The sequence below is a fragment of the Haliotis cracherodii genome, unplaced genomic scaffold (genome assembly GCF_022045235.1).
Source record: "Haliotis cracherodii isolate W230 unplaced genomic scaffold, xgHalCrac1.p SCAF_15, whole genome shotgun sequence".
NCBI lineage: Eukaryota > Metazoa > Mollusca > Gastropoda > Lepetellida > Haliotidae > Haliotis > Haliotis cracherodii.
In genome coordinates this window covers 2,382,477-2,498,088 of record NW_027266270.1, presented here as the reverse complement: position 1 = coordinate 2,498,088, position 115,612 = coordinate 2,382,477, and the positions used below count along the sequence as shown (strand labels likewise).

The 115,612-nt window shown below is 42.6% G+C and overlaps 5 protein-coding genes and 1 pseudogene across 5 annotated transcripts; 1 reads left to right on the top strand and 5 right to left on the bottom strand.

Annotated features, from left to right (window-relative positions):
- Positions 1 to 3,606: 3,606 nt before the first annotated feature.
- LOC139461711 (1,5-anhydro-D-fructose reductase-like) lies at positions 3,607 to 22,094 on the top strand. Its single transcript, XM_071243169.1, has 10 exons — positions 3,607 to 3,773; positions 7,201 to 7,365; positions 8,775 to 8,891; positions 14,174 to 14,254; positions 14,686 to 14,802; positions 16,675 to 16,781; positions 18,734 to 18,812; positions 20,799 to 20,882; positions 21,023 to 21,105; positions 21,817 to 22,094. The coding sequence occupies exons 1-10, from the start codon at positions 3,687 to 3,689 to the stop codon at positions 21,857 to 21,859; spliced, it is 963 nt and encodes a 320-aa protein (XP_071099270.1). The 5' UTR covers positions 3,607 to 3,686; the 3' UTR covers positions 21,860 to 22,094.
- A 269-nt stretch (positions 22,095 to 22,363) lies between these two features.
- LOC139462622 (proteoglycan 4-like) lies at positions 22,364 to 25,478 on the bottom strand. The gene is made up of 2 exons (XM_071244455.1): positions 25,451 to 25,478; positions 22,364 to 23,034 (listed from the first exon to the last, which is right to left on the bottom strand). Exons 1-2 carry the CDS (start codon positions 25,476 to 25,478, stop codon positions 22,364 to 22,366), a joined length of 699 nt encoding a protein of 232 aa, XP_071100556.1.
- Positions 25,479 to 33,849: 8,371 nt separating this feature from the next.
- LOC139461710 (atrial natriuretic peptide receptor 2-like) lies at positions 33,850 to 74,135 on the bottom strand. The gene is made up of 25 exons (XM_071243168.1): positions 73,888 to 74,135; positions 54,169 to 54,278; positions 53,144 to 53,278; positions 52,734 to 52,937; positions 51,907 to 52,013; positions 51,489 to 51,596; positions 51,063 to 51,170; positions 49,557 to 49,695; positions 48,610 to 48,746; positions 48,393 to 48,501; positions 47,365 to 47,467; positions 47,135 to 47,231; positions 46,375 to 46,540; positions 45,832 to 45,908; positions 45,333 to 45,437; positions 44,560 to 44,631; positions 43,660 to 43,822; positions 43,073 to 43,219; positions 41,489 to 41,669; positions 39,880 to 40,020; positions 39,020 to 39,143; positions 37,920 to 37,988; positions 36,071 to 36,233; positions 35,392 to 35,502; positions 33,850 to 34,916 (listed from the first exon to the last, which is right to left on the bottom strand). The coding sequence occupies exons 1-25, from the start codon at positions 74,133 to 74,135 to the stop codon at positions 33,850 to 33,852; spliced, it is 4,191 nt and encodes a 1,396-aa protein (XP_071099269.1).
- An 8,767-nt stretch (positions 74,136 to 82,902) lies between these two features.
- LOC139462620 (soluble scavenger receptor cysteine-rich domain-containing protein SSC5D-like) lies at positions 82,903 to 84,326 on the bottom strand. The gene is made up of 2 exons (XM_071244454.1): positions 83,377 to 84,326; positions 82,903 to 83,239 (listed from the first exon to the last, which is right to left on the bottom strand). Exons 1-2 carry the CDS (start codon positions 84,324 to 84,326, stop codon positions 82,903 to 82,905), a joined length of 1,287 nt encoding a protein of 428 aa, XP_071100555.1.
- An 8,137-nt stretch (positions 84,327 to 92,463) lies between these two features.
- Positions 92,464 to 95,183, bottom strand: LOC139461709 (acetylcholine receptor subunit alpha-L1-like). The gene is made up of 4 exons (XM_071243166.1): positions 95,108 to 95,183; positions 94,126 to 94,259; positions 93,712 to 93,866; positions 92,464 to 93,076 (listed from the first exon to the last, which is right to left on the bottom strand). Exons 1-4 carry the CDS (start codon positions 95,151 to 95,153, stop codon positions 92,713 to 92,715), a joined length of 699 nt encoding a protein of 232 aa, XP_071099267.1. The 5' UTR covers positions 95,154 to 95,183; the 3' UTR covers positions 92,464 to 92,712.
- Positions 95,184 to 97,784: 2,601 nt separating this feature from the next.
- LOC139461708 (para-nitrobenzyl esterase-like) lies at positions 97,785 to 111,817 on the bottom strand (annotated as a pseudogene).
- Positions 111,818 to 115,612: the final 3,795 nt, after the last annotated feature.

Sequence of the window (115,612 nt, the reverse complement as noted above, 5' to 3'; positions counted from 1 at the left end):
AATCTGGACTGGGCAAAGCAGTGATTGATAGTTTGAGCAACGTCCCGCGTATTTGGAATACGATGACACTCGACACGTGACCACAGAGCCTGACCACCCACCCGGTCCATGTAATTGCCGCCTCTTGCGACTGCTGTCCTCACTATTTGATAGTGATGAGAAACTCTTGTGATTATGGAAGAGTTATTATTATAACTTTGTAAAATGTAATAGAAAATCCGAAAATCTGTGTTACGAGTGAGAGAATGGGTTAGGTTTAATTAGGAGATAAACATACTGTGTTTTCAATGTAGAGCTAGGTTACCTGTAGATTTAACCCCGCTAAATTGAATTTGGAACCGAATACGCAGCGTGAGGTTTCAACAATTGGTCAATCAGAGGCTATTAAATCACAATAAACCCCCTCTGATTGAAACAGCTGGTTTGACGGCCGCATCACCGCGGAAGCTAATATTCTAGAATAGTACTATTTTCAGTCATTGTCGGTAGGCATATTTAAATAATTATATCTACAATTACAGGTTACAAAATACACAGATGCGGTTACTACAATATTTAAAGGATGTGTGGGAATACATTTCGTGCAGAAAAACACGACAGAAATCAACAAAGGGAATGTATTTACGGTTTGGAGACAACAGAGAGCTTGGAATTTTGGCGCCTTTCTATATACGACTGTGACGTCATTTCTTTTGCTTCACAATGAGCGAAATGACGTCATAATGGTGACGCGCGATGTAGAGCGAAGGCCTTGCAAAGCTTGCTTTGTTTTCTTTAGGGATGCCCACCTAAAGTTAGCTTACCAAGTGGCCGTGCTTATATGCTTTCAGTGCCTTTCATATGTTCGAGTGAAGTATTACGGTGTAAACAAACTGCTTGAGTATATACAGCACCATATTTTGTTCGGTGATTCCGTAATTCAGATCGATAACACACTCAAAACACTGAACTCAACCCATGCCGCTTCACTCAGTATATTTGCTAACACCAAAGTGTTCGCGTTTTATTTAGTAATGGTAGAATGGAGATAAACATACTGTGTTTTCAATGTAGAGCTAGGTTACCTGTAGATTTAACCGCGCTAAATTTAATATTTGAAACCTCATGCTGCGCGTTCGGTTCCAAATTCAATTTAGCGGGTTTAAATCTACAGGTAACCTAGCCTTACATTGAAAACACAGTATGTTTATCTCCTAATTAACTCCATAAATGACATCTGTCATTGTTTTGCATGTGGAACTACCGTTAAAAGAAGTCAACAGTTTGTGTACGGGCCGCAGACACTATATGTTAAAGGGAGACAATTTGGGGGGGAAGTAAATCTTGTATGTTTCTTAGAGAATCATGCCATGTTCATGTCCATGTTATCGAAAATAAGGCAGACGCTTTTTGACATGGATTTCAAACATGGAGATCTACTGTAGATGTGTCTAGCAAATGCGAATATTATAGATATTTTAAAATTCAAGTGTGCGCAGAAAATTATTTGACTGATGTAAATATAAGAAAATGCAGAATATCATTAACACAATTTAGATGCAGCTCACACAGGTTAATGGTTGAAGTTGGCAGGCGCAAAAAAAATACCCAAATGTTTAAGATTATGCAGACAATGTTCTTTAAATGTCGTCGAAGATGAATTTCACTTTTTACTTGTATGTTGTAGATATGATAATTTAAGGAAAACTTATATTGAACAAAAATACTATGTACATCCCAATAAATACAAGTTTATCTCTTTAATATCACATGTGAGCAAACGGCTATACGAAATCTATCTCTATTTATATATCATGCCATGTTATTAAGAAATGAATCCTTGTAACATTTTTAACCGCTTCCACATTGTCATGTATTCTGTACTATGGGCCTGTGGCCTTACAGTTATATATGAATAAACTGAATTGAATTTTATGACAATAGTTCCGTCAAAGAGTATATGTTCACAGCAGTGAAATATCAAATGTTATGTTCACTGCTATGAAAATATCACTTTTTTCAAATTAGGAAGACTCAGTCTTTCACACTCAGGTATTTATAATAATAAGAATTTTACTAATATCCGTGTGTTTACATAATCAATTATCTCAGATATTATCTGTACATCGTACGCCAGTCTCAAAATATTAGAATATTTACGTCAGTTCTTTTCAATAAAGTTAAATAAGTATACGAGTACAGCTGTAGAAACTAACATTTTTCGTCTACTAGTCCTTAGAATGATAACATATAGCAATACCCTTAAAAAGGGCAAATTTCTACTAGTCCTTATGATACCTTAACTAATGGGCAGTTTGGCAAGGACTACAGGACTAGTGCCAATTTCCAACGCTGCGAGTAGTACCCACACATTGTTAAAATACCAACGTAAAACGTACTGAGATTTGGTTTGGAACATATATTGAAAGTTTATACATAGAGAATCTCACCCGAGTGTCTTTTGATATCAAATACATCAACACGAGTTGATAAAAGTGGAAAAATTCCGAGGCTTGCCGAGGATATTTGCCACTTTTATCAACGAGTGTTGATATATTTGATATCAAAAGACACCAGGGTGAGATTTTATTTATCATCCAACATCATTCTTTCACCTTTTTCAATTTGTAGACAGTAATTGGCAGTGTCTTCAGTGTAAAAAGTACTGCAAACAGCTTCAGAAGCAGAGCCATTAGTGATGTCATTTGATTGTGACGTCATGGTAACAGTGACGTCACAATGGTCCGTAAAGCATTGTGATGTAATTTCATTGCAGCGATATCTACAGTGTAGATATCGCTTGATCTAATCCAAGCGATATCTCCTGTGGGAGCCAGTTTTGGATGATAAATAGAGAATCTCACCCGAGTGTCTTTTGATATCAAATATATCAACACGAGTTCATAAAAGTGGGAAAACTCCGAGGCTTGCCGAGGATTTTTTTCCACTTTTATCAACGAGTGTTGATATATTTGATATCAAAAGACACGAGGGTGAGGTTTTATTTATCATCCAACATCATTCTTCAAACTTTTTCAGTTTGTAGAAAGTAATAAGCAGTGTCTTAAGTGTAAAAAGTACTGCTAACAGCTTCAGTAGCAGAGCCATTAGTGATGTCATTTGATTGTGACGTCATGGTAACCAATGACATCACAATGGTCTGCAAAGCATTGTGATGTAATTTCATTGCAGCGATATCTACACTATAGATATCGCTTGATCTTACCCAAGCGATATCTCCTGTGGGAGCCAGTTTTGGATGATAAATTACTTTTGATTCACTGATGAGAAATACATGTTGCGAAAATACTTAATATGTCTAATTTCTGTACCGGGCAATATCGAGATAAATGTAATCAATTTTACCACACACGTTAAATATTGATCAATTCTAAAATTATACACAGGTTGCGACGCCATTATTATTCTTTTCTTGCTGACACAGTTGTGCTTCCTGTGAAGAACGATGCATAGACAATAAGTAGCTGATTCCGTTTACTTGTTTCATCAACTTGCAAACATTGCGTCTTTTCCACAAACGTTTACCTTCAGCGTTGTGGGCGATACGTAATCGACAGGTGATATGTGTGACCATGACCCTAATCTCTCACTCGAAGGTCAGGTCGGGTCACGTATGTTTGGGGGTCACTGTCAAGAGCGCGTCGTGTCCACATCGTTGGCTTTGTTCGCCCTTCCAAACAGCAATTATGTCAGCGATGGATAAATATGCACTGCACATGAGAAGCGGCAGGGTTATGGCTGCAGTCGGACTTGGGACGTTAGCTCCAAAAGAGGTAATGTAACGAACAGCAAGAAATAGCTGTTCGCTGGCGGAACTGGCCCGATTCCGAGGCCCGTATGGGTTACACCGGCTTGTTGTCAAAAGTCAATATTGTGTTTCAACGAAATGCTGCTGATGAACGGATCGAGTGTTTGTGAACGGCAATGATATATACTATATCGCATCCTGTGCTGCGTGTGTAATATGCGTGCATGGGCCCTTATTGAAGTTATCTAACAACCAGTAACAGATACTCAACAGCTGACATGATAACGGGGGCCCATTTGGGGTTGGAATAGTTATTGATTCGTCAATTGCTTGAGCTTGACGATTTTCGTTTACACTGTTTGATTTGTAACACAGACGAACTATTTCACCTGAGCATTGCGTATTTTCTCGTGTGTAATTGTTATAGTCAATGTGTAAAATGACAAGAAATTTCATACCTTTGTCAGGTAATCTGAATGTGCTGCGACTAGTTATACATATAATAAATTCATTAACTGAGGACCAAGCGAATGACGACAAATACACTGTAGGGTTATACCAGGATGCATGGATGACAACAAGGGAGAAATAATCGTATTATGCACGCAATCCAAAATCCGAAAATGGTTCAGTGCAGGGATACTGGGTTTTTGAAAGGCATTTAGAAGTGATGTACAAATAAGGAAGAGAATATATTGATGTCAACTTCTTTATTATGAGGAACACCCTGTTTCGGAGTATATGCTTACTCCTTCATCAGGTGAATGAATGCCGTGAGGCACAGAGCATATACATGTATACATGTAAGGACAACAAAATTAATGATAACAAAAGGTGGAAAATAACAAAGGGTACAAGCTAACAAAGGAAGCCAACAGATGATTGGCGCTGATAGGTGATAAGCAATAGACAATGGAAGCCAACACTTAAGTTATCATAGCTAAGTAATTGGTAATGGATACTGGGCACATGAGGTGGGGGGGCTGTGTGTGTGGGGGGGCTGGGGGTCGGGGTGGGGTTGTAATTAGCAGTGATAAGTGTAAGAATGGACATAGCAAGGGGCAATTTGAAGCCAACTAGGCAATTAGCCCCGACAAAGATCAAAGTAATAAGTCCAAGCACTAGGCAGATAGGTTCCCTGGCACGGTTCATGGCTGGCTGGTGTCTCCTGATGTCAATGGCTTCTTGTAGTTTCCTTTGTCGCCAGCTGTTGTTGTTGGTAGACAGGACTTTGGTGGCTTCCCACATGATGTTATGGTTTTGGTTCTTCAGGATGTGTGCTGAAATAGCGGATTTCAGGTCGAGTTTGTTAACAGAGGTCCGATGTTCTTTGAGTCTTGTGTTGGGGGGTCTAAGGGTTTCTCCAATGTACTGGTGGCAACAGTTGCAGGGTATCTGGTATATACATCCTCGGGGGTTGGGACGTGCGCTGCTTGTGCCTCTACCATTGGCTTGTAGATGGGCCTTGATGGACTTACAGCTAGAGAAGGTGACATTTATGTTGGCTTTGTTCTTGAGGAGGCGGGAAATCTGATGAGTGACAGGGCCTTGGTAGGGTATGTTGATTCTGATGGGCGATGGAGCTGGTTTGGGCCTGGGGTCGGCCTTCATGAGGGTCTTGCATATGGTGTTGGAGACTAGTTGGGCAGGACAGCTGTTGACGGAAGTGAAGGTTTCCTTGAGATGGTCCAGTTCACTGCTGAGGGCATCCGGGTGGCAAATGGATTTGGCACATCAGGTGAGGGTGGCGATGATGGCTTGTTTTATCTGGGGATGGTGGCAGGAGTTGTAGGGATACTATTTAAATTTTTTATTAAACTTTAGATAACCATCAGGGGTACTTCCACATAACGACATCCGATGAGCTTACACTGTTCTTTTTGTCTGTTTGTTTCGATTGAAGAAATTAATAAACATGCTCCCTTTTTTATATGAAAATCTTCATAGACCACGGGTCAGTGTTCAGAAATGTGGTCAGATATTGTCTGGATAATAAAGATTATTTATGCTGTGCTTACAGACGGTAGCCCAGTCCCTCGTCACGCTCAGTTGCGTTAGCAAACAAATAGACTATAATAAGTATATATTTCGAATGAAGTCGGCTTGTCTTTTACAATCAGGGTTTCCCCATGTCTAATTTTAGTGCAAAGAAATGACATTTCGCTTTGCTTCAAGGTTAAATATATACTTGTTGCAACTTAGTCTCAAAATATTCAAAAGAGAAACTTATGACTGAACTTTGTGTGAATGACGTGTAGATCTAAGTTACTTCAGAGATTGCTTTGAACATGATGTTGAAAGAATTTGAACTAGGTAATTTTCATGTTTTTTATCTGTTGCAATTTGGGACTGACAAAAATTAGGGAGGGACTGGTAATTTTTAGAGTTGACAGTTTCAAAAGTCAGCGGGGACACTGCGTGTCTAGATCCAGGGAGAAAGCAAGTTGTCCTCCTGCATGTCCTGTAGTCTGGGGTGTGTTGGATTAGTGGAGATGTCGAACACAGATGTGATATGGGACAATCAGTTGTTGAAAGTTTGTGCCAATTTGTTATGATAGAAGTGGTTACTGGCCAATCACTGGTTTATGTCCATGGTTCTGAATGTATCACAACTGTCAAGTAGCTGGAATATTGCTGACTGCATCGTTAAGCAACAATTAAACTTCATTCATGCTTCAGACTACAGGTACAGATGTAATCTGTGTTATCTACAGTTTGGGGCGGTGGGATAGATTAGTGGTTAAAGCATTTGCTCGTCATGGGTTCGATTCCCTACATAAGTACAATTGCCGTGATATTGTTGGAATATTGCAAAAAGCGACATAAAACAATACTCGCTCAGCTACTTTTTAAACATTAGTTTTAATATGATTATCTTTTGCAATGTCAGGGGTAGTAGTGGGACAATTGATTGAATGATCAATTTATTCATCAAAATTGATCATTATTGATATTGTATTTCCGCACATTAAGTTTGCAGTTCTGCAGTTCAAATCCCACAGAGACAACTGTGTAACCAGCGGGCAAGCATAGCCAGCAGTAGAGAGGAGCTATCTAGCAATGTAACAGTTGCCATCAATTGTACATCAAGAAGCATCATTAGTCTGTTATTCTTTGTCAATTTTCACAAGATGCGAATTAATAATATGAAGTTATGAGTTTCATGAAATGTCTGTGACTTTATGAATGTATTCATGGACTTATGTCTTATATTTTCATGTAGAAAAGACAGTTATTGATATGAATGTCCAGGGTTATATTAATAATAATAAAAATTATATTATTCATTTGTAGTGTGTTTGTGTCCAGTTAGCGCTAAGGAGGGAACTGCTGTGACGTGTGGTTCAGTGGTATGCCTGTCTGAAGAAATGAGTCTTTGATTGACACTTGCTGGGGGGTTGTGGGGAAATGGGCATCTGAGTGATTTAATGAGGCGCTGTTTTTCCCTGCAGTCTGAGGAAGATGTGATTGCCGCAGTGAAGTCCGCTGTCCGTGCAGGGTACCGCCACATTGACTGTGCTGCCATCTACAGGAACGAGCGTGCAGTCGGACACGCCATCAAGCAGCTGATAGTGGAGGGCATCGTCCGACGTGAAGACCTCTTCATCACCAGCAAGGTACTTGCATTGTGTCAGTGGGATGACGTTTTGTATACATCTCACAGGGGTTTGTCTAGACCTGCTCAGAGGTCGATGTTCATTCCCAAGTCTGCACCAGGGCAGGGGTTTGTCTAGACCTGCCCAGAGGTCGATATTCATTCCCAAGTCTGCAGCAGGGCAGGGGTTTGTCTAGACCTGCCCAGAGGTCGATGTTCAGTCCAAAGTCTTTACCAAGGCAGGGGTTTGTCTAGACCTGCCCAGAGGTCGATATTCAGTCCCAAGTCTTTACCAAGGCAGGGGTTTCTCTAGAACTGCCCAGAGGTAGATGTTTATTCCAAAGTCTTTACCAAGGCAGGGGTTTGTCTAGACCTGCCCAGAGGTCAATATTCAGTCCCAAGTCTTCACCAAGGCAATGGTTTGTCTAGACCTGCTCAGAGGTCGATATTCAGTCCAAAGTCTTTACCAAGGCAGGGGTTTGTCTAGACCTGCCCAGAGGTCGATATTCAGTCCCAAGTCTTTACCAAGGCAGGGGTTTCTCTAGAACTGCCCAGAGGTAGAAGTTCATTCCCAAGTCTTTACCAAGGCAGGGGTTTGTCTAGACCTGCCCAGAGGTCAATATTCAGTCCCAAGTCTTCACCAAGGCAATGGTTTGTCTAGACCTGCTCAGAGGTCGATATTCAGTCCCAAGTCTTTACCAAGGCAGGGATTTGTCTAGACCTGCTCAGAGGTCGATATTCAGTCCCAAGTCTTTACCAAGGCAGGGATTTGTCTAGACCTGCTCAGAGGTCGATATTCAGTCCCAAGTCTTTACCAAGGCAGGGGTTAGGCTAGACCTGCTCAGAAGCCAATATTCGGCCCAAAGTTTGCAGCAAAGGTCAGTAAGGAACCACTAATGTCCCAATTAATGTTAATACAGTCAGACAAATGATAGACTTGCAGAGGTAACGTGTGTATCACTGATAACATGCCCAATAAAGAGTAAGAGCCTTTTGTGCTTAGGTTTTACATCATTGCACTGAATGCACTTTTAATATATACGTCAGAATTTTGGACAAAATAAGTATTTTTCAAAATTTGCCTTCCATGGACACAAAGTTTAGAATCCTACATAAATCCCCGCTGGGTTTGGATGAGTGGAGATTGAGTGAGTGGGCAGGTGGGGGAATGAGTGAATGAATGAGAGAGGGATGGATGCTGAACTCATTAAGTTATTAACTTTCATAAATCCTTCAGAATTTATTGTGAAACAAAATTGGAATATTTCAATCTAATTTGCAGAAGTTAGAATTGGGTTCTATCCAATTAACTTTCATGAAGAGTAAGACAAAAGTCTGCATCTCACAGATGGAATATTGCTGTGTGGCTTTTAATAACAATCAATCATTGCTTCTGTGGAACATTTTTGACAGCTTTTTTCATTTTGTCAGTTATGGAATACATGTCATCGGGCTGACCTGGTGAGACCAAGTCTACGCAAGTCTCTGGAGGATCTTGGATTAAAATACCTGGACCTGTACTTGATGCACTGGCCTGTAGCCTATAGGGTAAGTGGCCATGGCAGATCTCGGGTTGAAATACCTGGTCCTGTACTTGATGCACTGGCCTGTAGCCTATAGGGTAAATGGCCATGGCAGATCTCGGGTTGAAATACCTGGTCCTGTACTTGATGCACTGGCCTGTAGCCTATAGGGTTAGTGGCCATGGCAGATTTTGGGTTGAAATACCTGGTCCTGTACTTGATGCACTGGCCTGTAGCCTATAGGGTTAGTGGCCATGGCAGATCTTGGGTTGAAATACCTGGTCATGTACTTGATGCACTGGCCTGTAGCCTATAGGGTAAATGGCCATGGCAGATCTCGGGTTGAAATACCTGGTCCTGTACTTGATGCACTGGCCTGTAGCCTATAGGGTTAGTGGCCATGGCAGATCTCGGGTTGAAATACCTGGTCCTGTACTTGATGAAGTATTTTCTTGAGTATAACGCGCACCTGCCGCTAGGGGATTCAGTATTTTGTGGAATTTTTTTCAATTACTTCGTATCCCTTCTGCGAATTTAGGTAAACGAATGAGTGATAACAAATTCAGTCAGGACAAATTTAAATTTGAGATTAATCATCACCAGACATGTTGATTTGCCGTTTAAAGTGTATTTCCTGTTTTACATGCAGAGATTAAGGTTACGTGTCTATTTTCTCGTAAACTAAGCGGGAAACAGCAATCAGCTGTACACATGTTTTCTTCCAATCTACCTGTGAAATGGTTAAAAATCATCCAATGATATAACTTCAAAGAATTTTGATACAAAAACAGTGACTGTATGACACATGGTTTTGAACTATACTACTCAAAGTTTGCAAAGGGTCACCACTTTAAAAGTAGTACATCAACTTGTGTGCATCTGCTGAAATAGCCAAAGACATATTTGGGTACAGACATGTTTAATAAACAAAACGTTGTTGTCATGTGTCACACAATGCCAACAAACAACATGTGAACCAATCAGGCAGACGCCCCTCAAAATGACAAAAAAAAGAGCATCTGACCAAACCTGAAAAATATCATAAAAACAAATTCATTGTCCCCCAAAACAACTCTCAGTTGCGTAAGGGGATCAACGTGATGCGATCACCGCTTGGAACCATCGTTTCATGCTCACAATAAGTGTCTGCATGGTCGCCAAGGGAAGGATGTCCACTCTTCAGTAAGAGCATTGCTGAGTTTCTGTAGAGTTGCCGGAAGGATGGGGCACCATGAGAGGGTGATCTGCAGATTGTTCCTCATTTGTTGGATGCTTTGACATTTACCATAAGTGGAGGTTTGGTGACCAGACTGGCCGTCCCTGCAGACAGTGGTCTCCTGCTTTAAGTAAGCGTCAACGACATTGGCGCGATGCGGTCGTGAGTTATGTTACCGTCCATGAGGATGAAGCCCAGAACGATTGCACCAGCATACAGTCTCACGTACACATCCAGAATGTCATCCCTGTAGCACACCTGTCATCATGCCCCGCAGGAAGACATGGGGATTGGTTCTTCCAGCTCTACTGATCACGCCCAGAATCATGACTGAGCCGTCTCCATAGCGGTCATGTTCAGCTACGTTGGAATCCTGAAGTCTCCTTATCTACACCTCCCTTGGATACGACGATCTGTGAAGTCCAGACATGATCTTCAACCCAATCCAAATGTGCCTGCCCGTGTCGGGTTAGTGTATTGAGAGTGCATGCCCTCAATACCGTGATATTAATCACTGGATTGTCTGGTCCAAACTCGATTATTTACAGACCGCCGTCATATAGCTGTACTATTGCTGAGTGCGGCGTCAAACAACAAACCAAACCAAACCATTGTGCCCATGACAGCATGCCTCTGTCTGTTTATCATAACACTGAGGTCTTGTGGGAGTTACCCAATCATTGTGTACTGGGATATTCTGATCTTTTTTTGTTGGATGTTATATTTTTATATCATCAAAATTTGATCCTCAGCAAACTTTGAGTAAACAATTTTATAAAATGGAACACATGAATAATCTGTAGAACACAAAGACAAAGTCTGTTATTCAGATGATATATAGAAATATGGACAATGCATAACAGATGGGCAATGTATAACAGATGGAAAATATATAACACAGATGGACAATGTATAACACAGATGGACAATGTATAACACAAATGCTCAATGTATAACACAGATGCACAATGTATAACACAGATGGACAAGTTAGAACATAGATGGACAATGTATATATAAATCATTGATAATGGGTTGTACACAAAGATTATCAGTTATTCTGACTATGTACAGAGCAGTATATGGGATGTGAAGCTTAGCCTTGTGTACAGTGGACTACTGTGGAACTTAATGAGGCCAGCTGATAAGAAATGTAGGTGAGTGGGTCAGGAGGCTGGGAGGGGGGAGGGGGACGTTATCAGGCCATGTGGCAAGGTGGTCAGTGATATACGGGTCAGCCCCAGTTTCCTGCCTGCTTAACTGGTATTCCTGGCACCCACATCTCACCCACATACTCTCTACATTCTCTCTACATTCTCTCTACATACTCTCTACATACTCTCTACATTCTCTCTACATACTCTCTACATACTCTGTACATACTCTGTACATACTCTGTACATACTCTCTACATTCTCTCTACATTCTCTCTACATACTCTCTACATACTCTCTACATACTCTCTACCTTCTCTCTACATACTCTCTACATACTCTGTACAAACTCTCTACATTCTCTCTACATACTCTCTACATACTCTCTACATACTCTCTACATACTCTCTACATACTCTCTACATTCTCTCTACATACTCTCTACATACTCTCTACATACTCTCTACATACTCTACATTCTCTCTACATACTCTACATTCTCTCTACATACTCTCTACATACTCTGTACATACTCTGTACATACTCTCTACATTCTCTCTACATTCTCTCTACATACTCTCTACATACTCTCTACATTCTCTCTACATTCTCTCTACATACTCTCTACATACTCACTACATACTCTCTACCTTCTCTCTACATACTCTCTACATACTCTGTACAAACTCTCTACATTCTCTCTACATACTCTCTACATACTCTCTACATACTCTCTACATACTCTCTACCTTCTCTCTACATACTCTCTACATACTCTCTACATACTCTCTACATACTCTCTACATTCTCTCTACATACTCTCTACATACTCTCTACATACTCTACATTCTCTCTACATACTCTACATTCTCTCTACATACTCTCTACATACTCTACATTCTCTCTACATTCTCTGTACATTCTCTCTACATACTCTCTACATACTCTCTACCTTCTCTCTACATACTCTCTACATTCTCTCATTCCACTTTGAGGCAGATTTAGGAAACCCCTTCATATTATATCATGTCCTAATGGTAGAAGTCAAAGCCTGACACTATTGGGTGCTATTCTTTAGAAAATTGGTTTATGTACCCACTAACACTAAACAAATCAAAAGTGGATAATATCAAATCTGAATGTGCTGATTGTGCCACAAACTTCAACACTACATATTTGCTGGAACAAATTTGTACAAACAACTTATTTACAAAATGTCACGAAGAAGAAAACAGACATCTCAAATGACTTTTGTATTTGTTACATTTTTACTTTCTTGGTTTTTTACTTTTACTCAGCCATTTTTGTTGAAATGGAAAGAAATTTGGTACATACTCCATTTTTCACGTGTTATCATGCTTGCGTCATGACCTTTTTGTTTGTTGTGAACTCTCTCTGTTGTACGTCATGAAGTTCTCTTCCGAAAATGTAGCTGATACTTCACATCCAACGACACACAAATTTATTCAAGACGTTGGAACCCGAATGCCATGACGGCCATATTGAAAACCCTATTGATGGTCATTCCTCACCCATTTTTGTTCAAAATTCACGGACAATTTGCTGCATGTGTAGTTAGCGTGGTGAGTAGTGGGGCCAACCATGTTTCCTCTGTACTCTGACCATACTGAAGGGAAAACTGCTAAGGCCACACTTCTTTTACAGATTTTTTCACTGGAAATTACCTGTCGGTAGGTGGGAATAAAAAAAGCAAAAAACCAATTCAAATGTTGTTTTTTTAGATTTCTCCTCCACTACTGGTCGGCTGGCATAAAAAAATAAACATGGTTAAATGTGGGAGGGGGGCCTGCAAAACAGCTGGTGTTTTAAGTGATGCAAACCTGACGAATCAAGCGGGAACACTGTGTATCTATGCATACTATCAATTTCAGGGGAAAAAAACAACTTTATTTTGACTCCCATGTTTAATATATGTTATCTTCCATGGGTCCTTGTTTTGAAAATATATTTTTGGTGCAGTATGCAATCAGAGCAAATTCTGATTATTATTTTTTCGTTTGAACAAGATTTACTGTCGGTGGGCCAGTAGAGCAAATATGAAAAGAAGTGACCTTGTGACTACAAAAATACACATGCTGCATTATTTGTTATAGTTTAAATTTTTATCTTTTTTTATATATATTTTGTTTCTTGTTTAAAACCGCACTCAGCCATGTTCCACCTGTATAACAGCAGTCTGTAAATAACTGATCAGCCATATTCCCCCTGTATGACAGCAACCAACAAGAGAGTTGACCTTAAGTTAATCTTGGAGTTTTAACCATGCTCCTAAAATTGTTCAAAAGGCCTTTCTTGGCACTGTATACCTAATCCCCTCAGAAACTATATAACCAATAAAGCTGAAACTGATGGTGGTTTCCACCAGTGAAGGCATATCAATTTGTTTAGGAAGTTCAAATCTAAGTTTCACTGAAGCTGCCCCATCAGCCATATTGGGGGCGGTCGGATAGCCTAGAGGTTAAAGCGTTCGCTCGTCACGCCGAAGACCCGGGTTCGATTCCCGACATGGGTACAATGTGGGAAGCCCATTTCTGGTGTCCCCCGTCGTGATATTGCTGGAATATTGCTAAAAGCAGCGTAAAATCAAACTCACTTACTCACTCACTCACCATCTGCCATATTGGAAAAGCTATATTCTGTTGATGATATATCCAGGTAAGCTACAGTTAGTTTGACTGTGACCAAGCTCTAAGATTCTCTCTAATTTCATTTTTGTGCTCTGAAGACGAGGATGCTGAATGTGCCATGTGTGTTTAGCCTGTTTGAGTCAGATCATTAGGATATTAGTGTGGTATACTTTTGTGAAGTGTCTTTGTTGATATTTTAACCTGTTGATGACATATCTAGGTGAGCTATGGTGCATGTTTTGCATGTTTATTGTAATCAACATGATCAGTTGGTTCTGTTTGTTCTCAGGAGGGCGGAGACTTCCACCCCTGGGACGGGGACACGGGGAAGGTTCTATATTCTGATGTGGATTACCTGGAGACGTGGAAGGTAACGACAGAACCTACACAACCTACAGACACAAACTACACACACAACGTACACACACAACACACATACACACATACAGACACAACATACACACACAACATAAACACACAAACTACTTACGCAACACACACACAACATACACACACAGCACAGACACACGACATACACACAAAACATACAGACACTACTCACACAACATACAGACACAGCATACAGTAACTACACACACAGCATACAGACACTGCACACAGACACTACACACACAGCATATAGACACAACATAAAGACACTACACACAGCATACAGACACAATATACAGATACTACACACACATAGCATACAGACACAACATACAGACACAACATACAGACACAACATACAGTAACTACACACAGCATACAGACTAATGGAAATGTGTGTTTGTCTGACAGGCACTAGAAGACTGTGTAGACGAGGGTCTGACACACGACATCGGGATGTCTAACTTCAACAGCAAACAGCTACAGAGGATTTTGAGTGAAGCCAGAATAAAGCCCAGTATGAACCAGGTGAGACCAACCTCCGCCTCCCGTGGAGATTTAGAATTCGCCCCAGTAAATCTTACCGGTCTTAAGATTTGGCTAAAATAGGCATTGAATTGTTAGGCTGCATCAATAACATTACCGGTAAGTGTGTCGGGGCACATTTAAAAAAGAAAATAAGGATTGAGGTAGAACTTTGTTATGTAATTTTTATTGATACATTATAAAGTAGACACAATTTATGGATAACAACGTCTTTATTATATTGTAAAGTGACATTTCGGTATAGATCCTTCTACCAGTGTCAAACAAGACTGTACAGTGAATTGTTACTGTTAATCCTTCACCTACCATACATAATTGTGTACCATCTTCACTGTCAGTTGTCAAGCATGTCAATTTACGGATAACTGAGTATGCTTCATACGACATACACTCAAGAATGTCAAGAATTTGATCACCGTCTTATGTCTTGAAACAGCAGGCCTGTCTCCGTTCTTGAATCTAGATTAAATTTGAAATGAAGGAATTTAGATGTTTACAAATAGGTATCCCATCTTCTTGGCAAATATATCAGAGAAGTCAGGTCAAAAAGGTCTAAAATCGTACCCTTGTTGATTGTATGCTACCACTTGTGAGGATAAGTCACTTTAGTTCTTTTATGAGTGCTTCATTTAAGTTCTTTGGTTTGTCCTGGTTAATCAGCCGGATTTTAGTCAGTGCATATCCAAGCACGTGGATGTAAACAGAATATGAAATGAATTTGTGTAGGGTGTAAAGGGCCCATAAAATTTGTAAGTATTAACAAAATATATAAGTAACAACATGTTAATCATAACTAGCAATGCTATAACCAAATGTATATACGTCCGTGCTATAACAAATGTAAATGGTGTAAAAGGGTAAGTTGCATGTTGAAAAGGTTGAAGTGTGTATTACAGATGTTACGTTTAAAATCCGGAAAATAATGTTGGTATGATAATAACATGTACTTGGTCACAATATTTCAAGACTGAATCAAGAATGTATGAATCAAGAATGTATGAATTAATCCATGCTGAAGTTTAAAATAAACCATTCAAGACAGTGAACAGAATCGTTAATGAGGTGTATCACCTACAGTGATCTTATATGGGAGGTACAGCCAGCTTAGTAGACACTGCTCCATCCTGAAACTTCTCGAATGATCAGACCTGCCATGTTCGTGTTAACATCAAGGGGTGGATAACTCTAATTAAACAATGCTCCATTTGCTGCTGTTGACAGGGGTTCAAATCCAGCAATGCCAGCACTTGATATTGTTAGTAGTATTTCAATAGTTTGCTGCCGCTGACAATTGCTACAATTTGTTTTCACTAAAGTACCTAACTAGACAATATGACATAGTACTTCTTACTCCACAAATCCCCCAGCTCCTTCTCATAGAAACATCAAAGACGTGCAAGACTGGGATTTTGAGTTCAAATGACACATGGTTTGGTACTGATGATGTTTGCCAGTATTTGATGAAAATTTCTCAATTTACTCAATGTCATCTTGAAAGAAAAGTGTTCTTTGTCAAATTTGCTTAGAACTAGGGATAAAGATAATGTTTGGCTCGTGTGTATTGATATCAGACATCTTGCCACATGTCCATGAAAGTTTAAAACTGTGAGCTCTGGCCGCGAGAGGTTGAGGTTGAGATTCTATTTATCATCCAAAACATTCTTCAACCTTTTTCAGTTTTTGGAACAGTAATAACCTGTGTCTTGAGTGTAAAAAGTACATCTTACCAGTTTCAGCGGCAGAGATGTCAGTGATGAGCTTAATCCCTGTTCTTTGATCCAGACAGATTCAAGGGAATGCAACCATTCTCAGGGATACACTATACATCTGATGGGAATAATGGGTTTTTTTCAGATTGAAGTGAATTGTCACAATACCAACAGGAAACTCATAGAATTCTGTCAGTCACAGGGAGTTCCTGTGGTGGGGTTTGCACCTCTCGGAACACCCAACAACAGCCCGTGAGTACATCAGTGGTGTTAAAATATTCTCAGTACATCGATGGTGTTAAAACATCTTCAGTTCAATGATGGTGTTAAAACATCCTCAGTACATTGATGGTGTTAAACATCCTCAGTACATTGATGGTGTTAAAACATCCTCAGTTCATTGGTGGTGTTAAAACATCCCCAGTACATTGATGGTGTTAAACATCCTCAGTACATTGATGGTGTTAAAACATCCTCAGTTCAATGATGGTGTTAAAACATCCTCAGTACATTGATGGTGTTAAAACATCCTCAGTACATTGATGGTGTTAAAACATCCTCAGTACATCGATGGTGTTAAAACATCCTCAGTACATAGATAGTGTTAAAACATCCTCAGTATCAATGGTGTTAAAACATTCCTCAGAACATCGATGGTGTTAAAACATCCTCAGAACATCAATGGTGTTAAAACATCCTCAGAACATCGATGATGTTAAAACATCCTCAGTTTATCAATGGTGTTAAAACATTCCTCAGTACATCGATGGTGTTAAAACATCCTCAGTACATCGATGGTGTTAAAACATTCCTCAGTACACCGATGGTTTTAAAACAGACTCAGTTCATTGGTGGTGTTAAAACATCCCCAGTACATTGATGGTGTTAAAACATCCTCAGTACATCGATGGTTTTAAAACATCCCCAGTACATTGATGATGTTACAACAACCCTCAGTACATTGATGGTGTTAAAACATCCTCATTTCATCGGTGGTGTTAAAACATCCTCATTTCATCGGTGGTGTTAAAACATCCTCAGTTCATCGGTGGTGTTAAAACATCCTTAGTTCATTGGTGATGTTAAAACATCCCAAGTGTTGTCATGACAGTGCAGTATGGTAGTGCAATAATAAATATATTATAATCACAACGACAAAAACAACAGAATCTACACCTGCCACATTAAGGGAATATAAAAGACCCTCTGTTTTCATTCAAGCATTTTAATCATTCTGTTGTGTATTAGAGTGCTGTTAAACACTCCTCTCTCATTCACTCTTGAGGAGCGCCGCTAGCCCTATCATCTAAGGCAACACATTTTGCTTTTAGAGTTATGTCCCTTAGGTGTACTAGCAACCAAGTTCCTCACAGCGATATCCCATTCAAGGAGCTCTCTATACCATTGCTACCACCAGTGAAAGCTCCACACTGTGATAGGTGGTTACAACCATGCTTGGAGTTGAACTCGCAACCAACTGACTGTAAAGTTGACAAACAAGTGATGACTGCTTGTTTGAAAAGGAGTGGTGCACAATTAAGATCTATTTATTGTCTTTGGTGGTAATTTATACAGAAATAATTTTTTTTCGAAATAAAAAGGGTGTGTGCACCCCCGCAACCCCCCTCTGTATCCGCCCGTGAGGTTGGTTGATTTTCTGTTTGTTTGCAATCTCGAACCAATCTGATCAAACAAACAAAAGGTAACTTCATCTAGGAAATGTGGTCAGTCGTAAGCCTTTTCAATATTCACTATGATTGCATTCCCAAAGACATAAACAAAAGTATAAACGTTACTACATTTGGGGTTAGAAGGCTTATTTCAAAATTCTTGTAATGGCCCCTCCCTCACTGGTGGCAGCCATGTTGGTGAAACTGTAACCAAGGTGTCTCGCGCTGGGAAAGAGCATGTACCAGCAACCTATGTTCAATGCCCTGATTTGTAATAGGGATAGAACATAGATTGGCTTCTATTCAGTCTAAAGAAATTGGTACAAAGTATTTTATTCTCCTTGCTGAGCAAATATTTTGAGTTTTAACAAGAGGACATTTTTATGGGAGTAATTATAACTTCTTCAACAAGATGATGAATAATAGTTATCGAATATTTGAATTTTCGCAGTGTTTTGCAAGTCCTGTCCAATTACCAAATAGATTCCGGGACATATTTTGTAGCTGTCACCATTGCTTGTGTGTGATACCTAGGTCAGACAAGAAGGTCTCTTTGCTTGATGAACCTGTTGTGAAAGAAATTGCAGCAACGAAGAACCGGTCACCTGCTCAGGTAAGTGTGTGGAGAGTTTGTGAAGACAGGGCATAGCTCATGCTGCGTTGTACATGTGTAGGTAGATCATGTCCTTAGTGGAAGGGTTAACTTCAAACACACTGCCTCATTCAAAGTCATCTGGATTAACAAATTTCGAGATTAGTAACGGATGGGTGTGGAGTTATGTCCCTTTTTGGGTAACGAGGTTCCTGATTAGGAGGATGTAGACTGATTGGGTTCTTCACTCCATGTCTTTGTTTGTTTGTTTGTTTTTTTGTTTGTTTGTTTGTTTGTTTGGTGCCACACACAGTACTATTCCAGTTATGTGACAGATTCCTGTGAAAAGTTGTGTCTAGACCAGACAATCCAGTGATTAATGTTGTGAGAAATAACCAATACTGTCAGAGTGATTAAAAATGACATGAAATCAACCAGTCACCTAGCAACCCATACACTAACTCGTCACGATATATTTGATCATAATTCTCACAGGGTGTTTGTGAAGCCATCTAAAGGCTACGACTGTTGTGACCCATTGTTTAATAGACTTACAATCAACTCATCACTAAGGCCGCATCATGAAAAGGATGCAATTGTTAGCAGTGCAGACAGGACTGACGATTGGGGCGAAGACTGTCCGTCAGTGCTGGCATGGTCATTGTTGGAGCCATTGAGTTGTTGGAGCTATTTTTCTTTTGGGTATGCTGTGGGTATTCATCCCCTATTGGGTTTTTTCTCCCTTGGATCAAGTCTATTGGGTATTATTTGTCCAATGTGTGGACATTTTTGTGAAAATAAATCTGGTTAAAATGCTGTTTTTAGGAAACTTCCAATTTGTATCTGCCCATCTGCTGCCATGACTGTCTCCGTAGTCTAGTGGTAGAGAATCTGAGTGTGGAAGGTTCGGGGTTTGATCCACGGCCGGGTCATACCAAAAGACATTAAAAGATGGTACTTGTTATTACCTTGCCTGGCACTTGGCATTAAGGGGCTAAAACAAGGACTGGTCGGATCTTAGTCAGTATACTGTGTCTGAGTGTGGTATTCATGTTAAACTGCGGCATGGTATCTCAGTGGGCTAGCACTATATATAGCAGTGGCACAAGCAGCCACACAGACACACACGTGCATGCACGTCGCTATACAAGTGCAATAATCTTGGACGTGACAGTAAACGCCATTTCACCTCACCTCACCTCCATGTCCTGTCCCAAATGTGAAACTTGTTGCATAAACTCACAACAGTGATGAGTCGGTCTAATTTCACAATAAGCGACACATACTGCCATTTTTCATGCTTTATTTTATGTGTGATGTCTGAAACCTGTAAATTAAGATCTGGAGAGAAATACTGTTGAAAAGGATATATTAGGTAATTATGCAGTGTGTTGTCATGCCATCGGGATCATTAATTTATTCATATGTAGGGAGGCGGTCAGGTAGCCTAGTGGTTAAAGCGTTCGCACATCGCGCCAAAAACCTGGGTTCAATTCCATGGGTACAATGTGTGAAGCCCATTTCTGGTGTCCCCTGCCGTGATATTGCTGGAATATTGCTAAAAGCGGCGTAAAACCATACTCACTCACTCACTATTCATATGTAAGCAAGAAACTCAAAATTAACTGCGTAGTGGGGATATTTTTCCATACTTTCACAAATATTCAGCTGATCTGGGTGTCTACAATCATGACATTGTCCTTGTTCTGGCTGTTTATCACTGGTTAGTGTCATGGTCCAGGACTTGATCCGCCTGTATGACTGACTGGCACTCCTCTTGTCCAGGACTTGATCCGCCTGTATGACTGACTGGCACTCCTCTTGTCCAGGACTTGATCCGCCTGTATGACTGACTGGCACTCCTCTTGTCCAGGACTTGATCCGCCTGTATGACTGACTGGCACTCCTCTTGTCCAGGACTTGATCCGCCTGTATTACTGACTGGCTCTCCTCTTGTCCAGGACTTGATCCGCCTGTATTACTGACTGGCTCTCCTCTTGTCTTCAGGTGTGTCTGAGATTTGTCCTACAACTGGGGATCGGAGTTGTGCCGAAAAGTGTTAACCCAGCTAGGATAGCACAAAACATTCAGGTAAAGGAGAAACGTCACACGAGTCGACTCTTGTCACAGTTTGTGTGTAATGTGTGTGGTTGTGTGAGTTTAGATTTGTAACTTACTTGAAACTTTAATTATTGATGGAGGAAACAATCACTGTCTTGGTTAATTTTCAGATCTTTGACTTTGACTTATCGGAAGAGGAAATGCAGAAACTCTCAGCATTGAATATCAACTACCGAACATATGCAGAAGACATGTAAGTTGTTAAATCATACTTACTGTCAGGAACATGTTCATTAAGGCATTGGCATAGAGACTTGTTTGTTTGTTTATTGTTTAACACCACACTCAGCAATATTCCAGCTTTATGACGGCGGTCTGTAAATAATCTGGACCAGACAATCCAGTGATTGACATCATGAGCATCCACACAACTGACATGCATCAACCAAGTCAGTGAGTCTGACCTCCTGATCCCGTTAGTCGCTTCTTACGACAAGCAAAGTCGCCTCTAAATGGCAAACATGGGTTGCTGAAGACTTATTCTACCCAGGATCACAGGGTGTTGTCCTAGAGACAGTAGTATAGGGACAATAGTAGTAGTATAACAGTAGCATACAATCAGAACCACATACACCTGTGTCACTCTTCATGTAAAACTAGGACTGATTACATTCATCACAACTGGGAAATTTTTTTATTGTTCAGGAAGTGAGAAGATGGTCGTTTTAAGCAACATCTAGGGGTGGTTGGGTAGCCTAGTGGTTAAAGCGTTCGCTCGTCAAGCCGAAGACCCGGATTCGATTCCTGACATGGGTACAATGTGTGAAGCCCATTTCTGGTGTCCCCCGCCTTGATATTGCTGGAATATTGCTAAAAGCGGCGTAAAACCATACTCACTCACTCACTTTAAGCAACATTGAGAATGTGTTAAGATGTACTGTTATCTTCATTATTTTCTTTCCAGTGCCTTGGAACACAAGTACTACCCTTTCCACGAGGAGTTTTAGTGAAGCAGGGGAGACAACTCTACCAGTCTTGGAGAGAGACATATTTCCTACGTGACTACTTTTGTGCGACCACTACAAGAGAGGATGAATGTTGCCTATCAGCACATTCAGCAATTTCAAGCTTTCTCACAGAGCAGACAAACCGGTGACTTATACCAGACCGATGAACACTGCTATCAGGGCATGATGGCGCCTAATTAGGGCATGGTGACACACTATCAGGGCATGGTGACACACTATCGAACCCAATACTGGGGTCTGGCTTAACCCAATACTGGGGTCTGGCTCTAACCCAATACTGGGGTCTGGCTCTAACCCAATACTGGGGTCTGGCTCTAACCCAATACTGGGGTCTGGCTTAACCCAATACTGGGGTCTGGCTCTAACCCAATACGGGGTCCGACTCTAACCAAATACTGCATGGGTCCTGCTCTAACTCAATACTAGGGTCCTGTTCTAACCCAATACTGGGGTCCTGCTCTAACCCAAAACTGAGGTCCGGTTCTAACCCAATACTGGGTCCTGGTCTAACCCAATACTGGGGTCCGGCTCTAAGCCAATACTGGGGTTCTCTTCTAACCCAATACTGGGGTCAGGCTCTAACCCAATACTGGGGTCCTGCTCTAACCCAATACTGGGGTCCTCTTCTAACCCAATACTGGGGTCTGGCTTTAACCCAATACTAGGGTCCTCTTCTAACCCAATACTGGGGTCCTGGTCTAACCCAATACTGGGGTCTGGCTCTAAGCCAATACTAGGGTCCTCTTCTAACCCAATACTGGGGTCTGGCTTTAACCCAATACTGGGGTCCGGCTCTAACCCAATACTGGGGTCCGGCTCTAACCCAATACTGGGGTCCGGCTCTAACCCAATACTGGGGTCCTGTTCTAACCCAATACTGGGGTCCTGCTCTAACCCAAAACTGAGGTCCGGCTCTAACCCAATACTGGGGTCTGGCTCTAACCCAATACTGGGGTCCTGCTCTAACCCAATACTGGGGTCCTGCTCTAACCCAATACTGGGGTCTGGCTTTAACTCAATACTGGGGTCCAGCTCTAACCCAATACTGGGGTCCAGCTCTAACCCAATACTGGGGTCCTCTTCTAACCCAATACTGGGGTCCGGCTCTAACCCAATACTGGGGTCTGGCTCTAACCCAGTACTGGGGTCCTCTTCTGATCAATACTGGGGTCCGGCTCTAACCCAATACTGGGGTCCGGCTCTAAGTTAGAGCCAGACCTCAGTATTGGGTTAGACTAAAAACTTGAAGGTTACTCCATACTGAGATTGTAACTTCTTCCTCATAGAAATTGAAAACATTGAAAACAATACCTACCTCTATATCTTCCTTTATCATTTTAGTTTGAAAATAAGAACAAATATGTTTTATTTGATGTGGCCACAGTAAGTATTATTGTGACAAAAATATATTAGGATGAAAGTCTGTGCCATCTACTGATCTGTGATTGTCAGCATGTGTATTATGTCTTATTTGTGCCATATACCTTTATGATATACATGATGTTTCTATGTGTTTTACCAAAGACCCCTTGATTCCTTGGAGTGATGACAATGTAATTTCTAGTATATTTCATACTTGAGGAATAAAACATTGTTGTGTACGAGTTGCTAGTTGTGAAGAATTCAGCAAGTTTATTTGACCTCGTTTGTTGTTGCCAACATAAGCATTCAACAGTACACAAACAGAAATCTACCTGTCTGCCGGGTGTTTCTAGGAGGAAAAGAAAAAGTGTTGATTATTGTGTCTTATTTTTGTAAGATGTTTTAGTCAATTGATAGGACATTATGGATGATGTCAAACAGAATTATAGTCTTTGCTGTTCTGACATCTATACTTACACATTGTCAGAGCTCTGGCCCCTGCTGTTCTGTCATCTAGACTCACACATTGTCAGAGGTATGGCCCTTGCTGTTCTGTCATCTGGACTCACACATTGTCAGAGCTCTGGCCCTTGCTGTTCTGTCATCTAGACTTACACATTGTCAGAGTTCTGGCCCCTGCTGCTTGGACATCTAGACTTACACATTGTCAGAGTTCTGGCCCTTGCTGCTCGGACATCTAGACTTACACATTGTCAGAGTTCTGGCCCTTGCTGCTCGGACATCTAGACTCACACATTGTCAGAGTTCTGGCCCTTGCTGCTCGGACATCTAGACTTACACATTGTCAGAGTTCTGGCCCTTGCTGCTCGGACATCTAGACTTACACATTGTCAGAGTTCTGGCCCTTGCTGCTCGGACATCTAGACTTACACATTGTCAGAGTTCTGGCCCTTGCTGCTCGGACATCTAGACTTACACATTGTCAGAGCTCTGGCCCTTGCTGCTCGGACATCTAGACTTACACATTGTCAGAGCTCTGGCCCTTGCTGCTCGGACATCTAGACTTACACATTGTCAGAGTTCTGGCCCTTGCTGTTCTGTCATCTAGACTTACACATTGTCAGAGTTCTGGCCCTTGCTGCTCGGACATCTAGACTTACACATTGTCAGAGCTCTGGCCCTTGCTGCTCGGACATCTAGACTTACACATTGTCAGAGCTCTGGCCCTTGCTGCTCGGACATCTAGACTTACACATTGTCAGAGTTATGGCCCTTGCTGCTCGGACATCTAGACTTACACATTGTCAGAGTTCTGGCCCTTGCTGCTCGGACATCTAGACTTACACATTGTCGGAGTTATGGCCCTTGCTGCTCGGACATCTAGACTTACACATTGTCAGAGTTCTGGCCCTTGCTGCTCGGACATCTAGACTTACACATTGTCAGAGCTCTGGCCCTTGCTGCTCGGACATCTAGACTTACACATTGTCAGAGTTATGGCCCTTGCTGCTCGGACATCTAGACTTACACATTGTCAGAGTTCTGGCCCTTGCTGCTCGGACATCTAGACTTACACATTGTCGGAGTTATGGCCCTTGCTGCTCGGACATCTAGACTTACACATTGTCAGAGTTCTGGCCCTTGCTGCTCGGACATCTAGACTCACACATTGTCAGAGCTCTGGCCCCTGCTGTTCGGACATCTAGACTTCCACATTGTCAGAGTTATGGCCCTTGCTGCTTGGACATCTAGACTTACACATTGCCAGAGCTCTGGCCCTTGCTGTTCTGTCATCTAGACTCACACATTGTCAGAGCTCTGGCCCTTGCTGCTCGGACATCTAGACTCACACATTGTCAGAGTTCTGGCCCTTGCTGCTCCGTGGTCTTGTGGAAGAGCGTCCGCCCGGAGAGTGGAAGGTCTGGTGTTCGATCCCCGACCGTGTTATACCAAAAGACGTTAAAAGATGGTACTTGTTGTTACCCTGTCTGGCGATCGGCATTAAGGGGTTAAAGCAAGGACTGGTCGGCTCGGAGTCAGTATACTGTGTCTGAGTGGGGTATTCATGTTAAACCGCGGCATGGTATCTCAGTGAGCTAGCACTATAAATCGGCATCAGTCCGGACTAGTACAAGCAGACACACACACACACACACACACACACACACACACACACGTGCATGCACGTCGGTATATAAGTGCAATAATCTTGGATGCGACGTTAAACCCCATTTCACCTCACCTCACCTTGCTGCTCGAACTTCCGGATTTGCATATTGTCAGAGTTATGGCCCTTGTTGTACGGACTGCAAGATTTACACGTCAGAGTTATGACTCTTGCTGATCGGACTTCAGGATTTACACTTCAGAGTTATGGCCCTTGCTGCGCGGACTTTTGGACTTGCATCATATGTCAGTAAGGAGGAATTAAAAACTACATAACTCCAGCTGTTTGACCCTTACTGTGAAGTGAAACCTCACTGGGGATTAATGTTTTCTACACAAAGGTTGAAGGCTATAGCAGCAAAATGGGCCTTTTGCATCATAAGGATTTCCCCCACATCACCTGGCTGGCGTTGTCACAAGTGGAACATGAGACAATTGTCGCGTGCCCCACCAGAAAGGCAGGTATCTGGTGTCAACACCAACAAGCAAATATTTGGGGACAGAAATAAGAAAATTATTTTAACAAGCTCTTAAATGGAATGTCACACTGGTTCTGACAGAACGTACACAGTATCCGTCGTGACGGAAAACATCAAATTGATACAAAGAAAGCTTTCGAGAATATTCAAGAAAGTTACCACCGTTCACAGGTCTCTTTTCATACCGGTGAAGATCCGGGGTAGAATAGGTGTACAGCAACCCATGCTTGCTGTAAAAGGCGACTGTGCTTGTCGTAAAACTCGACTAGCGGGATCGGGTGGTCAGGCTCGCTGACTTGGTTGATTCATGTCATCGTATCCCAATTGCTTGGATTGATGCTTGTGATGTCAATCACTGGATTGTCTGGTCCAGACCCGATTTTTTACAGACCACCGTCATATATTGCTGAGTGCGGCGTTAAACAACAAACAAACAAACAAACATCTCTTTTCGAAACGATGTTTTAAGTATATAGTGTACTGTACGAACACATACATACTGTATATAGTGTACTGTGCGAACAACCAAGTTACCCAATACATCTAAAGACTTTCGTAATCTGTTTTCTTCAGAAGGTTGAGTTTCACAACACGTCATCTTGAGTCCGACAGACCAACCAGATTCCTTTGTTACATTGTCTCTGATTTGAAAAGTGGCCACAAACAGGTGTTCACATCCGTATTATCCCGGAATCACCAGGGCGCGGGTTAGAGCTGGCCCTCGGCAACCTATGCTTGTCGAAAGAGTCGACGAAACAGAGAGGGTGGTCCGACTCGGTGACTTAGTTGATTCTTCTCATCAGATCCGACGGAGTGGGGCGATCTTTACATAACGTCCGTGAAATGTTCTAGTCCCGCGATTGAGATTCGAACGAGACGCCTTGTCCTCATGACCAAAGAATTTAACCCTGTCAGCAAGCTGACAAGATAAGTCCCATGATGGAGATTCGAACCACGGACCTAATCCTAGGTCGGACGCCTTGTCCACTTGACCAAAGAATTTATAACCACGTCAGCAAGCTGCCAAGGTAAGGATGTCATCTGTTGGATGACTCACGTTCTAGAACAGACGGGCTGTCATCACTCAGTCGGACTATTACAAAGTGCGGCCATAAACAACAAATAAACATTATCAACTTGGACAGTTGTCGTAGAACATTAAGGTGTATTAAATTAATTAAGTTTAGATTTCCAGTTAACATATCCGTCCTCTTTAAAGATCAAGGAGAGGCCAAGAAAGAATTGCAGCATATGATCTTCATTTTTTTATTGTGTCATATTGACTTGACCAGGTATACATGGCCAATTGGCGGAGGTTGTAGTTGATCACATTTTGGTTGACAGGTGAAGGTCACAAAAAGTCTCAATTATAAAGGTTAGTCAGCACGATAAACTTTGTAAACGAGCGAGGTTTAAACTGGTCTAATACATAAAACATTAGTGTCTATGTAACTTCATTTTTTGTATAACTTCATATTTCGAAAACTATATTATCTACTTTTCAGTGAATGATTGATGTATATATTCAATCATTCACTGAATATAAATGTTAAAGCTTGAGGCCATGTCATTTATAAAAGTGCGCGAATCGTCTGTTATTTGTATGAATATGTCATTTTGTTACAAATGCGATCGTTTAAATTTCAAACGTTTCGCTGGATCTATTAAAATCTGAATATCTGAAAGGAAAATATATAACTTCGTATTGAGGCGAATGACCCATTACATGAACTCGAATTCTACCTGTCGTCCGTCTGTCCGTCCGCTTTCACAGGTCATCTTGAACTTAGTGAATCAACAAGTTATTTAAACTTTCTATACAAGTACAAGCTTCATACACAAGACTATTCAAGCATGGGACTGCTTGGTATGAAAGTTTCATAGGGTGTACAATGTAAAGAATTATGCCACGCACACCGAAGCGGACTACTTTTATTTCTAAGGTATGTGTGTGAATCCCAATATTACAACAGAGGGAATTCCCTTTCTGCTCACGTGTATCGTTATGCACAGGACATTTAGCCAAGTTATTGCAAACAACCCTTTGCAAACGCGCAGGCTCGCTCGCCTGTTGTCGGCTCAACTGGGTTCCACAAATTTCATGTCTTCGGGTTTCATTTCTAACTAACATTTCTCCAACTGCGTCTTCCTGTTCTCAGGGACCTAATGTTTAAATCTGGAGGTAACTGACCATGTCATTTGTAACAGCCGCCTTCTCCTGGACATATTTGTTCGGGTTCGCACAAGTCTGACTGCTGCAGTTCTTCTCGCCTCTTTCCTTGATTGACAGGTCCTATGAACATTGTTTTGATCTCACTCTCCGTTGATTGGCTACTGACTTTGTAGGCGTGCATAAATTAAACAATCACGTGATTCATGTCACACCACAGAATGTTTTCCTACATCTGAAATGTATATCAATCTCGTCATATTTGTCTGCTTTTATGTATACAACTATTTTTGGTTAAACTATTGTAGATGAAACATGTTTTCATTGTCGATATTAATCATAAGCATTGTCTGTGTATTTGCTTTGGTTTAGTGAAGTATGAATCGAAAAACCGATGTGCAAACTTTTGTATGAATCCGCCTGGAATGTTGACCAATGTCGACATTTCTCTCTGCTTTGACATATACAAATGTTTTTGGTTAAACTGTTGTTGATAACACGTTTTCGTTGTCAAATTTGTTTACCGAAAAAATCCACAGTCAATCCTTATTTGAATTAGATGTTCATTATGAACAAATCTACACGTCAATTGCCACGGCTGACATGAATCAGGTCTGCAACCCACTAGCTGCCAAAACAGCACTGTGCTGACGCGCCAGGGACTCTCTGGACTCTAATGTTTGTTTGTTTGTTTGTTGTTTAACGCCGCACTCAGCAATATTCCAGCTATATGACGGCGGTCTGTAAATAATCGAGTCTGGACCAGACAATCCAATGATTGATGTCATGAGCATCGATCCACGCAATTAGGATACGATGACATGCATCAACTAAGTCAGCGAGCCTGACCACCCGATCCCGTCAGTCGCCTCTTACTGCAAGCATGGGTTGCTGAAGACCTATTCTACCCCGGATCTTCACGGGGAGACAAGCATGGGTTGTTGAAGACCTATTCTACCCCGGATCTCCACGGGTCCTGGATTTAAATACTTCTGTGGACATGTACGGTATATAATGATTTGGGGAGATTTCCCGTATGCAATTGTTTTGTGATCGATGTAGGTCACTGCTAATGCGACACCGTGATATAATGTTCCTATCACCTGACTTCCATACATAATATTTGTGTTTCCTGATGAATAGACAAATTAGTCATCGTAATGAAATAGGTGTGTAAAGGGAACAAGTTGTGTATGAATGAGTACTACTGTTAAAGACCAGCTTGTATACCTTCGCCCTTTCTTCCTGTCTCTCACTCATTCACTCTCTCGTTCGCCCGCCCACCCAACCACCAAATCACCCACCCACGTGGGTAGTATTTTAATTGAAAACTTGTAAGTAAGATTGCACACCACACAGCTCAATATTTCAATGGTCTAATAACGGGGAGCTACAGTATCGGTGGTACCTAGGCAGCGTTATATCGGAGGATGTTATCACCCAGCAAACCTTGGTCAACTTCAAGAAGACCACACGACGGGAATAAGATATTGTAAGTTTTTAACAATAAAGGGTTAATACAAAACATTTCCCTCGCCATATGTAGAAGAGTTAAGGACTGGCAGTCGCCATCTTTGACGAACTTTTTCATCTTCAACTCGATCGATATCTTAAGCCGCTTATCATTACTAGAAACAATGTTCAGATGATCACAATTGGGTCCCGTTGCACAAAGCTATGATCTTAGCGCCGAGATGGTCGTACCTCCCATACTTTAACTGGCTTACGACTATCGTAGCGCTAAGTCTGCTTTGTGGAACTAGGCCCGGACCAATCTGTAACCTAGGACGTCCTTAACCATTACGTTCCGTCTTACTTTTGCATAAAACACTATCGCTAATGAAAACTACCGTTCGTGGTGTCAACAAATTTGAAAATAACGTAGACGGAAGTAATCGTCCTCCATGTGTTGTTAAAACTTACACACTGACTCATGGGAAAGTACAGCTGCGAGGGGGAAGAGTTCAAGCGTCAGCACTCGCTGAGTATGTTTCCTATACAACCTGGTCATAAATACGAGAAAAAACAGTGTTAATCTCTGGCACTTTATCGGTGTGACGTAAACACACGTGTGTTATGATGACACGTGACTCCATAAATGTCATGGCGGGTACAGGTGGCGCATGGCGCCCCTACCGGCCGTCCCAGGTCACGGAATTTATGGGGACGTTTTTTTTATTGTTACATTTATCAGGAGGGTTGCTAAATCAAACGCTAAAGACGTGGATGTCCCATGTTATATGATGGAAGGACCAGGTCTTCGCAGAGACGTAACACAGTGTAGACATACATGTTCATAGCATAGGCCTACCATGGAATAGATCTACATATACAGCAATATAGAGGTACCATAGCTTACACAGATATGTCCAGACAACAGACCTACCATATCAAAGACCTTCCATATATTATAGGCCTACCATATCATAGACCTTCCATATAGTATAGGCCAACCATATCATAGACCTTCCATATAGTATAGGCCTACCATATCATAGACCTTCCATATATCATAGGCCTACCATATCATAGACCTTCCATATATCATAGGCCTACCATATCATAGACCTTCCATATATTATGGACCTACCATATCATAGACCTTCCATATAGTATAGGCCTACCATATCACAGACCTTCCATAAATTATAGGCCTACCACATTATAGACCTTATATATAGTATAGGCCTATCATATCATAGACCTTCCGTATATTATAGGTCTACCATATCATAAATCTTCCATATATTATAGGCCTACCATATCATAAACCTTCCATATATTATAGGCCTACCATGTCATAGATCTTCAATATATCATAGGCCTATCATATCATAAACCTTCCATATATCATAGGCCTACCATATCATAGACCTTCAATATATCATAGGCCTACCACATCATAGACCTTCCATATATTATAGGCCTACCATATCATAGACCTTCCATATATTATAGGCCTACAATATCATAGACCTTCCATATATTATAGGCCTACCATATCATAGACCTTCCATATAGTATAGGCCTACCATATCATAGACCTTCCATATATCATAGGCCTACCATATCATAGACCTTCCATATATCATAGGCCTACCATATCATAGACCTTCCATATATTATGGACCTACCATATCATAGACCTTCCATATAGTATAGGCCTACCATATCACAGACCTTCCATAAATTATAGGCCTACCACATTATAGACCTTATATATAGTATAGGCCTATCATATCATAGACCTTCCGTATATTATAGGTCTACCATATCATAAATCTTCCATATATTATAGGCCTACCATATCATAAACCTTCCATATATTATAGGCCTACCATGTCATAGATCTTCAATATATCATAGGCCTATCATATCATAAACCTTCCATATATCATAGGCCTACCATATCATAGACCTTCAATATATCATAGGCCTACCACATCATAGACCTTCCATATATTATAGGCCTACCATATCATAGACCTTCCATATATTATAGGCCTACAATATCATAGACCTTCCATATATTATAGGCCTACCATATCAAAGACCTTCCATATATTATAGGCCTACCATATCATAAACCTTCGATATATTATAGGCCTACCATATCATAGACCTTCCATATATTATAGGCCTACCATATCATAGACCTTCCATATATTATAGGCCTACCAAAGTAGAGACTTGAAGTTTTTGATAGGCATTTAGAAGTTGGGGGAACATGGATTCATGACACTATTTATGGATATCAACTTCTTTTATTATTTGTTCGACGTTTAAGATCTTCTTCTTGCTCCTTCATCGGGTGAATGATGGGGAGCAAGAAGTAGCCCTGAAACGTCGTACAAAGAATAAAAGAAGTTATAATAACAGGCTATTGATATCGCGCATATATCCACTCCACTCAGCGCTATTATCACCCCTTTCACTGGATCACTGTGCATTCTCACTGTGCTGAATCATTCTCAGCTCCCTCCAACCCAAGTGCCATCTCATCCTACCGGGTACCCATTCACTGCTGGGTGAACTGAGGCACATTTCGAACAAAGTCACTTGCCCAAGGAGACGCCGCACGTGTTACATGTGCTTCAGTGTGGGGCAGGACCGAAGCCCTAGAAACTCTCAGAAGTATTTTTGCACGGATCTGCCGTAGTTTTATCTTACCAAAGCATAGACCTACGGTGGCATATTCTCACATGCACCATAATATAGGCCAATAATAGCATAGATATACCTCATCACTGGCCTACCATAGCATAGACCTACCATAGCATAGACCTACCGCAGCATTATCTTACATTCATCCTAACATAAGGCTAAAGTATAGACCCACCACAACATATACCTGCATGGAGGACTGCCATATGATTGGCCTCCGTGTACATGTATATTGGCCCAGACATGCCCTGGTAGAGACCTACTGACATTTGCGATACTAAATGTCTTTTTCATGCCTAAAATATATATACACTTGGTCGTTTCTGCATGACATGTATGTGTATCTTTATGTAGACACCAGCGTATACAGTAACCCAAATCAGACATCGTGGAACATTAATGTTGGCAGGACCTGTATAGAGAACCAGTTGGTAGATGTTGGGTGACTAGACGCCATGGCCATGGTTGTGGCTGTTGACGCTCTGGTCAAGTATGCGTCACCTCTAGTATGACACCTGGGACGTGTGTAGCGTAGGAGTTACGGAAGTTAAAGTATGTTTGGTGTTTAACGCACTCAACAATACTCCAGCATTATGACGGCGGCCTGTAGTGATCGAGTCTGTATCAGACAAACCAGGGACTGACATCATGAACAAATTCCTATGCCGTCGGGGTACGATGACACGCTATCAACCAATCCACGATCCTGACCATCCCAACCATGACCCCTTACGACCACCATAGCTCCCTGGGGACCTGTTCTAAACCGGAGTCTCCGATGGGGTTACAGTACGATCAGCAAACTCGGAACCTGGATGGAGGCATTCTCCAAGTCACTGTAACCCTTTCAGTGTTGACTGTTCTGGCAGTCCCTTGTTTCACTCACTGGTCCTACAGGAAGTCCCTACAAGGTCCTTAAGTGACCCTTACATGGTCCCTACAAGGTCCTAAAGCGGCCCTTATATGGTCCCTACAAGGTCCTTAAGTGACCCTTACATGGCACTTTCGCTTGTTGGACACAGGACCCACCGCAGTGAGTCAACAGCCCCCCTCGATAGTCTGAAACGAAGTTTTTTCATGTACTATTTTAAAATGATCTTTATTATCAAGACGAAATTAAAGCTATCAGACATTTGTATCGGAAATGACTCCCTGGTACAAACATGGTTATAAACGTTCACATCACAGACCGATGACGCATCAAAATCAAAGTATTCCTCCCCTGTCCGATCAGTGATGGTACCGAATGATGATGCATCGAAGCAGATCGTATAATCTTGAACACTTGTCCACGCTGTCAGTGGGGTATCAATGAACTGTCACACAATCCACAACCAACGCAGCTCCAAGTACATGCACTTGAGTCCGGAGATAGTTCCCTTTACGAGTCACACATCAATCACTTTCATTCTTTATCCAGAATCTTGATGTCACGTAACACAATGATAATAGTTGAATCAAAGAAAACGTGTCCCTTCAACGTTGGCCAGACATCTAACAGATGATTCTGTCTCAACAGAAATCCAACACACGAGCAGGAGTCTCTGTTGCAGACACACATGCCAGATTCACTCTTTCAGACATACGTGTTGGACTCTTTCTTCCAGACACACGTGCTAGATTCTCCCCCCTTCAATCTCACAAACCAACGTCTCGGGGGCCGCTAGTCATAAGGGCGTAATCTCCAGAATTCGAGTTACCCTTCGATTGCGATTATCATCTCTGAAGTTCAAGTCTTTCCTGGGGGTTCCGTTGGGCACCAACACACTGGGCCTGCTGGCATTACACCGGGGGATTGTGGCGCTTCTTATGAGCGAGTTCTTGGTGAAGCGTACAATTGAGTCTTTGTCATTATCGTGTTCATACGCCCTGTTAACGTGAGCGACAATAGAGTTGGAGAGTTCCCTAGGATCTGATGTCACTCGGTTGATATGTGTAGGATGTGTTGGTTCAGTCAATCTATTCACATGTGTGGAAAAGTCTGACTGTTCGTGAAGACCTGACGTCATTCTGCAAATGTTTGTGCCACGAGTTGGTTCTGCTGCCATGTCAACGTGACAGTCGGCACTGGGCTCTTCGCACGTCTCAGACGCCACACGGTTACCATGGCAACGGGTCTGTTCGGACAGTCTGTTCCCATGTGAAGCAATGTTTGCTGGTTCATAATTCTCTGACATCACTCTGTTAAGAGCAGAACACACAGGTTCTGTTAAATTATTCACACGTGAAGCAGATCCCAACAACTCATGGGGATGAAGCTTCAGACATTTCCCGGGCACTGTCGCGATGGTGGAACACTCCTCGGAATCTGATGTCACGTGAGACCTCGGTGTGCTGTTGCCAAGGTAACCACTGTCCTCAACATCCCTCGAAACGTCTCTGCAAGGCGTTGACGTCATAATGGGCATGGGTTTCAGAGCTGGGTGTCTTTCTGTTCGCATGTGAGTCTCGCAGTAGGCGAGACTTGGGAGTAGGGCGGCGTGACTTCCTTCTCGTGTGTGTGTCCCATAGTCTGGGATGCTGGTCAGCATGGGGAACTTGACTGTGGGTGACCCCGGGACGTCCTGGTCAGCAGGGGGCAGGACCTTGGTGAAGCCGTCCCTCCCGGTCAGGAAGAAGGTGTTCATGGTGCCCTTGCCCTTCACTGGGATCTCGCCCCGGTCGTAGAAGTGGTAGCCAGCGAACCGAGACACCAGCTTGTCATGGGCGACTGAGCTCAGGTGGATCTTCAGGGCTATTGGTAGGGAAGGAAACAGATGAACACACTCAGTCTTCAGGGTCACATTTTAAGTTCAGAGTTAACAATTAATAAACAGCTGTCCATTTAATATGTTTATCTAAAGGTCATTGAGCCTAGTATTGTCTATTTCATTGTTTCCCGGCGGTCTGTAGCTGGACCTGACAATCTGGTGATTGATATTATGAGCAGCGTTCCACGCCGCAAGGAATCGATGACACACGGTCACCAAGTCACCGAGCCTTTCCACTCGATCCAGTTTAGTTCTCTAACAGTAGAGTGTTGGCGACCTCTTCTAACCAGACTCTGAATGTTTAAATCTAGACATGAATCTAAAGGATCATCAAGAAAAGTTTCATTTTCCAGATCTAATTACTCGAAAATCAGTCTGAATGATTGAAGTATAATCTATATGGGCAGTTTTACAGAGCTGCCTCTCTATCTCAATAACAAAGAAGTCAATGGAACTTACGGAACCCGGTCGACTCCATCCTGGAGGCCACGTTCACCGTGTCTCCAAACAAACAGTACCGAGGCATCGCTAGACCAACAACTCCCGCAACCACCGACCCTGTGTGGATTCCTGAAGTGAAGAAATACAGCTTGTCATGTGCCAAAGGTCGTGCTCCACATAAAGTGTGATAATAGCCATTCCATATTTAAAGGACCCGCTTGCACAAAGCTGTCGTAACTCTACACCAGAGACCATATACCGATACTCAACCTGTACTTTCAGTAGTTTCCCTCATGCAACCGGGTCCCATGATCATAAAGAGGGTACCTTGAATTTTTTATCAATTAATCAATTTATTTTGTCCATATTTATTCATTTAAGGTTGTTCAGTGATATGTAACAAAGCGACAGGATATTAGTCAGATATACATTAAACACCGATAATCCGGACCCCGTTAATCCATTCAACCTTTCCTATTGAATTCATCCGGATAAACAATATCCGGATGAACGAGTTACTGGTCTATAGTACTCCTTTGAACACATTGACAAATCGTCCGCAATGCGGGATTTCCAGACAGTTGAGGTTTCACTGTATCTATTATATAAATATATTTATCCTGGGTAATGAGGCCTCATCAGGGTCACCAAAGAACACGTTAAGCTCAAGGACCCCCTGTCTCCCCTCCCTACTGACCTATACGTATCTTGAGGGGTCTGTCTGGTAGATGAGGTATGGTGAAGGTGGCGGTGGAGGCGAGGATGTCCATGGCACAGTCGGCGATCTCCTTGATGTGGTTGTCGCCGTTCCTCATCGGCAGACCGCTAGCTATCATGTAGGCGTCCCCGATTGTCTCCACCTAGAAGCAGTAACGTGGTTGTGACGTGGGTGTTCATTGGTTTGTTGTTATGTCGTCATTTCAGCTACCTCACGGAGGCCAGCACGTGATCGAGTCTGGCCCAGACAAACCAGTGAGTATTAGTACGAGCAATGTATTGGTACAATGTCATGCAATCAACCAAATGACATGCAATCAACCAAGCCACCTGCCCACCCAGTCCGTGTAGTCTCCTGAGCATTATTTTAACCCGGAATCTCCACGGGGTACGTCCGTAAAACCAAACCGACTTAGTTTTTTATCGCTGTCTCAGCATATCAGTGTTCAAACAGGTATAAGGGGCGGTCGGGTAGCCTAGTGGTTAAAGCGTTCGCTCGTCACGCCGAAGACTTGGGTTCGATTCCCGACATGGGTACAATGTGTGAAGCCCATTTCTGGTGTCCCCTGCCGTGATATTGCTGGAATATTGCTAAAAGCGGCGTAAAACCCCACTCATTCACTCACTCACTCAAACAGGTCTTAAGAAACCTTGGACCTCGATACATACAATGTTCAAATTAAACATTCTCGTCACGTTACTTCGCTGTCGCCATCTTTGGTATGTCTCAGGATCCTTAGCTTAACGGAAGCGTTGCGAGCATTGTATATGCAAATATTATTCCTAATATTTTAATGTTTATGTTTTACGAGAAAATAACATTCTAGTTGATGACTGGACGAGGAGCCCCATGAATGCCTCCTTCTGACAACTGATATAGTTGTGTCCTTAAACGCATGACTCAGTGGTACGCAAGCTTACACAATACGCCTATTCGGCCGAACCGTTGCTCTCTCGAGGAGCTACACTTGAGTCGGTGATATCTTTCATGAGCGCCAAATCTGTGTGCGCACCACTCGGCTCGACCTAGTCCATTAGGACATCGGCTGGACTGGCTTGAATCCATGTTCAAACTAGTCTCCGTATGACACAGTAGCAGTCGGGGACCTTATAGAATAGTTCAAGAGGTGTATCTTTGTTTTGTCTGCAATTCGAAGTGTATACCTACTTTCTGGTCAGAAGCGCTCACATGTCGTGGAAAATGGTAGGATCTGGCGTTACACGGTTTAAAGTGAGCGGACCCTTGTGGGCCCGAGTGGTGTTCGCATGCCTCTGTGAAATGTAGTGCCCAACATGTCATTATCTCGTCTGAAGGCAAATGATCGGGACATACAAATGCTAGCTTAAGACATAGTAGCTAAGGCGTTTGCTCGTCAAGCCGAAGGCCTGGGTTCGATTCCCAACAAGTGTACAATGTGTGGAGCCTATTTCTGGTCAAGGTATACTTGCTAGTATATTGCTAAAAGCGGCGTAAAACCAAACTCACCCACTTCAAGTTGTACATGTAACAAAACTCTATCAACTGAATATAAACATCGTCAATATGAGCACGTGAGGATCGTGTCAGGTAGTTGAGGCAGTTCCATCAAGTACGTCAAGTATTTTCAATATGGAGGCGTATTATCTTAAGTTTTCCACAAAAAAATTCTAGACAACAAGGGATATCCCGCGACAACCATCATGCTGTTTGCGATGCTATGCGCGGAAGTGTGGACGCGAGTTATGAACTTAAATGAGGCTGGTGTTTGGGGTGACGCGTGCGGGATGAAAATATCACAACTGATTTATTGTTGGATGAATGTCTGATCCCTAGTGACTGATGGACGTACCTTGTACACGTCATAGCGCGTGATGATGTCATCAAACAGCGTGTAGAGGCAGTTGAGGAGATTCACAACCTGCAATACAATCATGATACACATTGTCAATGTAGTTATACGTGACGCCCATGTGCCCATACAGGATAGACAGCCTTAGCGTTTGTTTCCTTGCTTGCTTGTTGTCTAACGCCGCACTCAGCATATTCCAGCTATATGACAGCGGTCTGTAAATATTCGAGTCTGAACCAGACACTCCAGTGATTGACAACATGAGCATAGATCCACTCAATGCGGATGCGATGCATCAACCAAGTCAGCGATTCTGACCACCCGATCCCTCTTACGACAAGCACAGTCGCCTTTTACGGCAGGCATGGGCTGCTGAAGACATAGTCTACCCCGGATCTTCACGGACCACGCTATGTCTCCACTGTACGTGGTGTGGCGATGGTGGGTACGCTGTTATGTCGACGCATCTATTCATTAATCGGTTATTTGTTCCATTGTCTGACAAGTGTTTATCTGTAAAAAAATCCGATTGTCGCGGTGATTAACGAGGTGCCACTATATACCATATACGCACAAGCCTCGGTATATTCGGTATATTTCAACACTGTAGTTCGCTGTTTATATGATAATTGCACAATTTATATTCAAAGAATAAGCCAGAATCATACAACATATTCTAATTTTGGGGAAACAATCAAATCTGCCCAAATGCTCCAGCTCTATGGAACCATCATCTCCCATCACATGTGAAAGAACCAGAAACTGCAACAATTTTCCAGTCCCGTCTCAAGACATTCCTGTTCTGACTCTTTTATCAAATCTAAAATCAACACCAACTGCCACATCTATTTGTCTTGTATCTATGGCCTTGTATCAGCAGAGTTTTCCCATAGTTTATGTAGGGCTGTGAGCATTCTCCTCGGGGTTAAGCGCATAACAGATGTACTCTCGCCACAGATCTTGGTGAAACCACCTATGTCTGAGAAGTATCTCGCTGGGGATGCTAACGCTATTACCTCAATGGGTGTACTCTCGCCACAGATCTTGGTGAAGCCCACTATATCTGAGAAGTATCTCACTGGGGATGCTAACACTATTACCTCAATGGGTGTACTCTCGCCACAGATCTTGGTGAAGCCCACTATATCTGAGAAGTATATCGTAGCCTGGTCGAACATCTCCGCCTTCACCGGTTTACCCAACTTGAGGTCCTCGGCCACGGACCTGGGGAAATAACAGTGAACACTGAGCTTTGTCTTGTCGTAAGCAAACCATTTCATATTATATGTATAACAAATCCGCTTGCTCAACCTTATAAGGCAAAGACATAATAAAATCATATATTGTCGTTTTCTAGTTCTATTATTGAGGTCATGAGCAAGCACAACACTGAAAGATTCTTACACACAGATTATATGCCACAGAAAGATGAAGAGAAGCTTGTGTCTTGAGGAACGTAATCTGCATTTAGTTTATGACAGTGTCAATGTGTAAAGGAATGCAACATCTTCTGTAGTAGGATTTCTGTCTCCGTCCTAATCCGCCCGACCTCCCTAAACCCCTCTTTTTCCATCTTAGTCAGCAATGTCACCCCCCCCCTCCCCCCCCCCCCCATACCTTGTCCCCACGTGTCACTCACTGTGGCAGCATCCTGTACAGCAGGTCCCCCCTCCCCCAATACCTTGTCCCCACGTGTCACTCACTGTGGCAGCATCCTGTACTCCCCTCCCCCATACCTTGTCCCCACGTGTCACTCACTGTGGCAGCATCCTGTACTCCCCTCCCCCATACCTTGTCCCCACGTGTCACTCGCTGTGGCAGCATCCTGTACAGCAGGTCCCCCCATACCCCCCCCCCCCCTATACCTTGTCCCTACGTGTCACTCACTGTGGCAGCATCCTGTACAGCAGGTCCCCCCCCCCTCCCCCTCCCCTATACCTTGTCCCCACGTGTCACTCACTGTGGCAGCATCCTGTACAGCAAGTTCTCCGTCTTCCTCTTCTCCGCGTCCAACTCACTCGTCCTCTCCGCCACAAGCTCCTCCAGATGGTTGGCGTACTTCTCCAACATGGCGATCATGTTGTCGATCATCGTCATGTGTCTGTACAACCATAGCATAGATCATAAGTCAAGTCTTGGTCATTCGTCTACAACCACAGCATAGATCATAAGTCAAGTCTTGGACATGTGTCTGTACAACCATAGCATAGATCATAAGTCAGGTCTTGGACATGTGTTTGTACAACCACAGCATACATCATAAGTCAAGTCTTGGACATGTGTATGTACAACCATAGCATACATCATAAGTCAAGTCTTGGACATGTGTCTGTACAACCATAGCAGTCTTGGACATGTGTCTGTACAACCACAGCATACATCATAAGTCAAGTCTTGGACATGTGTCTGTACAACCACAGCATACATCATAAGTCAAGTCTTGGACATGTGTCTGTACAACCATAGCAGTCTTGGACATGTGTCTGTACAACCACAGCATACATCATAAGTCAAGTTGTCGTCATTTGTCTACAACCACAGCATAGATCATAAGTCAGGTCTTGGTCATGTGTCTGTACAACCATAGAATACATCATAAGTCAAGTCTTGGTCATTTGTCTGAACAACCATAGAATACATCATAAGTCAGGTCTTGGTCATGCGTCTGAACAACCATAGAATACATCATAAGTCAAGTCTTGGTCATTTGTCTGAACAACCATAGAATACATCATAAGTCAGGTCTTGGTCATGTGTCTGAACAACCATAGAATACATAATAAGTCAAGTCTTGGTCATGTGTCTGAACAACCATTGAATACATCATAAGTCAGGTCTTGGTCATGTGTCTGAACAACCATAGAATACATCATAAGTCAGGTCTTGGTCATGTGTCTGAACAACCATTGAATACATCATAAGTCAGGTCTTGGTCATGTGTCTGAACAACCATAGAATACATCATAAGTCAGGTCTTGATCATGTGTCTGAACAACCATAGAATACATCATAAGTCAGGTCTTGGTCATGTGTCTGAACAACCATAGAATACATCATAAGTCAGGTCTTGGTCATGTGTCTGAACAACCATAGAATACATAATAAGTCCAGTCTTGGTCATGTGTCTGAACAACCATTGAATACATCATAAGTCAGGTCTTGGTCATGTGTCTGAACAACCATAGAATACATCATAAGTCAGGTCTTCGTCATGTGTCTGAACAACCTTAGAATACATCATAAGTCAGGTCTTGGTCATGTGTCTGAACAACCATAGAATACATCATAAGTCAAGTCTTGGTCATGTGTCTGAACGACCATTGAATACATAATACGTCAGGTCTTCGTCATGTGTCTGAACAACCATTGAATACATCATAAGTCAGGTCTTGGTCATGTGTCTGAACAACCATAGAATACATCATAAGTCAGGTCTTGGTCATGTGTCTGAACAACCATAGAATACATCATAAGTCAGGTCTTGGTCATGTGTCTGAACAACCATAGAATACATAGACAAAATGTCATTGTCTAATTCAACACTAATCCTCCATTGTCAGTGGACCTACTTGGACGGGTTGATCCTCGTGAGAGACTTGACCACCCTCGGGGCGGAGGGACGAGCACTGGGGTCCTCACTCCAGCAATCCTCAATCAGGGCCGCTAGGTCAGGATGCTGACGAAGCTCACGTGCAACTGACGGACGGAACCGAGACTGTGTCGAAGGTTCCCGAACTTTAGCGACGATTTCTGGGGGGAAATATAAGAAGTAAGTGAGTGCGTTTTGTTTTACGACGCTATTCCTTGTTTCAGTCACGCTGAGGGCTTCAAATTACCCTTTTCGCGAACACCTGGTGTCATCACTGATTGGTCCATATATATAATTTTACACAGCTATTTGCCCTTTAGGCCAAGTGGACTCTGTTCCGGCAGAAACTCTAGGCCGGTTATTCACTGCATTGACAATTTATATTCAAATATTGCATTACTGTGGACAATCGAACCCGGGCATTAGACGTGACGGGCGACACTCCATATAACTGAATCAATCGAGGCATTTCAACTACGATATATCGGTAGTTCTAGTCGGCGGTATTCCACAAGACCATGTCCAGGATATGGGGACTGACTGTCACGTGTCATGTCACAACGCCTGTGTCACATCAACCAACAACAAGAACACAGTACAGACAAACCATCTCCTGTATCCATCCTATCCGCGCAACAGAACGGTTGCCGAGATGTGCTGATACTTCGCTCGGCTTGTTGCAAACAACGGGGAGCTTAAAGTATTGGCGCTGTTTCTAAACGTGGTTTCACTGTAGTTCGGTTCTGAGAAATAACGATTACAATTTGCTTCTTATTAGTTGATATACTTTAAAAACTTCGACCCCTAGAGTGGGCTTGATGTTACGCTTGTGGTTATTTTAATTTGTTGTTGAATACTGAACCAAGACCGCAGTCTGCTTGATGGACACCTAGGCCAGCGACCGTCTACACCTAACTGAATAGCAGTAGAAGGGGTACTCTGAGTATGGACCTAGCAGAGGAAGGTGGTACTCTGAGTATGGACCTAGCAGAGGAAGAGGGTACTCTGAGTATGGACCTACCAGAGTAAGGGCGTACTCTGAGTATGGACCTAGCAGAGGAAGGGGTACTCTGTGTATGGACCTACCAGAGTAAGGGCGTACTCTGAGTATGGACCTACCAGAGTAAGGGGGTACTCTGTGTATGGACCTACCAGAGTAAGGGCGTACTCTGAGTATGGACCTACCAGAGTAAGGGGGTACTCTGTGTATGGACCTAGCAGAGTAAGGGGGTACTCTATGTATGGACCTAGCAGAGTAAGGGGGTACTCTGTGTATGGACCTAGCAGAGTAAGGGGGTACTCTATGTATGGACCTAGCAGAGAAAGGGGGTACTCTGTGTATGGACCTAGCAGAGTAAGGGGGTACTCTATGTATGGACCTAGCAGAGTAAGGGGGTACTCTGTGTATGGACCTAGCAGAGTAAGGGGGTACTCTATGTATGGACCTAGCAGAGAAAGGGGGTACTCTGTGTATGGACCTAGCAGAGTAAGGGGGTACTCTATGTATGGACCTAGCAGAGTAAGGGGGTACTCTATGTATGGACCTAGCAGAGTAAGGACATACCTGAGGAGCAGTAGAAGGGGTACTCGGTGTAGGGGCCGGACCGGGTGAACACCTCCTTCATAATGATGCCCACGGCGTATATGTCCGCCTTCTGGAACTCAAGGTTCCTCTCAGCTCGCAGAATCTCAGGGGCCGTCCATAGTTCCTCTGCAAGGTGGTTTATATACGATTTAGTTACCAGACTTATTTGACGATAGTGATGGTGATTATTTTTATGCGTAGTAGTAGTAGTAGTATTGGTAGTTGTAGTAGTCGTAGTAGGAGTAGTCGTCGTAGTAGTAGCGTTGTCATCTTCATCATCATTACCATCATCATCAACACCTCCATCATCATCGTCATCATCATTACATTATCAATATTCATGTGTAGCAATAAACATAAAATTACCATTACCACTAGGATAAGAATCGTTATTGTTTTTGTATGAACTCAGTTAAACATGTATAGATGTGTGAAGTTGTCTCAGTAAATAGGACAAGACGCTGTCCAGGTCCTTTAATTAGTGAACCACACCGGGCACCTGCTATTGCAGTAGCCGCACTGAACAGGGACTACACCATGCCACATCCGGGACATACAGCACTCACTGTCTGCGTTCTCCTCGAAGGGTATCGACGCCTTGTCCATCGACCTGATTTTAGGGACCCCGAAGTCCGTGAGTTTACATGTCCACCGACTGTCCACGACACAGTTGGAACTTTTCAGGTTGCCATGGTAGTTTACCGAACTCTTGTGGATGTATTCCAGACCCTGTGGAGGAATGACACATGGATAAGCATTGGTGGTAACGTGTGCAGGACGCTGTTCTCATCTCAGGCCTGAGAAGAAATGGGGTTTCACTTCGCGTTCAAGATTATTGCACTTATATAGCGACGTGCATGCACGTGTGTGGGTGGCTGCTTGTACAAGTCCGGACTGATGCATATTTATTGTGCTAGCTCACTGAGATACCATGCCGCAGTTTAACACAGTGTACTGACACCGAGCCGACCAGTCCTTGTTTGTCGAGCGCCAGACAGCTTAACAAGTTCTACCTTTTGGTATGACGCGGCCAGGGATCGAACCCCGGACCTTACGCTCTCCGGGCAGATGCTCTACCACTAGACCACAGAGGCGGTCCTCGGGTATTATAGAGAGAGGTATTATTTGTAGTTTGCGCATTTGTCAGGAAAACCTTGTCGACAAGGCCTTGTCGGCGTGCATTATTAAATGAACAACAGTTGTTTAATTCATAAATCCTCTTGAATGACTGGAAACATTAATGTCCGATAACATGAGCTGTGTCCACATGTGCTCTTCCAGTTGGCGACACGATGGCACATGGCAGGGAACTCCAACCACTAAATGTCGAGCTTCGCGACAGAGAATCCTCAGAGATCCAGATTTGTGCTCAGCATTTAAGGTTTTGAAACCTTCTTCATTGTTCTTAACGGGTTTACAAATTTCAGTGTGCTGAACCTGATACCCTACCAGTCTTTACTTCCTACCTTGGCGACGTCCTGGCACAGGGCGAACTTGAAGAGCTGATCCAGCTTGATGTTGGTGTTCCAGATGATGTCCTAAGAACATCAAGAGTTGACAAGAATTACAGGAAAGGAGAGAGGATCTGCTGAGCATATATTTGAAGTACTGTTCCATGGCGTAGAAACAGGCTTTGTGTCTTTGAGAAGGAGTTCAGCAATAACATGTAAAGGAGAAGGTTTTACTCGGCTTAATAATGTCGAAGCAATATGAGACAAGGGGGCACGAATCAAAATTCTGTGGGTCGAACTATGAAGTGTGAAGCAGCCCACTATAACAGTGATGGGAGAAAGATGAGGCTCCATTGGGCACCTATGTCAGGAGACCAGGAACTGAAGACTATGCTTAACCCTTCTCGCGAACACCCGGTGGCATCTCTGATTTTCAGTGATATCCAGTCATACGATTTTCACCGCCGTTTTGCCTTTTCGCCCAATGGAATCTGATTCAGCGATACTCCAGACTGGTTCTCTGGCGTTAACGTTTCGTATATATTTGGAAATCACCTAGCATCGAGGATAAGTTCTCATTATGCTTGCTGTAATAGGCAACTTTGCTTATCGTAAGAGACGACTAACAGCATCGGGTGGTCAGGATCGCTAACTTACATGATGCATGTCATCGTATCCCAATTGTGTAGATCGATGCTCGTGATGCCAATTACTGGATTGTCTGGTTCATACTCGAGTGTGGCGTTAAACAACAAACAAACAAATCAATATGGTTCTCAATGACCTACCTGCAAACTGCCCTTTGGGCAATACTCCCACAACAGTAGAATCCTTCCTGGATCTACGCATGCGCCAACAAATGCACAGACGTTCTGATTCTTGAGTTCCATCAGCTGTAACACAGTGTGTAGGGTCAGAGGACTCACTTGTGACGTTTGAGTAGATGGACACAGCCATCATAATAGACTACATGGCAAAGATTCCTCTCAACTAGGTGAAGTCGATGTACAAATGTATTCTATTAGAGTGAGTGAGTGTGCCAGTAGGTGAGTGAGTGAGTGGGTAATGGGTGGGTGGTTGCGTTTGGGGGATATGGGTAAGTGAGTGAGTGGACATTGGATTACCTTGCTTTCAGCAATATTCAATCAATATCACGTAGGAAATGGGCTGCACAAGTTGTAACCACGCTGAGAATAGAACCCGGTCTTCGGCGTGGTAAGCAAGCGTTAACCCGTAAGGCTACCTCACCGCCACAATATAGACTAAACACTGCTGTTCTGTTCTCACCTGGTTGAGTTCCTGCAGGACCTCCTTGGTGAGACTGACGATGTTCTTGGACATCCTCTTGACGGACACCAGGCTCCCTGGAGACGAAACAGTGACTGAGTCAGTACACGAACCGTTAATCTGTCATCATCGAAATGCTCTAACATCGTTCTTTTTATCAGATACACATAATAAAATGTCAGTCTGCAGACATCCAAGGAAGTGTTTCGACGACTTGAATGACAGTTGCTGCCCAAATGTCCGAGACGTGTTCCCATTTGAGAACATGGACAATTATTACTAACTCGAAACTGTCACGGTACTATATGACGGTACTAGGTCACGGTACTATAAGACGGTACACGGTGGCGGTGCACCTTCACAGTGCTCTATCAGACGACACTACCGCGGTGCTATATAACGGCACTATATGACGGTACTGTATGGCGGTACTCTATGGCGGTACATTATTACATTGCTCTATCAGACTACTCTACCGCGGTGCTATATCACGGTACTCTATCAAAGTACTACAGGACGGTACTCTATACGCTGATGGGTTACCTCTGATGTAGGCGACTGACCCAAACATGGTGGTTCCAGTCTCCGTGCAGTGATGTGACCTTGGTGAGTCTGTGTAGGAATCGCCAGAACTCCCAACATTGCGTGTCTTAGACACAGCCTTCACGTTCTTCGAGCTGCGTCGGCGGGCGAGATTCTTGAAGCTGGACTGAAGATATGAACAGAGAGTAAGTGTCTTGTTAGCAATATTCCAATCACCATGGGGACCCAAATCATATCCTTGAATGTACGAGCGAACACTCCCTGGAGAAAGGTAACGAGCACGCTGTTTAAAAGAGTATACAAGTGTGTGTGTGTGTGTGTGTGTGTGTGTGTGTGTGTGTGTGTGTGTGTGTGTGTGTGTGTGTGTGTGTGTGTGTGTGTGTGTGTGTGTGTGCAACCTACTTGGTAGATGGAGGTTGCACTGCCGTGCGATAGTTTAATACCGGTTAATTAAATTACTGCAATGACGGATAACTGGTAAAAACGGGGGTGGTAAATTTATCAAATGAGGCGAGGTGAAACGGGATTTATCGTCGCGTTCAAGACTCTGTAACTAATAGAGCGACATGCGCGCGTGCGTGCGTGCGGCGTGCGTGTGTGCGTGTGTGCGTGTGTGTGAACTAGAGGTGGATAGGTGGATAGTAGGGTGGGGGTTGGGGGTGGGGGCGCTGTTTAGCAACTGAGAACAAAGTGGCCATCGTTATCGAATCACAGAATCAGCCACATTAACGGTATCCACAAGGTGATGGGAGTTACCTACCCTGACGCTGCCACAGAGAATGGCTGTGACAAAGTCAATCTCCTCAAACTTCACCTGCCACAACATACTCTCCAGCTGCCGGCGACGTCGGTAACGTCTGAAACACCATGACAACAATACGTCAACTTTCTATAAATAAATACGTACACACACATGTTGAAATGCTCTTTGTGCAGTCAGGAAAGAATATTTCTGAACAGGGGTACAGTAGGCGATGTTGCAATGCTCACCTGAGTGACACCTGCACGGCGATGGCGATGATGAGGACGACTGACGACCCTGCTGCCGCCCCTGTGATGGTGTCAGCGTAGCCGAGGTCATGAGAGTCTGGTTCTGTGTAAAACATTGAGACTAGACACTATAGATATGCAGTAGATTCAGAAACACTGATGAGAACCCGGAGCAATAATGTATGAAATATAAGTACACCACACATATTATAGTAATTGTATGTTCGTAATCATTGGCTAATACCGACATAACATATCGCGGCTATATCAGGTATTCAACGTTGAAATGTGTCGAAATTAGAAGGTTTTATTTCTTGAAAGTTAAACGGGAATATGTTGGTTCCTTGCCACCATTAGCAACGATATATCCTACTACGAATGAACGATGTATTACTATCTAGCCGAGTCTGTGTGAGTGAACGAGAAGGGATTTAGTGACACCAGAGACACCATGTTGGGATTTGAAGCCAAAGCTTTCACTACTAGGCTTTTCCATCCACATATGATTGTAGAAACCACATACTTCAATAACTACACAGACCTGTTTGTACGCAGAGTTTAACATGTAAGCGATGAGGTGAGGTGAAATGGATTTCAACGTCGGGTCCCAGATTATTGCACTTTGTAGCGACGTGCATGCACGGGTGTGTGGCTGTGTACTAGTCCGGTCTGATGCCGATATATAGTGCCAGCTCACCGAGATACTCAGACACAGTATACTGAATGAGACCCGACCAGTCTTTGTTTTAGCCCCTTAATGCCGAGCGCCAGACAGGGTAACAACAAGTTCCATCTTTTAACCTCTTTGGTATGACGCGACCGGGGATCAAACACCGAACCTTCCACACTCAGATGCTCTACCACTAGAACACGGAGACAGTACGGCAGCAGATGGACAGATACAAATTAGAAGTTTCCTAAAAACAGCATTTTAACCAGATTTATTTTTACAAAAATGTCTCTCCGGGCGGAGGATCTATCACTAGACCACGGAGGCGGTCTTACAAGTTTGAGAGGATGTCGTTTACCTATCTTGCACTTCTCTCCCTCAAAGCCACATTTGGGTATATCAGGTGGCGCGTTCTCCTGGCCCACCTTCCCGTCGGGCCATCGCGCACTGATTTTCTTCTCCATTTGCTGGAAGAAGTGAAGGAAGGTCATTAATGGCTGTGTCCAATGGACAAACATAATTCACAAACGAAAATAGTACAGTACTGAAGCTTGATAATAGTTGCTCTGACTCACCGAGTAGACCATTCCGCCGGTGAGGGTGTTGTAGATCTTGGTGATGGTGGTGAAGTTGCCGTCTTCCTGCATGTCCAGCAACCAGATGTTGACCAGTCGGTCACAGAAGCTGTCTAGAACCAAATTAGCTGTCACACCTGTCGACGAAAATTGATATGTCTCACCCAGCATACTCTACACAACTATACAAAAGGACAGGCATTGGTCCACGTGTCTCCGAGAATCTTTGGCCTTTTCAATTAGCTTTTCCTTTTCCGGATGTTTCTTTACAAACCTTAGGTCGGTGTTTGAAAAAAATAGTATTTTAAACAAAAACTGAGGTCGATAGGACGAGAAAAAATATCAAACACATGCAAAGGCAAGCCAATTGTTTACCTGAAAAAGCAAGGAGCATATGGTACACATCAAGATAGGGAATTGTATCGGACATCATTCTTGTCACTGATGCGCCAAATTTGGAAATGTCCTCTAGATGTCAACCATGAAACCTTTTGAAAGCTTCAATGAGGCCTTGAATGTTGTAACTTTGATCAAACAACTTCTGAGCAAGAACCGTATGACGCTCTTTGAAATTTTGGTAGAAAGAGCATGTTCGATTGTATGTCAAAAGTTAGGAAATGTAGACAGCAAGGGCTCGCGCTGCAGGAATATTGCTCGACATAAAGGAAACGTTGACTATTGGGAAGTTGAAGTCATCCATCTTGTTATCGAGTCTCGTGAAGAATGTTTTGTCACTCGACTTTCAACGACTCGTGATGATGTATGTCGGGTGAGATTCTCTGCTTCACTTGACTGGGTCAGGCAGGGAAACAGTTTGGGATATTATTTTCGAAAGTGTCATCATCAACTTCAGTGGTAATAAAAAAACAGAAAACTGGAATTATATTTCAGTGTTCCAGTTTTCTTTGGTCGGGGATCTGTAAAACAAGCTAGACACACTGAGTTACCTGTCGTCTGTACTCCCTGCGCCATTGAGAACATGTGAGTACCGTTGGTAGGATTCTCCCCAGCTACCATCGACCTGTTGACCAGAATGGCCCACAGCAGGGTGGCGTCGTACAGAAACGGGGCGTAGGCGTCTAGTTGCTATGGGGATGGAGGGTTTAGTTATATATTAGTCAATCAATCAATCAATCTTTATTCCAGCACTTAAGAGGCCCCAGGCCTATAGTACATCTAAAGATGTTGCTGCACACAATTTAACAAATATTGGTTCTATATAACAGTGTGTGGAATACATACATGGCTAAGTTTTGTATTCTTAATGTATCTAGACTGTTAAGCAATTGTCGGAATTTGACAACATTAAGGATGATTAAAGTAGTATACACGAATATACGTTTTTCCCACAGTGGATCAAATGGACATACAATTAAAGGTGATATTCATGCTCTATATCTTGGCTATAACACATTTTACATAATCGTTCTGACCCCGGAGAGTGTGTGTTTCTCCCACTCTCGTTGCATAAATCATGGTATAAACATCGAAATCTGGCCAATGAATTGCGGTATTTCTTTATATTTGCATAAAACAGATACTGTTCAGTGGGTATATGAGTTTTCAATATTCTATAATATAAAAAGAATATTTGATAATGTCAACGAAAATGACCACGAATGCAGATAAATATCTCTAAATTTTCTCTGCAGAAAAGAATTGGTAAATACACTTTCAGATTGTACGAATTGATCATACCACCAAAACCGCAAATCTGTTTCCCAATAAGTCTTTCCATTCCTGTCGTATAACATCAACATATTGTAACATTTCTTAGGGTATCTCGATGAATTCATTTTAAGGAGTTTGAAATACTCAGCAATAGCATGACGGAAAACGGAAAACCTACACCATGTTGCCACGTTGGAATCAAACCAGGGTCGTTGGAGTTGCAAACCCACACATAACCCACTATACCACCCACACGCCCCTTAACAATGATATACGCAGAGTACGGTTTGCTATGTTTCTCTGTGTGAGTGAGTGAGTGAGTGAGTGAGTGAGTGAGTGAGTGCGTGTGTGGATAAATATACTGAATGTTGTTTAATGCCGCAGTCGCCAGCTCCATCGCGACGTCCTGTAATTAACCCCACTTTACCAGGCAAACTAGGGACGAGCCATTAAGTTGACTTCGACACAACCACATTAATTAAATTGAATCATTAATTACCGTAAAATCGGCTAAGAACACCATGGCCATCAAAATTAGATCGTATAATCCGAACTTTGATATTCACATGAAGAATAAGGTTGATTATGGCTCTCTGGCCATGGCTGTTAGAAGTCGGTACGTTGTGCCCGACCTTTGTACCTGACATCCTCAACTTCGTTAATGATGTGATAAATAGCGTTGACTGTGGCCCTCGAAGGACTGTGTTTGTTATATCCGGCGGTTTGGTATATCCGTGTTGACTTTATCCAGAGTTAATTGATTGTAATATGAAGATACCTACGTCTGATCCTTGAGGGATGTCCCAGAGTTCGTCAGTCAGTGTGTTCATCTTCTGCACGTGGTTTTTGAACTTTTTATACGTCTGTTGTTCTTGACCAACCAGGATGACCTAGAGGGAAGAGTGAGTGAGTGAGTGAGTGAGTGAATGAATGAGCGAGCGAGCGAGTGGCGCCGCTTTCATCAATGTCATGTCATGACTTATGCCGGAGGCCACTTAGACACATGTCACTCTGGACAAATACACTCCCAACATTATAGTGCTGACCAGTTCAGTAATGGGATTCAACATGATTTCGATCTGACACAGCTATAAACTGTCGGTGTTAGAATATGAAACCTCAGAATGTTGTTTATTAAAAGGCATTGTCATTACTACAATTGTTTTCCTTCAGGAGTTATACAAAACCCACATCAGATAGACACTTACATGGATGACAGATTCAAACGCAAACTTGGCCTCTTCATCAAAGGAATCGTTTCGTCGCCACACACGGTCTGATAAAACATCTGCCTCGAGCGTCTCGCCCGAATACACCTGAACAAAGGTAAAATGTGGTCAATAAAATTACTTAAAAATAATTAACATTGAATATGATTACTCAAAGTCCAAGTTCTATTGATTCATTTTAAATAATTGATATGCTAGAAAACTAAAATCTTGCATGTATTTATTATGAAACTATTCTTTTCTGAGAGCATAATTGCCATTTTAACAGAAACGTTATTATAATTATTTGTGCAATGTGCGTTCCTGACGATTCGAACGATTACACTTTGTCCAGAAACACTGTTTGAGACGGCTTGATATCGTCGTCGTAGTCGTCGAGATTGAATAACAGACTCACGTCTCCATTGATGCAGATGAAGGCGAACTCCCCCGTCGTGAGCCCCAGTCGGTGAGCCACCAGGATGTACTTCCTCATCGTCAACCACGGCACGGCGAAGATGATGACTGGGGAGACAATGGGACATACATCACGATACGTCCTACAACATCGGCACGCCACACAGCCACAGCTGTACTTCTCACGTACGTTGAGTGAAGAGACCTCTCCTACAGCTGATCCTCGCTGACTTGTCGTGTGCTTAATATTAATCTTAGTTGAATAACAAATAGTAAACACTCTTACAAGCCGAATTTCTGAAAAGTTGACAGATGGCAAAGTTGACAAAATTTATGGATTACACTTCTATATTATAATGTAATAGCGACGTTTTGATAAGGATCCTTACGCCGTTGTCAAACAAGACTGTATGAGGATCTATACCAAAACGTCGCTTTTAGAGACTCACAAAGAAGTTGTTATCCATAAATTGTGTCGACTTTGTAATATTTAAGTGGCTTTAGGCCTCCGTCCGCTCGTGAAGATTAGAATAGGTCTTCAACAACCCATGCTTGTCGGAGACGTGACTATGCTTGTCGTCAGAGGCGACGAAAAGGATCGAGTGGTCAGGCTTGCTGACTTGGTTGATGCACGTCATCGTAACCCAATTGCGTAGAGCGATGCTCATGATGTCAAACACTGGATTATCTGCTCCAGGTTCTACTATTTACGGACAGTGGTCACACAGCTGGAACATTGCTGAATACGGCGTTAAACAACAAACGAACAAACAAATTAGGACTCCGTTAGTTTTAGCGATCCTGTTCTTAAGTTTAAGAGGCACTCACTTCTAGCGTACTTCTTGACCTGGAGGAAGATCTCTTTGATCTGGTCATCGTCCATGCTCGGCGTCACAGAGTGCGTGGAGGTGAAGAAGTTGGTTTTGTCACCAGCCAGAGCTTCGTACACCGACTTGTAGGATTCGTCTTTGTCGTGGATCATGGCGTAACGCTTCCAGTTGAACACACTGGAGACGTAGCGCATTGTCGTAGCTGCGCACAGAACGTGGGGCAAACAAATGAAACGTACATTGTAACTACCGTGTTTGTTCCGCGGGTTGTAGATTACAAAGGACTGTCTTTTTACTTAGGCACATGCACACTGGGAATTGAATGAAAGAATGAATTACGGACAAATAGAAAGAAAGACAAAAAGACAGATAAACTAACTATGCGTATAGATCTCCATGCGTACTCACAGAACTGGTTGAGGGGTCCGAGCAGTCTGATAAGAGTGGAGTAGATGTCCCTGTCCCTCAGATCGTGGTCGTTGGAGACCCAGCCAAACACGGGGATGTTCCAGTGGGACGCCAGCTGAGCCACGGGGCGCATACCTTGAAATAGGGGGAATATAGTAAACGTATTGTGTTTCCGTCTGTAACGGCCTGATTCCTAAACCTTCGATAGTGGGTAACAGGATGGTTTGACGTTTTGCTATCCAAAAACATGTAAAAAGGGGGTCCCACTGTATAGCTGATCCTACCTGCGGGACACGGAGGTACCACTATGTAGCTGATCCTACCTGCAGAACACGAGGGTCCCACTATATAGCTGATCCTACCTGCAGAACAAGGGGGTCCCACTATATAGCTGATCCTATCTAGGGAACACGGGGGTCCCACTATATAGCTGATCCTACCTGCGGAACACGGAGGTCCCACTACGTAGCTGATCCTATCTGCGGAACACGGGGGTCCTACTATATGGCTGATCCTACCTGCGGAACACGGGGGTCCTACTATATGGCTGATCTTACCTGTGGAACACGGGGGTCCTACTATATGGCTGATCCTACCTGCGGAACACGGAGGTCCTACTATATGGCTGATCCTATCTGCGGAACACGGGGGTCCTACTATATGGCTGATCCTACCTGCGGAACACGGGGGTCCCACTATATGGCTGATCCTATCTAGGGAACACGGGGGTCCCACTATATAGCTGATCCTACCTGCGGAACACGGGGGTCCCACTATGTAGCTGATCCTATCTAAGGAACACGGGGGTCCCACTATATAGCTGATCCTATCTAAGGAACACGGGGGTCCCACTATATAGCTGATCCTACCTGCGGAACACGGAGGTCCCACTATATGGCTGATCCTATCTAAGGAACACGGGGGTCCCACTATATAGCTGATCCTACCTGCGGAACACGGAGGTCCCACTATATAGCTGATCCTACCTGCGGAACACGGGGGTCCCACTATGTAGCTGATCCTACCTGCAGAACACGGGGGTCCCAGGAAGAGATGGGGGTCAAACATGTTCTTGGCGTCGACAGCGGAAGTGAGAGCGGCCTTGGAGTTGCAGTCACTGTCGTACCATTTCACCCTGGAGACACAAACATAGATGTGAAGTCATTGAATACAAACATGGACATGGAAATAGAATCCCTTGGAGAATCGGTTGTTTTAATTCTACATGATGCATCTCTGCGAGCTTAACGTGCAAACTGGTGATGCGAGTATTTTATTATCATATACTCATTTTGTAGGCGACATCATTGAACGTTTTCTGTTTCAGCAAAACAGCTGACCATTCAAGTTGCCCAGCTCTGGTGTATGAACCTGGCCTTGAATGTACATCACGAAGATCATATACTCTTCTATAGGAGAATCAATACTTCACAAAGTTTATTTGTGTGTTAGTTTAACGCCACACTAGGCAATATCCCAGCTACAAAACAGCGGTCTGTAAAGAATCGAGTCTGGACAAGATAATCCAGTGACTGACATCAAGAGAATGGACCAACGCAACGGGGATCGATGGCATGCATCAACCAAGTGAGCAAGCCTGACCACCCGATCCCATAAATCGCCTCTGACAACAAGCATAGTCGCCTTTCAGGGCAAGCATGGGTCGCTGAAGACCTATTCTACCCCGGATCTTCACGCGTCTACTTCACACAGATAACCAAAATTATTCTATACTTAAGTGTGAAAGACTTTTCCGAAGTTGAGAAAAGTGATATTTTCATTGCAGTGAACATAACGCTTGATATTTCACCGCAGTAAACATAACACTTGATATTTCAAATATCTCCCACCTTCCGTCACTCGATGAGAGAATTATGATATTTCATGAGTCGAGTGAAATATCCTCTATATAAACTTTCGTAGTCTGTAGTGTATAGCAATATTTAGAGAACAGTTTAATGTTGCATACTACTATAGTAACCCTCTCGACTCATCTTTCGATGCATTCGACATGTATTTAATATCTAATAATTAACAGTGTGCATATCATTATACAACTGTATATCGTATTTCGCATATTCTCAGCTTGATTGCTTAGCGCTTCACTGATAACCTGATGTGTAAACATAGAACGTCAAAGACAGAGAGTAACCAGTCTTGATTATCCACCGAAACAGATTCCACTTGGCGCAAAGGACGAAACAGCTGTGACAATTATATGAATGGACCACTGAAAATCAGTGATGACACCAGGTGTTCGCGAAAAGGGTCAACATGTCCTGCCGAAACCACTTGGCATTCATACAATTTGCATAAAAAGGTAAATATTTATTGCCTGACGCCGCACAGTAATGTCAGGCGACGGCGGTCTGTAGACAAACCAGACAATTAAATGATCAGTGAGCAAGACATTCAAGTGACACGATGAAGCATTTACTGATTTTGTTTAACTGATAGAAACGATACGTTAATTTTGAATTACGTCTGCTGTGTATAAATGCAGAGATTCTGCTGCTTATAAGTACAGAGAAACATTTAAGAAATATATTCGTTTTCAAAACTGTTGGAAGCAGTTTTAATGACTCAGCTTAGATGTCTTATGTTTGTATATACCGGTTCAGTCCCACATAAGTCACCTTTTCCGGTCTTTTTTCACACATATGTATGTTTACTTGTTTGTATCATGTTATTCGTCTTAATTAAATTTACTTTTTCTGACATTGTCAGTTCATTACATATTTCATCTTGATCACATCAGGCCTGCACTTCCAAACTGCGACTTTACAGTCCAAAAATGTATTGAACAATATAGACTTCTCACGTCGTGCCACACTTCTCTTATCTTACTATTCTCTCGATAACGCGCAATGATGTTAGGGAAGAGTATTTATGGATGTCAACTCCTTTATAATGAGAACACAACGTTTGGGAGTATCAGCACTCCTTCACCAGGTGTATGGTAATAATGTTGTTTAATATCGTGTGACAAACGGGACTTCTCCTTGCGCAACATGCGAACTTCTTAGGCATGTACTAGGTCCACTATTGACATGATTGTATTAGAGTTATATAATATTCATGTTCTTTATCTGTATCGTGCAAGACTAGCATTGTTTTAGCATGTTTTGTGTATTAAAGTCGCAATTCAGAAACACTAACGTAACCATCCTAGTGTTATTGTTACTCCAGCCTGCCCGAGACCTTCTCAGAACGATTGTCACGACAAATCACTAACTATTTTTCACCTGACTACGAGAAGCATACAAAATATGCTCGCATATCTCAGTGAATACCTACAAGAAAATCAAATTGTTTGTTTCACTGAGACCCATCTTGATGAATTGTTTGTTAACGTTTCCTTAAAGTGGGCAACCTTTCGTGATCCACGGCGGGGGTGTAATGTTAAGAAAATATTAATATTAAGAAAAATATCTTTTAAACCAATGCATGATCTCTAGAATATATTTAACGAAACAATTGGGGTTAATATACATCTTCCTATCAACCCGATATATTATGCGTAGCGTACAGACCGGAGTATACCTGTGTGAAATGTTTGGAATAGACTTGATACAAGTATTGAAAGTGTCCTAGATACTGCAAGCAAAACGACTAGTGTTGGAGATTTAAATGCAGACGTGTTATCAAGTGCTGGTTCAAGAAGTCATCTCAAGAATGTATTGCTAAGTAAGAAAAAATATCATAAGGGCACCAACAAGGGTAACTCAACATTCCAGTACACTGCTTGACCCTATAATAATCAGTGAAGATGTAAATACTACAGAATGTTGCGTATCAGAATTCGAGAGCAAAATTAGCGATCACACAGGATGACTTGTGTGTCTATAAAGTCGTCTATAAATACAAAAAGTGCATATTCTAGAGACATATTTTGTTTGATGAAGGCGACTATCAATATTTGAATGCATGTATCAATGAAACAAAATGGACAGATGCCAATCAAACTTGTACAATTTTTTATAAACAACTTAATGAACTTTTAAACCTCTGCGTACCATTTTAACCTCTGGATCCCATCTAAACCTCTGCGTACCATCTAAACCTCTCGATCCCATTTAAACCTCTGGAGACTATGGACCTGTATCACTCATCAGTTGTGTTGGTAAAGTATCATACATTGGCAGCAAATTATAGATCTGTATCACTCTTCAGTTGTGTTGGTAAAGTATCATACATTGGCAGCAAACTATAGACCTGTATCACTCTTCAGTTGTGTTGGTAAAGTATCATACATTGGCAGCAAACTATAGACCTGTATCACTCTTCAGTTGTGTTGGTAAAGTATCATACATTGGCAGCAAACTATAGACCTGTATCACTCTTCAGTTGTGTTGGTAAAGTATCATACATTGGCAGCAAACTATAGATCTGTATCGCTCTTCAGTTGTGTTGGTAAAGTATCATACATTGGCAGCAAACTATAGATCTGTATCACTCTTCATTTGTGTTGGTAAAGTATCATACATTGGCAGCAAACTATAGACCTGTATCACTCTTCAGTTGCGTTGGTAAAGTATCATACATTGGCAGCAAACTATAGGCCTGTATCACTCTTCATTTGTGTTGGTAAATATCATACATTGGCAGCAAACTATAGACCTGTATCACTCTTCAGTTGTGTTGGTAAAGTATCATACATTGGCAGCAAACTATAGACCTGTATCACTCTTCAGTTGTGTTGGTAAAGTATCATACATTGGCAGCAAACTATAGATCTGTATCACTCTTCATTTGTGTTGGTAAAGTATCATACATTGGCAGCAAACTATAGGCCTGTATCACTCTTCAGTTGTGTTGGTAAAGTATCATACATTGGCAGCAAACTATAGGCCTGTATCACTCTTCAGTTGTGTTGGTAAAGTATCATACATTGGCAGCAAACTATAGACCTGTATCACTCTTCAGTTGTGTTGGTAAAGTATCATACATTGGCAGCAAACTATAGACCTGTATTACTTTTCAGTTGTGTTGGTAAAGTATCATACATTGGCAGCAAACTATAGGCCTGTATCACTCTTCAGTTGTGTTGGTAAAGTATCATACATTGGCAGCAAACTATAGACCTGTATTACTCTTCAGTTGTGTTGGTAAAGTATCATACATTGGCAGCAAACTATAGACCTGTATCACTCTTCAGTTGTGTTGGTAAAGTATTTGAAAGAGTTGTGTACATTTTCGTGTTTAATTATTTTCACGCAAATAAAGTTATATATAAGTACTAGTCTGGTTTTCAAGCTGGGCATTCGACTGTGCATCAGTTAATTGAAATATACCAGCATATTTGTACAGCCTTTTATAGGACAGAAAGTTAATATATGGTCTTTTGTGATTTCCAAACGCTTTTGATCGTGATTGGCATAGAGGTCTTTTGTTGAAGCTTGAACAGTGTGTTATAAAAGGGCAAATGTTGGGAGGGATAGCAAGCGATCGTAGTCAAAGTGTCTTTGTTAATGGAGCTACTTCCAAGCCTAGAACACCTGGCGCTGGCGTCCCCAGGGGTCAGTGATTGGTTCTTTTTTATTCATTGTCTACATTAAAGATGTGCTGATGCATTAGTCTGCATACCTAGACGCTTTGCTGATGACTCGTCACTGGGTATTTCTGCAGCTGATAACAATTGAAATGTAATGCAAATTTGATTACATTGAGTGAATGGGGGTGAACAGTGGTTTGTTAAGTACAAACCAGAAGAGACCAAAACAGTACTTTTCTAAGTTAGAAATAATACAGAAATGTTAAATTTATATTTTGACGGTGTTAAAATTAGAACAGTTGAAGCCCAAATACATTTGGGGAAAACATGCAATGGAAAATGGCGTGATCATATTGAAACAGTTGTAAAAATGGCCTCAAGAATGGTAAATTCCACGCGATTGTTAAAGTATATATTGCGCAGAGACACACTTCGTAAGATACAACTCATGTTCATAAGACCACATCTTGAATACGCGTGTGAAGTCTGGGATGGGTGCACAATAGAGCAGATAAATAAGCTGGAACAGATTCTACTGCAAGCAGCAAGGATAGTTACGATTTACCGAAGTATACATCAAATAAATATCTTTCCTACGAAACGGGTTAAACATATGCTTATAACGAACAACGTATATAACGAATTAAAATTAGTGGTCCTTTTGAGTTCGTTATAACCGTAGTTGGCTTTATTTGCAAAATTCTGGAAACATATCAATTCCTCGTTCGAGACTTGTGCATTTTGCTGTTAATTACACAATAATGAAATTATTTAATAGTTAATTTCACACCATAGCTTCATGTGTCACTTAGCCTAGGTTGACAATTACACGTCCTCAAATGCACAAAATAATATGTATATAATGTTGTGTTAGAGCAGGTTATCTATGGCAATGTTCATATTTATTGCAATTAGATAAACCTTTGGCGATTCCCAGTGATTTCCCCAGGAATGTGGATATAGTCCGTCAGTGTTTACGTCATTTCAAGAATACAGCCTCGTGAAAAACGTATAAACGTCAAATTGTGTCGATCATACGCTTATGAACGTCAGTTTCGCGGTCATGTGACCGACCTCTCTTCCAGTGGAAAAGCCGCACATCGTGTAAACTTCAAATTAAAAAAAAATTACTTGTTATACTTACTCACTAAATGATCGCCTTACTTATAATCTTACTTCTTGCCTTATTTACTTGCCACGTACGCACTTCCTGAATGTTTTACTAACCTGATATCTACTTGCCTTTCTTATTTCTAGTCTCATTAACTTACTTTGTGCTCATTTACCGACCAGTTTGATCCCTGTGTTGTTTTACATTCTTTCCTATTTGCTTCGTGATGTCTTCACTCACACACTTACTCAGGAGCACGGGTAGCTCCATTGTTGAAGGTATCGCAATTTGGTGTGAGGACTTGTGTCCATTAGATGTGCTTATATGAGCGTGGCTTAAGCCCTGACTATGTTTCTAGGTTTGTCAGCACCATACCCGTGCTTGTGGGTTTCACCAAGGTGGTTAACGTCTGAGTCCTGCATCACTTCAGGCTCTTCTCCCACACTAAGTTGACACGCCTTGATATAACTGGAATAATGTTAAACCAAATTCACACTCTCATTTATTTCTTGCCTTGCCTTCTTTGATTTCTACTTGTTCATTGCTGTTTATTTACGTACGAGTAAACACCTTCATACAATCTTGTTTACTCACTTGCTTTCTGCTTGTCTCACCGTTTAATATTATTCTTTTCATTTTGTCGTTTAACGTGAAATAATAACCACTAAAGAAATTACATCGCAACTAAATTATGAATCATAAAATGTAATTTAATTTAAATTTAAATAATTTCTTGAAAGCAAGGACATCGCTTGTTTTCATTTGAAAGGATTTCAAGGAATTCTAAAGTTTTATTTCTTTTTTTTAGAATATATGGCCACGGTGTAGTTGTTAATGTGACAGAATCTTCATCCGGTACACACGGCTGACACATATCACAGCTACAGCGGAGTCGTTTCAGGACAGTTATTGTCAGGGGGATTCAGCGGGTTACACATAAGCATCGGTTGGGCGTCGGTGACATTTGAGGTGGTTTTATTAGAAGAGACACATTAAGTCACTGCCAACGACACAGCCATGCCCTCTTTAATCAGCGAATTATATACTGCCTACAGAAAGCACTACGTCTTTGTAACTTCTTGTCCCACACAGAACCTGAATGTCCAGGTCAATGAACATCTCGCTGGTCATGACTCCAGGATGGACATTGAAAATCCAAAATGGATGCTGAATGTGTATACTACTTGAATTGACTGACCACCTGGCTGTGACGATAAGTGATTGCAGCTCGACCAGCTTCAGCTCCGATAGAGCTGCGCTAACTGTTACAATTCAAAGAGAGTCAGACTCCTGCCTATCAGGCTTACAACATTCAAGGCCTTAGTAAAGATTTTAAATAACTTTTATGGGGACAACCTTTTCGCGAACACCAGGTATCATCACTATTGGATAATGACATATAAACACAGGTATATTATATATTCGCAATCGTGCTTTAGACAGAGATATATTTAATAAACAGCAACTCGAACATTACATAGGTTACAAAACGGTTAAAGAGGATCTATGTTTCATAGTATTTCCAGTACTGGTCTGGACGCAGTAATCAGTGCTCTATGTGCTACTGAGCTAGTGTGTTTTCCCAGTAACGGCAGCTGTTAACTGTTATGCTCTGTGATACTACTGTGCATCATTAAATGAGAGTTACCCATCATATACAGTAAACTACGTTTATAACGAACACGCTTATAACGAACTGACGGATATAGCGAACTTACTTTTCTGTCCCGACTAATTGCTGTAATTATGTTGTATATATGCTTATACGAACTACGGTTATAACGAACTAAAGTTAGTGGTCCCTTTGAGTTTTTTATATCCGTAGTTTACTGTATTGTTGAACGATTTGAACCCACTTTCCTGGAAGTGCCTTTTCACCTGAGCCTCGCTCCTATTAAATTGTGATGAATGTTCAGTGTTGTGCTGGGTGTACCACAGGTCGTGGATACTTTAGGACAATCCAGATTGCGGACCTTTGCTAGGGGAGGGCTTAAAGGTAGTCATCAAGTGGACGTTTGGGCTGGAGGCTTTTCACAAAAATCACGGGGCAGAAAAATCGTTTCATATACGTGTGCAGAATTCCATTGTGACGTATGGTCCAGCAGTGTGGCAGGATGGCTGTGTTTAACAGCACAAGGCAAACCGTTCTCCAGGTTATCATACATTCGATCTGTTGTGGACCATAATCTCACTGACTCACCCACTGACTCACCCACTGACTCACCCACTGAATCTCTGTGAATCTCTGTTTTTGTGACCGTCTCTCTGGGTTTAGTGCATAAAGCGTCTGCCCGGAGAGCGGGGATGTGTTTGTTCGATCCCCGGGCTGCGTTATACCAAAAGACGTTAAAGATGGTACTTGTTTTACCCTGCCTGGCGCTCGGTATAAGGAGATAAAACAAGGACTGGTCGGCTCGGGGTCAGCATACTCTGTCTGAGTAGGGTATTCACGCTAAAACTGCGGCATGGTGTCTCAGTGAGCTAGCAATATAAAACTGCCATTAGTCCGGACAAGACAAAGCCCATACTCACTCTCACACACATACGCGCGCATGCGTACACTTCCCTACACATGCGCAATAATCATGCTCTACATGTTTCTACTCGTGGCTATATAAGTAAGTGTCTAATTTTCTTATGTTCCTATTTTAAGATCATATATTTTATTTTTTCATACTTTAGTTCTAATCAGCAATGAAATATGAATTTCCCTTGGGATAATGAAGTCTTATCTTATCGCTTTATCTTGAACGCGACGTCCAGTGGCAGTCATGTCGTTAAACGGTTGATGGCAAATGGTTAATGATATTAACTTATACAACACAATCCGATATTTCATTGTTGTCTACAACCCTCAAACCGTGTAGTTCCAAAATAGTATGGAAAATATCGTAGAATGTCGTGACTCATAGAACTTTCAAAAAGTCATTTTATTACATTCTTGTCACGACTCCGCTCGGTCATAGACATAAAGGAGAAATGAGCGTCTACAAAGAAACTCTGACATGTACGACACAATGTTGAGAAAATTAGAACTCCAATTTGTGGCAGGTTTATGCACATCTGCGCCATAAGTGTCAAACAAACATGTCACCTTCAAGGCTGGCCTGATATTTAAGTTATGGTTGGTAATTAAACAAACAGAAACTTCACATAAACGTTTTTTTAACTAAAAGTGTTGAAATCCATCAAACACACACACCATTGAAACTTTCGCAGTCCCCTAAACAGAGTAATTCTGAGACTGTCATTATAACCCATACCTGTATTCAATACAGGACTGTGGTTATACTTGATAGCGGATAATGTCAAAGAATAGAAACCGTTTGAAAACTATTTGAACTGGTTTAAACCCATGTTCATGCCTCGTCCATACCACCTCCATACCATGTCAATATCACTTCCATACCACCTCCATACCATGTCAATATCACTTCCATACCACCTCCATACCATGTCAATATCACTTCCATACTATGTCAATATCACTTCCATACCATCTCCATACCATGTCAATATCACTTCCATACCACCTCCATACCATGTCAATATCACTTCCATACTATGTCAATATCACTTCCATACCACCTCCATACCATGTCAATATCACCTCCGTACCATGTCGATACAACTTCTATACCACGTTCATATCATGTCGATACCACTTCCATACCATGTCAATATCATATCCATACCATGTTCATATCATGTCGATACCACTTTCATACCATGTCCATACCACTTCCATGTCATGTCAATACCACATCCATGTCATGTCCATACCACTTCCATGTCATGTCAATATCACTTCTATACCACGTTCATATCATGTCGATACCACATCCATGTCATGTCAATACCACTTCCATGTCATGTCGATACCACTTCTATGTCATGTCAATACCACTTCCATGTCATGTCAATACCACTTCCATGTCATGTCGATACCACTTCCATGTCATGTCGATACCACTTCTATGTCATGTCAATACCACTTCCATGTCATGTCAATACCACTTCCATGTCATGTCGATACCACTTCCATGTCATGTCGATACCACTTCTATGTCATGTCAATACCACTTCCATGTCATGTCAATATCACTTTCATGTCATGTCAATATCACTTCCATGTCATGTCAATACCACTTCCATGTCATGTCAATACCACTTCCATGTCATGTCAATACCACTTCCATGTCATGTCAATACCACTTCCATGTCATGTCAGTATCACTTTCATGTCATGTCAATATCACTTCCATGTCATGTCAATACCACTTCCATGTCATGTCAATATCACTTCCATGTCATGTCAATACCACTTCCATGTCATGTCAATACCACTTCCATGTCATGTCAATACCACTTCCATGTCATGTCAATACCACTTCCATGTCATGTCAATACCACTTCCATGTCATGTCGATACCACTTCCATGTCATGTCAATACCACTTCCATGTCATGTCAATACCACTTCCATGTCATGTCGATACCACTTCCATGTCATGTCAATATCACTTCCTTACACTGCCAGAGTGAGGCACCTAATCGCCAGCACACAAAGTCGGCGGTCTAACCCACTCAGCCACTGAGGCTTCCACAAAAATGAAAGTCCAACAACTTGCGATGAAGGTGCCTCACTCTGGCAGTGCGGGTTCGAATCCCGAATGGGACGCAACCAAAAAAGTACGAGAATCTGTACTTCACTAAAAAAATGTAATCCCAAATATAACATTTGTTACATTTGACTACTTTCTAAATTACATTGTGTGTTTATAGATGTTCATATGATTTGGGAATGCTGTACGGTTTTGTCACCGCCATATTCTACATATTCTACTAAGCTGTCACATCTCACACGCGTCATCTAGATGGCGCTGATTACACTAGAGTGACTTATCTGCTCATAAATACTTATACCCCTTAAAAAGAAAATGAGAAAGTCGAGAATCCATAATCCACATAGTTTCACACAAAGAGGTATTGTCAGAATCTTAAGTAAACAACGCGATGAAATCTTCTCGGAAAGAAAGTGACGCATTTGAAATAAATTTCATCATAAACATGTTATTCCTGAATAGTAAGTGACACTGCATTCATAATGGGGGCCTTTACGTGGCCCCACCGTGAGATACTGTCTGTGTGACTGCTTTGACGTCTTCATACGCTGAGCAGACATGACGAGTAATGGGCCCCACGTAATGAGTTGCTAATGCGCTGTAAAATAAAACAGAAAAATAAAGAAATTCGTACTTCCTTGATTAAACTTAACATTGTCGTTAGCAATACATCATTGTCATAACGCCAGCTTGAGGGGGTATGCGACAAATTAGGAGCCAGGTGCGCGTTTTTCAAACTTTCTTATAACCTACTTCCCGCGGTTAATGTTTTTTGGCTACACATGTCAATGTAGTACACGGGTTAACCCCCACCCCTATTAACGTCTCCTCAAATTAAATAAATCACATAAATAAATCCTAAAACAGAACAGAATCCAAAATCTCGGTCATTATTTTAGCGGGAAACAGTAGTGGAATGGGATTTACTAGTTTCTCTGGTTCACGTGACGATCACATTACATAAATAACATAACACAATCTGGCGGTATTCGTGACCCTAAAATAAGTACTGCTCGATATCAAATTAATAATTATTCACCACAAAATAAAACCTTTCTCGAATGTGGCCATCATGTTGTACGAACTATATGCGGAGGACTCATGTTCCCAGGGGTATTTTGGAGGTAGCAGCATGCCGAGTAGAGTGAATTGTGCAATATTATACTCCGTTGCATGGGGTTTGATGTCCGCAACGGAATAAGCCGAACGGATCCGAATGCAGCTTACAGAGACATTGTGCGGAAGCGGCATGCCGAGTGGAGTGAAAGTGTGCAATATCACTACCTCGTTGCGTGAGGTTTTATGTCGGGAACGGAATACGAGGGCTGGTCAAAATGTTCTAAGCATGACGAACTTTCAACTATGGGCCATAACATAGTGAACTAGTCAATGTAGTACCGTAGGCCGTTTGTATATTAGTGACAGCCAGTTGAACGTGATAGGGTCGAAACACAGAAATGGAAAAGTATGAGTACCGAGCAGTCATCAAGTTTTTGACTTTAGAGACTTTAGAAAAAAAGTTCTCCCCAGGAAATTCATGACCGCATGTCACAAGTGTATGGGGATAAGTGCCCCAGCTGTTCCACTATTAAACGTTGTGTAGTTATGTTTAAGGCTGGGAGAAGAAGCCTTGATGATGACCCTAGGTTTGGACGTCCCTCAACTTCCATAAATGAAGATTCAATCAAGGAGATGGAAAAACTTATACTGTCCGATAGACGTGTTACCATTGCTGAACTCGGGGGAGACACAGGCCTATGGGGGGCACGGGTGGCCCAGTCGTCTAAGGCGCCGCGATTGGCTGTGGAGAGTTGCGTCCCTTGGGCACGCCAGAAACCTATGATTGTGGGTTCGAATCCCTGTTCCCCCCGATAGTGTTTCTAGGTTTGTCAGCAACATACTTCAGGCTTTCTTACCACATTAAGCTGACACGCCTTGACATAACTGGAATACTGTTAAAAGCGGCGCTTTACCCAACTAACTAATTGAAACTATTATTCATGAACATTAACAAATGAATAAGACGTATGCTGTTGGGTGCCAAAGTTTCTAAATTCTGATCTTAAGGTAAAAAAGAACTGACATTGTTAGAGACAATTTAGAACTCATTGAGGAGGATTTCGTCAGATTAGGAGAGATTAGGAACGGCTGATGAAACATGGGTCTACCACTATAATCCCGAGTCTAAACGTCAATCTATGGAATGGCACCATTCCACTTCTTCGGCACCAAAGAAATTCAAGTCTTCAAGATCATTAAAGACATTGATGGCCACTGTATTCTTGGATGCAAAGGGTTTGCTTCATTGCCTGAGAGATTTCATAAAAAAAAAGCGGCGAGGAATGCTGACTGCTGGAGTTCTACTACTTCATGACACCTCTTCTCACACCTCTCGACTTGCAAAGGCTGCTGAGCGACAATATGGGTACGAAGAGCTTCCTCACTCTCCATATTCGCCAGACCTGGCACCAAGTGATTTCCATCTTTTCCTAAAATGAAAGAACACCCTCGTGGAACGTGCTATGACGACAACGATGACATCAAAGCTACCGTGAATGGGTTTTTCAGGGTGGCTTCAGAACCTGACCGGAATTGAAAAGCTTCACTATCGATATGAAAAGTGTATTGAAATGCAGGGAGATTTAATTGAAACATAAAATATTAACACTTTCACAGTTGGTTTTGATTGTTAGGCGTAGAACCTTTTCACCAGCCCTCGTAAGCCGAGTGGATCCCAATGCATCTGGGCGAGTACTGTATTGACATGCTAACTAAGGCTACATCCACGTGATCCCCGAGGCAAGAGAGTTAACTGACTTTAAAAGTCCAGTTTCCATCCTTGCCGAACTAGGCTGGAATTCCTGGGCTCGATCGTAGCGCCACCAGTGGCTCTTACGAGTTATGTCCTTTCTATGCCTCTCCTATTGACCAATCAGATTCAACCTCCCGTACCACTTGCATTTGCTTCAAACAAAACGGTGGCGCCCAGTCAAGACTATCTGATTGATAATTAAGATCTATACTGTGTTAAAACGAGTCTTACATCGCGAAGTGCATCAAATCACGTGAGCACCTTGATTAAAAGCATGAAAAGATTGAGAAAACATCTGTTGACAACGAGTAAGCGGTGCACATGCTTTGCAAATCCTGCAGTCGACCGAAATTTGCATGACACTTTACGAACCGGATTTCGATTTCAGTGCGCGATTTTGATTGGACTATGCACAGACTCGTTAGTCCAGCCAAAATGTAACTCCATAATACCAGCCTTGTTCGGCAAGGGTGGAAACTGGACTTTTATAGTCAGTTAACTCACTTGCCTCGGGAAGTTGGAATACTCAGGCCCTTTCTTATGTCTCTGGCTAGAACGATTCGCTCTGGTCGACTACTTTTAGAGAAGACGCACGCCTTCCTTTTCATTGAGCATAAGTCTCAAGCATTCTAGCATGCCAGGGTGTTTGATGTTGCCCTGAAGGTTATCTTGTTTGGTCGTGTTTGGTGCACGTGGCCCTCTCCATAGACAATCTGAGCTATCCATGTTGACGGCGTGGTTGTATAACAGCGACCACAGGCCAGGACGAGGTTACGTAAACCACCTGCAGGGTGTACACGTCTCCACATCACAAAACCACATGTACAGCATCATCCGCTTGGAAATATTGACTCAATCCATCTTGTCGCATACCTCCGTGACATCACCTCACTAGGAATAGCAGTCATGCACCAAGTCAACCCCACATGAAACAACACAAAGCTGGAGATGAGTTGAACGGTGTTGCATGGCGAGGTGCTGAAGGCGAGGATGTAAGCCATACACGTGATAGCGCAAGGGTTGGGCACTTCTTACAGGACCTGTTTGCAGGAATGATGTATTCCCTTGTAGTCACCCAAAACATGACTAGGGCAACGTAACCAACATCTTTGATGTAAAACGTGTTCATTTAATTTCGGCGTTAGACCAGGACTCCAGCTATTGAATGTTTGAGCCTGTCGGCTGATTTCTTGTCCCAAACGACGAAGGTGTTGTTCTTAATATCAACCACTGGTTTGCCTGGACCAGACTTGGTTGTCGACAGGCTGCCGCCTGATGGCGTGTAATTGTGCCCCGATGGGGTGTTTGTTGCGAGTGTTTTGAGTCACTGGTTTGTCTGGTCCAGACTCCTATTTCCTGGCTGCCGCCACAGAGCTGGGATAGTGCTGACTGATTTACAATTTACATTTATTTTACATTAAATTCATATGTTCAAATGTACAGACTTGAGAAACAAAATACATCTGTTTGTTTATATCTGGATAACTACTGCATTCACAGTTCTGTACTACTGTATTCCTGGATACAACAGACAGCAGCCAGTGCTGGTCGTAACAGGCGATTTAATAATTGGGATGGTCAGACTATGTGACTTGGGTGATAGCTGGTTATCGTATCCCAAAGACGTGGATCGTTGCCCATAATATATATCACTAGATTGTCTGGTCCAGACTTGGTTATTTCAGGCCGCCGTCATAACGCCAGAATATTGCTGAGTGTTACGTTAAACCAAACTCCCTCACACACTAAATAACCATATAGCATTACCTTTATATACATTCGACATAAACCTTCCAAGACACGTGACATCCAACATGCGAGTAAAACACGGAAGACAGTGTGTCGCCAGGACAACTGCGGGACCCGACACACATTAATTCAGATGGAGGTTCACGGTTTTCGTACAAACTTTGCACACCCGGATGTCGTGATCGACCTTGACGTTAGGCGTCATAACTTTTGACCCCTCCCTTTACACAAACATCACATGATTTGTTTGTTTGTTTGTTTGTTGTTTAACGCCGAACTCAGCAATATTCCAGCTATATGACGGCGGTCTGTAAATAATCGAGTCTGGACCAGACAATCCAGTGATTGATATCATGAGCATCGATCCACGCAATTGGGATCGATGACATGCATCAACCCAGTCAGCGAGCCTGACCACCCGATCCCGTTAGTCGCCTTTTACGACAAGCATAGTCACAACATCATATGAAATGTAAAGTAACTATATCAGTATAACACGCTACTTGACACAAGTGTCCGAGATGCATATGTTTAATGAATAGAAGGCAGGTAGGTGCCCTTCTCCAATCACACAATATGTAAACATTATGTCTGATTACATGTACGTCATCAGCGGCCGTCAGGGGATAACATATGTACGGTTTAAAAGCTTATTGTGGTCCTATTAAGACCCCATCCCTAGCCCTAATGTATAAATATGAGTGTTGAATACGTTGATAATGAATAGATTCTGGACAACGATCTTAAGCAGTAGAGTAGAATAGGTTCACTTGTTTGGGACAGCCAACTAAGTCCGGTTAAGTGGGATTATAGCTGGAGAAGGGACATATAAATAACGATATGGTTGTAAATAATATTCTTAATCCGAGTACATTCGGGACGGTAAATCTGATCTGGTTCGATAGATTGCACTGTATAATTAATAAAAACGCATCTATTGTTTGAACGCTCCATTATTTTTCAGGAATGGAGAGTTGTTTGTCAACTATACATTATTTTGATTCAACATTTGAATCAATTTCCACTTGGAACAGACGGAACTATTTTTATACATTTATTGACAAGTGAATAATTTCAATTTTCTTCCGAAAACATGTGTCGACAGGCGGGGTTCGAACCCGCATCGTCTGATTCGAGGACATATCATTATCAACAAGAGTTCTGGTTTATTTTCAAATATTTTCAACAAAATCTTTTTTGTCAAAGTGTAAAAGTAGGGATGAGTTTTAAGTAGGGGGATATCCTCGTAACTCTCCTTTCCATAAAAACAATGGGCCTCTGCTCCATTATATTTAAGGAATGGAGAGTTACTCGGACATTCCCCTCTACACAATGGCCAGGAAGTCACACGTGGGTAGTGTAGTTTGGGCATAAACTGTACTCGTGGTTGCTGCAGGTGGGGAAAGATAATCCCACGCTATGCCATGTATTTCGTTTGCACGTGATATATATAGTGAAATATGTCAAAATCGTCTCTGACTAATCCGGATTTCTGCCAATACGGGATCAAAATACCGCTCCCGAATATACATTGAGGAATACTATATATCATTATATCTATTATTATATGTATCACATCTCTTATTTCTTCCTGAGTTTCCCGGGTTGAATTGTTTTTCAAGATAAAAAAAGAAAGATATGGCTTAAACATGGCCAACGTGGCTTAAACTTTAACTCAATCCCTGAAAAGAGAAGGCCAAACCCTGAGACAAAATGGCCAATCCCCTGTGCGCATATGTCTGTATGGAAAAGTTTCAAAGCGAAATATTTTTCAGAGAAACAGGACAGCGGTTTTCGACACACGGAACAAGGATAGTCAATATGGATTCACGTAAATAAAGCATATTACCCCATGCCAGACATTAAATTTAAATAATATTCCTCAGGGGACAAGAGGAAGAGCACTGCAGTCACTAGAATAGCTTTGTTTCAGGATTATGTACAGGCAAGATGTAGCCATGGGCGTCAATTTAAAATGGCCGTGGGCTAAGGCGGGGGACCGCCACACTGACATAAACTACATGAGGATATATATAGACATGTAAACATCATCCCCAGACCTTCCTGCTGCCGGGACAATATTTCAGGTGCCAGATACAGGTCGACAAACATTTGTGACCCACCAGAAGAAAGGGGACCTTATGGGTGCTGGGATACAGTTGTGCAATGACGTCATAAAGACGTTTGACATCAACAAAGATCACCATGTTCGATGTCATGTAACTCTGTAATAAATATGAATTGACACTTGTGAATTATATTTTTTGTGTTCCGAAGACGCTGTAGTTTTAAAATATAATGAAAAGTCAAAATGTGATTTTTTACCAATAGGGTTCCTTATCTCAGGGTTGGCAACAGTTTACCTCACATCGTCAAAGTGTAACCTCGTTAATCGGGACAGTACTTGGAGTGACGCAATTTCGGATAAGGATTTATTGTGACAGAGTAATGTCCCTACTTATAGATGTTCATAACAGGAATTGTTTCGGATTAACGAGGTGCGGACTAGTCATTTAGTTGTCATCGAGTAGGCATTTAACATAAACCAATGATACCCGTGAAGATCCGGGGTAGAATAGGTCTTCCACAACCCATGCTTGCCGTAAAAGGGGCCATGCTTGTCGTAAGAGGAGACTAACGGGATCAAGTGGTCAGGCTCGCTGACTTGGTTGATGCATGTCAACGATCCGAATTGCGTGGATCGATGCTTATGATGTCAATCACTGGATTGTCTGGTCCAGACTCGATTATTTACAGACCGCCGTCATATAGCTGGAATAGTGCTGAGTTCGGCGTTAAACAACAAACAAAGAAACAAGTCATTTAGTTGTCATCGAGTAGCCGTTTAGCATAACTTTGACGCTAACTTTGATGCAACATACAAAGTGTCATTTATACGTTACAATGATTGTCAGGTGCTGTATCTCAATAGTAAAGCGACATGTCTGAATAGGGAAAGGTTGCAGACTTATAGCATCCTTGGATAGTGGATAGTGAAGATAGTATATACATGTACAATAAACAATAGGACGATACGTCAAACATGCCAGGATTACAAAAACTTATGTGATTATATGCAGGTAACACATTAATCACGAGGAAGGCGACACGCTAATGTGTGAACAAGAACAATAGACTTGCCTTGTCATATTAGAAAACAGCCTGAGCGCCTTGTACGCGCGATTCGTGAGGTAATAAAAGTTCCAAATCAAGAGGCGTATAAAAAATGAGTTTGTGGAATATGCAATTAATCGTTCAAACTTGAACATTAGACTGTCAAACTAAGCCTCTGCTGTCTCTGCACCAGACACGGATTGTTCGTGGGGGGAAATGGCTGACGGGGTGTGCGGGACAAGCGCGTGAGATGCAGTGTTGAACAGCGCTGAACATCTTGGTCCTTCCCCCCTAGGGGCACATGAGGGCAATAAGTCATCAGTAGTGGTCTTTACCCTGACGAACAAGTGATTTATTGTTTGTTTGTCTGCACAGTGCTTATGTGTTTATACATTGTTTGGGGTTCATCATGCATCAGCGCTTGAAGAAATATACTGACATTGAATAAAAAGAATAAGACAAAAAATACAACCCTGTCGTTTCCCTATTTTTCATGACATATCTTCAGCTGTCTTTGTGTACTTTATGACAGGGTGCTTTACGTGATTCTGCATGTATGTTATAAAGCAGACACGTGAATTAACTTCTGAGGAAATAGCAAGGGATTTACATGTTATATATAACACAAATGACCAAACATTCCTTCCCACACACCTTTGCTGAATCCCACAAACGCCTAGGCCATTGCATTATAAAGGTAGCATGATGTATGAGAATATCTACGCGTGCTTTAACAGACACTCAACCTATGAAGTTGCTTGTGACACGAATATATGAGACCGTCATTGGTTACCACAGGGTGATAGAGTCATGATACAGTCATCGCCCGTGTCGATGTATTGTGTAGGAGTCGGTTACATAATCGGTCAACGTAAGACACTACAGGTGTCGTCTCCATTATAAATCGACGTTGATGTGGAAGGTATGGCAAGGAAGAATAAACTTAGTCACGGATATTTTAGACACATTTTTTTGTGGTTTGTGTGAACATTTTTGTAACGATTCCCTACATGATTTTACTTAGTAGGAAAATATGTAGAAATTATTACAATAGTATTTTTGTTTTAAACACAGTGAATATTGTTTCTTCTAATGTAAATGCCGGACCGTTTTTATTACCCAACCTTATAAGATTTAGCTTTAAAAAATGAGCGTTCTATAATCATATACATTTAATGATACGAACTCACGTATAAAATATCAAATATTTTATTTTGAAAGATATGTTTGATGTTCAAAGATACCATTCGCAACAATGCACCATATATCTACCTTGAGGAGAGACATTATTTGTATACGAAAAGAAAATATTGTAGTTTTTATCCAATTCGTTATTTGTTAAGTTGAATTTTACGGGAAATGAAGCTATGGGTGACGATGGTGCCCAATATTGCTTCATTCACATTAGGAGCGGTTGGGTAGCCTAGTGGTTAAAGAGAGTTCGTTCGTCACGCCGAAGACCTGGGTTCGATTCCCCACATGGGTACAATGTGTGAAGCCCATCTCTGGTGTCTCCCGCCGTGATACTGCTGGAATATTGCAAAAAGCGGTGCAAAACCATACTCACTCATTGCAATTGTCATCGTAATATTTAAATGATATTGCTTTTTCTACATGAAAGAATAAAGAGGACAGAATTTAAAATAATGACATTACTCTGATAAAATCTTATAATAAACAAGTAATCCATTCACCATGGCGACCAGACATATGACTCCACGACATGAGAGTATTTCTGAAGGAAAACCTGGAAAGGGAAAAAAAGTCTTGACACTGTATAAGTGGCATGTGGCGGGTTGATTGTTGTATATGAACTGAATGATAATCAACTCAAACTTACCGTATAGGATGTCCTCTGAGATATTTTTGTCCAATTGAATACAAAGCCAACTTTAAGGCATTCACAGTAGTGGCAGCACTGAACTTGTTGTACTCCTGCTTGGGGGCCATCCAGGCAATCCTGAACTCTCGCTTGTCCCCCTGGACGCTGGGGGTATGTAGCAGGAGGGTGGGGAGAAGGAGGAGCACTCCCCAGGTGTACATTGTCCCTGGTCTACCAGCCCGGCACACTGACTGTACACTGTTCATCTGCCAGGTAACACACAAGAGTAAATGCTTCCAGCGCAATGATGACAAGTCGTCCGCTTAGTCCCATACATCACTCCTGGCGGGAAGGGTGACAAACGGAGGTGGCTAATTCAGGACTGTTACGGCCTGATGACCTGAGGGAGGTGACCAGACGGAGTGGCAAGTACATGAATGGTTAAGGAAACTCGGACAGTGGTCCAAAAGTGGCATACTGGATGCTACCGCTTCTCAATCTACCTGATGACGTTAGCGCGAATGGACCAATCAGACACGGGGATGGAGACATAGTTCGGCGTACAGCCATGACAGTTTCATTGCCTGGAGAGATGACAATGACACTTTGGAATATTTGGTATGTTCATATTTGGAATACACCCAGACGTTTTGTAGAGATATTATTGAGTCAAAAGGCGGTCCACGACGTATAGAAAATTACAGATATCACTCAAGGGATGATATTTCACAACAGATACCTGTCGCCTCAGGATCACCTTACACAAGCAAACATAAAATGTGCTAAACATTTGTCAAATATAACCTACATTGTTCGCATAATTGAATGTAGTTAAACATATACACGTTAAACTGTTGAGTGAGTGAGTGAGTGGATGCTTGTTAAACTCATGACGTACATAATTCCCATATGTACTATATCATGGCAGCCTGTAAGTAAGCCTGAACTAGTGGTTGATATTATGAGCAACGTCCCTATCCGTCGGGGGATAAAGACATGCAATCAACAAAGTCACACGGTCCAGTTTGGTCGCCTCTTACGACCAGCATAGACTACTGGTGTTCTACTCTAGCCTAGGTCAACACGGAACGTTAATGTGCTGAACAGAGAATACGGAAATATGCTAATGGTCACGTAAAGTGTTTGGCGATGAGGAATTGATAACTCACAAATGAATGGCTATTGATGAAACCTTGAAAACACTGAGACCCCGCTTATCCGTACGAACCACATACTATGGTATATCGAGTTTTACACAGCTACAGGTGAGGGTCACCATGCTGATGCCACACGTACACGAATGTTCGTTTGTTAATCTGCATGTTGTTTAACGCCGCATTCGGCAATACTCCTGCCAGATGACGACGGCCTGTAAATCATCAAGACAGAACAAGACACTGGGGACCGTAGCTTGGATTTTGAAGAAGACTAAATATATTTTTCGCTGAAAGGAGGAGCCGTTAAATTTAAAAAAATCTGTTTACATATGTACATCAAGTCAAGTGAATTATTTTATTATTTCATAAATATATAAAAACAAAACAGAAACTTTCAAACATACAGTGTGGATATTGATAATCAAATTATACTATTATATCATCAATTTTCCTCCAATGAAGCACCACGAAAGCTCTAACCACAGATACTTAAACCGTATAGATTATACGACGCCAATTCCTCGTGTGAGAATACATCAACACCCTTGCGTTTTTTTCGTCCCTTGGTTGATGCATGTCATCTCATGTCATCGTATCCCCATTGCGTGGATCGATGCTCATGATGTCAATCACTGGATTGTCCAGCCCATACTCGATAATTTAGAGACCGCCGTCATAAACATGTAGCTGGGATATTGCTTAGCGTGACGTTAAACAACAAACAAACAAATAAACACACAAACAAACATGTCTCCATCCTTGAAACAACAACAATCTATCTACGTGATCTTCAAAGTGATATCTGAATGAATTTGACATGTCTCCGCGTGTATACTATAACAGGAGTCAACTCCAGAGAATACCCAGTCCCGATTATCCGTCGAAACAGATTTTATTGGGCTTGAAAGGCAAAATAAGTGTAAAAATGATATGAATTGATAATTGATGATCAGTGATGACACCAGGTGTTCGTGAAAAGGGTAATTTGAAACCCCCTTCGTGACTGAAACAAAGAATAGCGTCGTAAAACAAAACTCACTCACTTACTTATCATATTTCCCCCAGAGATCGTCACTAAAGTTCGGGAACATTAGACACAGTCTCGGGTCCGTCCGTCAGTTGCACGTGAGCTTCGTCAGCATCCTGACCTAGCGGCCCTGATTGAGGATTGCTGGAGTGAGTTATATGAATGGATAACTGATGATCAGTGATGACACCAGGTGTTCGTGAAAGGGTAAACTTGACACCCTGCTCTATCGGTAGCACAAGCCACTCACAAAGGCAGCAGTTGATGTGAGACATAGCTCTTTTACTTAGATCCATATTTTCGTGGACAATTTGTGTTAATGGGGGAGTGAGTTAAAACTTATATATGGCATTCCTTTGGCCATGGAGATGACGCAAAGCAAATAAAATACATCTTATGAATACATAAAAAACATATTCAATAGCACTGGGCTTCAAATGACAGGAACGAGTTACACATCGGCATGAGCCCACCCGCAGACCAGTACAGAGCCATGAGATCACAGATTCAATACCAAACAATTTGGAAAGATTAAAGTTTATCTTCATCGACTTCAATAAACGAAATTTATATGTATACAATTTCACAATTCATTATCTGAACCCATTTCTGTAAGTCTGTTTTAATTATTAACTATTTATCATGTGATCAAGTTTCTGTGAATTCCACGAAATACCATAAACAATAATTCAATATGATAACAAGTGACAGTTTACTGTTAAGGACAACTAGAAACACATAATGAAATGATGTATTGGGGGACAATTGGAGTATTTTAACAGTTGCACTCAAAGTTAGATAAAATATAACATTTAACCTGTGTCAACATTTGGAAGGATACGGTTGGGGAAGGGGTAGTGGTATGGGTGTGTGTTAAAATATACCACAAAACTTCAGTAATTAAGGTTTAGCCAACGCTGAACTTTTTAAATACCTTTTTACCGTCTTAAGATATTCACTATTTTGACTATCCTCAGTAACAGGTAATATAGTGTAGAACTGTAAGTCGGTGTGATGCTAAATCTTTAAACGCAATTCTAAACAGATTTCTCTCCTCGCTGCATTTACAAGTTACTTTCCGTAGGTGTGTCAGATGGTGGGTTCGAAAGCCTGGAATCGACCCGGATTGTGTTTCTGGTTTGTCAGTACCATGCTTGCGAGTACCACGTGGTAAAACAACGACATTCTCTTTCAGATGATCTTGATCTGTTTCTCACGATGTTCGTATTGGGGTTCGCGATCCAACGTGTAACGGGGGAGGGGAGTTGTATGTGCCAGGTTAAACGCCGGGAAACTGACGTTTAAATATGTCAAAATGCGACATTGTGTCAAACACGGAGTACAACAAATCCAGCATGCGTTCGTCCCCTATACAGAAGTAGACTCGTCGGTGCTATGACAAATCACACGTGCAACAGACGTACCCTCTGACAACACCGAGCGCACATCGTTTTCTAACAAGGAGTATCTGTTTAAGTGTTTACCAATATCAGGTCATGGTAGCTTGAAACAAACGCTGCACGCTGTTAATTTTAATGTCAAACATTTAAATATCCCCAGTATTTCAAAGGCCGCTGTGGGGGAAGAGGTAGAGAGTTGAGAATCATTGGCAAAATATCATTCGGTGGATATACTTTTAGTGATTGTTTGTTTGTTTGTTGTTTAACGCCGAACTCAGCAATATTCCAGCTATATGACGGCGGTGTGTAAATAATTGAGTCTGGACCAGACAATCAAGTGATTGATGTCATGAGCATCGATTCGACGATTGGGATACGATGACATGCATCAAAGAGCCTGACCACCCGATCCCCTTAGTCGCCTCATACGACAAGCATAGGCCCCTTCTAGGCAAGCATGGGTTGTGGAAGACCTATTCTACCCCGGATCTTCACGGGTCTTATTGGTTTATGTTAAATGACTTATATCTTTACGGGTCGACTTGACTTGATACTACATAAATCCCTGGTGTTTTAAATAAAGACGTCATGACGAGAGGTATACCGGTCGGAGAAGAAGAGAATTTCTGTTTGTTTGTTGCTTAACACGGAGCTCAGCAATATGTCAGAAAGGACGGCGGATAGAGAATAGGTCTTCAGCATTCAGTGTTGCCGTAAATGGCGACGATGCTTGTCGTAGAGGAGACTGACGACATCGGGTGGTAAGGCTCGCTGACTTAGTTGATGTATGTCATCGTATCCCAATTGCTCATGGTGTCAATCACTGGGTTGTCTGGTCCAGACTCGATAATTTACAGACCGCCGTCACATGGCTGGACTATTGTTGTGTGCGGCGTTAAACAAGAAACAAACAGACAAACAAATAATTGACCAGACAATCCAGTAATCAATATTGTGAGCATCGTCGGGGTACGATGAGACTCAATCAACCAACTGCAAGCCTCATCATCAGATTCAATCTCACCGAGCCTCATCACCAGATTCAATCTCACCGAGCCTCATCACCCGATTCAATCTCACCGAGCCTCATCACCAGATTCAATCTCACCGAGCCTCATCACCAGATTCAATCTCACCGAGCCTCATCACCAGATTCAATCTCACCGAGCCTCATCACCCGATTCAATCTCACCGAGCCTCATCACCAGATTCAATCTCACCGAGCCTCATCACCCGATTCAATCTCACCGAGCCTCATCACCAGATTCAATCTCACCGAGCCTCATCACCAGATTCACTTAGAGCCTCTTACGACCAGTATAGGTTGTTGGAACTAATTCATGCCTGAATCCACGTCCGCATAAATACACGTAGTTTGAATCGTATATCATGATTTATTGCCATCTCATATATAGTTGCTAATAATATAATATAATGCTAGTTTAAACTAGTATCGTTTACGTACATCCTGTACATTGCATAATTACATGCACGTATATACAGTAAACTACGTTAATAACGAACACGCTTATAACGAACTGACGGATATAACGAACTTATTTTTTAATCCCTGCCATTTGATGTATATATGCTGTATATAATGCTTATAACGAACTACGGTTATTACGAACTAAAATTAGTGGTCCCTTTGAGTTCGTTATAAGAGGGAACGTGTTGTAACGAAGTGATTTCCAACCCAGAAAACTGTACGCATACCATGTGGTAACAATATTATGAAATAAGTAAATGACTACAAAAGATCAATGAATAATCAACAAATTACATTCAAACATACAGTTTTAGGTTTATGATATACTTAGTATCTAGAGAATTAATGTAAGTGCTGAGGTTGATTGTCTTGAAAGAGGCCTGTTTCTGAGCTTGATCCCATAATTGTTGAACGTTGGCAGAAATTCGATGTTTACGAATAGGTATCCAAACCGCAGGTAGATTAAAAGTGAGTCAAATAGAAAAGGAATCGAATCGCCCTCTTGTCGCTCTTATGTGGATGAAGCCTGTCTTCTAGACACTGTCCCATCCAGAAACTTCTCGGGTGATCAAGTCTGCCATGACCATGTAAACAACAACGGCAGATAACTCTAATTCTATTACAAAACCGTACTGGACAGCTCAACTTTCTGCTGTGGACAGCACTTGATATTTTCCTCTGGCATCTCAAGACTCGCTGCCACTGACAACTACATGTACCTCAAACTCACAGCAGTCCCTAGCGCAACCAGCACCACCCACACATAACATCACCCGAATATAACAACACCCACACATAACATCACCCGAATATAACATCACCCACACATAACATCACCCGAATATAACATCACCCACACATAACATCACCCGAATATAACAACACCCACACATAACATCACCCGAATATAACAACATCCACACATAACATCACCCGAATATAACATCACCCACACATAACATCACCCGAATATAACAACGACCACACATACCATCGCCCGAATAAAACAACACCCACACATAACATCACCCGAATATAACATCACCCACACAGCATTTCTGATGATGGTTTGAATTCTGAAACTGACAGCTTGGCTTTCTACTTATTCACGACAGCTCCCACACTGGGCTCACTTTCATATCTTCAATATTTGAATAATTGTCTGAACCTGCTTCACGATTCTGCACAATTATCTCCTCCAATTACTATTCTATCTTAGCATCCTCGGAAATCCTAGAAATTTCAAGATCGTAAATTGAAATGTCAAGTTGAAATCATTACATTGAAATTTCAGCTTAATATGTATTTTGGAATTCCAACTTAATATCTTTAACTTTCAAAAAATAACATCTTGAAATCTGAACTTATTATCTTAAAATTTCCAGAAAAAAAACAAATCCCAAAACAAATAGCCCTTAAATACTTCCGTAATATTGGCATATCACAAAGTTCGCTGTTTTGCCGTTCGGGCTTAAATCGGCTTATGTTTTCACAATGGTAACCCGGCATCTGGTTAAGTATTGGCGTTACAAAGGATATACAATTGTTACTTTTCTTGAGGATGGTATTTTGTCCAGTGTTTCTATGTCTAATACTACAAATATTGGAAATACTGTCAAGCAAGGCCTTCAAATACTGTCATGCAAGGCCTCCAAATACTGTCATGCAAGGCCTCTAAATATTGTCCAGCAAGGCCTCCAAATACTGTCAAGCAAGGCCTCCAAATACTGTCATGCAAGGCCTCTAAAAGTCCGGTTTTGTCCCAAAAGGCGAACAACCCCCGCGGACTCCATGTTAGGTTATGGAATGGCTAGGCGTAATAATTGAGACGAGGTGTATTACATCAATTCCTCGTAGGAAGGCGGAGACGTTACATGAGAGAATCATCTCGTTATTGATAGGTATATGGTTTGTCCCGATTAGAAAAATGGCTTGAGTCGTTGGACAGGTGATAAGCATATGTCTGGTTGTAGGATCCGTCGCTCAGCTCATGACCATGGTGCCGTTGTACGAAACAGCTTAGCACTACGACTGTCGTAAGTCTGTGTTAAGGTATGGGGGTTACGATCACCTTAGCGCTAAGATCGCTTTGTGCAACGGCACCCAGGTCGTTGTCTATGCAGACGTTGAGTATAACATCATGGAACGAGTCTGTCTTGTTGCCACAGTACAGCATACATCAACTCGAGTTTGGGTTACATGAATATACAGATATACAGAGAGAACATTGTGTGATCAGTCCATACTAACGAGAGTGGCATACAGTGACGCCACCTGGGTGATGTGTACAGTTTGGCGAGGAGCAGTCTCATCGGCAGTGGTCGGTGGAGCAAGCTTCGTTGAGTTCTACACACAGGGAATTAAAGGCATTGTACATACACTTGTAAAATACAAAACCAAAATGAATAAAATTTGAGAACTGCTGAGTTGCTTAATATAAGCATGGCGTTTTTATGTTTATTTGACTGTATTTATAGAAAGGTCGCAGATCGATGTATACAGAGATGGAACTGGGTTAGTGTTTATATGACTGTATTTATAGAAAGGTCGCAGATCGATGTATACAGAGATGGAACTGGGTTAGTGGTGGTAGAACAGGGACAAACATGTGTCTTGTGATGAGTAGGGAATGTTTCTTGAAGGGTCTGATTTTTTTTTTTTAAATTGTGCAAGACCAATGATGGCTATATATTTAGAGCTTAGAAAAAACCCAATGTCCTGTACTCGATTAAGGTAGTTATTTATTAAAGTATTGTACCTGCTATCGAGCCATAAAGATACGTTGTGAAATGTATCGGTATCCATAGTTACAATCTCTAACAGTCTGTTTGTGAGAGCAAGCATTTTGGATATACTCTGATGAGTATGCGCTGACGAGTCATTAAAAGACGTGATTAGGCGTCGATGCATGCGTATATATAGTTTGAAATGTGAAGCATTTAGTTTATATTCATCTTAATGACGCTGTGGTGATGCTGGTCATGATGCTGCTGACGTAGGTGATGCTGACGATTTTGGCGATGCTGAAGATGTTGATGATGATGTGGATGTGTGTTCATGCGCCGTACAGCATCCCAATATGTTGTAGTTGTGTATTTTGTTGAGTTTCTGTTTTGGAGATCATATCCCATTCGTTACCACTCGCTCCTTTCCGTAACTTTCCTCTATCGACCAATGTAATATATACTATCTTGTTTTGAAGTGGAACTACAGTAAAATACACCAATGGTTGGCAATGAAAGTAGGTGATTTACGTGGCAAGAACATTTCCACCATATCCAGATATTAATGGACGAAGGACACTCGTGTATGTTTTCGCATTAATGTCATGATTTACGGCAGTCTCTGAAACACGTGCCATTTCCCCAACCCACAACCACATGTTAAACTGCAGAAATTGACATCCACAATAAAGTTGAAGCGTCAGTAAAATAACAACTCACCACCGTGTATGTATACATTAATTAACGGAGCTATTTTTGAAATCAACATGGAGGAACAGATGGAAACTTTCTCTGACTTCAACATCGGAGATTTCGATGACATATTGAGCGACTGGGACGACGACACATTTTCTGAGATAATTCCAGACATTGAAGATAAATGAAATTTACCCTTTCTATCCGTTAATAATCATAATCATGATCGATGCAATTTGGTTGGGCTTGACCAAAGGACAAAAAGAAACAAAAAAACAAACAAAGTCCCTCAGGGGACAGTTTGTTACGTTACAGTATTACATCCAATACCCAATGTTTACTTGTTTGGACAAGTGATGTGATATTTTGAAAACAGAACTGGTTTCAGCTGTAATAAGCCCCAATCCGCGTACACATTAGTTATTACATGATCAAGTATTACAATTTCTGACATTCATTTTCCTGAAGCCAATTCTGTCAGCCTTTATAACTTCAGGATTTGCAAAGTTCGAAATGATGGACGTGTTTCATTTGTCTTTGCCTACATGGTGGTACTGTGAGGCGTGATGGTACTGTGACGCGCGATGGTACTGTGATGCGTGGTGGTACTGTGAGGCGTGGTGGTACTGTGAGGCGTGATGGTACTGTGAGACGTGGTGTTACTGTGAGGCGTGATGGTATTGTGAGACGTGGTGTTACTGTGAGGCGTGGTGGTATTGTGAGACGTGGTGGTACTGTGAGGCGTAATGGTACTGTGAGGCGTGGAGGTACTGTGAGACGTGGTGGTACTGTGAGGCGTGGTGGTACTGTGAGACGTGGTGGTGCTGTGGGACGTGGTGGTACTGTGAGGCGTGGTGGTACTGTGAGGCGTGATGGTACTGTGGAAGACGTGATGGTACTGCGAGGCGTGATGGTTCTGTGAGACGTGGTGGTACTGTGAGACGTGGTGGTACTGTGAGGCATGGTGGTACTGTGAGACGTGGTAGTACTGTGAGACGTCGTAATACTGTGAGACGTGGTGGTACTGTGAGGCGTGGTGTTACTGTGAGACGTGGTGGTACTGTGAGACGTGGTGGTACTGTGAGACGTGGTGGTACTGTGAGGCATGGTGGTACTGTGAGACGTGGTGTTACTGTGAGGCGTGATGGTACTGTGAGGCGTGGTGGTACTGTGAGACGTGGTGGTACTGTGAGGCATGGTGGTACTGTGAGACGTGGTGTTACTGTGAGGCGTGATGGTACTGTGAGGCGTGGTGGTACTGTGAGACGTGATGGTACTGTGAGATGTGGTGGTACTGTGAGACGTGGTGTTACTGTGAGGTGTGGTGCTACTGTGAGACGTGGTGGTACTGTGGTAGACGTGGTGGTACTGTGGTAGACGTGGTGGTACTGTGAGACGTGGTGGTACTGTGAGACGTTGTGGAACCGTGGTAGACGTGGTGGTAATGTGAGACGTGGTGGTACTGTGAGACGTGGTGGTATTGTGAGACATAGTGGTACTGTGAGACGTGGTGGTACTGTGAGACGTGGTGGTACTGTATGATGTGGTGGTACTGCGAGACGTGGTGGTACTGTTAGACGTGGTGGTACTGTGAGACGTGGTGTTACCGTGGTAGACGTGGTGGTACTGTGAGATGTGGTGGTACTGAGAGACGTGGTGGTACTGTGAGACGTGGTGGTACTGAGAGACGTGGTTGTACTGTGAGACGTGGTGGTACTGTGAGACATGGTGGTACTGTGCTAGACGTGGTTGTACTGTGAGACGTGGTGGTACTGTGTGACATGGTGTTACCGTGGTAGACGTGGTTGTACTGTGAGACGTGGTGGTACTGTGAGACGTGGTGATACTGTGAGACGTGGTGATACTGTGAGACGTGGTGGTAATGTGAGATGTGGTGGTACTGTGGTGCGTGATGGTACTGTGAGACGTGGTGGTACTGTGAGACGTGGTGGTACTGTGAGACATGGTGGTACTGTGGTAGACGTGGTTGTACTGTGAGACGTGGTGGTACTGTGTGACATGGTGTTACCGTGGTAGACGTGGTTGTACTGTGAGACGTGGTGGTACTGTGAGACGTGGTGATACTGTGAGACGTGGTGGTAATGTGAGATGTGGTGGTACTGTGGTGCGTGATGGTACTGTGAGACGTGGTGGTACTGTGAGACGTGGTGGTACTGTGAGACGTGGTGGTACTGTGAGACATGATGGTACTGTGGTAGACGTGGTTGTACTGTGAGACGTGGTGGTACTGTGAGACGTGGTGGTACTGTGGTAGACGTGGTTGTACTGTGAGACGTGGTGGTACTGTGAGACATGGTGGTACTGTGCTAGACGTGGTTGTACTGTGAGACGTGGTGGTACTGTGTGACATGGTGTTACCGTGGTAGACGTGGTTGTACTGTGAGACGTGGTGGTACTGTGAGACGTGGTGATACTGTGAGACGTGGTGATACTGTGAGACGTGGTGGTAATGTGAGATGTGGTGGTACTGTGGTGCGTGATGGTACTGTGAGACGTGGTGGTACTGTGAGACGTGGTGGTACTGTGAGACGTGGTGGTACTGCGAGACGTGGTGATACTGTGAGACGTGGTGTTACTGTGAGACGTGGTGTTACTGTGAGACGTGGTGTTACTGTGAGACCTGGTGGTACTGTGAGGCGTGGTGGTACTGTGAGACGTGGTGGTACTGTGAGATGTGGTGGTACTGTGAGACGTGGTGGTACTGTGAGGTGTGGTGGCACTGTGAGACGTGGTGGTACTGTGGTAGACGTGGTGGTACTGTGAGACGTGGTGGTACTGTGAGACGTGGTGGTACTGTATGATGTGGTGGTACTGCGAGACGTGGTGGTACTGTTAGACGTGGTGGTACGGTGAGACGTGGTGGTACTGTGAGACATGGTGGTACTGTGGTAGACGTGGTTGTACTGTGAGACGTGGTGGTACTGTGAGACGTGGTGGTACTGTGAGACATGGTGGTACTGCGAGACGTGGTGGTACTGCGAGACTTGGTGGTACTGTGAGACGTGGTAGTACTGTGAGACGTGGTGGTACTGTGGTAGACATGGTGGTACTGTGGTAGACGTGGTGGTACTGTGAGACGTGGTGTTACTGTGAGGTGTGGTGGTACTGTGGTAGACGTGGTGGTACTGTGGTAGACGTGGTGGTACTGCGAAACGTGGTGGTACTGTGTGACGTGGTGGCAATGTGAGACGTTGTTATGCTGTGAGACGTTGTGGCACTGTGAGGCACGGTCAACTCAGGCAGCGAATGGGACTTCTCTCAGGAAGCGCTGCCTAGTCAAACCCACCTAGAACTCTTCGGAGAATGTGAAGACGCCCCAACACTGCAGCCTTCTGCATTACCCAGATTGTCAGAGGCGCTGTATTCCTGGTAGCAAACCCGGGTACTTTCCCAATGTCTGTCAACAGATTGGGAGGAACTAAACCTAAGGCACCGAGAACAATGGGGAGTTGGACAACTTGGTACTTGGGATGCAAGCTTGACATTTCGAAAGTGAGGTCTGCATATTTGCCATGTTTTTCCTCAAGCTTGCCAATCACATCAAAAGGCACAGAAAATTCGATGATATAAACGATTTCATTGGATTTTTCAAAAAGGACAAGATCAGGTTTGTTGGCCTGGATATGTCTGAGGCTGCATACGGGCCTATTCCAAAAGATTTTGTATTTATCATTTTCCATGACGCCCTCTTAATATTCCGGGCCGTACCATGGATGGGCCTCTGTGTCAAAACCACAAGCATGGCGAACACGGTAATAAAATGAACAGAACCATCCCATCATGTCGCTTAAGATACTGTGTCTGTGCCAAAGCTGGGCATCCACTGACAAAGTGTTTCTGACGGTTTCGAGTGGGAAGTGACTGAGTGGGAAGCCTTCTGTTTCACTTTACAGGCCAGACGACTTCACCCAAGTGAAGGACTCTGCAGGATTGCTGATCTTCTCAACACAGTGCACATAAACTCGATGCAATGGTCGTTCAGGAAGCCTCTCCTTGAAAAACAGAGTCTGGGCCGACTTGATATGTCACTTCGCTTGGTTGACGCTCACTTCTGTACCGTCCAGCAGTACAGAACCATCAACAAAATCAACACCGACATTGAGATTATGTCCCACATCCTTGGCTCGTTATAGAAAACTGTGGAATGCCTTGTTTTCATCATGTGTCCTGACATGCTTCACAAGACGATCATCAGACAAATAAATGTGTGCGCAAAAAAATCTGTCATGAAGAGCCTCCACATTAATCAAACCACGCCCCCCAAGCATAATTGGTAAATATAAGTGATTGAGGGAAGAGCAATGGTGGTGGGATCTATTATCTGACATGATTCTTAGTGTGAGGCTGTCAATACCCTGAATTTCTTGTTTCGTCCAATCAACAACACAAAAAGAATACGAAAAGACGGGCACAGCATTACTATTTGTGGCTTTGACTTTATTGCGAGCATTCAGCTCTGAACTCCAGATTTTCTTTAGTCTACATTTGTACTCTGCCCGAAGTGTGCCCTTGATATGGGCATTCTGGAGTTTGTCCCTCACCTGCATCCCCCAAGTACGTATAGGCCTGACATTCCACAAGATGGTCAATAACTCCTCCTCCAAGTAAACTGACTGATCCTATCTTTTCTACCTTGCCACGTTTCAAATGAAGAATGTTCCATTTGTTAAATCCAAAGGACATACCGATATCATTAGAAAAGGACTCGACAAGCAGAATTTAATTTTTGAGTGTAGATCCTCCATTGGCAATAGGTTCAAGGTCATCCATGTAAAGGAGGTGAGTAAGGGGTGTTGGGGATCTGTGCTGAGGAGGTCCCGGGAGATAACCTCCCTCTTTGCTGAGAAAAAAGCTTAAAGGATTTAATGACAAACAGAAAAGCAAAGAGCTAAAAGAATCGCCCTGAAATATTCCTCTTCTGATAGAAATGGGTTCCGAAGTCACCACCTACCCCTGCGAATACATCTCAAGTTGAGTTGACCAGCAATCCATTTAAGACTTGAGTAAAACAACTAGTCGCTGGAAGTGTCAATACATTCCAGTGACTTCAAAATCCATGCGTGAGGTACAGAATCATAAGATTTTCTGTAGTCTATCCAACACATTGAGAGGTTACGGTGGTGAGTTTTAGCCTCTTCAAGGATCATTTTCTGAACCAGCAATTGATCCTTACAACCCCAACATCCCTTTCTGGCTCCTTTCTGCTCCATGTAGATAATAGCATTCGATTCGCAGTACGATGACTCGAGATCTGTAAGACACCTTGTAAATAGTTTGTACTGTGTGTTCAAACAAGTAATTGGGCGGAAGTTTTTAGGGTCAGTCAGATCACTTTTCTTCTTCTTCTTCTTCTTCTTCTTCTTCTTCTTCTTCTTCTTCTTATACAGATACCCATTCGTGACCAACACGTGTTATTCCGGGACAAGCCGAATAGCGACTCGTGCCCCACTCATGGCCATTTTTGCGACCGGGTTCCGTCTTAGCGCAAACGGGCATACCTAAAACAATTGTCACTCGTTGCGTAATGGTTCACATACATTTCCCCATATATTATAAATGTTTCACATGCAATTTAAAGCACACCTGGACATGCGGAATTATACAGTATGATTTATAACATATAACTGTGTCTTGGGTATATTTTTAGATGCAGAATTATGTAAAATCAAAAAATATTTCTGAGGGATTCTTTGACGAAGAACTTGAAATCATACGGGCATTCCGATTGGTTTGTCGTATTTTCGCACATAACATTCATCGATAGGGGGACGAGTCTTCTTGTAGGTTACGGAAAGGGGCGAGTTGTGACGAATGTACAGATACCTTGTCCCCAAACCCTCAAATTGTCTCAGGCCGATTCCAATGGGTGTAAAAGACAAAATAGCGGTGAACATTATACGAGTGAATGGATCTCTGAAAATCAGTGGTTCCATCAGGCAGCCACTCACATATTTTACATAAGAAGTGTGTGTTTGTTGCCTAATACAGCAGTACTGCTGTCATACCACGGCGGCTTGTAAACAATCGTGTTTGGACCAGACAATCAAGTGATCAGTTTCCGTCTGCATAAAGCATCACCTCATCAGCCATGGGTGCATCATGTGCAGATTGACTCCATGTTAAAGCCAGGCAATGAAAATTAATGGAAGCTGATGATGTTTCAGCTGTTCCCGGTCAGAACACAGCCGTGTCACAGCTGATACTTCCGTGAGTGCTCTTGTACCAACGTTGTTTGTTTTGTTTGTTTGTTGTTTAACGCCGCACTCAGCAATATTCCAGCTATATGACGGCGTTCGTTAAATAATCGAGTCTGAACCAGACAATCCAGTGATTTACATCATGAACATCGATCCACGCAATTGGGATACGATGACATGCATCAACCAAATCAGCGAGCCTGACCACCCCATCCCGTTAGTCGCCTCTTACGACGACAAGCAGCATATCGGCTATGGCCACAGTACGTTTGTTCTCACTTACAAAGTTCGTTAACTGGTTCGTGTGCTGTTTATCATGGGCAGGTTCATTGTCCTTTTCGTGGAGACATAGTCTAGAGGTGATGTCACAGAATGACAAGTCTGTTATCACGTTGTATGGTGTACTGTCGATAAGATATCGATAAGAAGCGAAACGTAGTGTGGCAGTCCCTAACATCCCAAGGCCTCGAGTTCTGTCAATAAGCGTCTCAGGCGCCGCGATTCGCTGTGTAGAGTTGCGTCCCTTGGGCAGGGTTTGAATCCCGGCTCGCCCCGATTATGTTTCTAGGTTTGTCAGCGCTCGTGGGTTTCACCAAAGTGGTATCACCTGCATCGCTTCGGGCTTTCCTCCCACACTAAGCTGACACGCCGTCACCTAATGACCAGTGTGTGAGTTTTATCTATGCTGCGTTTAGCAATATCACGACGAGAGACACCAGAAACGGGCTTCACACAATGTACCAATACGGGGAATCAAACTCGCAGTGCTTTCGCGTCACGCCCACTTTTACCATCAAGCTATCCCCCAAAAAACCCGGCAAATGACGAGGACGTCTTATGTGTGGAGGGGGAAGTATTTGGCAGAGTGATATTTTGTACATACAAGTTTTAATTCTATTTTAGCTATAGTTTTATACACATTCTATTTCAGATTCGAATTAAGTACATAGTTTATTTACAATGTCTTACTTTTGCTATATAATTGTATTTCAACTTTTATACCATAGCTTATCTGCTATATACAGTCTATTATTTATCCAGCCTTGACTAACCATGCCACTGCATGCTTTTCACCCACAGCACTTAGTATCCCACCCGCGCTTAGACTACTCTGTTGTTCTCTGTGGTCACTCACAGCTGACCACAGGTATACCTTTGTTTTCTAGTGATCTGGGGCAGTTGCCAGATTACACGTGACGTATGTACATCAAAGTCATTTTGTGTATATTATAAATGGATCTGGTGTTCAGAATTTTATTCATGGATACAATGGATGTGTCAATTTCATGGATTTGAAGGTTAGCTGTACTATATTTCTTGTGTGATGCTTTATATGTATTTGTGTATTTCTAATTCTTAAAGTTAGAAATACGTTGTGCTAGGTTTATTGCTAGTCAGGTTGTATATTGAATTCACAGTTCAGTGTTTTCGGCTTGTCTACAGTACGTTCCTACATCACCATCGTCAACACTTCACGGCTTGTCTACAGCAGGTTACTACATCACCATCGTCAACACTTCACGGCTTGTGAACAGTACCTTCTTACATCACCGTCGTCAACACTTCACGTCTTGTGAACAGTACCTTCCTACATCACCGTCGTCAACACTTCACGTCTTGTGAACAGTACCTTCCTACATCACCATCGTCAATACTTCACGTCTTGTAAACAGTACCTTCCTACATCACCGTCGTCAACACTTCACGGCTTGTAAACAGTACCTTCCTACATCACCGTCGTCAACACTTCACGTCTTGTGAACAGTACCTTCCTACATCACCATCGTCAACACTTCACGTCTTGTAAACAGTACCTTCCTACATCACCATCGTCAACACTTCACGGCTTGTAAACAGTACTTTCCTACATCACCGTCGTCAACACTTCACGTCTTATGAACAGTACCTTCCTACATCACCATCGTCAACACTTCACGGCTTGTAAACAGTACCTTCCTACATCACCGTCGTCAACACTTCACGTCTTGTAAACAGTACCTTCCTACATCACCGTCGTCAACACTTCACGTCTTGTGAACAGTACCTTCCTACATCACCGTCGTCAACACTTCACGGCTTGTGAACAGTGCCTTCCTACATTACCATTGTCAACACTTCACGACTTGTGAACAGTACCTTCCTACATCATCGTCGTCAACACTTCACGGCTTGTGAACAGTACCTTCCTACATCACCGTCGTCAACACTTCACGGCTTGTGAACAGTACGTTCCTACATTACCATTGTCAACACTTCACGGCTTGTGAACAGTACCTTCCTACATTACCATTGTCAACACTTCACGACTTGTGAACATTACATTTCTACATCACTATCGTCAACACTTCACGGCTTGTCTACAGCAGGTTCCTACATCACCATCGTCAACACTACACGTATTGTGAAGATTAAGTTCCTATATCACCATCGTCAACACTTCACGTATTGTGAAGATTACGTTCCTATATCACCAACGTCAACACTTCACGTATTGTGAAGATTACGTTCCTATATCACCATCGTCAACACTTCACGTATTGTGAAGATTACGTTCCTACATCACCATCGTCAACACTTCACGTATTGTGAAGATTAAGTTCCTATATCACCAACGTCAACACTTCACGTATTGTGAAGATTACGTTCCTATATCACCATCGTCAACACTTCACGTATTGTGAAGATTACGTTCCTATATCACCATCGTCAACACTTCACGTATTGTGAAGATTACATTCCTATATCACCATCGTCAACACTTCACGTATTGTGAAGATTACGTTCCTATATCACCATCGTCAACACTTCACGTATTGTGAAGATTACGTTCCTACATCACCGTCGTCAACAATTCACGGCTTGTCTACAGCACGCTTCTAAATCGTTTAAGAAAAGCAGGTCTACGAGCAGGACGTTCTGTTCGACGCGTCATATATATCAACAACGACGTGAACACAGGGTATGGTCTCTTCCGTCGAGGGGATGGAAGAGCACGGGTCTACAGACGTCGGGGAGAGCGTTACGCCAGAAACTGCGTACAGGAAGTGGACGGGTTTGGCGAGGTAGCGTTATGATGTGGGCAGCTATCTCTCATCGTGACAGGACAGGTTTGGTCCATATCCCGGGAAATCTTACAGCTCAGCGATACATCAACGAAATTCTCCTACCACACGTCCTCGGCCGCATAAAGCACGGATCACAAGAGCCTGTCTACACAACAACAACAACGTTGATGTTCTCCCCTGGCCCTCCAGAACCCCGGATTTGAACCCGATAGAGCACATGTGAGTGAATTTGATAGACGGCTGCGCCGACGTCAACCACAACCCCAGACGTTGCAGCAGTTGTCTTTTGCGTTGCAGGACGAGTGGGCTACCATCCCCAGAATGTGATTCGCATACTCGTCACTTACATGGGCAGGAGATGTCATGCCGCTATCGATTCCATCGGGGCACATACGCGTTATTGATGGTAGCTGACTTTACCTTGGACTTTTCATATCTACCGATAACTAAGATGACTACATTCACCAAGTGTTCTCTCTACAACATTTTGGCTCAATACCGTGTACGGTTCCTCGTATAAATGTATTTTCCTACCTCACAAAAATCTAGCTTTGCGTTTCATTTCTTGAAGGGTATATTTTTAGTTTTGGTCTTTTATGAAAGACATGCTTCTGGTTGTATGTGATGCTGTAGGTGTTCAGTTGACGTTCAGTAGTGTATGTGTCCCCCGTTGGAATCGTAGGATCTACACCGAAACGTCGCACTAATTGTAATAAAGAAGTTGTTCACCCATAGAAATTGTCTTTCTTCATCACACCAACTTTTAAATGCCACTGAAAGAAGCTCAGTAGTGTGGACAAACAAACATGATATCCATGCAAATGACTTTATTGTTGTTTCTTTAATCTGCTGATTGTACACTATTCCGAGCGGAAGTTATCAATAACTTACTTATTGATGTAAGTGGGAATTACGTTAATCGTAATATAACATCAAGGTCCAGTCAGATACACCTTGTTAAACCTTGTTTCTCCAATAAACTCCAAAACAGTTCGAATACGTATAATTTGAAATGGTTTCAGGTTTCTAATCTGATTCATGTCTTATTTATAAACTACTACAACCTTTTCAATGAAACAAACTCCAGCCCAACAGACCATGTCTTTTAGCTTTCAATGTCACTGAAGCAGTGATAGCAGGGTATGGTTCGGGGCAGCATTCGTAATGGTGAACACGTCTTTGCATGGAATGCTCAGTGATGTCCCACTGGTCATCGTGGTAGTACTCCGAGACGTCGATCTCCGGGCCTTTGTTCTGAACGTCCAAAATGTTGCCATTATACGTCCACGAGCCAATCTTCAGGCTACACGTCACAGTGCCGTCGGTGGTGTAGTGCGATACGTCACATCGAGTCTTGATGATGGTTGGGGGTATGTAGTACACGAGTCCGCTATGGAACACAACCGCGGGCACATCAGTGACGACTGTATGTCTGAAACATTATTGTATAGTAAACATTATTGTATTGTATTTGTATTGTGAACAAATATTGGTTTGCCGGATCCAGATTGGACAACTTACATCCTGCAATAACCAGAAATGTTCAATTTCATGGTAGAAGGAACATACTGATATACGTTTTTCATTAATCGGGTTGATATGGTAATATAGTGGTAACAGTACTCGCGTCCGCCTCCTTGGTCTAGTGGTAGAGCGTCCGCCCGGAGCGGAGAAGGCCCGGGGTTCCATGGGTGCGTCATACGAAATGACACTAACAGATGCTACTTGTTGTTACCCTGTCTGGCGCTCGGCATTAAGGGGCTAAAACAAGGACTGGTCGGCTCGGAGTCAGTATACTGTGTCTGAGTGGGGTATTCATGTTAAACTGCGGCATGGTATCTCAGTGAGCTAGCTACCACCATAAATTGGCATCAGTCAGGATTAGTACATGCAGGCACACACGCACGCACGCACGCACGCACACACGCGCACACACACACACACACGCACACACGTGCATGCACGTCGCTATATTAGTGCAAACATCTTGGACACGACGTTAAACCCCATTTCACCTCACCTTAATTAAGTAGTCGCTGTTTTTTTTCTCCGGATTAAAGTACTCACCCCCGGTAGGGAACAATGTCAGGGGTCCATATATTGGAATGAGGAAGGTTCATCACGGTAATTCCCATGTAGTCCGAGGGTTCCCATGCCAGCCTGCTGTCCTCCCACTCATAGTTGACCCACGTGTCCAGCACAGCGTCCCCTGTCCTCAGATTCTGAAGACAAGGACGGAAGTAGAGAATAACCCTCTACACCAAGGATGTAATATTCTGAATGATGTATGTTAGGATCCTGGCAAACCAAAGGGACGCAACTCACAATGAATTATAGCGTGCCTCCTAATCCAAAGAGTTGTAAGATTCCTTAATTTGTTTCACTGGACACATTTATTCTTATTTAGATTGAAACTCGGTTTGTTAAAATCAGGACCTGTTTTATCCAGCATATAACACTATACGTGTATTGGCGACTCACCAGCGAGGTGATCTTCAGCAGGGTCAAGTTTATTGTCACGTTGAGTGTGTCGTCCTTTCCGTCGACAGGGATGGTGTTTTTTGCCTCTCGTGACATCAACTCTTTGTACAGAGGATCGTACCGCTGACATTGGACTGTAACACATTTGTTAGATCATCAGGTTTTGGAGAATAGTTGAGTGGTCAAATTATGCAATATCGTGAAGTAGTACCTCACGGATTGATAATAAACGTACTTTATATCTGTACTTGGAATTGCTGAATAGTAACAGGTTTATGTAACAATCAACAAAAAGGCTTTCGTTTGAACACTTTTCTTTCATTCTCGCCCTTGAATTACGTCATTTCCAAAACAATACGAACTTTGCACAACCCACAACTTTTTATGCAATCTTACACAATGGACAACTGGAAACAATCCTCGGAAGGAAAACATCCGTCTTATGAAATATCATTGTACTAAATAATCCTAGTTTTGTCATGTCTAGATTCGATTATTTACAGGACGCTGTTATTTGTGTTACTGCAATATTGAGGAGTGCTGCTTGCTTACAACAAACAATATATATAACGAATATAGTTCGCTGGAATATAGTATATAGTTATATGTAGTAGTTATGTTATAGTTGTTATATAGCAGTAACAGTGTCAATGTACGAAGTCGATTATTTTCCGGTGCCCCCAGTCATGATATTGATGGAATATTGATAAAATAGCATTCACTCTCTGTTCAGTGTTAACTCCAAAATTCAGTGCGGGGCATTGCGAGTTATTCAATTACTGGTTTGAATCGTCCAGACTCAATTACCGGTATTTACAAACCACCAATACTATATTCCAGCGAAATTTATCGCTATGTTCTATTCAAATTTGAGTCTGGACTTGACAAACCAGTGACCGAAAACATGAGCATCGGTTCACTCTCATGCAGCCAATAAATTGAACAGACGAACGACCTGATGCATTTGCTTCTTTGATCTTACCTGCAGCTAGACACGCCACAAACAGCACTGCCGTTCCTAACGCCATGGTGCCTTGCTTGGATAACTACTCCAGACTGATGCAGGTGGTTGATGATACGAGACAAAGTCACGTTATCGTTCGCTAACAGCAGACAACGTGCCAAAGTACTAAAGTCCGGTGTCCAGTGATGGTAATGGCCTTGTTAACAACCTATCACGTCCCTGGATCTCAGTGGTTATCGGATAACTGTGTCACAACGATCGCGCGGTGGAGAGTATGTTCTCAAAGCTACTTCAAAATTTAGCTTCTTGGTATGTTGATATCCCTTGCATTGTCAAAGCTGAGGCATCCATTGCTTCAGCTACCAAGTGACGTATAACAATTTTAAACGGGGATCTCTTTCTTATGACGGACTGCTTACAATGTTCATGACTCTGTGACCCCCAGGAACTGACCTTTCCAGCGAAAAGATCTTTGCACTTTTACCATGCTCTAAATAACTCTAATACTTCTTGACTGAAGAGGATCAAATTGGGCATGCATGTTCCGTCCGATCAAGACATTTTATTTTGTTAAAATCATTGTGATTTTATATTTATGTTTTGTTATGAAAAATATTTGAAAGAAACTCACAGAAGTCTTAAGTTGTTTTTTCATGAACCACCAGGCATAGACGTCTGATAAATACAAGACGACAAAAGAGAAAATTCTAAATAAAATTCTTGATTCTCTGATTGCAAATTTAAAAGCTTGGACAGAAATTTTGAAAGTTTTGAAAACTAATTTCAAAAAGCAAAATGAACTGTTCACATCTAATGAAAAACATTTTAATGCAACTAATGGCAATGATGAGAAAGACGCACGGCATCTCGGCCTGATGGTATTCTAAACCGGTTTTGGAAACTGTTTCCTTGCGTCCAAACACTATTACTTCGCTGTTTAAATGGATACAGGGGATGTTCCGGCTTGGTTGTGTAAAGGTCGAACAATAATTCCTCCAAAGAAAGGTGATTTGACTGTCCTTACAAACTTCCGCCCTATTACTTGCCTGAATACACAGTACAAAATATTCACAAGGTGTCTTACAGATCTTGTGTCATCACACTGCGCTTCCAATGACATTATTTACATGGAGCAGAAAGGGGCCAGGAAGGGATGTTGGGGATGTAGGGATCAATTGCTGGTTAAAAAAATGATTCTTAAAAAGGTTAAAACTTAACACTGTAACCACTCAATGTGTTGGATAGACAACACAACAGCTTATGATTCTGTATCTCAGGAATGAATGCTGATATCACTGGAATGTATCCCCGAGCGGCTACTTGTTTTACTTAAGTCTTCAATGAATTGCTGGGCAACTAAACTTGACATTTATCTGCAGGGGCAGGTGGTGACTTCGGAACCCATGTCTTTTCAAAGAGGAATATTTCAGGGCGATTCTTTTAGTCCTTTGCTCTTCTGTTTGTCACTAAATCCTTTAAGCTTTTTGTTGACGCAGAGGTCCATCCATGGTACGACCAAGAATATGTAGATGGCGTCATGGAAAATGATAAATGCAAAATTCTTTGGAATAGGCCTGTATATAGCCTCAGACGTATCCATGTCAACAAACCTGATGTTGTCCTTTTTGATAAATCCGATGAAGTCATTGATATTGTTGAATTTTCTGTCCCATTTTGACAAGATTCATGAAAAACATGGCACATATGCGGACGTCGCTTTCAAAATGTCACGCTTGCAACCCATGTACCACGTTGTTCGACTCCCCACTGTTCCCGGTGCCTTAGGTTTGGTACCTCCCAATCTGTTGACTGACATTGGGAGAGTACCCGGGTTGCTACCAGAATACAGCCCATCTGACAATCTGGGTAATGCAGAAGACTGCAGTGTTGGGGAGTCTTCACATTCTCTGAAAAAATCTGGCTGGGTTTGACTAGACAGCGCTTTCTGTGAGAAGTCCTATTCGCTGTATGGGCTGCGTGTAGAGGGGGCAAGAGTCCTTAGCTGATGATGAGCCTAACCAGCCCGACTGTGCCAGGATCAATCAAACCCTCTTTGCTGCATTTTTTATTTTAATCTGTACATAAGTATAATAATAATACATATAAAAGAGAATGAAGTGCTGTGTGCTCTGTGCGCATTTTACGCTTCAAACAATTAAGCTATGCAATTATTTGATATCAGATGACAACTCATTCTAAGTAACGTCGGATATTGAAACATACCCTTTGTCTAAGGGTCTAGTTAATCCACCCATAAGAGAAGAAGCCCTTATCAATCCAATATTGACATTCCTGTGAGTGATACGCCTGCACTGTATTAACATCATGAGAGATCAATGCTGTTGTGTTGGGGTAGGGCTGCCAATTCAGAGAATATGGAAACCCATTTCGGGCGAAAAATACCATTTCGGTTTGTTGGTTTCTCTTAAAATCAAGATTTTTCTTAGATGGCTCTGGAAAGTATGTTTTGAGGCCGCCAAAGAATACAATCCCATCCCAGGAGTGAAAGGCATAGGCGGATGCAAACAAGTTACCATACGCATGGACAGGTCGTGCCGGATGTGACGTAACGATGTAGCGATACACCCGCATGTTAGACGAAACAGCAATAGCATTGGCTAAAACATGATTTGGACATGTAACCCGGATGTCAGAAATGAGACTTGTGAGTTGATACTCTGGGGTGACGTTCAACAGCGGGGGATACAATTCCACGGCTTTGTTGGCGATGTCGCTGCCGAACAATGTCAGTTTGTCCATAACGTAGTCGGTGTAATCATTCCACGCCCACGTTCTGACGTCTGTGACAGGGGGGGATAAGTCCGTCTCCTGGGCTGTAGTGCCTGTTGATAAACAATTCTTCGCTCAGTGAAGAGGAACGAGACTTTCTCTTACAAGGTATATATCATATATACATCAGGCGGACATATAAAATAAGGTGTTGAGTTTTATCCTCAACATTACATTACATTAGTTTTCTGACACACATTTTGAAGAACTTTGTGGCGAGAATTGCAGTCGCGCTGCACAAGGCCTTACAATATCCGGGAATATTGACACATTGAAAGACAGAAGTAGCTAGGAGCCGCCATGATTGTTTAACACTATGTGCAAATATACATGATTTTGTACAACTTGTCGCACGTAAAAAGAGTGTGTATATGTCCAATATGTCCTTGATATGTTTCTATAGGAAGAAGGAAGCAATCTACGGATACCTGGCAGCTGTACATCACCCACGCCGCCGTCTAGCAGTTTCCGGGAAATATCTGTACATGATTACATTGCAAAAACCAATTTCTGGTGTCCCCCGTTTTAATAAACACACCGCTCTATTATGTAAATTAGTGTGAAAGACGAATATTCTGAAGTTGAGGAAAGTGATATCTTAATTGCAGTGAAGATAACACATGATATTTTACTGTGCCAGCAAAGTGAACATAACACTTTGACGGAAATGTTGCCATTCAAGAGTTACCTCCCCTCATAAGTGTCTAGCCCGTACACAAACTGTTGACGTCATTTTTACGTTAGTTTCACAATGACAAGGCAAATTAATGACAGATGGTCATTTATGGAGTTAATATCGCTTCTTGTCGTTTGTTATTATTCTCTTGAATATGTTTCGTTATAAACTGTAAATTTCTCATTTAACTCGTCAATTGAGACTGTTCGTTTCGCAAGCGCCATTTTTGTTACTTGACCAGCGTGTATTCTATCGCTTCCAACAGCGGTCTCGTAGTTTTTGTCCCTTTTCATAAAATTGCTATTACACGAGACCTCGTTCACAGGAACTCGATGATAGCGTGTATAACATAATATATTCGTATAGAGAAAAAACATCTCTATGTATATAGAGGGGTGTGATGTTTTTTCCTCTATACGAATATATTATGTTATACACGCTATCATCGAGTTCCTGTGACCTCGTTTAGTATTCTATATATTCCCTAAATCGGTTTCCTATTCTTAAAGGAAATGCTGACCTATGATAACCGGCACGTTCATCCCTCTGCCGGTCCGGAGTATCACCAGGGGCTCCTCCTCCAAAACATAGCCTGTAATGTCAAGGTCGACGTGTTAGGATTAACGGGTAAATGGGATAAAATTGTTCCAATTGTGATGTTAACTGAAGCAGTCACAATACACACCCCGGAATTGTTACCATGGTAACCGCCTGGTGCTTGTTTAGACAAGGCGGCCCTAATGACACATATGTACTAACTGCCTGATCCTCACTATACAATTTCATGGAATACCGATCAGCTACACCTAAAATCGGCTTAAAATATTTCAGTTGTCAGAAGTAAAACGTGTTTCATCAAATAAATGAATATACATATGGCTTCAAGCATACTGACCCGTGTTATAAGATCTGGGTAAGAACGGGTCTTCAGCAACCCATGCTTGCCGTAAAAGGCGACTGTGCTTGTCGCGAGAGGCGACTAACGGGATCGGGTGGTCAGGCTCCCTGACTTGGTTGATGCATTTCATAGTACCCCAATTGCGAGGACGGATGCGCATGAAATCAATCACTGGATTGTCTGACCTAGGCTCGATTATTTACAGACCGTCGTCATATTACAGGAATATTTAACAACAGGCAGTCAAGCATACTAATGTCACCATCACATTGTAAATATATATTTTCATCATGTTTGAATCAGCGTGGATATTGATAGCCATCGGCTTTAGTGCGTAGATTGATTTATATCACGTGGCAATTATACTACCATCAATTATAGCCAAAGCTCCGTTGAACTGTCCTCTCGTCGGGATTTCCATCAGGTCCGCCATGCTCCACCGCGGCCACTCGTCCCACGTGATGGACAAGGCCAGATCTTCTGCTGACTGGTTATACAGACAGTCGATGTCAAGGCAGCCGGTGTTGTTGAGGAAGGCGAGGTTGTCGGTGGATGCCTCGGACAGTGTCCTGTTTAACACCGGACTGGCACTCATCATCCACGCCCTGTGAAACAGGCCGGCTGACAGGGGGGACGCCAGCAGAGCTAGGATACTGGTACCCCCAGAACTCTGGCCAAACACTGTCACCTGGTTAGGACAGAAGGTCAGGTGGTAGACTTTCAAAACGGCATGGACTTTTAAAAAAATATTTATTTCATCGTCGTATCCTGAAGAATGCTGTGTTTCTGTTCGTCATTCGATCTCAGTGACAATTATAAATCAGATCATTATGCATATAGTATCGGCATATCAACACATGCAATGGTAAAAGCAAAGAAGGGGAAAATGAAACAAACCCTGCATTGTCGGTTACTATGTCCTACATACGTTTAGTGATTGTCGTTTTCGATTCAGAACGACCATTGCTGCTGACAGTAGGTTCTTTGCAGCCATGGCTATAGACAAAACACAACCCTTTTGCAGCCATGGCTATAGACAGAACACAACCCCTTTGCAGCCATGGCTATAGACAGAACACAACCCCTTTGCAGCCATGGCTATAGACAGAACACAACCCTTTCCAGCTGTGGCTATAGACAGAACACAATCCCTTTCCAGCCATGGCTAAAGACAGAACACAATCACCAAGCAATCATAAATACAGACAGAACACAATCGCCAACCGTCATGGCCATAGACAGAACACAAACCCTTTGCAGCCATGGCTATAGACAGAACACAATCGCCAACCGTCATGGCCATAGACAGAACACAATCCCTTTGCAGCCATGGCTATAGACAGAACACAATCCCTTTGCAGCCATGGCTATAGACAGAACACAATCCCTTTGCAGCTATGGCTATAGACAGAACACAATCCCTTTGCAGCTATGGCTATAGACAGAACACAATCCCTTTGCAGCTATGGCTATAGACGGAACACAATCCCTTTGCAGCCATGGCTATTGACAGAACACAATCCCTTTGCAGCTATGGCTATAGACAGAACACAATCGCCAATCAGTTATGGGCATAGACAGAACACAATCACCAAGCAAACATAACTATAGACAGAACACAATCCCTTTCAGCCATGGCTATAGACAGAACACAATCCCCAAGCAATTATAACTATAGACAGAACACAATCACCAAGCAATCATAGCTATAGACAAAACACAATCACCAAGCAATCATAACTATAGACAGAACACAATCGGTCATGGGCATAGACAAAAAACACAATCACCAGAATCCGCAGTCAATGCTTATAATTAAATTCGACAACGTAAAACATGTTTTATCTACAATAGTTTAACCAAAAACAGTTAAATATATCAAAGCAGACAAAAATGACGAGATTGATAAACATTCTAGGTGTATGAATACATACTGTGGCGTGACATGAATCAGGTGATCGTTTAATTTATGCACATAAGTTGACACGCCTACAAAGTCGGTAGCCAATCAACGGAGAGTAGGAAAAAACAATGTTCACAGGACCTGTCAATTAAGGTAAGAGCCGAGAAGAACTGCAACAGTCAGACTGTAACGAACCGGAAGAAATATGTCCGGGAGAAGGCAGCTGTTTCAAAAGACATGGTCAGTTACCGCCAGATTCAAACATTACTTCGCTGAAAACGGGAAAACACAGTTAGAAAAATGCTAGTTAGAAATGAAACCCGAAGACATGAAAGTTGAACCGAGGCGAGAGGGAAAAAACAGGCGAGCGAGCCTGCACGTTTGCTGTTTCATTCATTCTCGGCCTTCGGCCTCAAAGGGTAGTCTGGGCAATAAATATACATGAATGTCGCTAAATGTCATGTGCATGACGATACACGTGAGCAGAAAGGGAATTCCCTCGACTGTAATATTGGGATTCCCCGACATTCCGCAGTAATAAAAGTAGTGCGCAGCGGTGGGCGTGGCTTAATTTTTTACATTCATTGGGAAATGAATGCAATAACACGTGACCAATTCAGCTAATCAGAATGCAAGAATTTCAATGAACACAACGAAAATTTAATTATAATAACATGACAACCATGGATGTAGACGAAACAAAATCACCGAGCAGTTTTTATTGTTTTGGGTCTAAAATTGGTTTGAAGTTGATAAAATGAAATAACTTACAAGATGTACAGGATGACCATCGTATACATTAACTTAACCCAGTAATCGGCCCGCCCATTTATCATGATCCACTTCGACATCACATACCATATAAGTTTACGGCATATTACATGACGGAGTCGATCCGTGAACATCACGGGTTAAATAGGTCTTCAGCAACCCATGCTTGTCTCCCCGTGAAGATCACGGGTTAAATAGGTCTTCAGCAACCCATGCTTGCCTCCCCGTGAAGATCACGGGTTAAATAGGTCTTCAGCAACCCATGCTTGCTGTGAAAGGTGACTTTGCTTGTCGTAAGAGGCGACTATCAGGATCGGGTGGTCAGACATGCACGCTGACTTGGTTGATGCATGTCATCGTATCCAAATTGCATGGATCGATTCTCATAATGTCAATCACTGGATTGTCTGGTCCAGATTCCATTATTTACATACCACCGTCATATAGCTGGGATATTGTTGAGTGCGGCGTTAAACAACAAACAAACATGACGGACACGCCTCGAAACTAACTACACAATGTCTGTGTAGTTGCTATAGTTACCAGCGCTGGGTTGCCCCCGAAGTGCCTGATGTTCTCCTGTACCCATCTGAGCGCCAGCAGTTGGTCCATGAAGCCGTAGTTGCCGGAAGTGCCGGTTGCACTCGCACCCGTCAGGATGTCGAGAGCTAGGAACCCAAACACATTGAGGCGGTAGTTCATGCTGACGTACACGGCCTGCGTCTCTGCCGCCAATGTTGGCGTCGGACTGGTGTCGGGGTCATTTCCGCTCAGGTACTCCAGACTTCCACCATGAATCATTACCAGTACCGGTAGTTGCGCAAACTTGTCCAAGCTTGGAGTCCATACATTGAGATACAGACAGCCTTCATCGCCCCTGAATCTCCTCCGGCTTTCAAATGTTGTTTGGAAGCATGAATTACCAAATGAATCGGCATTCAGTGTGCCCTCCCAGCAGTTGGCGTGTTCAGGGGACAGAGGGACTGGGGGCTTCCATCTCAGACGGCCAGTGGGCGGAGATGCATATGGAATACCTTTAAACACGTGTATGCCATCGTGGGGCTCCCCCTTCACATGGCCACAGTTTATGTGTACTAACGTTTCCGCCAAATGTGATGACGTCACGGGAACATGTGTGGACGTCACTGGTGTGTGAGTGGACGCCACATTCACGCCATCGTGTATATCGGAACTCCTGTTGCTGTGAAACATTGGAACAGCAATAGCGACACAGAGCCCTGCTGTTATGATTATAACGGAAACGACGGTTATTACAAACTTTCTGACGCTGATTCCACGCGACGTAGCATGCTGTTCTGTAATCTCCATCACGCTACTGGGTTACCTGAAACAAAGAGTGAGTGAGTGAGTGAGTGGGTGACACATGTAGTAACTTGTAGTAACTTGTAGTAACTTTCTTTTTTAAGATATACTTCATGACACACATGTGCTCACCAATTGGTAATGTTATATATTATACGAGTACAGATATTTTTTCAAGGCATTATCATTTCCAGAAGCCCGAGGTCTTCCATTAACTGCCCGAGGGCTTCTGCAAATGATCATACCATGAAAAATAGCGTTACCGTTGTTATAGCTGAAATGGATAGAATTTGTTATCCAATAAAAATAAACAACAATTCATTATGGGTTTTGAAACATTTACTGCATTCAACACACAAAGAATGACACTGGCCTACTTTTACAAATATGGAAACGTCATAGAACCAACCAGAAGGCCGACCTTGGACTTTGTTAACAATACTAGCCGCCATGTTTAGCTCGACAACGTTAGTTATCTGTTGATGTTTTCACTGCTGCATGTAATTTATGGTACAATTGTTAAGATTGGCACTGGCAAGAAAGTTCATACTGCCCCCGAAAACACCAGGACCTTTTGTGGGAACTGAGTCAGAAATGTCCATAGTAAACCCAGGTTCAAACGATCCGTAGGACATGCCGACATGTTGTTTATGTGAGACATGGTGTTCAGCTACAGGTTCAGGGGAGTGAATATTTACATCAGTCGCAGGGATCTTTGGTACAAGAACAACATGTAGTGCTTCTCTTGAGGCCCGCTTCTGCGCACTGCTAGATCCAGAGATGTGTGTCAAGGATTCCTCAGACCTGTTTGTGATGTTGCACTGCTAGATCCAGAGATGTGTGTCAAGGATTCCTCAGACCTGTTTGTGATGTTGCACTGCTAGATCCAGAGATGTGTGTCAAGGATTCCTCAGACTTGTTTGTGATGTTGCACGGCTAGATCCAGAGATGTGTGTCAAGGATTCCTCAGACCTGTTTGTGATGTTGCACTGCTAGATCCAGAGATGTGTTTCAAGGATTCATCAGACCTGTTTGTGATGTTGCACTGCTAGATCCAGAGATGTGTTTCAAGGATTCCTCAGACCTGTTTGTGATGTTGCACTGCTGGATCCAGAGATGTGTTTCAAGGATTCCTCAGACTTGTTTGTGATGCTGCACTGTCAGATCCAGAGATTTGTTTCAAGGATTCCTCAGACTTGTTTGTGATGTTGCACTGCTGGATCCAGAGATTTGTTTTAAGGATTCCTCAGACTTGTTTGTGATGTTGCACATCTGCTTGGAGTCATCACCAGCATGGTGGGGGTATGTGATTGTGGATGCTCGGACAGAGTGACATGTGTACACCCGGGACAAACACGCAATTCTCGATATTTTCTGCTTTGTGGTACTCAGGGTATTTATACCTATAGGGGCATTATTGTACCTAATCCCGTTTTTTATCGAAGCACTTGCGTGGACCTTAATGATATGTCACAATCTAACAATCTGAATGTAGTTTTGACAGGTAGAAGAGATAGACGTTCACTGTATTTGTTGCTGACTCGTTCTCATACGTCTGGACTTCCTGGTCGGAATTGCTACCTCCCTGCCAGTTTTGGGTCTCCTCAGCCGATGCAAAGGTAAGATAGTGATTATTGTTATCATCACATTTTAGTTGAAGTGTAGTTTTAGTAAAACTTCTCCAACCTTCGCGTCTCCGACTCCCCGATTGGAAACACAGGTTGAACCAGATGTCCAAAGTTATCCGATATTTCATCCATATCTCCTTTCTCATTTAATGGTTTATGTTGTAGTGATCTTCCTCTCATCGCAAAGTACACTTTACAGCGAGAGTCAAACATGCTGTTGGCACGCACTAATCGGCCTTAATATTGCGCCAGTTGAAAGGGTCTCTCAGTGTTCTGTGAACTGCAGCTCTAAGTGATCTCAGGGTGCTGGAAATTGGTGGTTCTGCTTTCTTTGTTCGATATTCGGCATACAACTTTCGCAGAGTTTTGTCAGTGGAATTGATTGTTTGAAAATCTACCATGATTTTTCGCCGATTAGCCCAGTCAAAATGAAAGAAAAGATCCTTAAGTGATCTATTTAGCTTACATTGAGGAGAACATTCTGATAAATGTTAAAAAAAATAGATGTAATTTTTACGGAATTATTTGTGAATCATTTATGTTTTATTATCTCGGATAAATAAGTATTTAGCAGGGCCCAAATTTACCGGTAAATGCTTTGGCACCCCACGCAGTCAGCTTTGTTGTAATTCTGATTTCCCCTTCATCTGTATGTTAACGAGTTCTTCTTCAACTAAATCACTGTCGTTTTCAAATATATCGCTAACTTCAACCTGTTCAACCCATAACGAGAAATTAGGTTCGTGAAGCGCTCCTTCAATTTCACGAAGGGTCTCGGCCGTATCAATACTATCGCACGCCACCTTCCTTTGTTAGCATTCGGCATATCAAAAGCTGCACAGCCTATGACGTCACGTAACCACGAGCTCGATAATGACCCGTCGTCAAGCAATATGAGGGCATTGTCAATATATACAATAGCTACTCGATAATCGCAAAGAACAATGAAGAATGGTTTATTTCACGATAAAACAGTGTTCTATCATAACGTCATTTCTGGAGACTTAGACATGCGCTGGCAACTTGATGACGTCATATATTAGACGATCTTACTTTTTAGAGGGAAGTTTCTAGTAAGTTGTTCTCCATAGATGTAGCTTGGCCACGCAGATAAAGACAGTGGCCGAATGATCGCATCTAAAAGTGGGAGAGATCTGACAATCGGTATTAGGAGAAAAGGTACAGATGATCGACGTGAGGGTTGTGAGAATATGCGGGAAATACCAACCTTAACCCACCTGTTCGTAAAATGGACTTGTCCGACATAGCCGAGGTCGAATTCTGTTCAAGGAATCGTCATTATTAAATTTTGGTAAATATTATTAAAGCTTGTACATTTTATCAACATCCTGAAGGAGGTTGTACATAATGTTGATATCTCATATAAGAAATAAACGACTGCGCCCCTGTTTTATTCTCCCTGCAGTGTGTTATTGTACAATAAACAATTCCCACTCGTCATTCATTTCTTAGATAAAACACTGCAGGGTGAAAGAACCAATCAAGGCTGCGCTCCTCATAGTTTATTCTTCAACCGTCGCCCGCTCATTTCTGATAACATGCGGGCGGTTGAATGATAATTCTATCCATTTTACCAATGATTCATGATAAACATTAGGCAACGTTCGGTTTCTAATAAAACAACAATTTTATTACTTAGGACTCAAGGCTTCAGTCAAAATGGCAAATCTACATACATACACAAATTACTAAGTTAGAAGCCTAGTTCAAAATCCTTAAGTTGTAAAATAAATTTAAGAGTGCAGGGAAAAATGGAAACACTAGAAGCAAAAGTATAGTTTCCAGAGTGGTACACGACCATAGAATAATCCAAATTAGAGTTAAACTTTGATATCTAAAATGTTTTCCTGTCAACGTTTCTTTGGTGAATTATCAAAACGTTTACTTTTTCCTAATTGTAAAATGTTTCCAGATTGAATACATTGCTATTATGCAAGCATTATTAAAGATTAATCTAGATCTGCAGCAACCAGTAAACAACCTAAAACATGTTGGTTGTGGTTTGGTTTGGTTTGTTTGTTTATTTGTTGTCAAACAGCAATAAATAATCGAGTCTGGGTCAAACAATACAGTGATTGGCATCATGAGCATGGACCTAGGCAATTGGGATACGATGACAAGTATCAACCAAATCAGCGAGCCTGACCACCCGATCCCATTAGTCGCCTCTTACGACAAGCATAGTCGCCTTTTACAGCAAGCATGGGTTCCTGAAGACCAATTCTAATCTCCATGGCAGACGGAGACCTTCACCAGCTTTGATATTACAAATTATATACAATTTATGGATAACAACTTCTCTGTTATACTGTAATATATTACCGTTAGTCGCCTCTTACGACAAGCATAGTGGCCTTTTACGGCAAGAATGGGTTGCTAAAGACCCATTCTACCCCGGATCTTGACGGGTCGTAGTTTACACACACAGTACAGGGTAACAATGACAAACAGTCCTCCACGTAACACACACATAACATGGCCACACAGTACAGGTTAACAATGACAAACAGTCCTCCACATAACATACCCATAACATGGCCACACAGTACAGGTTAACAATGACACACAGTCCTCCACGTAACACACACATAACATGGCATTAGAGTACAGGATAACAATGACACACAGTCATCCACGTAACACACACATAACATGGCCACACAGTACAGGGTAACAATGACCCACAGTCCTCCACGTAACACACACATAACATGGCCACACAGTACAGGGTAACAATGACACACAGTCCTCCACGTAACACACACATAACATGGCAATAGAGTACAGGATAACAATGACACACAGTCCTCCACGTAACACACACACATAACATGGCAATAGAGTACAGGGTAACAATGACACACAGTCCTCCTCGTAACACACACATAACATGGCCACACAGTACAGGGTAACAATGACACACAGTCCTCCACGTAACACACACATAACATGGCAATAGAGTACAGGGTAACAATGACACACAGTCCTCCTCGTAACACACCCATAACATGGCCACACAGTACAGGGTAACAATGACACACAGTCCTCCTCGTAACACACACATAACATGTCCACACAGTACAGGGTAACAATGACACACAGTCCTCCACGTAACACACACATAACATGGCAATAGAGTACAGGATAACAATGACACACAGTCCTCCACGTAACACACACATAACATGGCCACACAGTACAGGGTAACAATGACACACAGTCCTCCACGTAACACACACATAACATGGCAATAGAGTACAGGATAACAATGACACACAGTCCTCCACGTAACACACACATAACATGGCCACACAGTACAGGGTAACAATGACCCACAGTCCTCCACGTAACACACACATAACATGGCAATACAGTACAGGATAACAATGACACACAGTCCTCCACGTAACACACACATAACATGCCCACACAGTACAGGGTAACAATGACACACAGTCCTCCATGTAACACACACATAACATGGCCACACAGTACAGGGTAACAATGACACACAGTCCTCCTCGTAACACACACATAACATGTCCACACAGTACAGGGTAACAATGACACACAGTCCTCCACGTAACACACACATAACATGGCAATAGAGTACAGGATAACAATGACACACAGTCCTCCACGTAACACACACATAACATGGCCACACAGTACAGGGTAACAATGACCCACAGTCCTCCACGTAACACACCCATAACATGGCCACACAGTACAGGGTAACAATGACACACAGTCCTCCACGTAACACACACATAACATGGCAATAGAGTACAGGATAACAATGACACACAGTCATCCACGTAACACACACATAACATGGCCACACAGTACAGGGTAACAATGACACACAGTCCTCCACGTAACACACACATAACATGGCCACACAGTACAGGTTAACAATGAAACACAGTCCTCCACATAACACACACATAGTACAGGATAACAATGACAAACAGTCCTCCACATAATACACACATAACATGCCAATAGAGTACAGGATAACAATGACACACAGTCCTCCACGTAACACACCCATAACATGGCCACACAGTACAGGGTAACAATGACACACAGTCCTCCACGTAACACACACATAACATGGCAATAGAGTACAGGATAACAATGACACACAGTCCTCCACGTAACACACACATAACATGGCCACACAGTACAGGGTAACAATGACACACAGTCCTCCACGTAACACACACATAACATGGCCACACAGTACAGGGTAACAATGACACACAGTCCTCCACGTAACACACACATAACATGGCCACACAGTACAGGGTAACAATGACACACAGTCCTCCACGTAACACACACATAACATGGCCACACAGTACAGGGTAACAATGACACACAGTCCTCCACGTAACACACACATAACATGGCAATAGAGTACAGGATAACAATGACACACAGTCCTCCTCGTAACACACACATAACATGGCCACACAGTACAGGGTAACAATGACACACAGTCCTCCACGTAACACACACATAACATGGCCACACAGTACAGGTTAACAATGAAACACAGTCCTCCACATAACACACACATAGTACAGGATAACAATGACAAACAGTCCTCCACATAATACACACATAACATGCCAATAGAGTACAGGATAACAATGACACACAGTCCTCCACGTAACACACCCATAACATGGCCACACAGTACAGGATATCAATGACAAACAGTCCTCCACATAATACAACCATAACATGGCAATAGAGTACAGGATAACAATGACACACAGTCCTCCACGTAACACACACATAACATGTCCACACAGTACAGGATAACAATGACACACAGTCATCCATGTAACATGTCCACACAGTACAGGATAACAATGACACACAGTCCACCAAGTAACACACACATAACATGTCCACAGACAGGGTAACAATGACACACAGTCCTCCACATAACATGGCCACACAGTACAGGATAACAATGACACACAGTCCACCACGTAACACACACATAACATGGCCACACAGTACAGGATATCAATGACAAACAGTCCTCCACATAATACAACCATAACATGGCAATAGAGTACAGGATAACAATGACACACAGTCCACCACGTAACACACACAGAACATGTCCACACAGATAGGGTAACAATGACACACAGTCCTCCACGTAACACACACATAACATGGCCACACAGATAGGGTAACAATGACACACAGTCCTCCACATAACACACACATAACATGTCCACACAGTACAGGGTAACGATGACACACAGTCCTCCACGTAACACACACATAACATGGCAATAGAGTACAGGATAACAATGACACACAGTCCTCCACGTAACACACACATAACATGGCCACACAGTACAGGGTAACAATGACACACAGTCCTCCACGTAACACACACATAACATGGCAATAGAGTACAGGATAACAATGACACACAGTCCTCCACGTAACATGTCCACACAGTACAGGGTAACAATGACACACAGTCCTCCACGTAACATGTCCACACAGTACAGGGTAACAATGACACACAGTCCTCCACGTAACATGTCCACACAGTACAGGGTAACAATGACACACAGTCCTCCACGTAACATGTCCACACAGTACAGGATAACAATGACACACAGTCCTCCACGTAACATGTCCACACAGATAGGGTAACAATGACACACAGTCCTCCACGTAACACACACATAACATGGCCACACAGTACAGGGTAACAATGACACACAGTCCACCACGTAACACACACATAACATGGCCACACAGTACAGGGTAACAATGACACACAGTCCTCCTCGTAACACACACATAACATGGCCACACAGTACAGGGTAACAATGACACGTAGTCCTCCACGTAACACACACATAACATGGCCACACAGTACAGGGTAACAATGACACACAGTCCTCCACGTAACACACACATAACATGGCAATAGAGTACAGGATAACAATGACACACAGTCCTCCACGTAACACACACATAACATGGCAATAGAGTACAGGATAACAATGACACACAGTCCTCCACGTAACACACACATAACATGGCCACACAGTACAGGGTAACAATGACCCACAGTCCTCCACGTAACACACACATAACATGTCCACACAGATAGGGTAACAATGACACACAGTCCTCCACGTAACATGGCCACACAGTACAGGGTAACAATGACACACAGTCCTCCACGTAACACACACATCACATGGCCACACAGTACAGGGTAACAATGACACACAGTCCTCCACGTAACACACACAGAACATGTCCACACAGTACAGGGTAACAATGACACACAGTCCTCCACATAAGTCACACAGAACATGTCCACACAGTGCAGGGTAACAATGACACACAGTCCTCCACATAACACACCCATAACAAGTGTCACCTTGTCTAGCGCAGTTGGACTCCGACAGTGATAGAACTGTCTGTAATAAAACACCAGGTCGAGGCATAACACCACCATTCACTCCGCGAGTACGTCGTGATATTAAGATTATACTACCAGTATTTATATCAATGTCGTTTCAGCATTCAGCATCTAGCAAATATAATCCGCACTCCTTGACGAGTAACATGCACATTCTCTAAGTACTTACACGCATTTAAGTCGACAGCCTTTGCGATGCCTTCCGTCTTACGATGTACGCATTCAGAGGTTCCCGAGTAGTGTCGGAATCTTACATGATAACATCATATACATACAAGAGTTGTGAAATAGCACAGGTAAGGTCTTTAAGAAGAAACATTATATGTCAAGCAAATATTGACCTAGAAATTGTATAACACCGTGAGCGCCACAGCAGAGAGCGTTGCGGCATTCAAGCAGTGAGCTCCAGTGAGCTGCATTTCAGTTATGCCACAGTGGAACAGCTTTATGTAGGTGAAATGGGGTTTAACGTTGCGTTCGGCAAGCGTTCAAGATTATTGCACTTATATAGCCACGTACATGCAGGAGTGCGCGCGTGCGTGCGTGCGTGCGTGCGTGTGTGTGTGTCTGCTTATACTAATCCTGACTGATGCCGGTTTTATAGTGCGGGCCCACTGAGATACCATACCCCATTTTTAGCTTTCGCTTTAAAACCACACTCAAACACACTATAATGACTCTGAGCCCATATTGATCAGTCCATATTAAACCAATAAATAACAGGCATGGTAACAACAAGTACCATCAATTAACGTAGTTTGGCATGCACGGCCAAGGCATACTGATCCCGTCCAAACACCGTCAAATCAGATATGGTGATTATGATACAGATGGAATCATACAATTGACTCTGCTTTTGACAGAGTTTTTTTATATTATTGACAGGGTTTTGTCGCTTTTACCTACCCGTGCCAAAGGTCACAACAACGGCGTTTCCGACGACAGCGGATCTTGAAACATAAGGGACGCAACTCTGCAAAACTTTGCACAACGTTTGTATTATGACAGGCTGGGACCAATTCGATGTCTTCGTCGTTCCATCGCCACCTTCCAACTCTCCGAGTAGACACTGAACCCGTGAAGATCCGACTAGAATCGGTCTCTAGCAACCCATGCTTTTAGTAAGAGGCGGTGGATCTTTTAGTAAGGATCGGGTGGTTGGAATTGGTGGATGCATGTTATTGCATCCCAAATTATATAGCCGGTCGTCTTTGCCTAATCGTGCGGTATCGCCTAAATGGTTTAGTGTCCAGAGCGTCTGCCCGAAAGGTCAGTGGTTAGATCGCCTATCGCGTACATGATAACCAAAACATTAACAGCTGGTACATGTTGCTCCCCATTCTGGCGCTCGGCATTTTGAGAAAAAAGCAAGAACTGATCGTTTTGGAGCCTGCATACTGTCTCTGACCGGCTTCAGTCCGGACTAGCAGAAGCAGCCACCCACGCACACACGCACGCATGCACGCACGCACGTGCGCGTGCCGCTTTATTAGTGCAGTTATCTTAAGTGCAACACCTACTTCACCGTACGTCACCTTATCCTGGGGCTACGACCTGGGTGAACACTTCCATTGGTCGCCCTCAACACATCCCTTGCCCCAGCAGTTACCAAGTGGGTTAGTCCTGTCACCACTTGGGATGTCAACGTTGCACCTGTCTTGGAATTGTTATTATCTTTCGGAATATTTTATCTGATGTTGTGACAACACCAGGGAGAGGAGCAGTTTCTGGTACCCGCGGATGCTATCGTTTTACGTCAAACGTATACTTTGTGACTGTATTTTGCCGATTTATGATCGTTTCTGTCCATTTACGCATTCGATGTAAGAGGTGAGGTGAGGTGTAAGAGGTGGGTTTAAGGTCGCTCCATGAGTATTCAACTTATATAGCGACGTGTGTGTGTGTGTGTGTGTGTGTGTGTGTGTGTGTGTGTGTGTGTGTGTGTGTGTGTGTGTGTGTGTGTGTGTGTGTGTGTGTGTGTGTGTGTGTGTGGCTGCTTGTACAAGTCCGGACTGGTGCCAATTCATAGTGCTAGCAAACTGAGATACTATGCCGCAGTTTAACATAAATACCCCACTCAGACACAGTATACTGACTCCGAGCCGACCAGTCCTTGTTTTAACCCTTTAATGCCGAGCGCCAGACAGGGTAACAACAAGTACCATCTTTTAACGTCTTTTGGTATGACGCGGCCGGGGATCAAACCCCGGACCTTCCACTCTCCGGGCGGACGCTCTACCACTAGACCACGTAGGCGGTCCTTCGATATAAGATAATTGTCGAGTCTGCACCTGTAAATAAACCTATCAAAAATAACAATACATCTCCCAAAATATTTCCAGTGTACTGTTTTTTTGTGATGCATATGCGTCTTTACATCACATGACACATCTCAAGGGATGTCCTGTTAACACGATATAAAACCGATACCCGACCTAAACGTCCTGTAATAAATCTGACCAAAATATATACGACGTCCATAATAGACGACTCGGATATAAAAACAAAACTTGGATATTTTTTTGCTGGAGAGGTAAAAAACAGACTTTTGATAACAAATCCGATACACCTATAAAGGGTCGTTCGGGAAATACAACCGTTTGAGCATGCTACCACACGAGCATGCGTGACACCATGGTGGTTATTTTAACATAGCTGGATAGCCAATGTAACTCTTTCAATGTTTTCAAAAGACTTCAAGAGATTTGGTCATGCAAAGTGCTTCAAAAGACCTGCACATTTACGCCAAAAACGAAAGTTGGCACATTTCTCAAACACACAATGTAGAGCAATGTGTTTTCCGTAAATTACTTGTATATGTGTATGAAGGAGCCTTCTTACGAAAGAGGGAGCAAATCCGGTCCATTCCAACACTTTCACGACTGCAAACCGCAGTTGCTTCACTTTATCAAGCAGACCAATCACCTTTCAATGCTCGATTGTACTTCGGACGTTGTGAAAAGACGACACCGAAGGCTGGAACTGCTGAAATATTGCTCGACATGAAGGGAAAGTTGATAATCGGAAAGTGGAAGTCGCCTTTCTTGCCATAGAGTCTCGTGAAGAGTTTTTTGTCACTTGTTATGCATATATCTACATGTGAAACATACGAGGCGGGCTCAGTGGTCTCCCCTTTTTCTAGCCCAGGTGGCGCTGGGGTAGCCTAGCGTTCGCTCGTCACGTCTTGAACCCAGGTTCGGTTTCACGTACAGGTGTAATTGATGAAGCCCATTTCTGGTTTCCCCTGTCGTGGTATTGAGTATCGCTAAAGGCGGCGTAAAACTATACTCTCACTCGCTCAGGTGGGTAAATCAGTGGATGGGAATTGGTTATTTAACCGCCGTATAATCGATACCAGATCTTTCATCGCTTATGTTAAACTTCTTTGCTAAAGTGCCCTTTGTTTTTGACTTCTGTCAATCTGAGCGGAAATTCCAAATCGAATGCTTAAAGAAAGAGATCATACAAAATTCATGCCTGAACGTCTTACCCCAAATTTCACTCTCACATATTGTTTTCTCAGTAAACTTCAGATGACATTTCAGTCAGGATTAGCGTTCATTTTTGCAAATTGCCCCGAACCTCTGAGCACGTTTATAAGTATGTAACTTAAACTGTGGTCCCAGCGCTCAGTGACAAATGCCGGAATGAAGTTTTTCTTTAAGTTTGTTGTGAGGTATAGTGGTGTACAAAGATAAAAATCAAATGTTTTGATAGAATTGAATTTGCCCCGTCTCTGAAATTTCAAAATTCCAAGCAAGTCATTTGAGTTTTGAAGATTCCACGTGGTATATATTCAACTTGTTTCAAATACTTTCTGTCATATAAATAAAGTCCTTCATTGATTGTATTAAGTACAATGATTAATCTCTGAGACAGGGATTTGGTGGTACATTTGCTGGACCGGCAATACATCTTTCTTTGTACGGATTTCTATGGAGCTTTGGAATCCAGTACCAAAGAAAAATGGACACGTCTTCAGGTTTTAGAGCCAAGCCTGTACTGATGCGTGGTTTGGGGCAGATTTCGTCCTCA

Bases quoted from the DNA above. Each gene is read 5' to 3' on its own strand.
- LOC139461711 (XM_071243169.1), top strand. From the start codon at position 3,687: ATGTCAGCGATGGATAAATATGCACTGCACATGAGAAGCGGCAGGGTT. The intron at 3,774-7,200 runs GTAATGTAACGA...TTTTCCCTGCAG, and splicing joins GGACGTTAGCTCCAAAAGAG to TCTGAGGAAGATGTGATTGC. The intron at 16,782-18,733 runs GTGAGTACATCA...TGTGATACCTAG, and splicing joins GGAACACCCAACAACAGCCC to GTCAGACAAGAAGGTCTCTT.
- LOC139462622 (XM_071244455.1), bottom strand. From the start codon at position 25,478: ATGCAAATCCGGAAGTTCGAGCAGCAAG. The intron at 23,035-25,450 runs GTGAGGTGAGGT...AGTATTGATCAG, and splicing joins CCGGAAGTTCGAGCAGCAAG to AAGAGGACCCCAGTACTGGG.
- LOC139461710 (XM_071243168.1), bottom strand. From the start codon at position 74,135: ATGAACAGTGTACAGTCAGTGTGCCGGGCTGGTAGACCAGGGACAATG. The intron at 49,696-51,062 runs GTAGGTATCTTC...CCATCCCCATAG, and splicing joins ACATCCCTCAAGGATCAGAC to CAACTAGACGCCTACGCCCC. The intron at 35,503-36,070 runs GTCAGTAGGGAG...TCTTCACTTCAG, and splicing joins ACCCCTCAAGATACGTATAG to GAATCCACACAGGGTCGGTG.
- LOC139462620 (XM_071244454.1), bottom strand. From the start codon at position 84,326: ATGTCTCACAGTACCACCACGTCTCACAGTACCACCACGTCTCACAGT. The intron at 83,240-83,376 runs GTCTCACAGTAT...CGTCTTCCACAG, and splicing joins ACGCCTCACAGTACCACCAC to TACCATCACGCCTCACAGTA.
- LOC139461709 (XM_071243166.1), bottom strand. From the start codon at position 95,153: ATGGCGTTAGGAACGGCAGTGCTGTTTGTGGCGTGTCTAGCTGCAG. The intron at 94,260-95,107 runs GTAAGATCAAAG...AATGTGTTACAG, and splicing joins TGTGGCGTGTCTAGCTGCAG to TCCAATGTCAGCGGTACGAT. The intron at 93,077-93,711 runs GTGAGTACTTTA...ATAATGTTTCAG, and splicing joins GACATTGTTCCCTACCGGGG to ACATACAGTCGTCACTGATG.